Source organism: Biomphalaria glabrata, chromosome 8, assembly GCF_947242115.1.
Source record: "Biomphalaria glabrata chromosome 8, xgBioGlab47.1, whole genome shotgun sequence".
NCBI classification, from domain to species: Eukaryota; Metazoa; Mollusca; class Gastropoda; family Planorbidae; genus Biomphalaria; species Biomphalaria glabrata.
In genome coordinates this window covers 27,277,008-27,421,186 of record NC_074718.1, presented here as the reverse complement: position 1 = coordinate 27,421,186, position 144,179 = coordinate 27,277,008, and the positions used below count along the sequence as shown (strand labels likewise).

The 144,179-nt window shown below is 35.6% G+C and overlaps 6 protein-coding genes across 12 annotated transcripts in view; 4 read left to right on the top strand and 2 right to left on the bottom strand.

Moving 5' to 3' along the window:
- LOC106064135 (serine-rich adhesin for platelets-like) overlaps window positions 1-1,550 on the bottom strand; it is a 77,695-nt gene extending 76,145 nt beyond the window's left edge. The window contains exon 1 of the mRNA XM_056038903.1: window positions 1,025-1,550. Within this exon, the coding sequence (XP_055894878.1) occupies window positions 1,025-1,062 (38 nt within the window). The 5' untranslated portion in view covers window positions 1,063-1,550. The remainder of the gene's footprint in view (window positions 1-1,024) is intronic.
- Window positions 1,551-14,361: 12,811 nt separating this feature from the next.
- On the top strand, window positions 14,362-38,791 carry LOC106064138 (F-box only protein 8-like). Of its 5 annotated transcripts, none has more exons than XM_013222635.2 (8): window positions 14,362-14,987; window positions 20,220-20,392; window positions 20,537-20,685; window positions 22,396-22,489; window positions 23,847-23,973; window positions 26,723-26,841; window positions 30,051-30,235; window positions 33,447-38,791. In XM_013222635.2, exons 2-8 carry the CDS (start codon window positions 20,373-20,375, stop codon window positions 33,650-33,652), a joined length of 900 nt encoding a protein of 299 aa, XP_013078089.1. In that variant the 5' UTR covers window positions 14,362-14,987; window positions 20,220-20,372; the 3' UTR covers window positions 33,653-38,791. The 5 variants fall into 5 exon arrangements, with proteins under 5 accessions (XP_013078089.1, XP_013078091.1, XP_013078092.1 ...); XM_013222637.2 differs by having other exon boundaries at window positions 14,362-15,080; XM_013222638.2 differs by having other exon boundaries at window positions 14,381-14,404.
- An 8,404-nt stretch (window positions 38,792-47,195) lies between these two features.
- On the top strand, window positions 47,196-52,834 carry LOC106072516 (zinc metalloproteinase nas-8-like). The gene is made up of 2 exons (XM_056039319.1): window positions 47,196-47,452; window positions 50,551-52,834. Exons 1-2 carry the CDS (start codon window positions 47,402-47,404, stop codon window positions 51,865-51,867), a joined length of 1,368 nt encoding a protein of 455 aa, XP_055895294.1. The 5' UTR covers window positions 47,196-47,401; the 3' UTR covers window positions 51,868-52,834.
- An 11,365-nt stretch (window positions 52,835-64,199) lies between these two features.
- On the top strand, window positions 64,200-69,071 carry LOC129927823 (uncharacterized). The gene has a single exon (XM_056039343.1). The coding sequence runs from the start codon at window positions 64,200-64,202 to the stop codon at window positions 69,069-69,071; it is 4,872 nt and encodes a 1,623-aa protein (XP_055895318.1).
- An 8,642-nt stretch (window positions 69,072-77,713) lies between these two features.
- LOC106072778 (zinc metalloproteinase nas-13-like) lies at window positions 77,714-81,425 on the top strand. Its single transcript, XM_056037918.1, has 2 exons — window positions 77,714-78,128; window positions 78,785-81,425. Exons 1-2 carry the CDS (start codon window positions 78,078-78,080, stop codon window positions 80,081-80,083), a joined length of 1,350 nt encoding a protein of 449 aa, XP_055893893.1. The 5' UTR covers window positions 77,714-78,077; the 3' UTR covers window positions 80,084-81,425.
- A 1,114-nt stretch (window positions 81,426-82,539) lies between these two features.
- LOC106072781 (multidrug resistance-associated protein 1-like) lies at window positions 82,540-138,371 on the bottom strand. 3 transcript variants are annotated; one of them, XM_056037916.1, is made up of 33 exons: window positions 138,189-138,371; window positions 137,023-137,098; window positions 134,702-134,887; window positions 133,123-133,248; window positions 132,388-132,516; window positions 131,596-131,724; window positions 130,148-130,209; window positions 129,924-130,064; window positions 128,666-128,869; window positions 128,323-128,445; window positions 127,568-127,625; window positions 127,223-127,354; window positions 126,866-127,054; window positions 126,355-126,492; window positions 125,974-126,120; window positions 125,624-125,762; window positions 125,247-125,310; window positions 124,985-125,111; window positions 124,057-124,233; window positions 123,741-123,908; window positions 107,810-107,990; window positions 107,242-107,347; window positions 107,007-107,127; window positions 106,286-106,517; window positions 105,568-105,878; window positions 103,936-104,135; window positions 102,018-102,141; window positions 101,782-101,883; window positions 86,343-86,489; window positions 86,005-86,163; window positions 85,348-85,514; window positions 83,473-83,667; window positions 82,540-83,319 (listed from the first exon to the last, which is right to left on the bottom strand). In XM_056037916.1, exons 2-33 carry the CDS (start codon window positions 137,065-137,067, stop codon window positions 83,205-83,207), a joined length of 4,644 nt encoding a protein of 1,547 aa, XP_055893891.1. In that variant the 5' UTR covers window positions 137,068-137,098; window positions 138,189-138,371; the 3' UTR covers window positions 82,540-83,204. The 3 variants fall into 3 exon arrangements, with proteins under 3 accessions (XP_055893891.1, XP_055893890.1, XP_055893892.1); XM_056037915.1 differs by lacking the exon at window positions 138,189-138,371 and adding an exon at window positions 137,807-138,059; XM_056037917.1 differs by lacking the exons at window positions 137,023-137,098; window positions 138,189-138,371 and adding an exon at window positions 134,305-134,361 and having other exon boundaries at window positions 134,702-134,784.
- Between the last annotated feature and the right edge of the window lie 5,808 nt (window positions 138,372-144,179).

Sequence of the window (144,179 nt, the reverse complement as noted above, 5' to 3'; positions counted from 1 at the left end):
AGGAGCACTTGTTACAAATTTTACAAGTTTGTCTTAGCATTTGGAATACGAAACATGCCTTTTTCTTTGTGTCTGAGTATTTTATTGCTTTTAGTTTTTATTTTCGTAAATTATTGTTCAGTGTAATGTATTATTGCTACTTTGTAGTCTTCTGTCCTGAAGGGTCTCTAAATTTTACTAATGTAGTAACTAATGGTGTTACTCTTCAAATGTTCTAACTTTGGATATTTTACTAGAATTTACTAAATCTAGACCTAAATCTAATTTCAATGCGTTTGAATATAGTTATTTTACTAATGTAATGGTGTTGCTCTAATGATCTAAAGCTAACCCAATGTGAAAATTCATTTGTTATAAATCTCGTGGCTCATACACATAGAATAAACTAATTAACTATCATAGATCTAGAAGTGATCTAAAATCTAGATCAATATTACATATCTTCTAAGCTATAACTATAGACAATATATATGATTAGATCTGGATGTAAAATCTACACTATTAATTATACTATTAAATATATTATTATTATACTATAAATAGATCTAGACCTAAGCCTAAGTATAATTATATATATATGTAACCATAGTCTATAGATACAGATCTAGACTAGATTGTCACTAGATAGATCTAATCTACATACATAGTAACATGGGAGTCTCAGTCTAGAATACACTTAATTACAGACTTTTAGTAACACTACAGAGACTACTAGATTAAGATTAAAGAGTCAACTTATTAGACTAAATTTTAAAATATAAAAAAACGTGTCTTTCTAGATTCTAGACCTAGACTAGCTGTCTAGATCTAGATCTAGTTAAAGATACTGTAGTCTAGATATTTTCTATTAAATCAAGATATAGATCTAGATATGGATGAAACTAATTTATAAAGTCTGATAAAGAAATTGACATCAGTCGATCAGAATAATCAGACATGCTAACCCAAACAACAAGATTTAAAAATTGGATTAGCCTAGCATGGAAGTATTGGAAGACATTTTAATAAAATTAGAATTACAGACCTGTTACTGTTACTACTGTTACTGTTGGTGGAAGACATTGTTTTCTTTAAGTAATCCACAGAATTAATAGAAAACTTTAAGATGAACCACTAATTTTGATGCTCCATTTCCAAACATAAGAAATGAATACGCAAACACAGAAATCCGATTAGGCCTAATAAGCTGTTAACTCAAATCGGAATCGGTAAACGATAACCCTGCTTGGCTACATGTTGATCGTTCTGTCCACACTCAACGAGAATAAAGGTTCCCTTTTTTCAAATGAAAAAGATTATCACAATTCTGAAATTATCAGGTATACATTCCATTCTATAATCTGACAGTGTTTAGACGACAATAGACTGACTTAAATGAAATATTCTGAAATATTTGCACACATCCTCCATGTAAGGATATTTACAAGTCTTCTTTGCCAAATCAATACGCCACAGCTGAAATTGTTTATTTCGTGATTCATCAAAATAAAAAATGTCTTAATTTTTCTAAGCGATTGCAACTATAAAAGATTAATATCGCACACTTTTTTCTACTTATTTTATAAATGAATTTAATTTTCTTGAACTCTGACTTTATCACTAGGAAACTATTTCTTTTTGCGGAGGAGTAGGTAAAAGAAAAAAACTCCGTGACGTAATTTCAAAGGTCATGTGACCTGTCTGATCTCCCTTAACAAAATGAAAAGTATAGCCTACTTTCGATTTCGAACTGATAGTGTAATGCTAGAATAACATTTATTTAGCTAACAATTAATCACCTAATTCTACTTTTTAATATTTTATTAATCTGAAACTTTTTTTTTTCGAAATATCAAAGAAATGATATAAGATGTGATTTTTGTATTACGGTATTCTTACTGTGTGAAAATAAAAAAGTGCTACTTTGGTTAATTGGAAAATTTCCGAGTTATCTGGTCTTGATCTTACTCGTTTACAGTGGCGCAATGATACAGTGTCGAACAAATGATTGGGGGCTTGCCCCCCCCCCCCCCCTCAAGCCTTTTTTTTTAATGGATAAGCGTAACCGATTTTAATCCCTATCTTTATTCTATAAGTGGCCCCAATTTTGCTTCAGTTTACTATACTGCATAATAGCTAGATTATAATATTGTTATAATAAATGAACAGTTTTTATGTTTATAGTTCGTCCATCGTGGTTTAATGATGACCATTTTTGTCATCCGGGGGGGGGGGGGGAGGGCTGTGCCTCCTCGTGTGGCTTGTTAGACCTATGTGAGCCCGAAATGTTCGGCTTCACCCTTGGAATGTTATTGGTTTAAATGGTTATATAATAATAATCAAGATAAAAGTAGCCTATTTGATTCTATCTAGTAAATGAAAGCTTACAGGCGTATAAAATCTAAAAACATAATCGAATCCCAGATTAAACTAACATTTTATTGCTTTCTATAAAGATATAGAATCTAACTGTGCAGAGGTTTAGGAAACACTTGTAAAAGCTCTGCGCTAGAGCTTTTTTTTTTTTCATGGCCCATAAAGTTCTTGATCACCTATATAGAATGTTGAACAAAAGTTGAAAAGTATGAATATGTACATAAAGAGAAGCTATTATGGACCTAAAATTGTTTGCTTGTTTTTGTTTTCGTTTAACATTTTAGTACAGTTAACATAATACGGTATAACTGTGTTTCTTATGCATAGGCGAACTAGGCAGCCACGTGGGCCAACAATTGGTGGGAGCCTCGCACAGGATTAAAATAAACGAGAAAAAAAAATGCAAAACTTGGATCAGATCATCAAATATAAAGTTGAGCACTATGACCCTTATGTTTTCTAGTCTAACTCTGGTCTCTTTTACGGAAATGGCGATATATGAATTTCAGATATTTGTCTATTTAAATATAAACACAGGGGGGGGGGGGGCTTTTAATAAATTGCGTTTTTTTTTTCGCTGTTTCTTTTTTATTTTTTAAATTTCATTTAGGGCCAGCAAATTCACTTTACCTCCGATTATCCAAGGCCGGTCCTGTTGATGAGATCGAAAGCTCTTTAGGAGTTCACATTTTACTTATGGGTGAGTGCAGTATTGTAGGGCTATGTGCCCACACTATGTATGTGTGTATGAGCCTCCTAAGCAGCAAGGGAAAATACACTGAGTAATTTAGAGGCGCGTTGGCTGAGTGAGTTTCGGGCTCTAATCCTGCTGAATACTAGGCTTTTTACTTTCGGGATCTTTAGGGCACCCCTGAGTCCATCCAGCTCTAATGGGTAGTTGAAGAAAGTGAAGGCGGTTGGTCGTTGTGCTGGCTACACGACACCCTCGTTAACATTGGGCCATAGAAACAGATTACCTTTACATCATCTGCTCTATAGATCGCAATGTCTGAAAGGGGAACGCTTTTTCTACCTTTTTTTTTTTACTGATTACCTTACTAAGATTCGCGCCCATTCGCTCCATATGTTGATGAGGAATCTATAGTTGTGTTAGCCAGGTAGAGTTATTTAGGCGGTACTAGCACTTATAATCATAATACACAAATGAGATTGGACCATAGTGTTCCGAGCATGCTATAAGCATGAAAGTAGCGCTATATAAAAAAAAAGCTATAAAGCTATAAACAAAGGTAATCTGTTTCTTTGGCCACCGGGTTTAATGTGGCTAGCACAACGATCTACCTCCTTTAGAGTTGGGTGAAATGAGACGGCGCCCTAAAATCCCAAAATTCAAAATCCCAGTCTTCACCGAGATTCGAATCCAGAACCCCAGATTTGAAATCAATGTGCTTAACCATTAAGCCACCACCCTCCCCTCCATAATCATAATAATCATATTCGTTTATTTTTTTTAATGAAGACATTAAGTTGTGTTTTTTCTTTCATTTGCAACCATTAGCTTAATTGATAAGTAGGTTAAATGTTGCTTTTGAATGTGTGTTTTTTTTTAAATAGGTTATACATGTTTTGTTGTTTGTTTTTTCTTAGATGATTTAAAACGTATTTGTGTGGCAAGCGGTCTTGACTGTCGTCTCGAAAGTCTCAGGTCCTGCGCAAGGCTTAAGGTAGGAAGAAATTATCTTCAATCTGAAGGGACAACCGAAACATATAAAACAAATATTTATTCGTTTAGAAACTCGCGACAACTGCCTCGGTACTTGAGAATCTTGGGGAGAAACTGGCCGGTTCACTTATCCATGTTTGTTTGTCTCCTACGCTATCTTCCCGCTTGCCCTGTAGCAATATTGTTAACTCTTTCTCTCCGTAATTATTTTTCGACGTTTTGGAAGGAATTCTTCATTTTGCTCATACAATTCACTACCCTGTTATGACTGGGCTTCAATAGCTTCATTGTTTGTTATCAGAAACTGTTGTTTTTTGGTATAGAATTAAAGGGAAATGCATGTTCTTTTTATATAATTCAAAGTCAAGTTTAAAAAGTAAACATTATTTAATATAATGAGGTCAAAATGGTATCGTCGATTAGAAGAGAAAGAGTTAAGTCCGTTTTAAGCTACAAGTAACGTTGGTAATACATACGTTTTGACAAATGTTGAACAAAGCAACAAACAAGCGAAATAGTTGAAATACTTTAGGAGAAAAAACAACGATTATCTAAGGGAAAGACCTACGCACTTACGACTATACATTTCAATAATGTAGAAGTTATTTCCATGATTCGGTATCAAACAAAATAATTAATTACCAATAACTATTTGACTAAATGGTTATTTTTTTTTAAATTGATTCACGTTTTAATAGGTACAAAAATTATTGTTTAAACTCTTTCTCTCCTAACTGACGATACCAGAGTTGATTTCACCAGAATGTGGTAAATAATTACGGAAAGAGTTAAACTTGATCCGAGAATGAGTTCGGGAGAGATAACATGTTCAAAAATCTAAAGAGACGAGACTTACATATGTAGCTGTATCTTTGAAAACTGAAGGATTAATTTCGCTTTTTGGTATAAAAAAAAAACCAATTAATTACTAATAATTAATTTACGAATTGGTTACGTTTTTTTTAATTGATGCAAGTCTTGTCTGTGCCAATGAATAATTGTGCAAAGTTAAAACGTATTCACACAATTCTTGTTATGGAAAACAAAACGAGTACAAACTTTTGACCAGACAAACAGATAGACAGAGTGAGTTGAGATAAGCTTTGGAAAAAATCAGACTGCATTAATAACTTTTTTATAACCACTGTATATGATCTGTATATTATATATTTAGTATGCTTGTCAAATATTTTTTTTAAGCCATAAGAGGATACGGTTATCATTAGCCCTTTCCATTTTTTTCCCTATATATATCATGCAGCCTATTGTTGTACGTCAATAGTCAACTTTCAGAACGTGACATGAAGTTAAGGAATGCAATGAAAACTACTAATTACAGTCTAAAACCCAACCCGATTTATTCTTCTGTAACATTGGTGCACGCGTAACTGTCATTTAAAACAAAGTCAGGACTGAGTAATCTCCCCTGATTGACCACATTGTGCCTGTAACATTGCGGCCGGGGGGGGGGGGGGGAGAACGTTACACAAAAGACGGCACGCAATTGTTCGGTGCCCAGCCCGGACCTAGCATTATCTCCGACACAAGTGTCATGATAAGTGGTCAAGGTGCTTTCCTTACAACACATTTGAGATTGTCCCAGCTGGTCAGGCAGTGCCTTAGTGAAATAATCATGTCAGTATACTATGTTGGTGTTTTTTCCCCCCATCTTGTTGTTACCTACCATCGCTCTACCTGCCTTTCCTTCCCCAGATGGCGCAGCTACACGAGTGTCATTGTGAATATCTCGCAACACATTGGCTTTCATTATCTCCGTGATAAAAAATACAGTAGGCCTAAATGAAGGAGAACATATTGGATTCTATTATTTCTAAAGGACCAGAAAGTGTATAAACAACTCCCCCCCCCCCCTCCCTCCCTCCCTTAGCACATTTTCTTTTAAATTCATCTACCTAAAAATGTTGGGACATGTTGCTATATTTAACTTACAACTTACATGATATTTATTGAAAACAATCGGGCAGGAAATGTCCACCAAACAAAAGGATATGAGGAAGGAATAACCAAAAGAGGCATAAAGCCCCCCCCCCCCCCCCCCAATTAAAAAGAGGCCTAACCCCATAAAAGAGGCACAAGCCCTCCCCAAAAAAGTTGCTATATATATGGATTGGCCTACTAATCAAATTAAATTTAGACACGTTCTTATTGACATTACGAACTCTCAATGCATCAATATAGTCCTTTGATGCCTAATAATGTCGTATTTTAGGCAGGCCTAAAAATATATGGCTTAATATTTTATGTTTATTAAATAAACTTATCCATTCCAAAGTTTCTGTGTTATAAAAGGAAAACGCGATTCAGGTTCATGAGATGCGCCAATGATATCAGAATCAACGGAATATATGGAGGCTATTATATAGACACTGGTCAATACCGCCTACGTCATTCAAGTCAACATGCATTACTCCTAAAGGCGTAGTTAATCCCAAATGAAGTTATCATCTGGGAAATCTGAATGATCCAGCTGGTTCTCCTTCCCCAACAAGTCTCTATACATTGAGTCTGTAGGCCACATTGTGCTTTGCACGTTAGCTTCGTATTAGGTAAACTAGGCAGGAAGTCGTCCAAGGACTGAAGCTTCAGAAAGTATTAAAGAGTATTTGTAATGTTACGGTATTTTTTTTTTTACCCAATTATCAAACAATGACCGCAATTTGTAGATAAACTGCAATCAATCTTACAGGGCCCTCGGGAAGATGCCTCGCTCGATTTAACACAATCAAGATTTTTTTTAAAGCTTTATCTTACTAGGAGACCCTAGTGGCAACACATTTTCAACTTCAAAGGGTGATCTAAAGCTTAGAGAAGCCCCCGCAATCTCAAAGTCATTGAGGATAATCGGTCTGCGGTTGCCCCTTTCCGCTCTCCATTTAAGCACCGACTTTTAAAAAAAAGGGGGATGGGTAGGCCTACTTGTAATTTGTGTGTGTGTGTAGATTCTCCAACAGCCTCTGATAAGGCCAAGGCTTCATGTCAGTATTTAAAAAAACAACAACACTTTATCTGTGTCTGTGCTTGTAATGAAGAATGTCAGACATCTTTTCATAAATGTATATCTATCTATCTATCTATCTATCTATCTATCTATCTATCTATCTATCTATCTATCTATCTATCTATCTATATATATATATATATATATATATATATATATATATATATATATATATATATATATATATATATATATATATATATATATATATATATATATATATATAGAGAGAGAGAGAGAGAGAGAGAGAGAGAGAGAGAGAGATGATATAGATATATATATCGGACTTATTTCAGATCCCTATCGGTTAATTATAGTTTCCATCTCCTGTCATCTTACCCTTGGCCTATAGACTACTCTTCGTTGTTTCACAAACGATCTTCTCTGTGTTTTCTTTAGTCTTTGGACTATTTCTTCCCATGGAGTTACCAGTCTAGAACCTGTCTAGCAATGTTTTCTGATGGTTTTCGTATTTCCTTTTTAGGTAGAGAAATGCTTCTATGCTAATGCGAAGCTGATTTCTGGATTAATGTTTTCTCAACAGTTTTGAGTCAGAATGTCATTTTATTAAAATATTATCTTATCTTATAAAATAAAGACGTTAATTAAAAAAAAGATGATTACGTCCTACGCTTGTCCCTAGGTCAATGGCTCCTAACCCAATATGTGAAGCCACATAAAGCGACTGGGGCCTTCACATTTGTAGCCACAAAACATTGTTTAGGATTACTAGGATAGATAGACATTAATGAACTTCGCAGCACACCGTTGCTGACCACCTGTGACTATATGCCTCCTTCTTTCACCCCTCCTCCTTGACTTCCATGTCTACAAAAACTGGCCAGTTGTTCTATAGTTATCTTGTAATCTCTTAAAATCTCTGATTACACTTGTTGACGCAGTCATGCTTATCACTTTCAGAACCTCCTCATTGTGTAGGCCTACTGAACACAAAAGCCTGTTTTTATTTTTCTTGTAAAGATTTAGCTTTCAAAAGTAGTGAATTTTTGTTCCCTGTCTACAATAATGAGTTTGAAAATGGGACCCCCTCCCCCCATCACACAAACAAATACGCAATCTTTTCAGCCGTAGCCTACGACAAGATCGAAGGTTTACGAAGGTCACGGATCACCGAGTTCGGAATGTACTTTGCGTCGATGTTTGCTATCATTGTGACTCCGGGATGAGTTCCACAATTGTGTTTCTTCGTTGCAATTTTCTCCCCTGTCCACTAATAATTAATTGGTCACTTTCTAGTGGTGACAATAAACTACAAATACAGGTGGACATTTGATTGCAATTCTTAATATCCAAGATATAAAAGGAAAGATTAATCTTTAAGTTTGGTGAATTAAGGAATGAAACTTGAATACAATATTAAAGGCCTTGTGATTGTGAGTCGATTGTCATATTTTAGCAACGTTTTTAAAACAAGGTTTCAAAATCAAAATTCTAACACAGTATGTCTTCATTCTATCTATCCCATTATAGGCCTATAGCATACATTTATTCAAGGCTTATGAAATCTATAATTGTTCACTTATATTTATTACATTTTGTAAAATCTATTTCATTATTCGTAAAAATATACTATTCTTTTTCAATTTTGATAGCTGTATTCTTTAGTAGCCTTCGACCATTATAATTAATATATAGGTTTTTATAACTATATATATACAGACGTTTTGTAAAAAAAATTGGTGCCAGTACTCAGTGATGGATTGCTTAACTTTCAACTACTAATAAATGTATAATAAACGTTAAAATACAAGAAAAGTAATAATTTTTTTCCAACATTGAAAAAGGCGCCGGTACGCCGTACCGGGCGTACCATCACAAAATAAAAAAAAGCCCTGCTGCACTGTATATATATACAGTAGGACTAAAATGATTTTAAACGCTGTTTAAAAAAAGTTTGCAAACTCATTTTTAAAATCTATCTAAGATCTAAGATCACACGCTAACGCAGAAGACAAACATAGAACACTAAAGTAGATTTAAGATAGGTTTAAGAAGATAGATCTATGAGGAGGAGCATGATATCAAATGTTTTTGGAGATATCTAGAACTCTAACAACATTGAAAGTGAGGCGTCATTTGATACTATACTACCCAGATATGTGAAGTGGTCTACCACGTTAAGGGGCTGTTCGTTTACGGCGATCTTTGGGGCTGAGTAGGTTTTTAGTGGGGGACTTCTGGAACATGACTTCTGTTTTCCTGAGGTTTATAGATAAATCGAAAGAGGCAGCAGCGTATGCAAATTCGTTGACCGCGTTCTGGAAATCATGTTCATTGTGAGCTATAAGGGCGCAATAATCGGCATAGAGAAGCTCCGTTATGACCATTTCCTTTGCCTTTGTGGTTCCAATTTTGAGCTTCCAGTATGCCTACATATGTTGTCTCATTCTGTTGTGTCCGGTCCTGAGTCGAAAGATTAGACGTTGATCTTGTTCTGATAGCTTTAATAGGCATCATCTTTATGATCTTTACCAAGAGGCACGAATAAGGCACTGGTTCCAAAACACCCCAATAGAAAGAAAACTATATGGAGAGATCCCTGATTTGGATACCACTGTGAAGTTCATCTCATATATTGGTCTAGTCATCTGAACACTCCAACAGTTCATCTCATATATTGGTCTAGTCATCTGAACGCTCCAACAGTTCATCTCATGTATTGGTATAGTCATCTGAACGCTCCAACAGTTCATCTCATGTATTGGTCTAGTCATCTGAACGCTCCAACAGTTCATCTCATATATTGGTCTAGTCATCTGAACGCTCCAACAGTTCATCTCATGTATTGGTCTAGTCATCTGAACGCTCCAACAGTTCGTCCGTCTCATATATTGGTCTAGTCATCTGAACGCTCCAACATAACAATGAGAACGAAGAAGAAGAAAGAAGAAATCAGAACTTCATGGAAGTCGGGTGGGCGGAAACTGAACGCTGATCTCAAAATTGGCTCTAACGATTTTTCTAGAAATTTAAGAGATAATGTATATCGCTGAGAAAAAAAAAGTATTAATAAATAATAGCACGCTGACCGAATGGCTAAAATCGTACGTTCACGCAGCTGACGGTGTCAAAAGCACGGGTTCAATACCCGGTTTGAACCAAATGTTTTTTTAAATTAACTTTCTAAAATATTTGTTTAATTGAGGTATATTTTTTTAAATGTATTTTTTAATGTTTTTCTTTTCAAATTTAAAAAATGTTCTTTCTACACCTCAAATAGGCATATCATTATCAGTAGCCTACCTGATGAGCCTCGCTCGGTTGAATTATTTTTCAAGGAATGTTAATATTGAAGCAAACTCATTGTGGAAACGTGTGATGGGGGGAAACCTCTTCCAATGGGAGAAACTTGTTGGCTCTAAGTCTCATTGTACAAGGAAATTGAAATAACAAATCTTTTAACTGCACAGCCAGTCTAGAAAAACAGTTTTCCATTGCAGCTTTGGCGTAAAACTATTGACCTATTATTGGCTTGGAAGGAAGTCTTTGCATTGTAACTTCTCAAAATGGTTACGTTCAGACATTTAATACATAATATTTTTTTTAAATACCTCTTTTCAAGTCATAACTTCATGGATGTCGGAATCTGGACGCTGATATCAAAAACGGCTATAACGATTTTTCTAGAAATCGATGTATATCGCTGAGAAAAGAATTACTAGATTGTTGGCTAGTTTGACCGTTATCATTTTCAAGTAAAAAATGAAATAAATTCAAATCTGGCTAGAGATCTAGATCCGAGCTAGTAATTCTTTTCTCTGCGATATAAATCAGCTGTTGAATTTATTGGAAAATTATTAAAGCAGCTTTTGAGATCCATGTCCAAGTTCCTCCACCCTCCACTCTCCCTCCATGAAGTTGTGACTAGAATAGAGGTAACCTATTGTCCTTTTTTTTTTTTACAAATACAATACCTTTCTATATGACTAATAGAGCAATCATTTTTCTCTTAATAACTAATGAATGTTAGATTTTTTAAAAATGGAAATTCCCCTCTCCTAATCGTTAAAAATAATCCAAGTTAATCAAATATATAAATCTATAAATATATAAATATATATAATATATATAAATATAAATCCCGCAGGGAGGGGGTTCAATGGTGCACATGTTAGTGATTTTTTAAATATTTTATAATGAAATACATCTTCCAGATTCTTTTTTCGTAGATGTAGATTTAGACAGAATTCAGGGGGGTGGGGGTGCAAGACACTGCAAGTGCACCACCATGCACACCCCTGCGGGGCCCCATGCATTATTGATTCAAGAGTTAAATAAATTAATGTTCAGGAAAATTTTTGCGCATCGTCTTCTAAGTCTAAATCTAAAGGCCATATCATTCTTAAGTGTAATAACTTAACAAGTAATGCTTCCACTGAAGTACAGTTGTAAAGATATGCTATTATTGTAACTAGAATAGGCAAATCTCTAGTTCATGTCCGACCATGTATGACTCATTATAGGCTTGCAGTTCTTTGCACTATAAAGGGTGTCAAATATTCCACAGCACGTTAGTCGTAACGATTTGTTTTCATTTGCACATAATTATATTATGAATGCCAAAAGGTCGACTTTCACAAGACAATCTGTTTGGGGATTTAGCAGAAGGCAGGAGTTCCGCTAGTCGTCCACTGCTAAGGTATACTGATGTATGCAAATGCGACATAAAGCTCTTCAAAATCAATACTGGATAGATTCACACGAAGAGCGAGCCTAAAAAGGAAGGGTCCTGAATTGTAGATGCCATACACAGCAGTAGTAGAAGGAAGGGTGAAAGTACACAAGAAGTTGCAAAGGGGAAAAAAATCGTCTCTCGAGACGTAAAATGCCACAATTATTTCTTATGATATTTAATTAAGGTCTAAAATATGATTTTTTTTTTTTGCCTTGGAGGATAAATCCTTGCCAATTATCTTTCGATGTGATAGATGTTATAGTTTCTTTAACCAAAAGTAAAGAGTGTAAATGTATAAACGTCTTGTGGAGTTGCGGTCGATGTCAGTGCTCGATAAAATAAGTTAAACACACCCACTAGTTTACAATAGAAGAGATACAAGAAAGCTCTTCTCATGCCATCGTCTGAGTCAAAACGTTGATTTGGATCCACGGAGCACTAGCAGCAAGAACCAAAAACACGAGCTGCAGCATCGTGAACTAGTTGCACTTGCTGGGTATTTGAGTGATGAAACTGCAGATATCTCAGGTACTGAGCTGAGGTCTTTGAGCGTTCGGTTTGTTGATTGCGATTGTATTAGACTTTGTTTAGTTCCTGTTGTTCAGATAGACACACTGCATGTGTCTAACTCATTGCACAGTCTAGACATGGACAAACTACTCGGCCAAGGCTGCCCAGTGATGGCTAGCATTCTTTTTCCGTAACTGTCCCTAGTGACAGAGTTGGTGTTAAATTTACCTTTTTTTGTGTGAGACACAATTGGCTGAGAAATACAAATCCATTTGAGCTTTAAGTCTCAACTTTGAGTGTTTGGCGGATCTTAAGATAACGACTGCAAGTGAAACCAGACAAACTGCCATTGTGTAGTAAATGCCTCCTCCTCTTGTGTTTCTGATTTGTCTTTTCATTGTCATCAATCTATTCTTGAGCCCGTTTCCCTGATGTCGGCGCCCAGCAGCACATCAGCAGTCACATTAATGACATAATCAAAAATCAACTTGACCATCCTGAAGAACACGTCAGAGATGTCATCTTGAGGAATGAGAGACTGCTGGCAGAAAAACCTGATACCGGATATTGAGTTACTGCTGTCGAAAATTCGCAGTCGACAGACACATGGAGAAAAAACAACACCTGTTTGGATTTTGGGAGTTATTACAGAACACGGCTTTACATTACCTATCTTGATTCTTAAGTTTCTTCATTACGTCTCGCTTTTTGAGCAATAATAATGGTCAGTTCAACTTGTTTTGTCTTCATCCTAAAACGATGAAAAAGTTGCAATGCAAAGAAGAATGTCAGATCTGCACGATAAGCGTTCATCGCCAGCTTGTCCATCGCGACGAGAGGCAGTTCATTAGTAAAGTTATTAAGTTTTTGCAGCCACAGTCAACGTTTGTAGCTTTTGTTTGATCGAACTTAAGGAAGCACGTGCCGCACGGATAAAGTGAACATTGTGTAGGCCTACAGTAAATACTTTGTTTACGTGTTTAGTTTCTTATTTGTTTATGCCATGAAAAAGAAGTATTTACTGTGCACTTAATTTCGATTAAATTTGGGGAGCAGTTCTTTTCTTTAATATTATTTCAATAAAGTTGAGGCCACGACTATGAGACATAGGTAGCAGCTTGCACCTCCCTGCAAAAAATCTTGTGGGCCCCCATGCGCAAAGGTCTGAAAGGGGGACTTCTTTTACCGTGTCCACCACCAAGGCTCCATGAATGTGTGACTTGAATAGGTTAGGGTTAGATATTGTAAAAAAGTAGGCTAAATGTTCAATTTTTTTTTAAGAGTGATTAACACTTTTGTCATAATGCCCGTAAGCAAACCACATAGGTTTTCTTTTTTTATCAGTGTCTATAAAAGAACCGGTACTTTCGCTTCCAGGATAATATTAGCGAACTTTTCATCAAGTCTCTAAAATAATGTTTTATTTTTCAAATGCTTACGATGCTGTTAACGCTGTAGGCCTAATGTTTCTCAGACGTGGGGGGTGGGTGCAACACTGCAACGACATGCCAAATGGCAGCGCGAGGCTGGTCAATTTAATTTTCCAAGGACGATAAAATATATAGCCTAAATTTAGATTCCAATCATATTGTAAATATACTTAGATCCTATCTTTAGATATAGATCTATTATAAATTATAAATTATACATAAAGAAAAGCATGAAGATTGTAGGCCTACTAATTAATTAATCTTATAATTATAGCGTATCTATTATTTTCTTTTTCATTACATCCTTAAAATCCCTCCTGAACCCCATTGTGTGAGCTCATGCACTTTGTATTTCTATCTTATATAATAGAGACGATTAGGCCTACGTCATAAGCGTCATGCATCTAGTCATGCATGTTAATTAAGTCATTGGTGCATATATCTATGTTTTTATAATTTGCTAGAAAAATATAAATTAATAAATTAATTCTTTTGTCAACATGTAACTGACAAAATTGTTGTAATGGACACAATGGTGAAAGCGGTAACAATTTTACAGACGGGGGGACAGGTTTAAATTAAAGGTAAAGTTTTGTTCTGTCAAAACTATTCCTGGTAAAACATTTTATATAGATTTATTTCATTTTTACACCAATGAAAAGTAGTTTAACATGTCGTCTGCGGCCACGTCAATGTTGTTGTTGTTGGAAGTAGATCTATTAATATACGATCTAGAATCTAGATCTAGATCTAGTCAATCTATTATGATTAAGATAGATTTTAAATAGACCTCTAGATATTAGACCTAGATACTATCTAGATTAGAGTTCTTGACTAGATCTAGATATATCTAGATCTATATCTATTATTTTGCATCATTCTCATCTTGATCTTGATTATTCTTGATGGTCTTCATTTGTGACAATTTGTCACATTTTCATGATTTTGATTTGAATTTGTGACATTTGCCATTTTGATTTGTCCTCAAGCCAAGCAATCATAATAATTAATTCATATTATGATCATAAGATTTAAAGATAGTCATCTATAACAATCATCAATGATAATTATCATGTTGATATTATTGTAATATTATTTGGCAACAATTCTCAGTCTGGCTTAAAATTAAAAATATGAATGACTGATGAAAGACTAAGATCTAGACTAGGTCTAGATTTTAGATAGAATCTATCCAGAAATCTAGAGACTAGAGAAAGTCACACAATGACAGACTCACTGTCACACAGTGCTTGACCAGGACCAGTTGTCTGAGTCTTACTTAACTCTGTCAGTGTAAGTGTAACTACTTTAACCGGTACTCTAAGAGTACAACAGTAATAGTTTAATAAATTTAATGATCTAGATCTAAGATTTGAAAAAAAAATGGTGAGTGTTATAAAATTATCTAATTTAAAATAAATACACTTAATTTCTTAAATTAGAGTACCTTACACTTAGATCTACATCAAATCAATTGCATTCAATTGAACAAGTTAATAAGTTGCCTACATTTTTTATGTTTGATTTTGTATATCCCTAAGGATTAGGCCTAGGAAAAAAACTGATTGTATCTCTATGAACTCTTCATCCATTTGTCAATAAAGACGATATGTATTTTTGTATTATTTATAAAAAATTAGATTTTTGGTGTTAAAGTGGGTCAGCCTGACAGTCAGGTCGATGCTTTCAAGTGCTTAAAGTTTCTAGCATTTTTGTTACCACTTTCTTTAACTTTTCAAGGATCTAATAACTTAAAAAAATCTCTAACACATGAGAAGTATGGTGTTTAAAAATGTTATAATCTTACAATTTTGTTATTTAAATCATGTTCTATTTATTCTATGTCAAGACAGACAGTTATTTTCCCAAACTTCATATGGCCCATCTCTGTTTAGAAACTGAAATTACACATAACTGAAAGGTGCTAAAACAGTACAGCATTACCAACATTACCCTATTGGTACTTATGTAGTTGACTTGAATATCAACATACTTAGTGTCACAAAAAAAAAGCATCTTTATATACTTAATATGCTTTAGAAACACAAAATTGAAGGTTAATTTTATTACGTAATGAAATCAATAGACTATCTTTTGTATTTTCATGTGTCAAAGTAAAAAACTATCTGCCCAAAGTGAGTTCTTAAACTTAGATATAGATCTAGATCCTTTCGATCTTTTCTCATGTAAATATGGCCTAGATCGATGAAGTTATAATGCTTTCATAGAGTTGGTCAACTTTTTTTTTTGAAGGTCTTAAGTTTGTTTAAGGGCTACAATACATACACTACTGTCTAAGTTAGTACCCAAGGAACATTTATGCCAAGTTTTATCAAGATTGGTCAAGCGGTTTTGATTTCTATTCGTAACATACATACATACATATGCCTTACTTTCTACTTTATAATATAGATAATATCTAGCACTTTAGTGTTTGTGACCTAATTAATGACTTAGTATTCTATCAATAATTTTCTCTGCCTCCTTTTCCCTCATCATTGTTCTCACTACTATAACTAGAACAATGTTTTGGGGCTGTTTTGGTTTACACTTGTGTGTTGCGCTATCAATGAACTGTTTCTGTTGTGTGTTGGTTTAATGGCTGCACTTGGATTGAGTCTTAAAATTTGTTACTTTGCACTGAATATGTGTGAATGTTTGGAAGTGGAATTGTGTAGGAAGAGAGTAAGAGACCAGGAAAGGGGGTGTAGACAGAGTAAGAGAGGGACGCATTGTATGAATAACTGTGTTTGTGTGTTATTGTAATTATTTTATCCATTTGTTATGAAATTATTATCTGTTTCAAAGGAGTGTCCTTGCTGTGCATTTGAGCACAAAAGTAAAAAAAAAAAGTGCATAAAAAAAATAAAATTATAGATCGGCTTCTAGATCTTGAAGCATAGTGTTCTTAACTGACTCTGTATTTGAGGCTGATGTCACATTTTAATGGTCCATCAATCATTGATAACCTCTTCATACAGTGTCTTCACTGTTTTTTTCTCTCCCTCCACCCCCTTTCCCAGTCCATAATATTTTAATTTTAAAATACCATATCTACACTCAATATCTCCCCCTTTATAGTAAATATCTCTTCATATCAAGTCAAGAACGCATTTCATTTTTCCTGACTTTCTTGTGTCACAATGGTCAAAATTCTCCTGACTGTTTTATATTGTTATGGTGACAACATATTTGTGACCAAAAAAAAAAGACATCTTTTTCACTTAACATGGGGAGGAACATAAGACACTCAGGTCCATCACATAGTCATGTGTTAGGCATTGGTTTTTGACACATAATATAGAGCTAAATAGAATGGTGCATCTGGAAGTAAAAAAAACCCAATAAATTGGAAATGGTTTCTTTCTTGAACTGGTATTTACTGAATTTCAATATGGATCACAATTATGACACATCATCGAAGTCAATGCATCATAAAATCATGATTTTAAAATAGGTACAATTTGTGCATACAATGTAAATCTATTTACTTTTTAAAAAATTAGCACATTTACCACAATTAGTTGATTCACACACAGTAACACATACGAAATTTATATCTATAGTTTGCATTACATTATTTTTAAAAAAACTTTTAAAATAATGATCAACAATTTCCAGTGGTTGGCTATTAATGATTATGCGAGGTGCAGTATTTGTGTTCTGATCTAGTATTTTAGTCTTGCTTTGACTAATATTTAAGCCAAACTTCTGGCAAGCAGCAGATAGTTTGTCAACAAGGGTCTGAAGTTGAGTACCAGATTAATCAACAATAGCTGCATCATCAGCATAGAGGATTTAGAACCTTCTTAACTTTGATTTTTGCCCTAAATCTGAATATATTGATTAGTTGATTATTATTTAAATTATCCAATTGGATCAACTGACTTTTAGAGAAGAAGTTATTTTATACAATTTTCTTCTTTCGACGGGCCCTCTACGGTCATCTTGAGGACCCTTTGGGTTCTGCGGACCACAGTTTGAGAACCTCTGCACTAGATCTTTGATGTGCTTCAGGATAGTCAAGGTAATGGGCATTATGTCACAGATGAAATGAACCAGAATTATCAAATACACCACTTGCTGTAGAAGTTGTTTTAAGAGGTTAGCAAAAAAAAGAAACACATTTTTTAATGCTGCCATCATTTATATACATCACATTACACTGTTAATAATATTTATTCTGCTGTAATTCAGAATTGTTATTCAGTCTGTAACCTATATCCTCTAATGACAAAAAGAGGCCTACTTCAAGATGTTTTGCTTAACATGAAAATGATCCTCCACTGTTCAGGCATACTACAGACATACATGTGCTACATGAACCTCAATGGTCTCCTATATTTCAGTATTTGTCCCTTGCTGTTCTCCAATTATAACAGGATGTAATTTTAGCTGTCTATGCCAGTAGAATGCATTTCTGCAGTTTCCTGAAAATTCTTGGTGATATGAGAACTTACAGTGCTTTCTCATTCACCTTCTGGGCACGACATGGCCTAAAGTGTGATGATGTGCCAAAAAACTCAAAACTCAAAAACTCATTCACCTTCCTTAGTTGGCTAAGGAGGGCTGGAACATTTTTTTTTTTTGTCTTTGGGCCTCTCAAGTAAAAGATTGAGAAACACTGTTTTGTACATAACTCTATCTTCCTATAACTTCTCAATGTTTTGATCTTCTGGTTAGTACTGTTAGTATGACAAAATGTGTTGCATTGGTTCTCATTTTTTTTTCTCCTTTCTAAAACATCATTAACCGTTTTGAAATACTGGTAGCCTACCAACGTCTTGGTAAGAAGAAACATTTATTCCTAGGAAAAGGACAGTATCTAACCCATCAATCTCTCTAGCTGCCTGGCAAAAAAAACTGTAAGGATAAGTTACAAAAGACTCATGTGGCATCTAGAAATCAACCACTTACTAATTATGTAAGATTAGTAAGAACTGAGTCACAGAGAATCATCTATTGAAATTCTGTCTGCCAGTCAAAAGATAAGGAACAGAAATCATAAGGTGTGGCAAATTTATTCACCTTTCTGATGCATTTGACAGATTGTGAAGGAAAGGCTTATTATTCACGCTCTAAAATTCTTGCGTTATAACGCTAATATTCTTGGTCACAGAAATAAACTAGTCAAACCTATGCATGAGGTATAATGTAAAAACTCATCAATGTGTGATTTATAGCGAGGCATATCTTTTCTTTTTCCACTTTAGTATAATTGTCATGGGGACATCTCACAAAGTACAAACAGGAAACCGCAGTACACTCTGTGAAATGCACCTAAGTCTATTCTTGCTGCCACTTACTGAATGCAAAAAACTTGGGAAACGGGATGTTCATTATTGTGTGAAAGTAAATAAACCCATAATCTAACTGGACATGAGTTCAGTGGTGGTTCCATATCTTATCTTATAAATTACAGACGTTACTTTAAAAAAGAAGATGATTACGTCCTATACGTTATGCATTTAGTCATGCATGCTAACCTGCGGCTCAAACTCCGCCAAGTCACAGGTTTTTCTGGCTGTCTCAGGCAACCCATTCCATGTTCTAATAGCAATAGGAAAGAAGGAGCTTTTGTACACATTTGACCTAGCATATGGAATGAGAAATGTGCCTTTATCTTTGTGTCTTGAGTATTTTATTAGATTTTGTTTTTTTGTATTTGAAGTTACAGAAGGCAAAGTTGTCAGAAAAAAATTAATGAGCAAATTTTAATATTAGATCTAAATGTCCATCCATATCCACCCTCCTACATATATTAGTACTTTTGTTGTTTTGTTTTGACTATCTGCAAATTGAATTATTGATGGAGATTTGTCATATTTAGTTGTCAGACACAAATTATTACATCACAGCACATGCTGTGCCTTAGTTTTTCCCGTCCTTGATCTAATTATAGTGAAATAATTAGTAATAATAAAATGTATCCAGTTTTTTTAAACTGAATAGTTTCGATACTTAATAACATTATTATTTTAAAAAAATATTTTTTTTTTACTTTTGTACAGTTCCTGCATTTTAATAAATTTCAGGAAATTTTTTCATATGTTCTTAACCTAGAATATTATTATCACTAGCCTATTCGGCAAGCGCAAGAGTCATGGCTTGATTTTTTTTTTACAGTGAAAATTGTTTTATCAAAGCTGTAATAAATTGTACAGTAATAAAGGAATATATTTTTATAAAAATTTCAATAAAGAATCCAAAAACGATATGGCAGTTGTTTCCTTTGCAACAAAACAGTTGTTTAAAAATCTTTGACTTGGGTGTCAGCGTTTTCATACATAAATATTGTCTTATTTCTTTTAAATGTGACTTATTGTACAGATGACAAAGGATAAATGGAGTCATCCATACAATATGTCACATTTCTGTATGAAGATACTGACACTGAGCATGGTAAATTAAACAAATAATAACAACTTTGAAATTAAGACTTAGATATTTTCTGTGCAGCTTTTCCCAGATATTTTCTGTGCCGCTTTTCCCTTTGAATGACACAATTCTGTTTGTACTTGCCAGGTTTAAAGCTTCAGAGAAGTTTAAAATAGCTTCATGATGTATTTACAGTGAGATCTAGGATTCATATTCTAGGCTCAGACCTATTCTAAGTTTCAGTGTTTTTGTGGATCATCTCTGTATAATATCTAAGAGGTTTACAGAATAGCTTAGCATATGGGACAAGTCATTCGAAGGTAAAAATCATTGCTTAAAGTAAGCATTGTATTGTATGAATTGCTTTCTTGGTGAAATCCTTATTGGAATCTAATTTTTTTCTTTTTAATCTTTCAATCTGACATTATTAATTTTTGTTTTCTTTCAATGTGATCTTTCTTCAGGCTTCAAGAAGTGGGTATCAGACCACAAGACTTTCTTGGTATACCTATCACAGACTATGCAAGATGGGATGATAGATCAATAACTACTGCTCCAGAAATGAATACCATTGACAGATTTCCAGACCTGGATGAGCTTCCTCCAGAAATAAGTAAAATAGTTTCACAAAAATATTACCAATTCATTTTATTTAATGGTTTGGGTGTGTTTGAAAAAATTAGGATGGCATATTTTTGTGTGGTCCAATTATTTTGCTTAATTAACTTTTGCTTTTGTTATGTCACAATACTTAGCTGTGTGTTGAACCAAAGCATTCTTTAGAAGATAATTTCCACTTACAGTTAATATGGCAAGCTGTCTCCATAAAGATCAATCACTGACTATGTCTGCGGCATCTTCCCAGTCTAGTAGAACTAGACTATTTTTTTAAAATCAATTTCTATAAATCCTATAATCTATATTTCAAACTTTTCAAATAAACACTTGTAGAATTATTATATTCTTAAAAGTCTAGTAGACTTAGATCTAAATTCTATAGATCTAAAATTAAAAGATGTGCCACCATTTATCCAGCATAAGTGAGTCACACTATAGCGTCTGTGCACGTTTGTACACATAACTTTTTAAAAAATTACCACAATATAATTATCTTTTTATATTTGAAATAGAAACTAATCAGTTATATCTTAATTACAATATTCAATATGATTTATATGCAAGAAAATAATTTTAATAAGAAAATTAAATATTTGATGTACTAAATACATTTTGAAATTTAAAAAAATATTAGTTACCTTTCTGTGTAAAATAAATTTATATGCAGTGTTTAAGAAATTTTTCTACAACTTTTCATATTAAAAAAAAAAGGTTTTAAAGTCATGTGTACATATTTACACACTGTTTACAAAGGGGATAGGGGTAAATCATTCAAACTTTATAATAGCAGTAACACATTAAAACATTGTAACAGTTGTAAAGCATTCAAACTTTTTAATAACAGTAAAACATTAAAACTTTTTAATAACAGTGAAATATTCAAACCGATTAATAGCTGTTAAAAATTCAAAATTTTTAATAATAGTGAAATATTTAACACTTATAACAGCAGTGAAACATGGCCGTTATATATGTAATCATACTCCTTTAACCTGAAGTCATAAAATTACTTTTATTTTGGTAAAGGTTTGAGATACAATAGCAAAAATAAGCGCAAAGCTGTGAAGAAAACCACTATTTATTGCTCCCTCCTTTCTTGCTGTTTCTTTAGTATGCTATTTCATTGGTTAAAAAAATATTGTTATATTATTATCTCTGTATTTTAGCTGTTTCATGGGTATTTGTGGTTCTGGGGGATGAAGTAGTGCCTTTAGATGAGCAATACATTTTTTTTCTTTTACTCTTCACCATCAACATTGTATGACTATTTCAGTGGAAATGTACACTAACAGAAACATTAGGCAATAGGAATGGTTATGTATAATCTTGTGGGGAGAATCTAGAAAGACTTATAATTTATAGCGCAGATACTTAAATAGGTATAGCGCCCTAATTTGTGGAAATTCATTTATCCCATCTGGGCTTGGAATGGAATATCTGCAACATTATATTATTAACTTTAATTCTTTGTAGCTCCTTTGTTCACCCCTGCAGCAGTATAGCTTTGTTTTTGAGTCTTTGTAGCTCCTTCTCACTTATAGTTTTGAATTTAGCTAATTTTGTGATACATACCCTAGTGATAGCATTGAAATATTAGGCCTTGACATTTGATAAAAAGTGATAACTTAAATGTAGGCCCTTCCCATAATGAAATATGTAAAATATGATTGTTTTGATGACACTGTATTCTAATGTATCTTTTCAGGTTTAGAAGTACTTTCACATCTAGATGCAACTGACTTGTGTCTTGCCTCCTGTGTCTGGTCACATTTAGCCAATGATGAATTCTTATGGCAAGGGTAGGACAAGTTTGTTTCAATTTAAGTAGTTAACACTAGCAACAGGATACCATTTGTTTGATATAGTCACTTTGGAAGGGTAAAGGGCTGCGGCTATGTTTTCCTGTATGCTTTTTATTGCGCCATACCAAAATCATATTTTTAAAATAATTATTTTATCAATAGTAGATTTAATGATCGTGATATATTTTCATATTTCATACCACCAAAATATTTGTATATTCCCTTGATGAAGATAATTATTTCTTCTTTTTTTTTTTTAATTTACACACTATAGTTTGCACATGTGTAGGGGCTCTAGATAGAGTCCCCTTTCCATTCTACTGTAATTTAGTCATCTGCACATTTTTTTTACCAAAAGTTATAAAATCATAGATAACTGTCTCAGAGAGGCAATGAATGGGCCCAAGTGAATTTCAGGTGTTGATTGCTTCTCCTTAAATGGGGCAGACTCTGCTGTGACTAAACTGAAAACAAATAAATTCTGAAGCGAATCTTGGGCAGATTCCTAACACATTCATTGTTAGCAATAGTCCTTAGCTCTGCTTGCTGACATTTCTGTGTGTTCATTTCCTTGGGTCTTATATACATTTATAAAAAAATAAGAAATTTTAACCAGATATTACCTGTCTTGTACTTCGTACAACTATACTTTTTGCATGTTCAAAATGACAAGTGTCCAGTTTTGATTTTCATAGTTTTCGGTATGCAAATTTTTAATATCTGAAAATGCTACTACTTTTTAAAAATAATTTTCGACAGTCAATCACTTTGTTTGTTTATATATATGAAAGGATTTGGAAGTTCGACACCTGACTCGAGTAGAGTTGTGTTTACTGAGCGCCTAAAGTTAGCACGGAAAACCTTCTCCCAGATACCCCTTCCCACCACTGGTCCACAAATCAGATTGGACCATAGCGCTTTGAACATGCTATATGCATGAAAGTAGTGCTATATATAAACTATAATAATATTAAATTGTTGTCTATTTCCATCTTTTTTTTTTTTTTTTTTTTTGAGTAAACATGATCAAAATAAAGAAAATTTTATAATACTTTTAAAAAAAAAGATTATTTTTTTTAACATTGTAAAGTGCGGATAATGACTGAAAGTAATGGCCAAAAAAAAAAGAAGATAGAAAGCATATCTAAGTTGTGATGATTAATTGTGGAATGGAATGTCCCTGATGGGAGTTCACAAAAGAAACAAACCAAAGAAATTTCAGCATTAAGAGATACTAGAATTCATGAGGGAACGTGCAAGATGTTCCATTTACAAAGCAAAAAAAAATACCTGTCAAAATAGTTAACATATAGCAACTATTTAAAACTAATCTCTATCTTGTTGTTGTCTACAGATTATGCAGAAGCTGTTGGGGAAGTGTCACAATCTACAATAGGACCAGGCAAGATGATTTTTCCTTCAAGCAACTGTTTATGTTACTTGATGAGGCCAGCCTTACATTTAACACAGACCCATTTGCAGTAAGTTATGAGTTTTAACGGAACTACTTGCTTTTATTATGTTTCTATCATTTCCATCTTACAAGAGATAAGAATAAAGCTCCTCTGGGAGAACTGACTGATATACACTCAAGATTTTTATTTTTAGTTATCCTTCCAGCAAACTATTACAAGCCCATATTATGTGTTAAATTCTGTGATAGAACTATAGCGAATCACTTAGGCCAGCGCTTCTCAAATTGTGAGGGCGCGCACCCCCCACCCCCCAGGGGGATTAGAAAGTCCTCTCTAGGGGAGCACGATGTCCTGGCAGCTAATTCCACAAATTTATTTTTCAGTTGACCAAAAAAAAAAAATGTATTTTCATTGTAGTTATCAAGCCATGTTAAAGTGATTATTATTGGTCAATCTTGCTTCTGGAAAAGGATGAGCTTTAGGGCGAGAGAGTGAGGTCGACATGTTGCGCGAATCCTCCTCACTTTAATCAAAATTTTCAGTGCAAGTCACTTAGTCATCCTCCCCAAGTGGTCATCTGAGATGAACTCCAATTGGTGACAAGGCAGGGAGACCTAGGTCTCCCGTAGTGCCTTGGTAAGGAACTCTGCTGTTTGGCGTAGTGCCTCGTAGCTTCCATACAAATTTAGTAAACCACTAGATACGTCCTCCCGCAGCTCGCGCAGCTGCGGACACTCTTGCAAGACGTGCGCCACCGTCTCTTCTGATTCCCCGCAGTGTCGGCAACGGGCATCAAAATTTGGCCGGAACCGGGTGAAGTACGCACCTATGGGGCAGTGTCCCTTACGCCACTGCGCTATTGTTGTTTGTTCCGACCTTTTTAGCCTCCACCACGGGTCCTCTCGATTTGGGCGGCGCATGTGCTGCCAGACTCCCCTGGCAGTGTTGGAGTCATCCCAGGATTTCAACCACTTTTCATGTACCCACTCTCATATTACTGTCGTTGCCTGTTCCACCAATTTGGACTTTCCCCCTAAGCCAGCCATGGCTTGGAGGCAGGACTGGGAATCGGTAACCATTACAACGGTTATCTTTTCGCGCAGTTTTTGGAGCACTTGATTTAGGGTATTCGTAATTGCCGTTAATTCTGCATCAAAGCTACATGCGGCGAGGCCGCATGTGCCTGACAGCTTTTCTGGGTCCAGGTCTTGGTAACAGATATAGGCCCCATACCCAGCTCTTACGGGGTCCTTCATGACCTGACCCGTCTGTGTAACGTATATGGCATCGGCCGGGTAGGTCTTTAGTGTTTCCAATGCCATTTTCCTTAGTAGGTCCGGGTGTGTGTGTCTTTTTGTGGCCCCCTCCAACCCATGTATAGTGAAATTTATGGGAGGGATGGGCTGTCTCCTCCAGGGTGGGCACGTGCTTATCCGTTTAATTGGGACCCAGTCAGTGGAGAGGCCAGCTTGTGCACTCAAATTTGTAGCGCAGTGCATAAATGATGTCCGTTTTATCCTATGTTTTTCTCTCCAATGACTGACTAAAGTGTGGGTCGGTAGCCCTGGTTCGCCCTTTTTGTAGCGTTCCAGGGCAGTTAGCACGGCGCGCTCTCTCCTCAGGCTGAGAGGAGCCACGTTGGACATAATTTCTGCAGCGGAAGTTGGGCTCGTTCTATAGGTGCCGCAAATGAATCGGAGAGCCTGGGCCTGTACACGATCGAGTGATTCGAGGGCCATCTTGCTTGCGTACACCTGCACGGGCAGGCTGTACTCGATTTGGGACCTGACAGCCCCTGTGTACAGTGTGCGGAGCGTGTCAGCTCGGGCGCCCCACTTGGTACTGGCTAGCTTTCTGAGTAACCCCAACTTCTCCGAGGCCTTTCGTTCAACATCCTGGATGTGCAAGTGCATTGAGAGCTTCCTATCTAGTGTGACTCCTAGATATTTTGGCGTGTTTTCACGTTGGAGTCGCAGCCCACCGAGTTGGAGCTCGAATGGGGCCCCAAGAATGTCGATTCCCAGGCTGAACAGGCTCCAGGTCGTTTTGGCAACGTTTATCTGAATCTGCCATTTTGAACAATACGAGGAGATGGTTTGGAGGTCGGCTTGTAATGCTGCCTGAAGTTGGTCAGCTTTCTTCCCGGTTGACCAGAGGACAATATCGTCAGCATATAGCAATTTGCGACACCGGAGTGAGCTGGGCAAATCATTAAGATAGGCCATGAAAAGGATACATGAGAGGGCGGATCCCTGGGGTAACCCTCTTATTGGGGTGTTTTCCCCACTTAGAGAGTACTGGAACTGTGTTCGTGTTTTCCTCTCCGTTAGGAACTGTTTTATCCAGTTGTAGGTCCGCCCGCGTACGCCCATGGCTCTAAGCTTAAGATAGAGGCCTTGCTTCCCCACCCGGTCATATGCCTGTTTTAGGTCAATAAAAACCTCATATGTGCTCTCGGACCTCATCATCAGTCCACAATGGACGAACTATGCTGATTATTATTGACTTTCTTGTAATAGAATAATTTTCTAGGACCTTAAGATGTTTTATTAGAATATCTTAACCATATCTTTTATAACTGCAAACCATTCTGAAATTATGTTACTAGCTATCCACAGCTCAACCTTATAAGTATTCTTCCTTTATCTGCATTTGGTCTAAACTGGTATATCCCAAAGAAGAAGCTCTTCTTTTTCATTTTTTGTATGTAAGAGGTTAAAAAAAACGCACCTTTTAATGAAAAAGTGTTAGTCACAAGTTGTTAAATTTTTTTTTTTAAAGCGATTTTTAACAATTATTTTGAATCTATTAACAGGGTATCAATTATTTAACGTCTAAAAATATACTGGATGACAAGCCTTTAGAAATTGCCAAATTTCTACACACAACTAAAAGATTGTGGCCTTCTAAAAAACTGGAATTTGTACAGAAAAGGTAAGATAGAAACACAGCTTGATAATTTGATGTCATATTTGCACATGGATTTCTATTTCACAACTTAAGAAAAAACCTGCCAATCAATATGATTGTGGCTTTGTTGATAGCTTTAATGCTGCCATATAAAGACCATTTGATGGCTGCCTTATTGTGTGTTATGATGGTCCTGAGTTCAAACTCTACATGCTTCCATCCCCTGTCTTCCATCACAACATAATAGTCTTTATTTCTGAAGGTCGAAACTAATAAAACAAAACATATAAAATATTAAGGAATTAATGCTTCTTTAAAAGTGGGGCTAGCAATGTATGAATATTGTGATGATTAAATTGCACCGCTGCAGAACCTGTTACACTTATGGTTGCCTTTATGATCTGTATGGCCTTCTTGAGTCATGAATCGGCTATGGATCATCTCATAAAAAGGAGAAACTATGGCAGTTACTTCTCTTCTCTACACAGCTGATGTGTCTATAGCAAGTGCTCCTGATTTTTCTTCAAGGTTGACTCTAGAATCTTTCCCATGTTTTGGTATAGCTGTTAGGCAGCAGAGGTTTAAATTCACTTTTCCTAGTTGGGTAGCCACCAGCTCCACATCCCCGAAGCTTACTGGCTTAGTTGCCAGTTGTCAGGTGGGTTTAGTCGCTTAAGTAGGGTATGATATGATGGTCCTGTATCCCCAGCCTGAACAGAGTAACACAAGAACCTAAAGGTAATGGCATGTAAAATACGAACATCGAATAACAGTTATTCAACTGAACAGTTAGTGAATAACAACAGTTATCAATATGAACAATATTTAATAATAATTAATTTTAAGTTATCAACATATTTACATATACATCACTATCATTGAAGTCAGCATTGAATTAATAATTAGTCTAATATCACGCCAATAAGTTTCCATAACACACCTTCACGCTCACACTCCATCTCGGCGCCCAACGTAACCTCAACTCCCTACACCTCAACAACAATAGTTACTGCACAACTCCAAGGGCGGAAAGGCGACACACTTTCCCATAGCCCAAAGCCTAACACCCTGAAACGACAAGAAAACCTAGATCTAGCGATGCCGCTACAAGAAAGAACTTTTCAATAGCGACACCCGTACCGAAAGATCAGCCTACTTAATAAAACTATGTACTTACGTACCCTTACAAGGGGAAAACAAACAACCAGCTACCTAGCTCACAAAAGAAGCTCTCTCTCTTGCGGGAACTAAGGATGACGTAAACACACACACACACACAATATTCTAGGCAACAAAACGCACTTAAAAGAAACTACTTCCTATACGCTAAAACACCAATATTAAATGCAAAGAAAACTTCAGGCGCGCACGACACCAGTTACTCACCTTTGCACCTTTTCCTGTCAGTTCTTCTGGATTCATTATCTGAACCACACATGAAGGCCAGGAGTTGGACCAGTTGTCCAAGCTATTTGAGAGGCATACCATTGGAAGCATTTTATAGGAAGTGAAGTGCTTATTTCCATTACAATTTTGGGCAATAACTTTAATGAGCCTGCCTTTATAATAGTCTCATACTTAGAAAGATCGCATTATAAATGAAAGATAGACAAATTTATTGAAAAAAAAAGGACCTCTAGGTATTTCTGAACACTTGCTGCACAGAATTCTTCATACAGTCTGGCCACACATCATTTCAACAGCAACCTACTACAAAAAGCAAGCCAAATACCATTTGAATAAGGCATGGCTTTGTGCAAGTTGTTGACTAGAACATTAAACACACACTTAAGTCAAACCTGTAAGAAAAATAGGTTGTCCCATAAGCACTTGGCAACATGTCTGTGTCAACCTCTACCCTCCCACAGAATTACACATAGCCTTCTTGAAGCTACAAGTTTCTACACAGTAAATTAAAGAAAGGAAAATAATAAGTTTCAAGTTCATTCTTGAACTTTCAGTTTGAAAAAGCTACATGTAGAGGATATAAGCTTGTTTCAGGGTCCAAAAAAGTTTATAAGTTCCAAGCTTTATGTCCAATCTACTAATGTGACTTTATTATTGAATTTGGATTATAAGGTGTATTTAGTTCCGCACCGAATGCAGCATATTTATCATATGGCACTTGCTCTTCCATAAAAAATGAAAGAGATGGTTGCTACTGAGCTGCTCTATGCAGAAGATTCAGCCCTTCTTGCACATGCCACACAGGAGCTTCAACTTGCCATCCATGAATTTTCTGAGGCTGCTGCCTGTTTGGTCTGTCCATCAACCTCAACAAAAAAAATTTAAAAAATTAGGTCATGCTTCAGTAGTCCCTAATCAGAACAACCCAGCTCTACAAATCAATGTAAATAGCCATCATCTTAATGTTGTTGACCTCTTGACCTACCTGGGAAGTCATACTGGGCAGAGAAATAGACAAGCATCTTGTAAAGGCCAACAGTGACCCAAACTCAGAGACTGTCAGAATAGATCTCTTCACCTAGCAAAATAATTACTGTTTATAAAATAGTGTTTTTACCACCCTTTTATTTGGCCCTGAGACCTGGATGCTCTATCAAAGGCATTTAAGGCATCTGGAATGCTTCTATCAAAGCTTCCTTCGCTCCATAAAGGGCATATGCTGGCAAGACTACTTTTCAAATAACTATGTTCTCTTGAGGTTGGTGTGGACAGTATAGAAGCACTGCTTACCATTTGACAACTGCACTGGTTTGGATACTTATTCCACATGGGGGACGATCACATGCCAAAAGCAATATTTTTTTGGCACGCTTAAAGGAGGATGGAGTAACAGAGGTGCCCCCATAAGCGCTACAAAGATCAACTTAGTTGCCATTTCACCCTCACTGGCATAGAGGAAAATAGCTGGCAGCAGATGGCCTCTGAAAGAAAATGCTTTCGCAAAGGCAGTGAGAACACATTAGAGACCCAAAGAAAAGCCCTTATTGAAGACAGATGCAGAAGACAAAAAGGAAAATTAAATAGACTGCTGGTGGACAATGTTTTTGTCTGCATAAGATGAGGAAAAATATGCAGGTCACAACTGGGTGTGGATAGTCATGTGAAACACTGCATTCATCCTTAATATTCAATATAGAATCACTTTTCACATCACTAACTTTGTAACATTATTTGAAGAAGTTAAAATTCTGAATACATTTTTTTAAAATGTTCATTTATCCAATTGTTTTAGTAAATGATGTTTTGTTGACTATACCAATTTTAAGACCAGATGTATTGGAAAGATTAGTCCAGCTCCAGAACTTTCAGAACCAGTTTCTACCCAATGCTCTGCGCAAATTTTTCAAAGAAGTGTCAGCTCCAAGAGAAAGAGGAGACACTCTGACTTTTATGATAGAGAATTTCTCACAGAGGTTTTGTGCCTGCAACCCAAAACTTGGGCTTAGCAAAGGTGAGATAGTGTTATTACTTGTTTTGTTTGATGTAAACTTTAAATCATAAGAAAGACATAATCACTGGTAGACATAAAATCTGTTTCTCGCCCTTTTATCCCCCAAAAAGAAAAAAAAAGCAACTAAAGGATTTTATGTTTGGGTACATAGAAAAACACACAAGTAAAGTTTAAAGTTCTTTATGCCTGGGATATAGTTGTTATGCCGACCACATGTTGTCTTCAAACTATTCCTTTCAGAAATATATGAACCAAACTTATCTGCTTAATATGTAAATGTTGATATAACAAAAAAATTTTTAACTCATTAGGAACATAAGATGGAATGGCCTAGGCTCTTCTACTGTGATTTCAACCTACAACCCTGATAATTTATATTGTTATGGAATAAAAAACTGTCTCAGTTTTAGTTAACCCTGCCACATCCATGTTGTTTCATTTTTTTTAAAGGCTATATCAACTTACTCTCTCTGTCTATATGTATGGTAAAAAGTTTTAACACTCTATTTCTCCCACACCCAATCTCAGATTAAGCTGAAATTTTTGCACTATTATTTCTTTACCTAACAACACAAGAATCAATAAAAAAAATAGTAGTTATAAAACTATTGGTAATTAATTATTTTGTTTGGTATCTTAAACAAGGGAAAGAAATCATACTTGACATTTGTGGTGGTATAAATTGAATTAGTCCCTCTAAGGCAGTGTTTCTCAAACTGTGTGCCGCGGCACACTAGTGTGCCGCCGAAGATTTGCAGGTGTGCCGCGGGAGTTTTCAGAACGCCACACGTGCAGTGTTACACAGGTCTGCCTACTATAAAATGTTTATTTTACGTTGCGATGACATCCCCACTTGCAACGACCAGTAATAGTAGCCTTAGCAGACGCACAGCAGTTCTTAAATTGGTAACGATAATAATAAGCGATGTGTTTCATGTAAATTTTTTAGGTGTATGCTAATAATAACAAATTATTACTAAGCATTATTCATTGTTATCCATTGAGAAATACGTTAGTAAGAATGAAACTGCGAAAGTGTTCAATGAAAAGCAAGGAACCAAACGAAGGTACAAAGAAGATACCATCGGATATGGTTTCATATCTTCTGGACCTGAAGATGCTCCATTGCTATTCTGTCTGATCTGCAATGCAACTCTATCGAATGAGGCGCTTGTTGAAGAGATAGTTGGAAACAAAACACCCAGCTGTAAAAGCGCAACCGAAGGAATACTTTGAAAGCATCAGGGCTCAACAAAATAAACAAGCTAAGAAACTTACGAACTACCTAAAGCTGCCAGAAAAGTGATTGATTGCATTTATAAGGTTGCTCAGTTATTAGCAAAACGCAAGAAAGCAAACACAGAGGCTGAATCAGTCATTGCACCAGTTTTAGCAATAGTTGCTGAAAAATCCATGGACCCGATGCCGCCGAAAAAGTTAAAAAAGTTCCTTTGTCAAAGGATACTATCTCGCGCAGACTTATCGTCAGATTTACAAGATCAAATCTGCGAACACTTCAACGTGACTGATGATGAAGTGTCTCTGCTGTTGTCTATTAAAGTTGATGAATCCACTGACGTTAGCGGCAAAGCCCAGCAGCTAGCTTTTATTCGGTTCATAAAGGATGAAAAATGTGTCAACGAATTCTTTTTTTTTGCAAAGACCTACCAACTACGACCAAAGGCGAAGATATTTTCAAAGTGGTGAACGAAAACATTTTGCTATTCAAATTACAGTGGAGAAAGTGTGTCGGCGTTTGCACCTATGGCTGTCCTTCCATGCAGGGAAATAGAAAGGGATTAGTCACTCTTGTGCGTCAAGAAAATCCAAATGTATTAGTTGTTCTCTGCATGATCCACAGAGAAGCTCTTGCCTTCAAATCTTTGCTGAAAGATTTGATGTCTGCTCTGGATCAAGTGATTGAAGTTGTAAACTTCATCAAATCTCGACCGCTTGCATCCCGACTTTTCTCAGAGCTTTGTGAAGCGATGGATTCAGACTACAAATGTCTCCTGTATCACACCAACGTTCGTTGGCTCTCCAGAGTAAAAGTGTTAAAGCCTGTCGTCCAACTCAAGGCTGAGCTGATTTCATTCTTGGAGGCTGAAAAAAAAAAGACTTTGGATTTTCTATTCTTGACGAGATCTGGTGGGTTAAAGTGACATTTCTCTCTGATTTATTTGACAAATTAAATTTATTGAATTTAAGTCTTAAAGGACCATTGAAAACCATCATCACTGCATCCTCAAAATTGAAAGTCATTTGATGAAAAATTGTCTTTGTGGCAAAGTAAGATTTCGAAAGGAGTTCTCGACTGCTTTCCTACTTACAATGAATGTGCTACAAATAAAGAAATCCCCCCCCCCCCCCCCCGAAATTATGGCCACTTTGACACACCTGCAGTCAGCAGTTTGAAATAATAAGTATGGATGGGTCAGCTCTCCATTTGGAAACAATGAAGCTACAAATCTTACAAAAAGAAGAAGAAGAGCAGCTCATTGATTTAAAAAATGATGCAGTTCTAAAGTCAAATTTTTGGGAAAACAGACTGTTGCTCTTCGTGGTGTGCTGCGAAATTTTTGTAGTTTTTTTTACTGTGCCGGCAGACAAAAAAGTTTGAGAAACACTGCTCTAAGGAGTCTTGAGCCTTGAATGCACATTTTTTAAAAATGCATTTAAAAAACGATCATGTAATCATTCACCAAGATGCCCCCTTCTTCCCTTCCCCTATCACAACTGGTCCAGGCAAGTAAAAGGATCATAGTGCATTGAAAAAGCTAAAACCTACACAAAAATAATTGGTAAAACTATTTCTAATTGGCAGTAAGCTGGTATGTATCTTTTATGACTTGTGACTTTGTGTCTTGTGACTTTGTGTCTTCATTTTTCTTTTCTACTTCTTCTGTATCATTTGACATATCTAAATCTTCTTCTGATTCAATTCTCATTACAATTCAAAAACAAAATTATAATTTGTTTGAATCAGAATTGTACTACTTGTTAAATGAATGTATAGAACATTTGAAGGGTGAAGTGGAATGGTGTTGCATTGCACAGATTTATTAGGTGTAGGTTAATCATTTATATTATTACACATCTGATCCAAACTTAATATAAGCTTTGTTTTTTTTTAATTTAATTATTCTTGTTTAATTTTAGGTTAAGTGTAATTGTGTATGTTTTATTTTTCTTTGAATTCCCACTTTTCAAGATGCTGTGTTTGTGCTCTGCTTCTCCCTCATAATGCTCTCCGTTGACCTGTGCAGCCCTCATGTGAAAAACAAGATGTCTAAGCGTGAGTTCATCAAGAACACTTGCCAGGCAGTTTCTGAACTCAGCCGAGATCTGGCAGGGCACATGTACGACAACATCTACCTAGCTGGCCATGTTGCCCCAAAGGACTTTTCCAATTCTTGATGCGAATAGCTTGATAACAACTGTTTTAGACAAATTTAAAACAAAAAGCTATTGTGATGATTTTCTGCCGTACTTGAAAAGAAGCTTTTCAGGTTTTTGTTTTAGTCTTGATAAGCATCAGTTGTTAACTTGTACATTTTTTAAAACAATTTTTTTTTTACAAATTAAATAATAAAAGAAATGATAAAAAAATAATTTAATGTTGAAATGAGTGATATTTATTTATTAATTTTTTTTACCATTGAAATTTTACATTGATGATTGACCCTAAAATAATTATTTATATTTATTTTTTTATATCTCTATTTATTGTCTAAGTGACTGTTGTGATTAATATTGGGTTGTTATGATGATGTCACATTACTGCAGTGATAAATGGCATCATTTGAGGCTTATGCTTTTAAAGTACTAGTTACCCTGATTACTTAATGAAGTGATATTTACTTGACCCTAGTCTATTCAGTGTTAACTTCATTTTTGTGCAGCTCTCCACTGATGGGAGTTTGCCAGGTTTAAATAACTTAAGTAAACATATCTATCTACTCTTAAACTAAACTGCAAATAAAATAAAAAAAATAAATAAAATAATAAATATCTCTTTTGTCATTGTAGTTTTGCTGGTCAGGATGGTCCAGACTTCCCCCTTCCCTTTGTTTCATTTTTCCTACTAGTATCATCCTTGGTTTTCTAATGACAGGAACTTAATATCTTATCTAGTAACAAACAAAAAAAAAAAGAAAAGGAGTGGGTCAAGGTAAACCAGCTATACTTGAAATTGACTCACTGTCAACTAAAGTCAGCTCTGCCTTTATGTATCCCTCCACTACTTCCATGTTACACATGTTAATCTTGCTAACAAAGCAGTTGTATACTTATACATGTACATTTTGCTTTTATTTTGTTTCTGCCATACATACTTTGAGCCTTAGATTTTATTTTCCTGATATGGTGCCTGATACATTCCTGACGCCATACGTAGCCATGTTATCAAAATGTATTTATTGTGATGATTAGAAGAAAAATCTTTTAATTGCAATGTGTAGATGGATTTTTTAAAGCAAGTTTACAGTTTATGTGGATATTTCTTTTACATACAGAAACTATAGGCACATGAATTTTTAAATAATCAGTGTAAGGCTTAATTACTTATAAAAAATATTTCCCTCCTTTTCTGTATCAAAGTTTTTTAATAAAACTTCTTTCTGTTACATCTTTTTAGCTGGCATGAATCTGAGTAAAGTTCAATTGAGAGTTGAATGTTTAGGTTTATCAAAGGTTCTAAACTGTTAAACATAATGGGTCTGAAAATCAAAGAAATGGTTATCTAATTGTTTAAGTACTTACAATTCAAAAACAAAATTATAATTTGTTTGAATCAGAATTGTACTACTTGTTAAATGAATGTATAGAACATTTGAAGGGTGAAGTGGAATGGTGTGGCATGGTTTTTAAAAATCTCTACTAGTGCCATTGTTCTATTCAATTGTACAATCTCATGTGTGTTCCAGTTGTAAATAGAGTGTGCCATGGTCAAGCTGAACAACATTCAGCTGGAGGAAATGAGGTAGAAAATACTTTCAAGTCTATTACAAATAAAATTAGGCAATCATTTGGCTAAATTGTTAAAAATGTCATTGTACAAGGCAGGCTGTGTTATTGATGAGTGCCAGGATTTTGCTCCACAACGTATGAAATTTAGTTCTATTTTCTGGTCTTTTTATGTTGTCTTAAGCTTTAAATTTGAACTTATCAATTCTACTTGTTTTTCCAAGGCCTTCATTGAAAAAATGAGACTATTTTAATTTCCATTCTCATCTTTTCTCTGTGTTAGATATTAATGTTTAAGCTCATTTCTTGATATATTTTATCCATTTTAAACTTTATGAAGTAATTTTAAATTACTGTTTTAGTGAATGGTACATTAATTTTTTTTTCCCAGTTGATTAAAAAGTTTTCTTTTAAAGACAAAAAAATGATGTTTCCAGTAAGAAAATAAAAACTTTGCAACACTTTTAGTAGAAATCTCTGTTTATAAAACCTAAGTCAGCACACGGTCTAAAGTAAAAGTGTCTGCAAGTCTTATGAGAACACATTATGTGATGAGTCTGAACCATTCCAATCAAATATTCTGTGGTGTCTGAGTATGTAGCAGTGGTATGAAAATGTTTCACCATTTCTCTCATGTCTGTTGTTGGGCTGTGTGAATAGTCATTGCTGGCTACATAAAAGTACTTAACTCATGCAAAACTGAATTTCTTTTATTCCTTTTATCCAGTTATCTATTTGTGTAACCCTTCATATAAGACTAGAAAGAAATATCTTCATTTTATTGTTTTAGGTATACCTATGTTTTTACACTGTCTCTTCTTTACAGTATACATTTCATGAATGGTCATTCATTTGTTAAAGGGAGGTTAATCCTAAAAAAAACATGAGCAATACTGTTAGGTTTTATTGCCCAACCTGCAGAGAAATGTATTGATGAGTTGTGAAGTTCAGTTGCTTACATTTTTTTTTTTTTTTTTATCATTTCCAATGTTTTAGCACTAATCAAAATAATTAGGCTAATTATTCAGGAAGAACTAGAATAAACTGGAAAATTTATCGATGATCTGTTCTGACATTTTTTTTTTAATGAAATCGTATATTATAAAATCATGTATCACAACAGAAATTATGAATTCCATTTTGTGGGACATCTGTAGTAAATCTTTTATTTATAGCTGAATTACTGTTGAATATTGTTTGATTTGAGAATCACATTTTTCTGTGAAAGATCAGTAATTAGCTAACACAATACCTTCCTTCATTCCTCAGTCTTCTCAGTCAAAGTCATTTACCACATGATATGCCAACTAGAGTGTTTTGTTTCTGTCTTTACTATAAGAATGTTTTTGTTTTGGGCATCTAAAATGTGTCTTAGGTCAAGTTCATTGTTGAGCCAGCTGCTAATCCTTTTTGTCACAATTGGAAGTTTTAAAAAACCCCAAAGAAAACAGTGTATAATAAAATAGATTTGTTATTTCATTGCTGCCTGACAAATTAATTTTCTTTTTTGGATGACACTTTCTTTGGTTTTATAAATACACATCATTGCTCAGTATCAATTAATAGTTCCTTTATCTTGTATTTCTTACAACTTAGTTGAATACATATGTCTTCAAAATAATGGCGGTGATTATCTAATCAGATGTTGAGTTCAAAATGGTTTTTTTTTTTCAGATTTAAAAATGTTTTTTTTTTTTTTATGTGGTGATTACAAAAAATTTAAATAAAGATTTAGATTTCCTTGTATTTGCTTACCAAACACATACACACTCAGTTATTTATTAGTAATTTAAAACATACATTGATTTGAATTTTCCATTGAAGGTAAAAATGTGAACATTTGAAGTCTATAAAATATACACCCATACAAAATGTATGATTTCTAGTTCAAATTTTTCTTTGCAAAATCTGTACCGTTATGTTGGTTTCATATTTTAAAATTATATACGTGTATAGTTATCATGTTTTGTTTGTTAAATTTTGTTGATTAAATCAAGATCATTATACAAAATATATCAAATATATACATTGCAGGGATTTCATTTCAAGCCAATGCTAATTTGTCTTTAAAATTAAAAATACAATTACTTTAAAAATCTTTCTCTTTTTTTTTTTTATTTATTTACTTTTATTTTGGGAAATTTCTTGTATGTTCTTGCTGTACCTATAAAAGTAAAGGTAAAACTTGAGACAGACCCTAGATACACAAAGTGTAGTAGATTAGTGGGGAACACATTAGGTCCAAGAAACATGTACAACACATTAGGTCCCAGAAACATGTACAACACATTTTTGAAACTGAGCCATTTGTTCTCCATTATTTTGTACATAAGAGATTTGGTTTGCAAACATCATTCATGTTTTTTTTCTCTATCATTTTTATCAAAAGCATGTTCTTAGATGCAACCTTATAGCACTAACATGCCATCAAGATGTTGTTTGCCCATGTTATTGGACTGCAGTTGATTTTTTTCTAATGCTGTGACAAAACCTAGAACCTTTTTTTTTTAACATTTTTATATGAAAGTTCAACATTGTTGTCTGCACCTTGCTGTTCTTGTTGTCTCTGAGAGGATGAACGTGTCCAAAGACTTTTGGAGTGATACTATTTGGCTTGGTTTCTAACTGATTTTGTGTGTTGCTAACAACTTTTGGCCTATGCATGCATTGTTGATGTGCTCTAAATGTTAAGTACCTTACAGAGGGAGAAGAATGCATTGCAGTACATTGAACATGGTCACATTTATTGTTAGTTGCTGTGTGAGTCATCAGATGTGACACTTGTCCAGGTGGGTCAGACACTGAGTACAGTCTATGTATCTTGCCTGGTCCACTGTGTTTAAAGAGGGTCCTGATTTGCTTTTTTTTTTTCTTCTTCTGACAACTGGTTTTGCTTTGCTTCAACCATGCTGTTTCTGGTTCTGTATGATGTTGTCTGGCATGTTCAGCTGTTGGACTCCACTGGTTCCCAGTCATTTCATCCCCGGTCATTTCATCCCCTGGTCATTTCATCTCCTGTTCTTTTCATCATCTGATCATTTTATCTAACAAATAGTCATTGTAACATCATGAAATAAGTAATATTTAATATATTCATTTTTATTTACTTGACAAAAAGTGTAACACATTAGATAAGAATAAATTAAATGCCATTAAAAACTATAAAAATTTTACGTGTATAAATATAGAGGTCAATAAAAAAATTTTTTTTGTGTTTATCTACATCAATAAGACAGATAGGCCTATGCTATTGATTGTTAAGAAGACAATCCATCGATTCATATTGCTGAACAATCTTTGTAATTCTCTTTGCCTTTAGCACAATTTACAACTTTAATGTTAAAAAGGAATTAAAGCAAAACTTATATAGGCGACATGATATCCTGAGGATGAGTGAAGTCAGCCTTTAGTAGAAAAAATAAAACCTTATTTCAAGGCTAAAAATGACGCGCCCATTTTCAAGAGCGATTGAAAAGTAAAATAAAGTTAAAGATGGTCGTCAGGAGTTATCAGCGGCAGGATCATAAGTATTCTTATCGTTCTCATCTCTTAAATGATTTCCACTACTTCCACCACACCTTGGCCTTTAATGATAAGTTATCAGCGGCATGGTCATAAGTATTCTAATCATTCTTATCTCTCAAAAGATTTCCACTAATTCCACCACACCTTGGCCTTTGATCATTATGTCATGCGCAAGATAATATTATAATATTACATCCGCCAAATCCAATAGAAGCGCCATATCAAAAAGCATTCAGCATAATCATATTTATTTATTAGATGAAATGAGGGCTTAAAGTCAAAGCCTTAACAGCACAATTAAACAACAATGAATAAGAAAAAGTATTTAATTGGGGATGAAGTGACCGGGGATGAAATGACCAGTCACCGACTCAACTGTCTTAGTTTAGACATCTGAACTGTTTTTGAAATACCCCCTATTGTTTTGTTGAGACTAAGAGTGATGTAGACTGTCTTGTGTCTGCTGTATATGTTTATTGTTTCCACCTTAGCTTGAACTCAACGCTGGAGACAAATAGTGTTATTTACACACGTCCAGTCTGGTGTCAAAGTCTTGCTGTTTGAAATTGTTTATATTTGTTTGTCATGGTGACATTTGTGAGTTGCTTTGAATTGTTGAACACATTATCTTGTTAATATTCTTTGTTTAAATTATCTGATTTTATTTTAATACATATGTTATAATTTTATAATATCTTTTTTAAACAAGTTCTTATAATGACTTTCTATTTGTTATTTTTCTACAGTTAAAACAAAATGTCAAACTAAAAGCTAGAAATAACACAGATCTAGTAGAAATAACAGATTTAGTAGAAATAATATAGATTTTGTAGAAATAACATAGATTTAGTAGAAACAACATAGATTTAGTAGAAATAACTTAGATCTAGTTGTTTGCTAGTGATGCCGAGAACACTGGTACTGAGCCTTAACTTGTGAATTCTGTTTCTTTTAGTCAAAACAAAAATTCAAGAAACAGCAGTTAGGCTGTAATGTTTTTGAGATTTAACAAAACCATTGTCTAGCCACTGAGTGCAGCCATGACCAAACTATGTCTCATATCATTAGTTGATTAGCTTCAACAAGAGAAAAAGCATAGAAACGAATTAATCTACAATTCAATCACCATCCAAGCAGTTCTCATCAAAGTTACGCATTTTTACCCCCAAACATTTAAGATTCCAAACACTGAAGCAGACTGCATGGCCTAGGATTTGGTTGTAATGGGATTGTGTAGCCTGCGAAATGTAACACTAGTTTTACATTCCCATAAAACACTGTTCTGCCAGAAACATGATAAAATGTGGAGACCTTAAAACTTCTTCCTAAGTGAAACATACAGTCTTTGAACTTTATGCATAGGTTACAGCATTTGTCAGATTTTTTTTTTTTTAAATCTTGACACTATATCTGGTCTACTTGATTACATAGGGTGTAAGTATTTTCTTTTTCGAACTACCGTCTGTACTTTAGAAGAGAAGATCCTTTTGGTTGAGTTGTTGACCAATGTTTTGAGTTTCATAGCTTGTACTTTTTTTTTCAGTATTTTCATTTAACATTTCAAACAAAATTCTAATCTAGTTTGGAAACCAACAAAAATGAAGCCAATTCTGTGATCAAAATAAATATTTTTATTTATGACCTCATTGTGCCGTGTTCTTATCTCGGACAGGCCAAAGGTCTGTTTGACTTGTGAGAACATAGTTAATAGCGTATTGCTTGTTGCTTTTTTGTTATTTTTTTGTGGTTAGGCCTAATTGGTTTTTCATTTGTGAGTGTTTTAAAAAAACATGTGTACCTAAATCCTCTTTTTTGAGTCAGTCAATGAGGGGAAAAAAAAAAGGAACACACACAAAAAAAAACCTAGATTTCACAAACATGCTCAACTCATTTTCAATCTTGCTTAATTAAACACAGTTTCAGGAAGCATAAGTTATAGCCTGAGAATCCATGAGATCGAACACAAAGGACCTCATTCACCAATCGTAAACAAACAACATTTAGCCACGTGATTCTCTATCGCTTCTATACAAATTACGATCTAATTTTTAATACACAATGGCTACCACGTGACAGTTTTTTTTCTCTTTGTCTTATCAATATTATCACGTGACTAAATGTTGCTGCTTTCCTCCGTCCTCCCTTCGCTGCGCCACTGATATGTATTAGGACATCCATAGGAGTGCGGCAATGAGGCATTCTCTTTTCAGCTCTTTTAAACATATTTCTGGAGCAAATTAGAATGGAAACTCTAGAAAGTTTTACTTCTAGCTTGACCATAAACGTGCGGCCTATTTCTAATCTCAGTTTGCAGATGATATAGGCTTATAGACTTATAGACCTCTTTGGAGAAAATGCACACCAGGTAAAAGCTCTTACTTCATAACTGGATGCTGCAGCTTGAGCAGTTGGCATCACGCTGAACAAAGTAAAGTAACCTACGAGTTTGAGTTTAGGCACATCGTCATAATTTAGGTCAATTGAATGGCCAAACATTCGAAGTTGACTCATGTAAATACCTAGGGTAAAACATTAGAGGTTGACTCATGTCAATACCTAGGGTCAAACATTAGAGGTTGACTCATGTAAATACCTAGGGTCAAACCTTAGAAGTTGACTCATGTAAATACCTAGGGTCAAACCTTAGAAGTTGATTAAAGTAAATACCTAGGGTCAAACCTTAGAAGTTGATTCATGTAAATACCTAGGGTAAAACATTAGAGGTTGACTCATGTCAATACCTAGGGTCAAACATTACAAGTTGACTCATGTAAATACCTAGGGTCAAACATTAGAGGTTGACTCATGTAAATACCTAGGGTAAAACATTAGAGGTTGACTCATGTAAATACCTAGGGTAAAACATTAGAAGTTGATTCATGTAAATACCTAGGGTCAAACATTACAAGTTGACTCATGTCAATACCTAGGGTAAAACATTAGAGGTTGACTCATGTAAATACCTAGGGTCAAACATTAGAGGTTGACTCATGTAAATACCTAGGGTCAAACATTACAAGTTGATTCATGTAAATACCTAGGGTCAAACCTTAGAAGTTGATTCATGTAAATACCTAGGGTCAAACCTTAGTAGTTGACTCATGTCAATACCTAAAGTAAAACATTAGAGGTTGACTCATGTCAATACCTAGGGTAAAACATTAGAGGTTGACTCATGTCAATACCTAGGGTCAAACATTACAAGTTGACTCATGTAAATACCTAGGGTCAAACATTAGAGGTTGACTCATGTAAATACCTAGGGTCAAACATTACAAGTTGACTCATGTAAATACCTAGGGTCAAACATAACAAGAAAGGAGGATAAAAAACGTTTAAGCTTAGCATACGTTATCACTGTACGCGACGTTAAGGCGCCAAGAGTTTTACGGGTATTTTTAGAAATCCCTCAACTTTTTGTAATTCATATATTTTATATACGAAAAAACATGTCATAAATATTTAAAGAGAAACAAAAATCATTTTATAAAAAAAATAGACAATAGTTTTAAATATTTAACGAATAAATAGAGCGCACTATAACAAGTCAAGTGTTGAACACATGATCAATGAAGCTGCTTCCCAGTCCAGTACATTGCAGGTGACGTGAGAACTGTAGTAGGCTACATCCACCCTGCACTTCCAAGCAAGCTTTTGTTGATGTCAAATTACAGCATAGGCCAACCTGACCCTACACCCCAGTAACTACCTCCAAAACGCAAAAAATACACATAGTATTAAAACCATAATAACATGAACTATCATAATGTTGAGTACAATTTCACATTAAGTGCCTCTCTAACAGTTCTGCGTTCTCTAATTTTGTAATGGAATGGGTTGCCTGACTTAGCAGAGTTTAAATCACAGAACAACCTGCATGACTAGATTGACACATGAAAAGCGTCGGACGTAAATTATCTTATTTTTTGAAGTAACGTCTGTAATATATAAAAATACAAAAAAAAAACATGTAATAATTTATTCCTTTCAAACTTATTATGGCTGCTACAGTGCTGTTCATAGTTTTCAGACTACATACGTGTATAAATAAAATACTTAATCCTTCGCAAGCTTTCATCCAGTCTCCGATGCTCCATCAAACTTTATATATTTTGAAGAGAATTAAGCTTACACATATAATATGACACATGGGCGTACCCTGGGGGGGGGGGTGCAAACCATCAGCTGCATCAGACTAGACCTCATTGTCTGAAAGGGAAACTTTACGTAGGCCTACTACCCCAGTGCAGCCAAGGAGAAGGGAGCTGAGCTTAAAATCCACCCTCGAGGAGATTTTAAGGCTTAAACCCTCATCTTCAATAAAACAAAAAAATATATATATATAAAGCAAACTACAGTCAACAAATTAGATGAGCGTAGCCCATGGGCGTAGCCAGGGGGGGGGTTCTTGGGGTTCAACTCCCCTCCCCCGAAATGGAATTAAGTGACTGATTTTTGCTTTCATTTTGTTTATTTTAGGTGAGATTTTAATACTAAATCATCACTTACCACAGCACAGCCGAGGGGGTTTTGAGTTAAAAACCCTCTACCAGGGGGTTTTGAGTTTAAAACCCCCTACCAGGGGCTTTGAGTTTAAAACTCCCTACAGGGGGTTTTGAGTTTTAAACCCCCTACCAGAGGTTTTTGCAGTTAAATCCCCCTCTTCTATAAAACAAAACAAAAAAAAATGCAAACAACAATCCCCAAATTCCAACAGCACAGTTAAGGAAGATTTTGATTTTAAAACCCCCTCCAAAATTTACGATAAACCCCCTCTTCAATATAAAAAAAGCAAATTACACATTCAAAATTCTATGAGCGTAGCCAAATGGGTTTTGAGTTTAACCCCCCCCCCCTCCAGTTGAGGTTTGAAGCTAAAAAGTACCTCTTCAATATAAAAAAAAGCAAATTACACACTATAAAATCTATGAGCGTAGCCAAAGGGGTTTTGAGTTGATGGCTTTTTCTTTAAAGTTTAAAACCCCTCCAGATGGTTTTGAGTTTAAAATTCCCCTACAGAGCGTTTAGAGTTGAAAACCTCTCTCTTCAATATTATTTTAAAGCAAACTACAGTCACCAAATTCTATGATCGTATCTAAATGGGGGTTTAAATTAAAAAAAAAAAAAAAAAAAAATCCAGAGATTTTTTAGTTTAAAACCCCTCAACAGATGATTTGACGAAAAAACTTTCCTTTTCGATATTAAATCTAAAGCGAAATACAGGCATGTAATTCCAAGAGCGTAGTCAAGAAAAGTTACAAATTTCTACCAGTGGCTTGGGCTCCATTAATAAAGTGTGAATAGTCATCTGCCGAAATTGAAAAACATTAAATGTGGCTCAACAAAGACTGATTTTAGGAGTAAGTTATAGAGATCGGGTCTAAATCAAAGAAATCATATGCCGAACTGTGAGTCGAATCCTTAGTAAGGTTGTGACAGAGCGTCGCTTGAGGTTTTGCGGGACATGTTCTCCGACAAAATGAATTACGCAAAATAAGAGTTGCGGAATCAGCTTGCCGGAAAATGCGCCGAACGGCGCGAGAGGGTCTAAGTCAGTAAGAATAGCACATTAGGTTTTTGAAATAAAACTTTTTAATAGCAAGATAATGCACTGTAGATACCTCAGAATATGCATTTTGTTGGCTTTCAATACCAGAAATAGTGCAGCGCTGCGAGCTCCCCCAGACCCCTTGCTGGCAAGGGCGGGGAGTCTACAATAAACAATAAACGTCTTCCGAAAGGGTCAGAATGTAATAAAGATTATGTACACACACACACATATATAGGGGGAGGGGGAGGGGAGCGGGGGGAATCCCCCCCTCCCCGAAAAAAAAATCCTTGCTACGCCCATGGTGTAGCCAATAGGGGCTTTGTGGTTATCCTCCCCCTACAATACAATAACTTAAACAAAACTATAGTTACCATTTTCTACTAGTCGCTGGACTCCATTAATTATGTGCAGATTTGGTTTTTGAATTTTTTAGCGGAAGAGTAGCATGCTAATGCATTGTAGATCTCTAAGAATATTCATTTTTTAAAGCTTAAAATACCGGAAATAATGCTTGGATCAGTGGCTCCACCCTGAACCCACTGGAGGAGCTCACAGCGCTCCCCCAGACTCAGCTGCCAATGGCGGTGTGTACTGTCATTCCACTAACTAAAGGAAGAGCCTATTCTAGGGTACAAAAAAACAACAACATCCGAATCAATGAAAGTTCGGTATGTTATGAATATTAATTGCATACACACACAATCATATACATATATATGTATATACTCTTTACAGGCCTGGGAGAAGCGGGACATTAGTGACTGAAGCTCCTCTTGTGAGTGTGCCACTACCGCTGCATCGTCCGCGAATAGCATATCTTTTATGAGGGAGCCTTACAACACATGAATCAATAAAAAAAATTAACCAAATAATTAATTAATTAGTGTAATGAATTATTATTTTTTTTTTACAATGAAAAGGAAATTACATCTTACAAATTGAGAGGTTTAAATGTACAGTTATTTCCCGTTAATAAGTTTTTTTTCATATTTTGCTTGTTTTTCTTCAGACCTCCATAGCTGCTTAAGTTACAGACATACAGCTGTTGATATTGAACAAGAACTACGAGGGTACACAGCACAAACACACTTGTTATATAACTGGTGACAATACTTGAATGTGAAGGTGACACTTGGTCCTATTAGGAAACTAGGTCGTCAAAGGTCTACACCAGGCATGTCAAACACGGCGTTCGGGGGCCGCATGCGGCCCGCGACCACTTTACATGCGGCCCACTTGGCCACCTAAAAAATTATCAAAATAATGTTAAACTATTACGATGGAAAATAAGAGATGAAAAATAGTATTTGTTAAACTGAACAACGAGAGTAAGTCTGCAATGAAAGCAAGCTACATTTTGTCAAACTTAATTGCAAGCCATAGCAAATGATTTAGTGAAAGAGATTTTATGAAGGAGTGTGTCGTTAAAGCCGAAGTAATTTGTCTAGAAAAGGGGGAAAGCATTTAAAGAAATAGCGTTAACTAGGAACACTGTGGCAGATAGAATAAATGACATGTCTTTTTGTCAGTCAACTTGCGTGAACGAATAAAGAACTAAATAGTTGATTTTAAATTCTTTTCATTGGCTCTTACAGTTTCAACACGTCATAAGACCAGTTTTGGTCGCTCTCAATTTTACTCGTGCCCGTGGTTAAATCCTCGATAATTTTCAATGTTTCTGTATGACATTGGACACGAATTGGATTGTGTTCCATACTACACAGAAGTCCGCTGGCTCTCATGTCATAAAGTATTGAAGAGATTTTTTGCACTGAGTAAGGAAATTGTGTTGTTTCTGAACATGAAAGGTGAACCTGTTTAACATTTCCAAACTGACGAATGGGTTCGGGATTTGGCACTTCGCAGTTGATCTTCAAAGTAAAGACAAAATTATCATAACTGCGTTTGATCATGCCAAGTGCTTTCAAGCAAAATTACAACTGGGGATAAACAAAATATGAAGAGAAAATCTTGTTCATTTCTCAACGTGTCAGGAACTAAAAGATTTAAATAGCCTACGGCTACAACATTTGGTAAATATGTCTTACACCTGGAATCTTAGTAGATGCTTTCAATGACCGTTTTCGTGACTTCGTTTCGTTTCATACGAGCAAGAATTTTCTTTTTTTTTTAAATCTCCATTCTCATTTGATTCCGAAAATGCTGCTGGTAATGTGCAACTAGAGCTGATAGAATAGCAGTCTGAATCTTGGTTGAAAGCGAAGTATATAGAAGTGGCTGTACCAAAATTTTACTGTTATTTACCTTGAACGGTACGTTGAATTGCGGAAATTTGCAGCTAGAATTCTAGCTATGTTTGCAAGCACTGATATCTGTGAGCAGTTCTTTTCCATAATGAAAGCTACAAAAACACCTCACCGTTAGATTATCTGATCAAAATTTATCATGAGTGATGAAAGTGTCAGTGGCAAACAAACTTCAACATGACATTAATAAACTTGTATCCCAGAAAAGATGTCAACAATCAGAACAAAGAAAATAATGCCTAATCATAGTAATTTTAAATTACCAAATCGTACTACAAATTTAGCTAACTAAGGGACAAGTATGCCATTAATTATTCTATTCTATTGTATTGTTTCTAATTTAAATAAAACTAGTAGGCTGTTGTGTAACTCAGGCCATAGTAAGATTTTTATGTGGCCCATACACCTTAATGAGTTTGACATGCCTGGTCTACACGCTGTATGTGGCCAACCGACTAGTGCTATTTTCACCAAAGAGCCTTTGATTTGGTATTCTTAAAATACATAGTCCAGTTTGATTCTGTGACGGAATCCCCCAAATAATTATATCAATATGGCGTGACATCGCCTGACACTTAATGGTGTGACATCCTTTGTGAGTCAGTGCCTCTTGCCTAGGATGTAGACTGAATCTATGCACGCTTCGTGTTTTTTTTTTTTTGTTGTTGTTTGTTTGTTCGTCTGGTTGTTTTCTTTGTGCACTGAAAACACTTCACAATCTGTAAGTGGAAGTGTCTCTTTTTTGAGTGTCTAGTGAAACATAGACCTAAATTTTTGTTTCATTTGGTTTCTTTCTGTTTGAATAACCAACTGCATAGGCTAACAATAGCGACACGCTATTTCACTCGTACTGGTAAAATGGAAGTGAATATGAAATATTTCTTTCTGTTAATTGGGTTTTATTTAATTGTAAGTACATTTTCTTATCCATTAAACAATTGTGGATCGTATGAAATGGTTAGGTTCTAAATGTATTTAGTTAATCTGTAGGGCGATAGAATCCCATCACTTTGCCTGAATGCACCAAAAGTTAAATGAAACCCCTCTTTCATTTAAAATTAATCAACTGAATGAATCAATCACATGTCGATCAAAGTCTACATTGTCTCAGGCTGTTTTCGAGTTTTTGCAGAAAAGATCCAAATCTTTATTTCTGCAGTGTCACTCTATTTCTCAGAAGTTTCTTTGTACTTTGTTTAGTCAGTGTCACTCTATTTCTCAGTAGTTTCTTTGTACTTTGTTTAGGCAGTGTCACTCCATTTCTCAGTAGTTTCTTTGTACTTTGTTTAGGCAGTGTCACTCTATTTCTCAGTAGTTTCTTTGTAGCCTACTTTGTTTAGGCAGTGTCACTCTATTTCTCAGTAGTTTCTTTGTACTTTGTTTAGGCAGTGTCACTCTATTTCTAAGTAGTTTCTTTGTATATTGTTTAGGCAGTGTCACTCTATTTCTCAGTAGTTTCTTTGTACTTTGTTTAGGCAGTGTCACTCTATTTCTCAGTAGTTTCTTTGTACTTTGTTTAGGCAGTGTCACTCTATTTCTCAGTAGTTTCTTTGTACTTTGTTTAGGCAGTGTCACTCTATTTCTCAGTAGTTTCTTTGTACTTTGTTTAGGCAGTGTCACTCTATTTCTCAGTAGTTTCTTTGTACTTTGTTTAGGCAGTGTCACTCTATTTCTCAGTAGTTTCTTTGTATATTGTTTAGGCAGTGTCACTCTATTTCTCAGTAGTTTCTTTGTACTTTGTTTAGGCAGTGTCACTCTATTTCTAAGTAGTTTCTTTGTATATTGTTTAGGCAGTGTCACTCTATTTCTCAGTAGTTTCTTTGTACTTTATTTAGGCAGTGTCACTCTATTTCTCAGTAGTTTCTTTGTACTTTGTTTAGGCAGTGTCACTCTATTTCTCAGTAGTTTCTTTGTACTTTGTTTAGGCAGTGTCACTCTATTTCTCAGTAGTTTCTTTGTACTTCGTTTAGGCAGTGTCACTCTATTTCTCAGTAGTTTCTTTGTACTTTGTTTAGGCAGTGTCACTCTATTTCTCAGTAGTTTCTTTGTACTTTATTTAGGCAGTGTCACTCTATTTCTAAGTAGTTTCTTTGTACTTTGTTTAGGCAGTGTCACTCTATTTCTCAGTAGTTTCTTTGTACTTCGTTTAGGCAGTGTCACTCTATTTCTCAGTAGTTTCTTTGTACTTTGTTTAGGCAGTGTCACCATGTCACACTATTTCTCGGTAGTTTACTTTGTATATTGTTTTTGCAGCAGGGCCGGCCTTAAGGGCCTCCAGTTGATGGCGGCCTCGCATAGGACTCAAAGAATTTTTTTTTTTAAATTGCGAGACATGGATCAAATCTGAAACAAATCAGAACTCTCTGGCTCTTATTCTGTACTTTGATTCAAGTTTTGTAAACGAATGTTTAGATTTACTTGTTAGACTACATATTGCAAGACTACCATTGCAACCAATGTAACCCAGTTTCTTACTATTGGTGGAATGTCGAAAGTTTATTAGTCTGTTGATCACGAGTCCCACTAGTGCTATCGGCGCTACATGAATTTAACCTATTTGTTGATTTTGATATAGATACAGGACGGTTTATAATTCACTGCGTATTTTTCAGTCTTAAATTTTGTTTTTCTGTTTCTTTTAGGGCCATCCTATTTACTTCAACTAGGGCCTCCTTAATCGCTTCGCCCTGGGCCTCCAATTACCTAAGGCAGGCCCTGTCAGCAGTGTCACACTATTTCTCGGTAGTTTACTTTGTTAAAATTACGCAGGCCTCACTGTTTTGTACTTCATAGTTTCAGAAATGATTAAAACACAATATACATTAGACGTGTCAATGTTTTCTTCTGTCTTCTATGCGATATTATGTGACTATAACAATCTTATATTATAAAGTAGAATGTGAGGCGTATTTATGTATGTATGTGACGAATAGACATCAAAACCGCTTGACCAATCTTGATAAAACTTGGTAGGAATGTTTCTTGGGTACTAACTTAGACCGTAGTGTATGTATTGTAGCCCTAAAACAAAATTAAGACCCTCAAAAAAAAAAAAAGTTGTCCGACTCTATTAAAGCTATAGTATTTATGGATCTAGGCCATGTTTACAATGTTGAAATGAGAAAAGATAGAAAGGATTTAGATCTAGATGTAATTTTAAGAAATACACTTTGCGCAGATAGTTTTTTACTTTGACACATGAAAATACAAAAGAAGGTCCATTGATTTCATTGTGTAATAAAATTAACCTTCAAATTTGTGTTTCAAAACCATTTTTTACATAAATTATTTCCTTATATCTGTGACTACAGATTTCCTGACGAACATTCTTTCATTAGACAATGAAAAAGTAAATAGCGTAATGTTTCTTTCCAGCCCTAGATCTAAAACTCTAATTCATCTCTAAGATGATAAAACTTCACTTCGCACAGATAGTTTATTTTATACTTTAACACATGAACATACTAATTATAGTCCATTCACTTCATATTTTGATCAAATAAACATTCAAATTTAGTTTTCTAAAGCATTTTTAATAGACTACATTCGTTTACGAAAGCTGCGAAGCCGAGTTGAGATAGACCTATATTCATTCATGAATCGCGTACTAAAAATTATTTCGTTTAATTGTTCACTTTATAATCCCATTCATTTAACAAAGCTATCTCTTTTCGTTTTTAATAGATATGAATGTATCGGCTTCGGGTAAACCCATTTTCGCAAAACTAGATTATTAAACACAAACTTAGATCCGCAGGCTGCGGGTAATGTCAGGCTAGTATTTCATATAGTTAAAAAAAATCTTGATTATATTTATAGCATACAAGCTAATCATGGTTATTAGTTTTTTTTTTATTTTAATATATTCTCTGCGTATTGGTTTTAATTCTCCATTTGAAGTATATAGATTCTAGTATAGCTTTATTTTGTGCTTTATGTTGTGTCCATGCAAAGTGAAATCTAGGCCTGTATCTTTAATTGATATAAAATATTATATTTCTGTTCAGGACGAGTCTTGCTGTATGAGTATAGACGAACATATCATCCATGGCGCCACCAAGGCGGAAATGTTGGACTTTTTCCACATCATGCCTTCAGGGGAGATTAACATCATGGCAGAATACGATCTCGTCTTCTCGCTGGACCAGTACAGGGAAATATTTGAAAACGAAGGCGATGACCGCACCAAGAGGAACGCTAACAAAAACCCAAGGCGTCTGTGGCCCAACGCCACGGTTTATTTTGAAATATTGCCGACTCTGGCTTCTGCTAAAAACGTGAGTATTGTCGCTGAAGCCATTGCTGAGTGGGAGAGTGTCACGTGTTTGAGGTTTCTGCCAAATACTACCAGCCGGCACCGTATTTTGTTTAAAAATGGCTCGATGTGCTACTCCAGTGTCGGCATGCAGAACTACGAGCAGCCGATAAGTCTGAGCTCCTCTTGCTTGAGAAAAGGTGTCGTCATCCACGAGATCGGACACGCTATTGGCTGGTTTCACGAGCACACGAGGTCGGACCGAGATCAGTACATAGCCTTTAATGTGGACAAGAGACTTCAAGTCCATTTCCAGCTAACAAAAAGATCGGAGACTTACGGAATTCCTTACGACTATTTGAGCATCATGCATTACGGCGGTAAAATGTGGGGCATTGTAACAAAGGACTCAAAGTACCAAGAACTCATTGGCCAGCGGGACAGATTATCGTTCAAAGACATAAAGCTGGCCAACTTAATGTACCAGTGCAGTGAACTCGGTAAATGCCCGAAAAAGTCTTGCCCATTCAATGGTTTTGTCCTTTCTAAGAGTTACAACGGCCAACCGAGCTGCCAATGTTGGTGTGAATCTCTTGATGTCAACCAGCCGTTGGTTCTTTGTTCATCTATAGATAAGGAGGCGCCCCAGCCGATTCCGTTGTCTACTCCATCTCTGGCTGACCTCCCTTGCCACGACTTGAGGTACGACTGCCTGGACATGAAATCCAGAGGACAATGTAAGTTCCAGTTGGAGCTCATGATAGAGTTCTGTCCCTTGACTTGCGGCTTCTGTGGTAAGGGAAAGAACTTGTGCATGGACTACGAGAAATCTTGTAAGGTCTTGGCAGCGTCGGGCCGCTGCGCGGACAGTGGGCTCAAAGAAGTCATGACGATGCTGTGTCCAGCCTCGTGTGGTCTCTGTAAGGACATGTCAGACCCTTGTACTATTGTTCAAGATATGATGGGCTCGTCACGTTCACCCGAAACATCATCAGCCTTTCAATACATCACGCCATTATTTATTACTTTCTATTTCGTTATTGGTAAACTAAAACTAACAACTTTGTAAAGGAAACATTTCAAGAACAAATATATCCTGTCATTCATTTTATTAATGTATGATACACGTGCAAAGCCCAAGCTGTGTAGATGCAAACTGTTCGTTCTTGCATTCAAAGATATTTCAATGGATTTCTAATGCAGCAGTCTAGTACGAGGCTCCAACAGAAAATGGGATCTCTTCCGAAGCAGGACGTTTCGGCGCAGTCGCTTTGGCGCGGCCGTTTTTTCACTTGACTGCTCCAACTGCCATTTGATTCTCTACCTAATAGTAAAATTCTTTTATTGTCCTTTTCTCTCGAGTCAAACAAAAGAAAAATCTCTTTCATCTCAGGTGAAATTATATAGTTCTGGTATTCTAATGGAATAGTCAAAGTCAAATATGTCCAGAAGATAGGGGGCGGGATTGGTGTCGCAGGCAATGACCAGTCAGAAGGAGATGATTCGCTTGACGCCAACAACAAGTGCTTAGTGCTAGTATTGTCTTCATTTGTTTGACTTTACCTACGCCAAGAGGAGATGTGTCCCCCAAATCACCTGTGCTAATATTATATGATATTACGTCATTGTTTGTTGTTTATGTTTTGTGCGATAGCAAAAGGATTGAACGGAAATAAAATGATAGTTTTTCTATGTCTACTTTGATCATCACAGTCTCATTATTATTATTACTACTATCTATTAATGTCTACAGTATGTTAATGTTATATATTTATCTGTAGCAACAGAACATGGTGTCAGATTTCTCAAAATATATATTTTAAAAGTATCTTTGCTTGTTCGGATATCAAACTGATGTCAATTCATTTTTTTAAAAATGTCTTTTGGAAAGAAATTGAAGAATATCACTCAGCTTAGAAGAAATCATATATAGTTAAAGGGGAGGGGAAGCATGTCAATACTATTCAGGAATCTGACTTATTATATATTCATGAAATATGCAAAACCTTTATAAAAAAATAAAAAGAAATTCACTGGTTGGTGTTAGAATTCATACTATACATAGAATATTATAGTAGAGTGAAATAAACATTGTTATACAAGCTACACGTTTATTAAATTATCGTCAAATTATCTCGCGCGCGCGCCAAAACGTCTAGCGCCCAAACGTCTGCTCCAAAACGTCACGCACCGGATCCCTTCACCTTTATTTATGTATTCTTATTAATGAAAATTATGTGTCAAAGCCAGGTGTTAGTGTATTAGTTTTGCTACTTGGTTATGGCACCCTAGGTAGGAAAATTCTGATAATGCTGAACATCCTGCTATTATGTGTTTAGTTAACTCACCCACATATCCACACTTTCAGCATTTGTCAACAATATTGAGTTTTAGGATATGCTTCTTGTAATTTTTTTTATCATAATTACACTGTCCTGTAACAAAGCGTTCTATTTCAGGGTAGAGATGACCTGCTTATTCTTATTATTTTTATTATTAACTAACAGGACATAATTCATAAAAAGTGTGATATCACGTCTGCAACTTAAAATCAAGGAATGAAGTGTTTGCCTCCTTCTGTCTCAAAAGACAATGGGTGTGTCCTGATGACTTGCTGGTGTTGTTGTTTTTTTGTCCTTTAATCGGGGTTTAATCTGCTGTGACTAAACCGATTCTAGAGCGGGAAACTTAGCCACAGTTTGCGCATGAAAAAGCTCTTTTTTTTGGGGGGGGGGGGGGGGGCAATCGGATGGGGCAGTTCTCTCCCTCTAGACCGCCTAATTCTATTTTCTCTCGTCGAGGGTCGTAGATTTACCAGCAAAGTTTTCAGTCTGACTCCATGCTGTCCGATCTGGGACACTATCCTCCCTTGTACTTTTATAAATAGTACCGAGATCTCGCTTGCAATAGATAGATAGATTTGGCTTGCAGACATCTCTGTAAAAGTAGGCCTAGACAAAAAAAGGATACATTTGTACTGTGTTGTTACAAAGTTTAAATAAAGGGCTTTACTTCAACCATGATGCCCTGTTCATTAATTGTTATAATTTAAAGAAACTCTCTCTCTCTCTCTCTCTATATATATATATATATATATATATATATATATATATATATATATATATATATATATATATATATATTTGTTAAGGCAATGAAAAAGCAGACATACTGGCCAAAGATGAAAGAACCAACAAATGAAATTCTCTCTCTAACCAGAAGAAGACGCCTATTATAAGCTATCTCGACATGACCAACACATAATTTTTCGACTCAGAACCGGACACATCAGAATGAGACAACATATGTTCCGCAAGCTTAAAGTCGGGACGAGCGAAACCTGCACTTGTGGAGCATCACTAGAGAATGTTGATCATGTCCTTTAAAAATGCATACTATATCAAGAAGACCGAACAAGACTCTGGTCCCAAATCCCTCCTATGGAACAAAAACTATACGGAGAACTACCTGATCTGGAAATCACTGCGCAGTTCATCTCAGATACAGGATTACTGATCTGAACCCTCCGACATGTAAAATGAGAACGAAGAAGAAGAAGAAGAGGCTTCAAATAAGAAATTAGATAATTAACTAGATAATCATTCAATAACATCAGTTAGGCCAGGTTCACATTTTACTTCACCTTCATCTATCCCTTAGTTTGTTGGAGCGTTGAGTCACCACACAAGATCTGTCAACTGTCTTTATCCATTTCTCTCTGTCCTTTACATTTGATAGAATTTCAGTCAATGACAGGCCCGTCCATTCTTTGATGTTGTCTTCCCATCGCTTTCTCTGTCTTCCCCTTCATCTTCTTCCTGGTACTGTTCCCTGAATGAAGGTCTTTGCGAGCCTTGAGGACCTTGTGATGTGGTCATAGAGTTTGAGTTTACGTTTTTTTGGCAATGGTTAGTAGGTCATAGTGGGGTCCAGTTGCTGCATTAATTCTGTTTCTAATCTCTTCATTCGTGATACGGTCTTTGTTAGTGACACAAACTGCCAGGTCAGGAGATAAAAAAAAAGTAACATTCTGTTATCTATATCTATATATATAATTCTCTTCATGGCTCAAGAGTTTGGACAAGAAGTAAAGGAAAGATCACTCTTTTTTATTTCTACCCCACGTAGTTTTAGCGGCGAAAAAAAGAAGGGGGGGGGAGGAGAACAAGTAATCTACTCTGTATTCACCCGTCACTAAATTGCAGAGCCGGACTCAACCGTTGTTGGGCCCTATGCGAAACGGATTTCGCGGGGCCAATTTGGGTAGGGATACGGATAATAAGTAAAAATTAAGAGTTTGTATTTGAAAATAAATTCGTCTTTGCATTTTATTCATTCTTTACTACTCACAGAATTACTACACGAGCCTTGCGTGTAGCGAAGTCATACAGTAGGCTATATCATATCATAAGAATTTTATTTCCTACATAGATCACGCTCAATAGCAAGAATTACCAAATGTTTCAATCTATCTACGAGAATTTTTATCCTCAAGTAATTCTTCATTAGTTTGAGACGCGAGAAGTTTCTTTTACCAGATTCCACAATTACGGGTATTGCATAATGCCGTTTTTATTTATCGCGGGTATCATTGGCGTTTTCCATATTGGATTAATGACACCCCAGAGAGATAATTTTTGTCTATTTATTTTATGAGATTTGTATGAGTTTTCAAAAGATTTTAATAATTTCCGGATATATCCATGACCTTTTCGTATATTTAGCAATTTCAGGAGATTTCCAGGAGCTCCTGCTAAATCAGGCGGCTGAGGGAAATCTGTTATCTATATATATATAATTCTCTTCATGGCTCAAGAGTTTGGACACCAAGTAATGGAAAGATCACTCTTTTATTTCTGCAAGTCGGACGGACTAGAGTTACCCCACGTAATTTTAGAGGCGAAAAAAAAAAGGGGGGGGGGAGAACAAGTAGTATTCCTCTGTCACTAAATAGCAGGGCCTGACTTAATTATTGTGGGCCCTATTTTGCGGGGTCCAATTTGGGTAGGGATACGGATAATAAGTAAAAATTAAGAGTTTGTATTAGACAATATATTCGTCTTTGCATTTTATTCATTCTCTACTACTCACAGAATTACTACACGAGCCTTGCGTGTAGCAAAGTCATACAGTATATCATAAGAGTTCTGTTTCTTACATAGATCACGCTCAATAGCAAGAATTACCAAATGTTTCAATCTATCTACGAGAATTAGTCTGAGGCGCGATAAGCTTTTTTCACCAGATTCCACAATTACGGCTAATGCATAATGCCGTTTTTATTTATCGCACATAGGATTGGCGTTTCCCATATTGAATGACACCCCAAAATGACAATTTTTGTCTATATATTTCGGGAGATTTGTATGAGTTTTCTAAAGATTTTAATAATTATTAATTTCCGGATATTTCTGTGGTGGGTTTGGCACAGAAGACAACTAAATTCTAAATGACGAAGGCAACTCGTAGGACGATTCCAAACTTTATTGTACACTTAAGACCTGCAGCCATACGTGAACACATGGTGTAGAACCAAGCACAAAAGGGAGTGGAGACGACTTAGGTCCAGTAACATACGGACATTACAGCGACCAGAGATGCCGGTCGAATGGACAGTGCCCACGTTGGTCTGCCTTGTCATGCGCGGACACAAGGTGCCATCTAGGGTGAAGGGTCACGTGGACATTGGAGTGGCCGGTATTTTCTGACAAGATATCCACTCCACTACAGAGCCCCTAGCTTGAAACGACCCGTCCCGGGGCGTTTAGCCTAGTAGGTTTCTGAAAACTGAAACAACTGTTTCTTGTCAGTGTCTTCTGGAACGACAAACATCTTTCCAGTTTGTAACGTGCTGGTTCCATCGGTCATACAGAGTGGTCTGTCTTTCTCTAAACATAATGTCTGGGAAGCTGTAGAAAGTGTGATAGGGAGCAGTGAGCGAAATCGTCTTTGTGGCTGGTTAAAATGCTTGTAGTTTCTTCTTTGTCTATCTGGCCTCTGGACTCTGTTATGCCTGTTCTTGTTTGGCTGCCCAGAGTTAAAGTTTCTATTTCTCGATGTTTGAATTGAGTGACTTGCATCTGTATTGTACATTGCATCAGCTTGTTGCTCACTGGTTCGTTGTTCTACTTGGTGGGTTGGCTGTGAAACAATGGGTTCACTATTGCTCACAGATTGAACCTCAGCTGTGAGTTGTGTTGATTGCTGACAGTGACGCCTTACATGTCCAACTTCCCAGCACTGGGTGCAGACTGGTGATCCATCATCAGTGTATGGGAAGAATCCTCTCTTCGTCCTTGACCATACAAGACCCGGCGGTGCTGTTGGTCGAATTCTGTTTTGGTTGCTATGTTTCGTGTGTCTTTGTGTGGGTCTGCGTTGACTATGTGGTTGACTAGAGAGTGGGTTAGTTGAACTTGGCAGACTGTTATAGCCTGACCCCTTTATCTCTTCAAGTTGCTTCTCTAACTTGGCCAATTTCGCTAAGAGAACCTCAGACCACTGCTCTTGGGCTCGAGCTGCATCTTTGTTCTTGTTCTCCAACTTGAACGCATAGCTTCGTAGCGTTTGAAAACTTATCTGGGGATGTTGCGCTATGAACCTAAACAGCTCTCTGCGAAGTTCTGGATCTCTGACTCCATAGGCATATTGGTCCCTCAATCTCTCCTCCTTGAAGCAATCTATTCCTTCTCTTTGTTCTTGCCTGATGGCCGTTGTGAACTCCTTAAATAGTCGGTGAGAGAATTCGAGCAGTGGCTCACATCTTCTTTGCTGCGACATCAGAAATGTAATCTCTGCCTCTCGCACCGGTATAATTACTTCAAACGCAGAGGTAAGTGCATCGAGCAGAGCTTCTGGATCACTTCTGATATGAGTTGGCTGAAGATCTACCTCTACTCTAGCTGGACCACTTATATTCGTAATGATGGTTGCTGTCTTCTCTTGAGGCGAGAGGTAAGGCCGAAGTTCCCATAGATCTCTTATTTCTCTGACGAAATCTTCAATTGAAACTTCATCATTTCTGCCATCCCCACTGAAATGTCTAATTTTTCTAGCAGGTTCTATGATGTAATGAGAACGCTGACAGGCCAGTTTCAATGCCTCAAGTTCAGCTTGTAGTCGAGTCAACATCCCCTTAGTGACACGTTCCATTCCCTCCGGCTCTCCTCCACTGCACGTGGGACGCACGTCTCTCCCCTTCACTGAACTAGGTTCCACCATATTTCCCTCCTTCTGGCTGCAGGTCTTAAGAAACTCTAATATAATAGTAACCTAATAACTAAATCTATCTCAACAGAAACAATGTTCAAGCTAAGTAGAATCACTATTAAGAAAATATAAGCAAATTATCTTAAAATATACTAAACTAAATCTAACTACCCTGAAACAAAAAGAAGAAAACAAAAAATAGAAAATATTTGAAAGTACAGAAACGAGAAAAAACTAACTGTTACTTGTTGACATCTACGTCTGGTTGTCACTTTCTTAGTTTCGGTTGTCAGGAAGCAGATTCTGAGACGACTTCTGGTCCCACAGTGTAGTCTCTCTTCCTGACCCCACTCGTGCTACCAAGTTTCTGTGGTGGGTTTGGCACAGAAGACAACTAAATTCTAAATGACGAAGGCAACTCGTAGGACGATTCCAAACTTTATTGTACACTAAAGACCTGCAGCCATACGTGAACACATGGTGTAGAACCAAGCATAAAAGGGAGTGGAGACGACTTAGGTCCAGTAACATACGGACATTACAGCGACCAGAGATGCCGGTCGAATGGACAGTGCCCACGTTGGTCTGCCTTGTCATGCGCGGACATAAGGTGCCATCTAGGGTGAAGGGTCACGTGGATATCGGAGTGGCGGGTATTTTCTGACAAGATATCCACTCCACTACATTTCCATGACTTTTTTCGTATAAATTGCAATTTCAGTAGATTTCCAGCAGCTCCTGGTAAATCGACAGGAGGCCACGGAAAATCTGTTATAAGTTATAAAACGGTTTAATTTAATAATGTATACACCTAGAACTAGCGCGGGTCCTATGAAAGTGCGGGCCCACTGCGGTCGCATAGGTTACAGTGGCCTAAGGCCGGCCCTGCAAAACTAGTACTATATAAAACCTGTAACCCTACCTTAAAGATACGAAAATAATAGCAGGATCAAAGAGGCTTAACAAGAGACGATGATAAAAAAAAAGTCCTTTCTTGTTTTAAATGACAAGAATAGAGATGCACACTTTGAAGCGACGTTCAAATAGGAGATATGTTTTTTCTACGTTTCGGGTATTCCATCAGAGATGATAGTTCTTAATTCCTAAGCCAGACCTCCTGCAGAGCGACATAGGATGGCAGCTGCTGGGTTTAAACTCATGACCATCATGACGACAACCCAAAGCATAAATCACACGAGCAGCCATCCAATCTGAATCACTCAAAAGTCCCTAATGATTCAAATTGAAAATTCGTGTTTTTATGTGTTTTATAAATTGTTTTCACTGAGTGATTCAGACAAGAATGCATTTGATTCTTAGCCAAATATCCGGCAGTTTGGACAAGGCTGACTATTGTTGGAGTAGGGACCATCCCTCCCATCAATGTTTCATAGTTACACTAGACACTGCTTGAGCAGTCAACAAGTAATGAACTTTGTTCACATCAATTCTTACTTTATGTCCTAATAATAGAGTCAACTAAACATTCATCTAAAAAAGAATAATTTTGTATCAATAACAGTTGTAATTAATATGCCCTATAGATAATAACAATAAGGCTTGTCTTCGAGTCCCAAGATTAATGAGGAATGCAGTATTTCCCGTGGCTACGCAACCCAGCAGTGACCTACATACTTTGCCACATCTAGGGCAAGCATAACCATTGTCCGCTGGTAGTCGATTAAGATTTTCCTTTCGCCGTCTGCATCTGTCCTCGGCAGCGGATTTTCTTTTGGTCTCATGGATAAATATCAAAACACTTAAGTGACAAAATTTCCATTTTCCTTTTCAGAGGATGTCTACGTGTATAACTACGTGACCACTATCTCATTGTTATAAGCGTGGTCGAGAGGCTAAGTACGCTTGAACTTGTTTTGGCTTGGCTACCTATGAAGGGGGCTCGAGGTTCGACACCCGACTTGAGCAAGGTTGTGTTTACTGAGAGCCTAAAGGTAGCACGGAAAACCTTCTCCCAGAAACCCCCACCCCCACACTGGTCCACAAATGAGATTGGACCAAAGCGCTCTCAACATGACATAAGCATGAAAGAAGTGCTTTATAAAAGATACAAAGTTTATGGTTGTTTCGCTTTCTTTTTTCCCCCTCTAATTATGAATCTAATTTCTGAAACTGATGATGGTCTTTGAGTTCTAATTCTAATTATTTTTTTTTAACCATAACTCATCAGTGGCGTAGCTAGGGTGAGGGGAGAGGGTCTAAATTTGAAAATCTCCCCGGGACGCCACCTGAGGGGTTCCTCAAATGAGTGTCCGAAGTTTGTCTTTACATTAAATATTACGCCATTATCTCATGTCATCATGTTAAATGTCAAAATTCAAGGGCTCCTAAAAAGTCAAGCTCCCCCCCCCCCGTGCCCCCAGATTACTAACTACGCCATTGTGACTCATTTAATTATCGGGATTAACATCATTTTATTACCGTCGTAGTATAAGAATGTAAGGGAGCATACTTATGTTATCTTACATTTTTCAATAAATATAGATGAGTCTCTTTAATTATGTCGTATAGTACAGAGGTTCTCAAACTTTTATTTATCCCACGGACCCCTAAGCGAAAAAGCTACACAAATACACAGTAAACAAGTTACATATATATATATATATATATATATATATATATATATATATATATATATATTTTTTATATATATAAACATTCTTTTGATAGAGTATTTATTTAGATTATAATTTTTGATTCAATTAAATGAAATAAAATTGGATGAGGTTCAAATTGTATCGATTGTCCGACCAAATGTTAATAAGTAATAACCGCAAATCTCCACACACACACATTTGTGATGAGGTTCATGACGGCGATGAGTCCACGTTGTACCAAATACGAAGACGGGAAAGCAGCCAACAGTCTGCCAACAACTTCCTTAGTGCTGACTATAAAATTGGAATCTGTTTTTGTGACCAGAATTTTTAGTCTCCTTGCTCAGACATTGGTTACAAATTCTTGTCTGTGGATATTTCAATAAGCTGCTCCTGTATTAGTATGGATTCATCTGTGATTCGAATATGGTAAATAGTCATTTCCCTCTCGTGTTTGTTACTATTAAAAGTAAATAGTTGTAAAAGTGGTGTATTTTTATGAAAAAAAAAAAACTGCTCGTATTAGTGATTTAAAAAATTAGTTTCTTCGCTTCATAGAAGAAAAAAGTGGCTGTTGCATCAGAACTTTGAATGGTCTTGTGACAAGAGGGACAATAAGGGTGGCTACCTTTATTTTTTTTATTAGAGTTAGCCCCCTTTAGTACCTGATTTATGTCCCTGTCAATTGTTTACGAGTGCCACTCTCTCTTGAGCCTTTCAACTGACCAGTGTATCTTATCTTATCTTATTTAATACAGACGTTACTTCAAAAAAGAAGATGATTACGTCCTACGCGTCATGCATTTAGTCATGCATATTAACCAATGACTTAAATTCTGCCAAGTCACTGGTTTTCCTGGCTAGCTCAGGCAACCCATTCCATGCTCTAATAGCACTAGGGAAGAAGGAGTATTTGTACAAATTTGTCCTAGCATATGGGACGAGGAATGTGCCTTTATCTTTGTGTCTTTCAGAGTATTTTATTAAATTTTGTTTTTGTATTTGAAGATTATGGTTCAGTGTTTTATGTATTATTGCTACTTTACTTTTGAGCCTTCTGTCCTGAAGGCTTTCTAAATTTAGTGATTTTACTAAAGGTGTTACTCTAGTCAAATGTGAATAATCGTTTGTTATGAATCGCACTGCTCTATTTTGTGTCTGTTCTAGTTTCTTAATGTTTTCTTGAGTTGAGGGGTCCCAAACAGAGGATGCATATTCTATTATTGGCCTAACCAAGGTTAAATAACATTTTAGTTTTATGTTCTTATTTGATTTATAGAAATTTCTTTTAATAAATCCTAATGCTTTGTTTGATTTTTTTGTAGTTTCATCAATATGTGGATTCCATGACAGTTTTTCATTTATTATAACACCTAGGTATTTTGCGTTTTTAGTCTGTGTTACTGGTTTGCCATGAATAAGATAAGTGGAATTAATTTGTTTTAGTTTTTTTGTTACTCTTAACAACTGACATTTTTCTGGGTGGAAAGACATGCTCCAATTTGATTCCCATTTCTGTAATTCATCTAATTCTCTTTGTAAAATATCTGTGTCTTGTGTTGTTTTTATTGTTCTATATATTATGCAATCATCTGCAAATAATCTGACTTTTGTTCCTGAAGTAATGCAATTTGGTAAATCATTTATGTAAATTAAAAATAGTAGTGGACCCAAGACTGTTCCTTGAGGTACACCTGAGTTTACTGTTATCGGTGTTGATTTAGAGCCATTTATTATTACAGTTTGTTCTCTCCCTATCAGAAAATAATCCACTGATGCAGTGGACCATTAATGCCGAAATATTTTAATTTTTTAAGCAAACTATAGTGGTGAACTTTGTCAAAAGCCTTAGAAAAATCTAGTAAGATAGCATCTATTTGTTCGCTATTATCTAAACCTTTTGAAAAATCATCAATTAGTCCTATTAGTTGTGTTTCACATGATCTATATTTCCTAAAGCCATGTTGGTATGGTGTGAGGACATTATGTTTGTCTAAGTGGTTTATGATGTTGCTACATATTATGTGTTCTAGGATTTTACATGTGATGCTGGTAAGTGATACTGGTCTGTAGTTTCCTGGGTCAGATTTTTCTCCTTTTTTAAATAGGGGGGTGACATTAGCTTCTTTCCAGTCCTTTGGTACTCTGCCCTGGTTAAGTGAAGCCTGAAAGAGTATTTTGAACACTGGGGCTAGCTCATTACTTAGTTCTTTGAGTAATCTAGCTGGAATACCATCAGGTCCAGAAGCTTTATTTGGTTTGGTGTTGGCTAATAGTTTTTGAATTCCATTTTCTTGTACTACTATATCTTCTATGTTGTCTACTTGGTTCAAATTCAGTAATATGTCTTTGTCTCCTGGGGCTGAGAATGCTGATGCAAAGTATTTGTTTAGAATGTTTGCTTTAGTTTCATTATCATTATGTATTATGTTATGTTCATCTTTTAATGGCGCTACGCCTGTTGTTTCCATTTTCTTAGACTTAATGTATGACCATAGGTTTTTGTTGTTGTCTTTAGATATTACATTGTTTATGTATTCACTCTGCAGCTGTCTGCTTACTTTTTGGGTTAAGTGTATTAAGTGTATTTTGAATTAAATCTATATACTATTTAAGTCATACTTGTGTTGTACAATTGTTGTGTTACTCAAGAGGAGTGTGCCACTGTTGTGGGAAGAGTATTTCGATAATGAGCTAAGTAGATTTTATCAATTTGTTAGTACTAAATTGATTTATGTAAATGGTATAGGTCTACTTAGTCTCTTATCCTCTTCTGTATGTTTTTTTTTTGAAAGACATATTTTGTTTAGATACGAGACAGTAGTGTATCTCATGAATGACGTCATTTCATTGTTGATGTATGTATGATATTATTGTAAACTAATGTAAACCCTCGCTGTGGTTTTTGACATAAAATGTCTCATGAATGACGTCATTTCATTGTTAATGTATGTATGATATTATTGTAAACCATCTTTTTGGTTTTTCGGCATAAGACATTATTGTGCCTCTACGATGGTGGTCCTTCATTATATTGACCGGAAACTGTCTTGCTACTTTGCTTAGTTTCATTATGTCATTTTCTTTTGGTGAGCTTTTATTGCCATTTATATTTTTCATGATCTTTTCCTTTTGTTTGTAAATAAACTCCTTTTTTTTTTGTTGCAACTGAAATCTCAGAATTATTATTTGTTTGTCTCGGTAGTATTATACATCTAGAGGCTATAGTTATTAGCCTAGATAATATAATTGGGACCACAAAGTACCACTGGACTAACTTGCCAGTACAGTACAGGTCACTGGTCTTATGACCTATCCTAATTTTAGGTCACATGGGGGCTCGTGAACAGGGTGAAATAGTTTTTGTTTTTGTAAAGACCAGTGTGTCTTCCCTAGAACCCTACTGAGATATTACAAGGACAGTAAACATAGTTGTTTTATTGGAGTAATTTTTTTTGATTGTATACTGTCAAATTTTGGAGTTATTTGATTTCATTCTTTTTTTTTTGTAGTTTTTACATTTGTTTTTCTTCTGTACCAGTATTATTTTAATTCTTCAGGTTTCTAAATCCTGAAAATGTCTGTAAAACAAAGTGAACTTCTGGACTTGTACGAGACAGGAAGGAAATTAGGTTACCAGAAGGAAGAACTTGAAGAATGGGTTGCCAGAGCTTTCCGGCAAAACGAAGAAAGGGACGCAAGAGCAGAGGAGAGAAGAGAAAAGTTCAGAATGCAGGAAGAAGAAACACAGTTCAAAAGAAGAATGGAGGAACTGCAGGTGACAGCAAAAATCAAGATGGAGGAACACGAATCTAAGGCACGAATTGCAAAGGAGTCCAAAACAGCTGAAGCCAACGACGAACCCAACATCAGAAATACAAGGCGCACAAAAATGCAGAAGTTTGTTGAAGGGACAGACAGAATGGATTCATTCATCCATAGGTTTGAAATGCTGATGAGGCTGGAAGGCGAATCCCAGAAAGAATGGGCCAGAGAACTCCTCAGCCTAGTGGGTGGAAGAGCACTAGATGCGCTGCAGGTGCTGAATGACAAGGATGTGGGAGACTACACCTTGCTGAAAAAGACTCTTCTAGAGTTTTACCAATGCAGTGAGGACGACTATAGAAGTAAATTCCACGCTCTGAAACCACCGAACGACGGCAACATGAAACAATTTGTCGGCGAGGTGAAAGCTACTTTCGAGAAATGGTTTCAGTCCTCAGGCATTGAGGAATCTTTTGAGAACTTGAAACAGTTCATCATAATAGATAAAATAATTTCGTCGGCTGGGGAAAATCTCTTTGCATTCCTCCAAGAAAGAAAGCCCAGACATGTGGACGAAGTCCTGTACCTATGCCAAAGATACGTTGCTGCTCATCCTGGCGAAAGTTTGCAAAAAGCTCCTGTGGATCAAGCAAGTGCATTGTTTGTCACAACGGAATCCAAATTTACAGAATCTAGTACAACAGATTCAAGACAGAGTATAAGATGCTATACATGTGGTAGATTTGGACACGTGGCGAAACAATGTAGAGACACAGGCAGAAGAATTTATAAGAAAAAGGAAGTAGTGGCTTATGTAGGCGGGCTAGATAACAACCTGTCACCATATGTCAGCCCTGCAATCGTAAACGGCCATTACATCCAGGCAGCCCTAAGAGATACAGGGGCCACAAAATGTGTAGTGTTGGCAAAGTTGGTGAATCCTAATCAATATTGTAGGAAACGTTGCAGAGTTCAAGGTTTTGGTGGCCACATTAAGGAGTATCCGACGGCCAAAGTACATATCAACTCCCCATACTTCAACGAAATGGTGGAAGTAATAGTGGTGGATGAAGGACCATTTGAACTGCTGATAGGAAATGTTCCTAACATTGGTTTTCCAACAGAGTCTCAAATTACCAAATGGAAAGAAACTTATAGCTGGTGGCCGAGACAAGTAGAAGTAGAGGATATGGAACAACTAAACCGATGTCATGAAAATACAAATGTAGTACAAGAAACGATACACCAAGTAGAAACCAGGCAACAAAAACTAATCCGAGAACAAAGAAATGATAAGAAAGATACTGACCAGATAGATGATAAACCCAAACTTTCAGTTGACTTTTTCTGCAATCCATTTCAAAACGGCCTACCATCAATAGCTGACCTTCGTGATAGCCAGATGAATGACATGGAGATCGCCAACATCATCCACAAGCTACAAGGTGGCGATACAAAAATAGGCCAACAATATGCCATGCATAATGACATTCTTGTCAGAAAGTGGACAGAAAAATCATCACTTAATGGCAGCACTGACGAACAGACCCTTAAAATTGTCATACCTAATGTGTTCCGGTCTGAAATATTAAGGCTTGGTCATGACATCCCTATGTCCGGACACTTAGGGATTGACAAAACACGGCGACGCATATACAAACATTTCTACTGGCCAGGCATTAACAGAGAAATAGCTGAGTACTGCAGATCATGTCATGCCTGCCAAATCACAGGAAAGCCTAATCAATCGCCTCCAAAAGCGCCTCTTCAAGAGAATATAACACCAAAAGAACCATTTTCACACATCCTTATGGACTGTGTTGGTCCATTGCCAAGGTCAAAACGAGGAAACCAGTACCTTCTTACCATAATGTGCAAGACTACGCGCTATCCAGAGGCAGTACCATTGAGAAACATCAAGGCAACAACCATTGTGACAGCATTGTCAAAATTCATCACAACGTTCGGGTTGCCAAAGGTTATACAGACCGACCAAGGCAGCAATTTTATGTCAGACATCTTCCAACAGGCACTTCGCCAGATGGGAATTGAACACTCGGTTTCAACGGCATATCACCCCGAAAGCCAGGGTGCCATCGAACGCTTTCACCAAACACTGAAAAACATGGTGAGAACGTACGCTGAGACCGAGACAAACACTTGGGATGAAAACATTAACTTCTTACTGTTTGCTCTACGCGATGCCCAGCAAGAATCGACAGGGTTCAGTCCATTTGAACTTGTGTTTGGACACTCGGTACGAAGTCCATTGAATATAATTAAAGAAAACTGGATACCAACTAAGGAGGAAACGAAAGACTTGAGGGTATATGTTAGAGATCTAAGGGACAAACTCTTTAGAATTAATGACTTGGCTTATAGCAATCTTAGAGAAAGCCAAAATAAGTCCAAATCTATTTATGACAAGAAGGCCAAACAAAGACAGTTTAAAATAGGTGACAAAGTATTATTGGAAACGGCAACGGAAGGTGATGCCCTTCAGAAAATGTATGATGGGCCATACGAGGTAGTGGGCAAGGAAAGTGATGTCAACTACACCGTACATGTCCCTGGTAAAAGAAAAGGAAAAATTCGATATCACATAAACAGGTTAAAGAAATTTCACGAAAGATCCTCAGATCAGGCAACTGTACTAGCTATTATAAAGAGTTCAGTCCCCATGGGAAAAGAGAACCAGGTATATGCAGATACCGTTCTCGACAAAGAAATCCCTACAGTTAAGATAAAAAATTCTGAAGCCCTGTGTAAGTTGTCAGAAAAATTAGAACATCTTAGTCAACGAGAAAGGGAAGCAATCAGTGATTTAATCGAAGCGTACCCGCAGCTGTTTTCTGATGTGCCAAAGCAGACAAACTTAGTGATACATGAAGTTAATGTAGGGGATGCAACTCCTGTGAAGCAACACCCTTACAGACTTCCTCTCGCCCAATCTCAATTCCTAACTTCTGAGATAAACTATATGCTGGAAAATAACATTATAGAAAGAAGTGAAAGCCCATGGAGCTCACCATGCGTGTTGGTACCTAAACCTGATGGTACATATAGATTCTGTACTGACTATAGAAAGGTGAATCTAGTGACCAAAGCAGATGCATTTCCAATTCCCCGCATTGATGACTTAATCGATCGAGTTGGACAGGCCACCTATGTAACAAAAGTCGATCTCTTGTCTGGGTATTGGCAAGTTCCTTTATCGGAGGAGGCGAAACAAGTTTCTGCCTTTTGCACTTCAGATGGCCTATATCAGTACAAAGTTATGCCTTTTGGTATGAAAAACGCTCCAGCTACTTTCCAGAGGTTGATGAACAAAGTTATTGCCGACATCCCAAACTGTTCAGCCTATCTTGATGATTTAGTCATATACCATGATGACTTTGATGCTCATCTGGCTTGTCTAAGGACTTTATTTCAAAAGCTGACGAACTCTAATCTTACTATTAACCTTAACAAATGTGATTTCTGTAGAGCAGAAATACAATATTTAGGCTACATTGTGGGTAACGGGAAAGTTAAACCTATTCAGGCTAAAGTGGAAGCCATTCAAGAGTACCCTGTACCTAAATCTTTAAAGGAAGTCAGAAGGTTTTTAGGTATGACAGGATACTATCGTAAGCTTTGCTGTAATTATTCAGTTATAGCTGTCCCATTAACTGACCTCCTGAAAGGGAAAAGGAAATTTCAGTGGAACACTTCTGCTCAAAGAGCTTTTGAAGAGCTGAAATGTGTTCTCAGTACAGCCCCAGTTTTAAAAGCAATTGACCATTCTAAACCTCTCATTTTGCATGTTGATGCATGTGACTCTGGGGTGGGTGCGGTCTTGACCCAAACCGATGAAACTGGCAATGAACACCCAATATCATTCTTTTCCCAAAAATTTAAGTCGCATCAGATGCACTATGCTCATCTGGCTTGTCTAAGGACTTTATTTCAAAAGCTGACGAACTCTAATCTTACTATTAACCTTAACAAATGTGATTTCTGTAGAGCAGAAATACAATATTTAGGCTACATTGTGGGTAACGGGAAAGTTAAACCTATTCAGGCTAAAGTGGAAGCCATTCAAGAGTACCCTGTACCTAAATCTTTAAAGGAAGTCAGAAGGTTTTTAGGTATGACAGGATACTATCGTAAGCTTTGCTGTAATTATTCAGTTATAGCTGTCCCATTAACTGACCTCCTGAAAGGGAAAAGGAAATTTCAGTGGAACACTTCTGCTCAAAGAGCTTTTGAAGAGCTGAAATGTGTTCTCAGTACAGCCCCAGTTTTAAAAGCAATTGACCATTCTAAACCTCTCATTTTGCATGTTGATGCATGTGACTCTGGGGTGGGTGCGGTCTTGACCCAAACCGATGAAACTGGCAATGAACACCCAATATCATTCTTTTCCCAAAAATTTAAGTCGCATCAGATGCACTATAGCGTGGTAGAAAAAGAAGCACTGGGTCTTGTTTTGACAGTTCTTCATTTCAGCTACTATATAAATAGTAATCTGTATCCTGTAACAGTATACACAGATCATAACCCCCTAACTTTCATTAACCAAATGAGGGGGAAGAATCAACGGATCCTGAGATGGAGTTTGACTCTCCAACCGTTTGATCTAAATATTGTACATGTAAAAGGGAAAGAGAATGTAGTTGCTGACGCTCTGTCAAGAGTGTAGATAACATAATACAGTAGAAGACAATCAGTCTACTGATACTTTTGTATTGTAAATAATGTTACTCAGACTTTTTCCTCTCCTTTGGATTAGAAGTGTTGTCTAGACAAAGGACGATAATATTGAGCTGATGTAATTTTTGGGTTTTGAAAAACTGTATTCTTTGTAAACAAGTTGAATGCCTTGTGCATCATATAATTTCCCCACAAGAGCATTTTTAAGGGGGGAGGTGTGACAAGAGGGACAATAAGGGTGGCTACCTTTATTTTTTTTATTAGAGTTAGCCCCCTTTAGTACCTGATTTATGTCCCTGTCAATTGTTTACGAGTGCCACTCTCTCTTGAGCCTTTCAACTGACCAGTGTATTTTGAATTAAATCTATATACTATTTAAGTCATACTTGTGTTGTACAATTGTTGTGTTACTCAAGAGGAGTGTGCCACTGTTGTGGGAAGAGTATTTCGATAATGAGCTAAGTAGATTTTATCAATTTGTTAGTACTAAATTGATTTATGTAAATGGTATAGGTCTACTTAGTCTCTTATCCTCTTCTGTATGTTTTTTTTTTGAAAGACATATTTTGTTTAGATACGAGACAGTAGTGTATCTCATGAATGACGTCATTTCATTGTTGATGTATGTATGATATTATTGTAAACTAATGTAAACCCTCGCTGTGGTTTTTGACATAAAATGTCTCATGAATGACGTCATTTCATTGTTAATGTATGTATGATATTATTGTAAACCATCTTTTTGGTTTTTCGGCATAAGACATTATTGTGCCTCTACGATGGTGGTCCTTCATTATATTGACCGGAAACTGTCTTGCTACTTTGCTTAGTTTCATTATGTCATTTTCTTTTGGTGAGCTTTTATTGCCATTTATATTTTTCATGATCTTTTCCTTTTGTTTGTAAATAAACTCCTTTTTTTTTGTTGCAACTGAAATCTCAGAATTATTATTTGTTTGTCTCGGTAGTATTATACATCTAGAGGCTATAGTTATTAGCCTAGATAATATAATTGGGACCACAAAGTACCACTGGACTAACTTGCCAGTACAGTACAGGTCACTGGTCTTATGACCTATCCTAATTTTAGGTCACAGGTCTAAAACAGTGATGCCCAACCTTATTCGCTCGGCGGGCCATTTTCATTTCCGACACTCGTGTCGCGGGCCTCATCATCGAATACTTTAAAAAAAAAAATTGAGAATAATTCCATTTTAAATAGTTTTATTAAAAACCTGAAGCACTACTAAGCCAACTTACACACGTAGGGCGATTACGTAAGATCCCAGGACTAATTCTTTCACCACTGCTAGAAAGCACTTTTTTACCCAGGACTAATTCTTTCGCCACTGCTAGAAAGCACTTTTTTACCCAGGACTAATTCTTTCGCCACTGCTAGAAAGCACTTTTTTTTTACCCAGGACTAATTCTTTCACCACTGCTAGAAAGCACTTTTTTACCCAGGACTAATTCTTTCGCCACTGCTAGAAAGCACTTTTTTACCCAGGACTAATTCTTTCGCCACTGCTAGAAAGCACTTTTTTTTTACCCAGGACTAATTCTTTCACCACTGCTAGAAAGCACTTTTTTTTACCCAGGACTAATTCTTTCGCCACTGCTAGAAAGCACTTTTTTACCCAGGACTAATTCTTTCGCCACTGCTAGAAAGCACTTTTTTACCCAGGACTAATTCTTTCGCCACTGCTAGAAAGCACTTTTTTACCCAGGACTAATTCTTTCGCCACTGCTAGAAAGCACTTTTTTTTACCCAGGACTAATTCTTTCAGCACTGCTAGAAAGCACTTTTTTACCCAGGACTAATTCTTTCAGCACTGCTAGAAAACACTTTTTTACCCAGGACTAATTCTTTCACCACTGCTAGAAAGCACTTTTTTACCCACGACTAATTCTTTCACCACTGCTAGAAAGCACTTTTTTACCCAGGACTAATTCTTTCACCACTGCTAGAAAGCACTTTTTTACCCAGGACTAATTCTTTCACCACTGCTAGACAGCACTTTTTTACCCAGGACTAATTCTTTCACCACTGTTAGAAAGCACTTTTTACGCATCATTTCTCATACTTTGAGCAGCTCTGTAACTTGCCCTTGTCGTGGTCTCATTTCACTCATCTCTTGTCTCTTTTGTCTCGTCAGTCGCTTTACTCATTCAACTAGGCGTAGCTTAGCGATCTTTGTCTTGGCGGTTAAAACCAACAATGCCGCCATATTTCTTAATGTTTTGATTTGCAAATGACTTTTTGTTATAAGTTTTAAAAACAGCCACATTTCTGTACAAATCTTGTTGGCATATGTTCCACAAAAGCAAAGATGTCTTCACTTTTTTCCGGAAGTTTCTACTTTCATATTCTAGTTTTCGTTCCTATGGCTCTCTCATTTCATTAACGCTCAAATATTTAAATGGTACTAGCATTCTCTTTGATATCAAAAGAACTTTAACAAAAAATGATTCAGAAATGATGCCCCTGTGTTACACACAACACACGACTAGCTCAAGACAGCAGCAACTGTCAACACTTGTCACCAAAAAATAAACCTCGTGTTCATTTAAAAATAATAATAATAATTTGACTTTAGAATGCCGTAGATTAGAATGAAATCCATCCAAGAAAAAGTGAGAGTCCTAACGTAGGAAAAATACATTTTTTAACCTTTTTAAAAATTTTCTTCACTTTGTGCCAAGGATTAGTCGGGCCGGATGGAAATACGTAGTTTGGGCATCACTGGTCTAAAATATTATGATGTCTGATTTTTACTACCTTTTCTAGTTTACGAGATCTAAACGGAACGGATGTACATTCCACACAAATCTAATAGCATCTTTTCCCCTTTCGGGGGCCGCTAAAAAAATGAAAAATTCACTATTTTCGTCAAGTCAGTAATCACTACTTAATTAATTATGTTAAACGACCTCACTTTTATGTACTATAATGTAACTATATCAACAGTGACCGTTTAATAAACATTTTTGGGTCCCTACTAATCTACCAATTATTTTCTGAATCTTCTACACATCAACTTGAACGGCTTGAGTTGAAGTAGATTGAAGTGCTATATAGAATTGTGTAATGAATGAAACAGAACAACCAGTGACTATGAATCTTTTAGAAAATAATTTACACTTTAACATTTGACCTTAGGACTTTTGACCTATTCGGGGTCATTTAATTGTTCTATTTATACTTATGAGAATTTACCCGGAATTCATATCAACATTCACGCATCAACCCGGACATGTTTCTGCTCAATTATCTATTTTTAGCCTTTCTTGTGGGCGAGTTCTTGCGCCGTCAGAGAGTCAAACAAAAATATTGACTACAGATTACAAAACGTGCTGGCACTTCTGTAACATAAAATGGCTCAGAAAAATAATTATTAAGGAGTTAAAAAAAAATTCGTTGTAAACAGTGGCGTAGCTAGGGTAGGGGGGGGAGGGGAGAGAATTTGAAAATCCCCCGGGCCCCCATTTGAGGGGGGGGGGGCAAATGAGTATTTTTTACATTAAATATTAAGTATTTCGTAAAATGCAGAGGCCCCCAAAAAGGTCAAGCCTCCCTGGACCTCAAATGATGGCAAATTCCTAGGTAGGCCCCTGGTTGTTGTCAGGTTCTTTTCTTGCTTGGCTCGTTAGGGTTTACACAAATAAGAACAATTATTACTAGATAAACTCAACTCAAACTCCAGCTACCCATAAATACTAATAATACTTTAAATATCCAATACAGCACACAATGACATCAACTCTCAGGAAATATTCATACACCAGTCCAGGAAGCAACCGTCCAACCTTCCTGGACCGGGAACAAGACCTCACTGACTAACACACTCTCTCGCACATTCAACGAAGACTAAACCATTCAGTTCATAACACGTGCAACACTATTCACATTCATAATCTGGGAGTACTTAAACAATGGAATATAACTATCATACCAAAATATCCACAAAGTAACATATTAACTCTCGCCATACCTCCCCCTGACAGTTGTAAACAATGTGAAGAAGACTTCATTAAAATATCCCCCAACTAAATAAAAAAAAATTGTTTGCGCTACAATCGAACGAGTTGACAAATTTGATTCTACAGTGCTAAAACCAGCACAAATTTGAATTGATCGCTTATCTTCTAAATGACTGAGCTAATCCATGTTACTTATTTTCTGTACACCGAATAAAACAAAAAGCTATTTACTGTTCTACGTCAGTAATGAGCGTTTCCAATAGAATCGAGAGAGCTTTTGTATTAGATCATCTCAATAACCCCATTGAAACTAATGAATTCTGTTTTCTAGAAGAGTTACAAATCCGATTTTATCCTAATCTGTAACGTGCTAAAATAAAAATAGGCTCAAAAGCTACGTTTGGTCTTCAGTAAGAAACCCTTTTTTTTCAAAGCTAATATCAACTCGCTCTGTCTGTCTGTCTGTCTGGATCACTCTATTTCTCCTACTTCCCATTCTCGAATCCAGTTGAAACTTTGCACACGAATCGATAAAAAATGAACAAATTGTTTGATCAATTAATCGTTATTATTTAATTTGTTTTCATATAGAATTTATTATAGAATATATTAAAAAAAACAAGGTTACAAAGACAGTTTGTGTGGAGACACATACTCAAAATCGGCCCCCGAAGTGGTCCACCCAGTTAGGTAAAAAGGCAGGTTTCAATATTTCTAGAAAGAACATCAGAATGAAATTATATCAAAGACAAATGACAGAAAAGAATGGAGAAAGAAGGTTGGCGGATCTTGTGTTGTGCCCCAGCGGTTCACAGACCAAAGGATAGGTGAAAGTGAATGTAAAGTTAGATGTGAACCTGGCCTAATTGTTTTGTAAAGAGACATTCTTTTATTCCTCAAGAAAAAAACATTTCAAATCTCCTATAGAGCAACCCTGAAGTTAATATAAAAAACTACTTATTAATTGTTTTTGTTTTTTAAATTTTGTCCAACTTATATGCATACTAAATAGATTTTTTCCCTAAAAAAAAAAGTAAACATTTTTGTGTAAATGTAGTTGTAAGTATAACAAAACTTACTTAACTTACCAATACAAATGTAAAAAAAAAATTTTTGACAAAAATATATGACCGTTTGCATAAATGTGCTAAAAATATGGTAAATACCCATGGGCGTAGCCAGGGGGGGGGGTCGGAATTTAGTAATTGATTTTTTGCTTTGATTTTGTTTATTTTGGGTGACATTTTAATACTACATCATCACTTGCCCCCAGCGCAGCCAAGGGGTTTTGAGTTTAACATCCCCCCCCCTCTTCAGTAGGGTTTGAAGCTAAAAAATACCTCTTCAATATAAAAAAAAGCAAATTACGCACTCAAAATGTTATGAGCGTAGGTAAATGGGTTTTGAGTTTAAACCCCCATTCAGCGGGGTTTGAAGCTAAATATGCTTCTTCAATATGAACAAAAAAGTAAATTATGCACTTAAAATGTTACGAGGGTTTAAACCCCTTTCAGCGGGGTTTGAAAGTAAAAAATACCTCTTTAATATTAAAAAAAAAAGCAAATTATACACTCATAATTGTATGAGTGTAGTCGAAGGGGTTTTGAGTTTAAACTCCCTCCAGTGGAGTTTGAAGCTAAAAAAAATAACTCTTCAATATATAAAAAAAGCAATTTACGCACTCAAAATGCTATGAGAGTTGCCAAAAGGTTTGATGCTAAAAAAAATACCTCTTTAATAATAAAAAAAGCAAATTACACACTAAAATTATTTGAGCGTAGACAAGCCAATTGGGGGTTTTGAGTTTAAACCCCTCTCCTACAGATGACTTTTCTTAAAAGTTTAAAACCCCTCCCGATGGTTTTTGAGTTTAAAATCCCACTACAGAGAGTTTTGAGGTGGAAAACCTCTATCTTCAATATTATTGTAAAGCAAACTACAGTTACCAATTTCTATGACCGTAGCTAAATGGGGTTTTGAATTTAAAAAAAAACAAAAACTCCAGAGATTTTTATAGTTTAAAATCCACAACAGATGATTTTGACGATAAAACTTCCCTTTTCGATATAAAATCTAAAGCAAACTACAGTCACTTAATTCCAAGAGCGTATTCAAGAGAGGATACACATTTCTACCAGTGGCGGGGCTCCATTAATAAACTGCAGAGAAAATAATCATCTGTCGAAATAGAAAAACACTAATTGTGGCTCAACAAAGATGGCTAAGACAGATTTTAGGAGTCAGTTATAGAGATCGGGTCTAAATCAAGGAAAGCCTATGCCGAATAGGGAGTCGACACCTTAGTAAGGTTGTGACAGAGCGTCGCATGAGGTTTGCGGGACATGTTTTCCGACAAAATGAATTACGCATACTAAGGATTGCTATGACATCCTAGTACAACTAGGCATTTTAGCATTTTAGGTTTTTCAAATGAAACTTTTTAATAGCAGGAAAATTTACTGTAGATACCTTAGAATATTTATTTTGTTGCCTTTCAATACCAGAAATAGTGCTTGGCGGCGGGACTTCGCCCCGCGCTGGGGAGCTCCAAGCGCTCCCCCAGACCCCATTGCTTGCAATGGCGGGGAATCTACAATTTTTCCACTAACTCCAGGAAGAAACATTCTAGGGCATAATAAACGTCTTCCAAAAGAATGAAGGGTCAGAATGTAATAAAGATCATGTACACACACACACACACACATACATACTATACATTTTTTTCGCGGGGGGGGGGGGGGCGGGGGGATAAAACCCCCAACCACCCCCCCCCCCCGAAAAAAAAAATCCTGGCTACGCCCATGTAAATACCTATCTCCCTTACTAAGTTGTAAAAGTGGTGTATTTTTATGAAAAAAACTGCTTGCAAAAGGGATTTAAAAAATTTGATTCTTCGGTTTCAGAAAAGAAAAAAGTAGCCGTTGTATCAGAACTTTGAAATATTATCATGTCGGATTTTCACTATCTTTTCTATTTTACGAGATCTAACCGGTACGCACGGACAGACATTCCACACAAAACTAATAGCAACAGTCGAATTTTAGAATTGATTGAGATTCGAACCTAGGACCCCAGGTTCGGAGGGGCCACCGCACCTCCCCCCCCCCCCCAACTAAAACTGTATGTTGATGTAAAGATTTTTGTTCAAAAACTTTATATATAAAGAAAAATTTGTATAGGATTTGCTAATAAACATTGTCTTAATGACGATTTTCACAGATGATTCCCCCCCCCCCTTTTTTACAAAATATTACTCACTCACACGCACACACACACACACACCAACTCACACCCAACCACCTTACATACGGAATAGTCTAAAAAATGCAAGAGTAGTTATTACATCCAATAAACAACAATTAAAACCTTTAAGTTGTAATGCACCAAAAAAAAAAAAGGAATACTAGCCTGAAAGTGAAGACCTTCCAAAAGTAAGAGAGACATGAAATTATTACAATGTAAAAATGTATTAATGTTTGTATTTTCATTACTTGGATATTCAATATTAAATTATTTTTATTATTACCTATGCCTGTGGTAGTTATTAGCATCGGTACCCTTTTAATTAAAAAACTGATTTGAGGGAAAAAATCTGAGATTTCTGTTATAATATATTTCTTGAATTTGCTGATTTAATTATTCTTTTTTTTTGTTCATTATTAATATGAAATGTTGTATTAATAATTTTAAATAAGAAATAACAACTTAAAAATAAAAATAAATTAATTCATTAAAAAAAACATGACACCCGATAAAGAAAAATGAAACCCCCTCCCCACAAAGAAAAATAAAGGAAAAAAAAAAGGGGGTGGGGTGCGAAGGAAGCACCTAAAAAGAGGTAACAATATGACGTGAGGCCTAGGCCCAAGGATTTCTATGTTGAAAACGCTAAATGATTGGCATCAATGCTATGGTTTTCTAAAAAAAAAAAAAAAAGGCAAAAAGAAAAAATTAAAATAAATTAAAAAAAAAAAAAAAGCTAAAATTTAAAAAAATAATTAAAAAGACTAAAATACATTTAAAAAAAACGTAAAAAAAAAAAAAAAAGCTTTACATTAAAACACTAAAAGCAGAAAGTTGAAATTTTGAACAAATTACTCACAGTCGATGAAAATACATAAATAAAAAAATTATTAATTAATAATAACTAATTATTTTTGTTTTATATAGTAAAAGAAGTTATCTTTCTAGTATTAAGAAATATGGCATTGATTTTGTGGTTCTTCTCCTTGGATTGTCTTTTTTTTTTTTTTTTTTTTTTTTTTTAAACATTTTTAAATATTTTGCTTGTTTTTTAAATAAATATTTAAAGGTCTACAATTTTTCTTTTATACAGATACACTATTTAGTGTATTTTTATAACGAATTCAAAGTTTTATATAGTATGCCTGTGTAGTAAAATGGTAGCCTATAATCTTCAGTTTCATCATATACAGAGAACATTTTAATATTTTTAAATGAATTTTTTTAATAGGAAAAAAACACACAAAAAAAAACAAACAAACTTGTATTTCGCTTTCCTCTTTTCGGCTGACTTTGGTCACGTGTGTCGAGGACAGAACAAAAAATCCTGTTACCAAATATAGAAATAAATAAAAACATCGTGTTTATAAGAGATACTACTATCAGGAAATATATTTAAACATGTCTACATACTACCATTGTCTATGTTAAGAGTCCTAGACTTAAAAGGTCGGACTCTGGGGAATCATTAGAGATATACATACAAACGCAGTTGACAGAAATGACTAACCAACGGATGTAAGTCAAGAAGTGCTTTCAAGATGATGGTAGATATAAATGCAGGAGCACACCAATCGTGTGGCTGACAATTAAAAGTTGAGTGAAGTCAGGCTGTGCTTGGAAGATAGGACGTGAGGGCTGAGAGGGATTGGTGAAAATCGCTATCTGACACGATCATGTGTTCACAGAGCCGGTGAAAGCTCGGAGAGGCTCTAACTATTACATCTAGAAAACTTTGGCAAGTTGCTTGTGTGTGTGTGTGTTATAGAAGATGTTCAACAAACTACTGACACTTATTTCAGTGTGCTATTTGTGTGCACCCGTAAGTAGATTATACTTTTTAAAAAAAAATAGTTTATTCCTTTTAAGTTACTCTCTCTCTCTCTCTGTCATGTATCATGTGACCAGCACAACGACCAACTACCTTTACTTTTCCTCAACTAATGTTAGGTTAGAGATGGGTGGACTCAGAAGCGCCCTCAGAAGTGCCTAAAGATCCCGAAATTAAAAATCCCAGTCTTCACCAGGATTTGAACCCGGGACCCTCAGTTCGGAAGTCAAGCACTTTACCACTCAGCGCCTCCCTTTTCATGTCGCATGACGCGTAGGACGTAAACATCTTTTTTGAAGTAACATCTGTATTATATAAAATAAGATCTAGTCACGTAATAGTTAGAAAAACGTAAAAAAAAAACGTATGTCGTCTGCTCATCATTCGAAAACATCTGCTGTTAAAACAAATGGTGAAAGTTTGGTTAAAAGGCGGAAATTCTTGTGTGAATTCCTTAAAAGGGGGGGGGGGGTTACTGACTCCTCCCTCCAATACATTTTGTGAAAGCAGCAACACTGGTTGAAGTACTTTCAACGTTTAGTCGTCCGAGAGAGAGAGAGAGAGAGAGAGAGAGAGAGAGAGAGAGAGAGAGAGAGTTTAGAATATAGATTAGAAAACAAATGCAATAACTTTTCTTTTTCTTCCAGATGGACAGTATGACTATAGAAAAGTTAATATACGACGCGGCCACTGACCCCCAGATGTTTGATTTTTATCACGTGATGCCTGAAGGTGACGTGAAGGTCATGACCGAATACGATCTTCTGCTGACTTTAGAGCAATATAAAAAGTTGTATAGTGGAAAACGACGCAGTAAACGCAAGGCTGTCAACCAAATAGCAAGCCTGTGGAGGGACTGTGAAGTGAATTACGAAGTGACGAGTTCATTGAGCCAACTAGACGAGGAAGTCATTCAGCAGGCGATACAAGAGTGGGAGAAATACACATGCTTGGTGTTTAAAAACAATTCAAGGAAACCCAACCGCATTCAGTTCAAAGACGGAGCAGGGTGCTACTCTCAGTTGGGGATGCAGAATACGCCTCAGCCGATAAGTCTGGCCAGGGGGTGCCGCACAAAGTGGATTGTCGCCCACGAGATCGGCCACGCCATCGGATGGTACCATGAGCACATGAGGCCCGATCGGGACCGGTACATACAGATTAACTGGAACGCCATCCCAGCTAGGTACCACGAGCAATACAAGTTGTACACTTCTAACGAGGTCAACACATACAATGTATCTTACGATTATCAGAGCGTTATGCATTACGGAGCCACCATCCTTCCGGGGTCGATTACAACATTAGACCCAAATTACCAGAACAAGATAGGCCAGCGTGAAGGGTTTTCCTTCAAAGACATCAAACTTGCTAACCTGATGTATAAATGCAGCATGGGCTGCCTGTCCCCAAAATGCCCTTACAACGGATTTGTTCTGTCCAAAAGCTTTAAAACAAAACCTAAATGTACGTGCTGGTGCGACTCTGGAAACATAACCGACCCACTCATTCCATGCGCAGACATTGACAACGAGATGCCCCAACCGTTACCTATTTCACCGACGAAGGCGCCGCTAGAGAAGAAGTGTCTGGACATAAGGAAGGACTGTGCCAAGCTGAAGTCGGAAGACAAGTGCATGTCCCAGATTGAGTTGATGATGGATGTCTGCGCGAAGACGTGCGAGTTCTGCGGAAAGGGGGGCGGCCTGTGCATGGACCATGAGAAGGGATGCAGGATCATTGCAGCTGCGGGAATGTGCAAGGAAGATGGTCTAGTGGAACTCATGAAATCGCTCTGTCCAGCGTCGTGTGGCTACTGCAAGGAAATCTCTGATCCATGTACTGTCCAACTCGAGATGATGGGTCCCAGTCGCTCCAGTGCTAATTTGATCAACAGCTACTCTAGTTATTTTATATTTACATTTTTGATATTACGATTTATATAGACCAAAAATACATCATAATTTTAATACTCAATTTGTACAAACATTTCCAAGCATCAAATCATATAACAAAGCAACCATTTTATACGGCACAATGCTAGAGCTAAAATAAAAACAAACTTACATTTTGAAGTTGTTTTTTTTTTGTTGTAGGAGCTATTAAGAATATCCGTAGCCAACAACATGAACATTGTAAGTGTTCTTAAAAATCACAGTTTAAAGCCGTCACATAATCTGTGCCATAGAGTTGACAGGGCTGCCTCTTTCAAATAGGCATACACACTAGTCTACCATGGGACACATTTGTGTTGTAGCGCTTATACTTTTATATAGGTGTAAGATAAGAGATCAATCATTTCAGTGCAATACATAATCTTGCTGATATTCTGCATGTTGTTAATGTGGGTCGGACCTTGAGGCGTGTAATACTTAAAGGGAAGCAACACAAACCAATTATAGCAACTTTACAATATAACTACACTTTTAGCGGGCCACTAATGATTTTGTTATGTCCGTCAATTTATCTTTCATGAGTGTATCTCGAAGAAGTATTAGATTGATTGAGAATCCAAGTTCACCATCCTCATTATTGTTCTTAAAAAAGGTTCCAGCTACTTTTAGTGTTCACAAAGTGAACCATTTAAATCTGAACATTATATGTAATAACTTGTCAGTATTATTCTTCATACACGAAACATTACACATGATGACGTCTTGTGTACTTATAGGATGGAGGACTCCATAATGAATGGTTGTATGTGTATTTATATATATATTATAGTGTTGTAATTGTCATATGAATGCAATAAAAATATATATTAAAAAGTGTTATATGTTTGTAGGTGCAACAGTTACTGTCTTCCAATACCATGCAATTTCATTTGTAAGTATGCATTAATGTACAGATTTGTAATTAATATCCACATTTTGTTAATATGTATCATCATCCTGTAAAAGATAGTATGGGCTTGTAACAATGTACCGGTGTGAATGACCGGCAAGCTTTACACTTTGTAGCACACACAATTTAATTCTTTTGAAACTGTTTTGGTCACTATGTACCTTGAATGTATATAAGCAACTAGACCTAGTGTATGTCTCATTGTGTGGACACTTGATACATTGTATCTCCACTTTTTTTTATTGATAGTGCAATTTTGTTTAGTTAAAGAACCATTTTTTCCCCTAATGTGTCAATATTGAACAAGAGCTTTGAACAGTTGATACGATAGACTGGTGAGACATTTATGTGAATGTTGATATTTATTATTTTGTATGAATATATTTATCATACCAGAAAACACATTTTCTTAATTTTTAGTAAACTTTTTTTTACATTTTTAAATTTTGTGCTCTTTTGACTAGGCGTCAATCAGTCAGAGATATATTTAATACATAATTTACAGATTATGGGTAACAACAACAGACTCATTATTTGTAACACATACAGAACAATGCTCACGTCTGCTCCAACATACAGAACAATGCTCACGTCTGCGCAGCTGTCTTGAAATAATTGTGGCTAGATTTGTTTAATCTTCTATGACGTCTGGATGACAATGATAGAAACCAACTGTACATAATATTCTTCATTACTATGACCATCTGTACTAACATGTCCAGTGATTAACTTTCTAATTTTTATTTATCTGACTTCTGTTAATGAATAGAACTCTGTCCTACCAGTCCACAACTGTATCAACCCACTCCACAACAGGGCCAGTCTTAGGCCACTGCAACCTATGCGGCTGCAGTGGGCCCCGCACTTTCATAGGCCCCGCGCAAATTCTAGGTGTAAATTATTAAATTAAACCATTTTAACTTATTATTAAAAGGTTCCTGCAATTCTAAAATTGCAAAATCTACGAAAAAGTCATGAAAATCTCCTGAAATTATTAAAAATATTTATAAAAACGGATGCAAATCTCCTTTAAAATAGACAAAATTGTCATTTGGGTTGTCATTCCTACTCGCGATTAAAAAAAAAACGACTTTGTCACCTTTCATTTAATAAAATCTAATAATAAGGCGAATTTTAGCCAAAAAATAAATAAATAAAAGAAGTTCAAATGCTTAATTTACTTAATTAGTCAATGGCATACAAATATAGATATAGATCTATCTCGACCTCTTAAAAAAAGCGCTATTTCGCTAGTCGATATTAAATCTAAAAGGCAGATCTGAATGTTTATTGGCTTTTTGTTGGAAAACTACTATCTACTGTAGATGGCTCGTAAAGTTAATTTGACACTGATTCTGTACTTAGTAAAGTATGAATAAAATGCAAATACGAATTTATTTTCTAATACAAAATCTTAATTTGCACTTATTATCCTTATCACAACCCAGAATGGGCCCTGCACAATCCGTTTCGCATAGGGCACCGCAATCTGTAGGACCGGCCCTGCTCCACAACATGTTTACCTACAACCAACTGTATACAACAAAGCAAACACAACTCAAGTTCTAATGAACCACAAGTTTTAATAAGTTTTGAAAAGTTGAAACAAGTCCCACAAGCCTTTCATGCCAACATTTGTTAAATTAGCTCACTCAGACTTCCCATCACATTTAGCATACATTTAGAATGTAAGAGATGACACAAACACACAAATAGAACAAATGCTTTCTAGCCACTATTTGACTACACAACAATAATGACTACAATTTATTTAGTGAGTTTTCATACAACAAAAAGAATGTTGAGTTTCATTCTACAAGAACAAATAAGAAGCACCAACAGAAAGTGTCCAAAGCTGCCATTGAATTCTAGCAATGTGAAACCTGTAGGACGTGAAGCCTTTCCACTGTCTCTTACATGAAATACTGAACATAATGGGATACACAATTAAAACAATATCTTGGAAACAACTTAGTTTTGTATTGACATTCATTTCAATTTGTAAAAAAAACAACAAATTTGGCTTTACAGTTTCACAGCCAATATAAAATGAAATGTGATATTCAAAGTCTACTCTTTGCTGTCAGTGCAGCAATTCAATTATTTACAAGGGCTTACTCAGTTTTTTGTTTTATTTGTGTTTAAACTAAACAATGAAATAGATAATACTATATAGTATGCAGAAGAAACAAAAGATAAATCTATCAGTTGTAAGCCCTAGAGCTAGAATACCAGACCTGCTTCTTTGACCATGCGGTAAAAAATTGAGTTTGGATTATCCTTTAAGCTTTCCACAGTATCAAATTCAAGTAATCTTCCATTTTCAAGGACCATTATTCTGGGAAACCAAAAATAATTAGATATAAAAAAGACAGTTTTAAATACAATTGCTTCTAGTCATTGTGGTTCACAGAAACACAGGTTACTGCCCCTCTATAATATTCATTCCACATTCTAGACTCAATGAAAAAAAAAAGACTGCTTCCTGTACCTGTCGTAGTCCATGACGGTAGTCAGCCTGTGGGCGATGGTAAGAACTGTGCACTCCCTAAAGCAAAGTCTTATAGTCTGCTGGATAAGTTCATCAGTCTCTAGATCCACTGCTGCAGTCGCCTCATCCAATACAATGATTTTATTGTGTCTCAGTACACATCGTATCAAACAGACTAGTTGTCTCTGACCTAAGCTGCAAAGAGTCAAAAGTCACACTCAGCAAATAAAACTATTGGTACCATTAGTTGTTAAGCCTTGCATCTCCATGTACTAATGTATTATTATTAACAGCCATGCAAAAAAAGTACTAGTTGAATAACAAAAAAACAATTCATTTCTTCCAGGTTGTAAGCGGAAATGTATAATCAAACAGAAAAAGGAACCCTAACCTAATTGGGATTCCGAAGTACTGAGTGCATTGAGCATTGTAAAGAACAAAGAAGAGCTCACTGGCCCATGTCCATTCTTTCAAGCTCATGAGCAGCCCATACTGTGATGGCATTATTCTAGTGGTTCAGTACATTGGGGGAACAACTCCCTCTTGGGCCTTGCTACAGTAATGGCAGTCAGGAGAAGGCTTAAGAATCCAGGAAGAATGGATATGATTAAATGATCATCTAGTTGATGGGGGCCCATCAGATAGGGGCTTTGGCAAAGAGTCTATCTCTTATTCCTAGCCTATGGAAGAAATTCTTCCCTTTGGTCAGGGATCTCAAAGGCCTTCACATGTAGGTCCCAGTGCCCAAACCATTATAAAGCTAAATTTACAGACTGTATGAGTACAATAGGCTGGTGTGTAGCAGTTAGCAAGCAATCATCAGGAATTTCTTTAATGATGTGACAGTAGATTAAAAACATTATGCAGTTTAGCTAGGAGACCCAACTAATGGACATGAGTTGTTTTGAGACTGCACAGAATAGAGATGTGTTATTTTACCCTCTTTATGTGATTATATATTCAAAATTTACAAGTAGCATTACTTCACTTTGTTCTTGCTGTACTGTGTGTTGAGATCTACATAAGTATATAAAAGAACTCGCAATTAAAATATAAATCAAGACATTTTGGAATGCCAACATCAGTACCAGTGAAGAATAACATGAATCCAATTAATTGTATCACAGGTTAATCAGACCAGCCCCTTGTTCAGACCGAATCCTAAAGTACTGAAACAATTCCTAGTATACAGTTGAATCTTCTAATTGGACCAGCCAGTTATTAGGAACCTAAGTGTTGTGTCCCCATTTGACTAAAACACCACAAATAATATTTATATTTTTTTTTATAACATTATTTTAACATATGTTGAGACTATGTATAAATGTGAAAAAAACATTTCCTTTTCTTTAAATGACCTCCCTTACTTCTACAGATTGTTTTAACACTGTTGTATTTTTATGATACATTGACTTTCAAAATTAATTTTTTTTTAAAAAGCTATTCGTTTAAAAAAAACAACTAGCCATTGCACTTAAACTATGCAAACTAAAAAAATATTGTGAAACTAGATTTTCAAAAGCTTTTCTACTATTTGAGATCTTAAACATGATTGATGGACAGACAGACCACACAAAACATAACTTTTACACATTCAGGGGACACTAAAAAAAGGAAGTAAATTTATTAAAATCAACAGATTATATATATCGTATGCTTCTAAAGAAGATTTTTTTCTTTTTTTTCAAAGGAATCCTGGGTAAGTAATTTTAAAATAATTAACAGGATCATATAAATTACATACCTTCATTTAAACTAATGAAAAAGTTTCAAATAATTTTTTATAAAGTTATGAGGTTTCAATATAAACAACATGTATGTATTTTATAGTAGCTTTAAGAAACAGACAAAAGTGATGACTTCTATTATCATTACCTCAGATTTTGGCCATTTTCCTCACATGTAAAATATAGTCCTCCTGGCAAGTTAGAAACAAAGGAGGTAAGTCTAGCAAAACTAAGAGTTGCCCAAATGTCTTCATCAGAATAATAAGTATATGGATCAACATTAAAACGTAGAGTGCCTGAGAATACAACAGGGTCCTGAAAAAAAAAAAGAGCAGGGTTGGGGTGGGTATTAGAAGTATAAAAGAAATAACAAAAAAGGGAAAATAAAAAGATGTGATTCAGAGATTTTAATTTGTATAAATAGTTTATACAGTCCAACCTTAACACACATTCAGACTGAAATATGTATTTTTCTAGTAGAAGCCAGCAAATGACTAGATCTTTAGAATGCTGTGATAATCCTATGGACTGTTTAGTGTTTGGCATTTCAAAGTTGAAATGGCAGCAATGGAAGACCATAATAATTGTATGTGAGAAAATATTACAAATATGCCAAGTGTGTGACATTAGAAAGACAAGCTTTAAACCAGGAACCAATCAATGCAGATAAAGTAATGCAAAATCTGATTTTTCTGAAAAGTTTTATGCTTTAGATTATATTACACAGTGGTTAGGTTACACTAATCAGTCTTGACTGTAAGTAAACCATTTGAGCTAAATAATTTAGTTTCTGAAAATTTTGAACCTGTGGAATGATGGTTAGCTTTGACCTCAAGGTTTGAAGACCTACAGCAGCAATATTGACACCATCGATTAGGATGCTTCCACTTTCTGATTCAATCATGCGGAACAAGGCCATGGATAAAGATGACTTACCAGCACCAGTCTTTCCAACTATACCAATCTGAAACAATTTCAGAATTCTTTATTTTAACAATATTTACTTGCTAATATCACATTAGAAAACTTGTTAATTTTCAGGTCCACTAATTAGATTAACTCTACATGTATTTGAAAATGTTTTCTAGAGATTAATTCTAATGTAAACATTCAAACTGTTATGGTGACAAATGTTAACCAAACCTTATCACCGCTTTCAATGTGACAGGAAATGTGATCCAAAACAAGGTCAAGGTCTGGCCTGTGTCTACAACAGTAAGATTCAAAAACTATTTCTCCAGATGTTGGCCAATCAGGACTTAATTCTTGGAATGGCAGTACCCAAGGAGACTGTAAGAGCATAGATAAGATATTCAAATACAGTATAGCCTCAATAGTGAAGTATTGCAACAGTATAGCCTCAATAGTAAAGTATGCAACAGTATAGCCTCAATAGTAAAGTATTGCAACAGTATAGCCTGAATAGTGAAGTATTGCAACAGTATAGCCTGAATAGTGAAGTATTGCAACAGTATAGCCTCAATAGTAAAGTATTGCAACAGTATAGCCTGAATAGTGAAGTATTGCAACAGTATAGCCTCAATAGTAAAGTATGCAACAGTATAGCCTCAATAGTAAAGTATTGCAACAGTATAGCCTCAATAGTGAAGTATTGCAACAGTATAGCCTCAATCGTAAAGTATGCAACAGTATAGCCTCAATCGTAAAGTATGCAACAGTATAGCCTCAATCGTAAAGTATTGCAACAGTATAGCCTCAATAGTGAAGTATTGCAACAGTATAGCCTCAATAGTAAAGTATGCAACAGTATAGCCTCAATCGTAAAGTATGCAACAGTATAGCCTCAATAGTCAAGTATGCAACAGTATAGCCTCAATAGTCAAGTATTGCAACAGTATAGCCTCAATAGTGAAGTATGCAACAGTATAGCCTCAATAGTAAAGTATGCAACAGTATAGCCTCAATAGTGAAGTATTGCAACAGTATAGCCTCAATAGTAAAGTATGCAACAGTATAGCCTCAATAGTGAAGTATTGCAACAGTATAGTCTCAATAGTGAAGTATGCAACAGTATAGCCTCAATAGTGAAGTATGCAACAGTATAGCCTCAATAGTAAAGTATGCAACAGTATAGCCTCAATAGTGAAGTATTGCAACAGTATAGCCTCAATAGTGAAGTATTGCAACAGTATAGCCTCAATAGTGAAGTATTGCAACAGTATAGCCTCAATCGTAAAGTACTGCAACAGTATAGCCTCAATAGTGAAGTATGCAACAGTATAGCCTCAATAGTAAAGTATGCAACAGTATAGCCTCAATAGTGAAGTATTGCAACAGTATAGCCTCAATAGTAAAGTATGCAACAGTATAGCCTCAATAGTGAAGTATTGCAACAGTATAGTCTCAATAGTGAAGTATGCAACAGTATAGCCTCAATAGTGAAGTATGCAACAGTATAGCCTCAATAGTAAAGTATGCAACAGTATAGCCTCAATAGTGAAGTATTGCAACAGTATAGCCTCAATAGTGAAGTATTGCAACAGTATAGCCTCAATAGTGAAGTATTGCAACAGTATAGCCTCAATCGTAAAGTATGCAACAGTATAGCCTCAATCGTAAAGTATTGCAACAGTATAGCCTCAATAGTGAAGTATTGCAACAGTATAGCCTCAATAGTAAAGTATGCAACAGTATAGCCTCAATCGTAAAGTATGCAACAGTATAGCCTCAATAGTCAAGTATGCAACAGTATAGCCTCAATAGTCAAGTATTGCAACAGTATAGCCTCAATAGTGAAGTATGCAACAGTATAGCCTCAATAGTAAAGTATGCAACAGTATAGCCTCAATAGTGAAGTATTGCAACAGTATAGCCTCAATAGTAAAGTATGCAACAGTATAGCCTCAATAGTGAAGTATTGCAACAGTATAGTCTCAATAGTGAAGTATTGCAACAGTATAGCCTCAATAGTAAAGTATGCAACAGTATAGCCTCAATAGTGAAGTATTGCAACAGTATAGTCTCAATAGTGAAGTATGCAACAGTATAGCCTCAATAGTGAAGTATGCAACAGTATAGCCTCAATAGTAAAGTATGCAACAGTATAGCCTCAATAGTGAAGTATTGCAACAGTATAGCCTCAATAGTGAAGTATTGCAACAGTATAGCCTCAATAGTGAAGTATTGCAACAGTATAGCCTCAATCGTAAAGTACTGCAACAGTATAGCCTCAATAGTGAAGTATTGCAACAGTATAGCCTCAATAGTAAAGTATGCAACAGTATAGCCTCAATAGTAAAGTATTGCAACAGTATAGCCTCAATAGTCAAGTAGTGCAACAGTATAGCCTCAATAGTAAAGTATGCAACAGTATAGCCTCAATAGTAAAGTATGCAACAGTATAGCCTCAATAGTAAAGTATTGCAACAGTATAGCCTCAATAGTGAAGTATTGCAACAGTATAGCCTCAATAGTAAAGTATTGCAACAGTATAGCCTCAATAGTCAAGTATTGCAACAGTATAGCCTCAATAGTAAAGTATTGCAACAGTATAGCCTCAATAGTCAAGTATTGCAACAGTATAGCCTCAATAGTAAAGTATGCAACAGTATAGCCTCAATAGTCAAGTATGCAACAGTATAGCCTCAATAGTAAAGTATGCAACAGTATAGCCTCAATAGTGAAGTATTGCAACAGTATAGCCTCAATAGTAAAGTATTGCAACAGTATAGCCTCAATAGTAAAGTATGCAACAGTATATCCTCAATAGTCAAGTATTGCAACAGTATAGCCTCAATAGTGAAGTATGCAACAGTATAGCCTCAATAGTGAAGTATTGCAACAGTATAGCCTCAATAGTAAAGTATTGCAACAGTATAGCCTCAATAGTGAAGTATTGCAACAGTATAGCCTCAATAGTGAAGTATTGCAACAGTATAGCCTCAATAGTAAAGTATGCAACAGTATAGCCTCAATAGTAAAGTATTGCAACAGTATAGCCTCAATAGTCAAGTAGTGCAACAGTATAGCCTCAATAGTAAAGTATGCAACAGTATAGCCTCAATAGTAAAGTATTGCAACAGTATAGCCTCAATAGTAAAGTATTGCAACAGTATAGCCTCAATAGTAAAGTATTGCAACAGTATAGCCTCAATAGTAAAGTATGCAACAGTATAGCAATAGTAAAGTATTGCAACAGTATAGCCTCAATAGTAAAGTATTGCAACAGTATAGCCTCAATAGTAAAGTATTGCAACAGTATAGCCTCAATAGTAAAGTATTGCAACAGTATAGCCTCAATAGTAAAGTATTGCAACAGTATAGCCTCAATAGTAAAGTATTGCAACAGTATAGCCTCAATAGTAAAGTATTGCAACAGTATAGCCTCAATAGTAAAGTATTGCAACAGTATAGCCTCAATAGTAAAGTATTGCAACAGTATAGCCTCAATAGTAAAGTATTGCAACAGTATAGCCTCAATAGTAAAGTATTGCAACAGTATTGCACATGTGTGTTACTCAAATCACGACTAGATAGCGAGGTTTTCCGAAATATTCGTCGACTTGGCATCGGGCGTAAACTGACGACAGTTCGTGGGTCTAGGGCTGGGCGTCTTATTCGCCTATGGTATAACCCATCGCAATTCAACTCAACAGACACATGTCACACAGTTTCCAGGACTCTTAACTGTGTTGTTAACCCCACCCCTACCCCTGTCATTTCTTCTACGACAGAGTTCAGCTGTTCCCTACTAAACTGTTTTATTAACCACCCCACCCCTATTGCTCCTCACACAACAGAGGTCAGATGTCCCCATCAAAAACCTATAATTCGTGATATTACTCCTCCGGTGTCTTCAAAATGTGCTACGCCTCTGGTGACTATATCCTCCAGTCTGCTTAAAATAATGCACCTAAACGCCCAGTCATGCAGTTACAAAGCTCTTGAGCTTGCAGACACCATCACTGATGATAGCTACGACATCGTTTTCCTTAGTGAGACATGGTTTAAAGAAGTTGGTGATGAGCCAAGAACCATTGAGCTAACGCCCCCAGGCTTTACTTTAAAGAGTCTACCTCGAAAAACAGGCAGCGGAGGGGGCTTAGCAATACTGTACAGAGACAGTCTAGCCACGTATGTAACAATAAGACCTGAAAGCTCAACGTACACCACCTTTGAGATGTGCGAGTTTCGCTTTTCCCACCACAGTAGAACACTGACTTTTATTTTCCTGTACCGCCCACCACCAAGCAAGAGAAATAAATTGACAACAAAAGTTTTCATCGAAGAATTTCAAGACCTCCTTGACAGTCACATATCAACAAAAGATCTATTTGTCATAGGCGATGTGAACTTGCATTTTGACAGTGAAAATGAAACATACGCGATGTCGCTGAAAAATGCGTTAAAGGATCGCAACTTAGACCAACTGATAAATGTTCCGACACATGTCAAAGGCCATACTCTTGACTGGATAGTTACAAATGCAAGTGAGCTTATAGCCAAACTCAATGTCTCAGACCGCGGCTTGTCAGATCATTTTCTCGTAAACTTTGAAATGCGCCTATCAAAAGCAAAAAAGCCAAAGAAAAACGTGACTTCCCGTAAACTTAAAGCCATAGATATTGCCTCCTTCAAAATGGACGCGACCTCTTTGCTGTTGCAACAGAGCAACACAGACGTTCTCAGCAATTACAATTCTTGCTTGAAAAAGTTGCTGGACAGCCATGCACCTCTTGTCACTCGTACAGTCTCAGTTAGGCCATCTGCACCCTGGTTGACGGAAGACATAAAGACTGCCAAACTTATTCGCCGACGTGCCGAACGTACATTTCAAAAGACAGGTCTGACGATACATCGACAAATATACATACGAGAAAAAAACAAGGTTAACCGTATGATTAGAGACGCAAAAGCTAGTCATATTCGACAAAAAATCGAAACTTCTGATTCTTCAAAGGAGCTATTTAGGATCACCGCTGAAATGTTAGGGGGAGCAAATAACAAACGTTTGCCGTCGTCTATCCCAGTTACTGAACTTCCTGATTCCTTCAATAGATTCTTCATTGGGAAGATTGAGCAGATTAGAAATGACATGCCATCCCTCTCATCACAGCTTGACCACTCTCCAATCTTTCAAAATTCTCCTTTTTGCGAGTTTCAGCGTGTATCTGAAGATTATGTCAAAAGTACTATTTTGAAGATGCCAAATAAGTCATGTGACCTTGATCCCATTCCAACTTCCTTGCTCCTTGAATGTTTAGATGAGCTTGTACCCACAATTACTAACATTGTGAACTCTTCACTGACTTCAGGCATTGTACCACAGCAATTTAAGCATGCACTTGTCAGGCCCTTATTAAAGAAATCCAGTCTTGACCCGGAATGTCTAAAAAACTATCGCCCGGTATCAAATCTTCCCTTCCTGTCAAAGCTTCTGGAGCGCATCGTGTTAGCGCAAATTCTTTCTCATCTTGAACAGTACTGTCTCTTGGAAGAATTTCAATCTGCATATAGGAAGTGCCGTAGCACAGAGACAGCAGTGGTCAGGGTACTAAACGACTTACTTCACAATTCCGACAAAGGCCACATATCAATTCTTTCCATGCTGGACTTGTCCGCAGCCTTTGATACGCTAGACCATGAAATTATGATGGCCAGATTCTCTGCAACTTTTGGTTTAGCAGGAGTCGTCCTAAAGTGGCTTGGATCCTACCTGACGGAACGCACCCAAAGTGTCGTTGTTAGCGGGACGGAATCAACAAGCTTACTTTTGAAGTACGGAGTACCCCAAGGATCAGTTCTAGGCCCAGTACTGTTCACTATGTACACATATCCACTCAGCGGTGTCATACGGCCAACCGGCATCTTATACCATTTCTTTGCCGATGACTCACAGTTATACGATTCATCAGTACCCTCAGAGGTGTCGCATCTGGCAGAGAAAATCAGTAGTACCGTTGCAAGGGTAAGCGATTGGATGGTTGAAAATAAACTCAAGATGAACGAAGACAAGACAGAAATAATTAAGGATTTTTGGATTTTTGGATTTGAGGCACATCGGCACAATTTAGGCCATGTCGTGCCTGCAGTCCCTTAAGGACTACTCTCTCTCTAAACAACAAGGGCCAGATTCTATACAGTAATATAATTAAAATTAAGGTCTATTCACAGTTAAAATAGTAAAGGTAGTAAAAATTTAAATATTTGGTAAAAATCTAATGTAAATAGTGCAGGTTCACAAATTCAGAAATCAGATCTTCGTAGATAGCCCCACTTCCCGAATAAAGCCCAGTACCTTCCCAGGGTCGACATTATTAAATAGTGTTTTTAGATTAGTGGCTCTAAAATGTTTCGCCCTGACATCCTGGTATCTGGGGCAATCAACGAGGATATGTTCCACGGTGAGGCGAGAGTCACAGTACTCGCAAAGTGGGGGCTCCTCTCTCTTCAGTACAAAAGAGTGCGTGATGTAGGTGTGGCCAATCCTAAGTCTGGACATGGTTGTGCTACCACGCCTTGTCAGACCCTTAGATGTGGGCCGCCACCTGACATCCGCCACAATCTGCCTGAGTTTACTGTGAGTCTCAGCCTCCCATCGGTTCTGCCACTCTCGATAGGTGGCAGAGGCAATACTTTGTCTCAGGTCCGAGTAGGGAATTTGGGTTCCTGACACCGCATGATTTAGGGCTCTCTTTGCTTCTCTGTCTGCGGCTTCGTTTCCCTCAATGCCAACATGGGAGGGGACCCAGATGAAGGTGACATCCCTACGGTCGGCTGTTATTAGGTCCAACAGCTTCAGGCTCTTATGTACCAATGGGATGTCAGTCTTCATCCGCCCCAAAGCTTGCAATGCAGATTTGGAGTCGGAGCAGATTATAAATTTACTTCTTTCTGATGCTTTTACGGCCATAAGTGCAAGCAATATTGCATGCAATTCGGCCGTAAAGATGGAGCAGCCATCGGGGAGTCTACGGGAGATTGTTTTGTTCCGAAAGGAGCAGGCACACGCGACCTTTCCCTCCATTTTGGATCCGTCTGTGTAGATGGTGCCACAATCTCCGTAGCTCTCCTGCAGTTCCCTAAAGTGGACTTGTAGTATGCTTGGGTCTGTATTTTCTTTTTTGAAATTAAGGAGGGATAAATTTAATTTAGGTTTATTCATTAGCCAAGGAGGATTCTGAGGGGTTTCTATTTTAGAGATTTGGTCAATGGGTGGGGTTAAATTTTGGATGGGTTCTCTCATTCGAAGGCCCAACGGCTGTATGACGTTAGGCCTTCGATTGTATAATTCTACCTCTGTGGGGTTAAATATGGAGTCAAAAGCAGGGTTCGTGGGGTTGGATTTTAGCTTGACTATATACTGCATTGCAAGCTTTTTCATTCTTATATCCATGGGGAGTTCTCCAGCCTCCACATGGAGACTTGGGATAGGTGATGTACGAAACGCGCCGAGACAGAGACGCAGGGCAGCATTTTGTATTGGTTCCAGTATTTTTAGGTACGACTTCCTTGCTGCTCCATATATTATGGATCCGTAGTCTAGCTTGGATCGAATTAGACTCCGATAGAGCAGCAGCAAGGTATCTCTGTCAGCTCCCCAGTCCGTATGGCTGAGTACTCTTAGTATGTTTAATGACTTTTGGCATTTCTTCTTAAGTTCCTTAATGTGGGGGAGAAAATTAAATTTGGAATCTAAGGTGAGGCCTAAAAATTTTGTAGTTTTCACGACAGGGATCTTCTTTTTGTGTATAAATAGTTCAGGGTCTGGGTGGAGCCCCCTTAGATTACAAAAATGCATACTAACTGTTTTGGAGTCAGAGAATTTGAAACCATTATAGTTTGCCCAACCCTGAATTTTGTTTAAACATAACTGTAATTTCCTTTCTAAGGTGTTCATGTTTTTCCCATAAGTAAGAATGACAAAGTCATCAACATACAAAGAGCACTCTATGCCAGGGGACAGCGCATTTATGATGCTATTTATTTTAATGTTGAACAGGGTGACTGACAGAATGCTGCCCTGGGGTACACCCATTTCCTGGTCATGAGTGTCAGAAGCGGAGTTGCCCACTCGGACCTGAAATTTTCGATCTTTCAGGAATTCCTCCACAAAACGGGGGAGGTGTCCCTTAAGCCCCATAAGCTCCAGGTCACGTAGAATGCCATGTTTCCAGGTTGTGTCATAGGCCTTTTCTATATCGAAGAATACAGCTACTAGATGTTCTCTTCTGAGTAATGCATTTCTAATATAAGCTTCCAGCCTTACCAGGTGGTCAGTTGTTGTCCGCCCCTGCCGGAATCCGCACTGGTAGTTTGAGATCACTTTATTCCTTTCCAGGTACCAGACCAGCCTACTGTTAATCATTCTTTCCATGGTTTTGCAGATGCAGCTTGTTAGTGCTATTGGTCGATAGTTAGCTGGGTCAGAGCCGTCTCTTCCCGGTTTAGGTATCGGTATAACTGTGGCTTTCCTCCAGCTGTTTGGGAAAGCGCCTGTTTGCCACACACAGTTATAGACCCCTAGTAGGACTGCCAATGAGGGTTCGGGAAGGTGCTTGAGGAACTGGTAATGGATTTCGTCTTCTCCAGGCGCTGTGTCATGTGACTTGTCCAGCGATTCCCTCAGTTCCTCAAGCGAGAACGGTTTGTTGTAGTCTTCATTGTTCTCTGACCTGAAATCAATGGGGTGTCTTTCCTCCCTGGTTTTGACTTTTTGGAACTCTGGCGTGTAGTGTGCAGTGGATGATTTTTCTGCTATTGAGGATGCAAGGCAGTCAGCTATTTCTCTGGGGGACGTGACAGTTCGTCCTTGGTTTTTCAAATGCCCTATTGCATTTGATTCTTTCCCTTTGATTCGCCTTACTGCCTTCCAAACCGCTCTAGCAGAAGTTTTGGCATCCAGACTGCCGACAAAACTTCTCCAGGAATTCCTTTTGGCTGACCGTATGGTTTGTCTAGCCTTTGCTCTAGCTATCCTGAATAGCTTTAGGTTTTCCTGGGAAGGATTCTTTATAAATGCAGCCAGTCGTTTTTTCCTATCACCAATAGCACTTTTGCAAGCTGTATCAAACCATGGTTTGCTAGGCCGTTTTGGATTTGCAGAGGTTAGGGGTACAACTTTCCTGGCTATACTTAGTAGCTTGCTAGCAAAGGTATCAGCTGGGTTCTGTTCATGGAGGATATTTTCTGTGATATCCTCAGAGCATCTTTTTTGGAATTGTTCCCAATCGGCCTTATTCAGTTTCCACCGCTGAGGTCGTCCCAATGAAGGGAGATTGTTAGTAATGATGATTGGGAAGTGATCACTTCCCCGTAGATCATTGCTAACTGACCATTTAAAATCGTCCAGAAGTCCGGGGACGCATACGGTGAGGTCAATGCATGTGAATGATCCAGTTCCTGGGTGCAAGTAGGTCGGTGATGCATCATTAAGTATGCATAAATCATGTTGGAGGAAGATATCCTCCAGCATACGACCTCTTGTGTCGGTATTGTTGGATCCCCACATGGTGTTATGGGCATTGAAATCCCCAAGGATTAAATAAGGCCGGGGGAGTTGTTTCAATAGGTCCTCCATGTCTGTTCGGTTTACTGGAGCGCCTGGTGGTAGATACAGGCTGCAGCAAGTGATAACCTTGTGAAGGGTTATCCTAGCTGCTACGGCCTGTAGTGTGGTCTGTAGTTCTACCCTCTCATGGGGGATGCTATCCTTCACAAGGATACAGACTCCACCTGATGCTCTCTCTGCATCCTCAACATTCTTGGTGTAAGCACGGTAGCTTCGGAAGCTGATGCAATCTTTTAGAAATGTTTCCTGTAAGCAGACAGCTACAGGAGTCTCAGAGTCCATCAGTAGCTGCATTTCCTCGTAATTGGCCTTGAGGCCTCTACAATTCCACTGTACAATTCTGGAATCCATGGCTTATTCTAGATGACCTACTTGGAGCTATTTGGCCTTGGGAGGCCCCCGGAGGGGTTTTCCTTTATTCCAGTGACCTTGGTATTTTTATTCTTGGGTTTGGATGGAGAGGAGGACAACCCCCTTTTGGGGGAAGTCTTTCTCTCTGGAGAGGGGAGATCCCTCTGGTTAGAGCGGAGGTTATTTCCTCCTCTCTCACCTCGGGCATCCTCTCCGCTTTGATTTCTCCCCTTAGGGAGTTGGTCAACCTCTAACTCAGTAGAGGTTGGGGTGTCTGGCTGGGTTCTCTGAGGAGAACCTGTGTCAGACATGATGTCTCCGGGTTCTCCCGGAGTATTGGTTTTGACATGCTGCTCAGTCTCCATGCTCTCATCAGCGAGCACAGAGAACCTGTTCTTTAGCATGACAACAGGGCTTTCTTGTTTCTTCAGAGGTGTGTTCTTTGGCGGTGTTTTCTTCTGAGTTGGGGGAGGAGGAGGGGGTGGTGGGGTCAATGTGTCCGTCTGTGTGGCTATGGATCTTCCTTTCTTAGCAACAGCCTGGGCGTAGGTCTTTGTCAAGCCGAATTGGCCCTTGGGTAGGGCCAGTACAGCCGATTTCGCCTGGCTAAAGGTACATCCGTTTCTTGCCTTGTACTCCTGCACGGCAACCTCCTGTTTCCACACAGGGCAGTCCTTGGAGTAGGCTGAGTGGCCAGCTTGACAGTTTGGGCATTTGAACTGGGCTGTGCAGCCCTTGTCCTCATGACCCTCTCCAGCACATCTGGCACACACAGTGTTCCTCTTACAGACTGCCGCGCCGTGTCCATAACCCTGGCACTTAAAGCACCTCATGGGGTTAGGTATGTAGGGCCTCACTGGAACTCGTAGGTATCCTGCCTTCACATACTCTGGCGGTGTCCTAGTTCCGAATGTGAGGATAATAGTGGCGGTTTTGACCTCCTCACCCTCCCTGCGCCTGGTAATGCGCCGGGCATGGGTGACTCCTTCAATGCCCTCCACTATTTCCTTCTCGGAACATTCCAGTAGGTCCCTAGAGCTGATTACACCTCTGCTGGTGTTCAGACTCTTGTGTGGCATGACTTCCACTTGGAGATCACAGAGTCTTCTGCATCTTAAAAGCCCATCAGAGTGTGTCTTGCTGTCTACTTCTACAAGTAGTTCCATTGTTTTGTGTAGCTTAGACACACTCTTGGGCTCTCCCACTACTGACTTGAGTCCCTTATAGATAATAAAAGGGCTCAACTTGGTCAGGCTTTTTCACTCCTCTGTGCATCTGACCACCAGAAATGATGGCCAGGTGGCACAGCTTTTTGGGACCTCCTCTTTTTTATCGTCAATTCGTCGTTTCTTGCCCAGACATAGGTCTGGGGCAAGTAGTTTTGTGTGTGTTTTTTTGTCCATATATATTTTGGTTAATTCGGCACCTGTGATCCCCACCCGCCATCGAGTCCAACAAGGGGACGGGCCATTCGGATGTCCAGAATGAGCCCGCCAGGGCTACACAGGTGCTATACTCAGTCAGCTGCTACATCGGACATGTGTCCGATACAGCAGCTCCCTGATTGACCCTCCAGCCACCGCCCTCCAGCATAGGTCGACGACCTATGCTGGTAGCTCGGCATGACCAGCCGGTTGACCCAGAGCGGGCCATCTGGGTCTCAGGTCTAGGGGAACTTGGAGCCAAAGTATTGTGTTGTTGTGGTTTATCCTCAGATAGCCACCACTCAAACACCAGGATCTCTTTATCCCCCCTTACCCGTCGCAGTCCACGGCAAACGGACTGGTCTAGGACGTAGTGAGAATTTAAAGTTAAGGAGACAGTGTGATGATCAATGAAGGCAGACTTAGGAAAAGAGGAGGCAGACACAATGATAGAAAAGAAGTAGGGCACTTTTGAGCTCCAAAAGTGCTAAGGAAAGAGGAGCGCAGTTTAACGTCATGTCTCGGGACGAATAAAGTATTGCAACTGTATAGCCTCAATAGTAAAGTATTGCAACAGTATAGCCTCAATAGTGAAGTATTGCAACAGTATAGCCTCAATAGTGAAGTATTGCAACAGTATAGCCTCAATAGTGAAGTATTGCAACAGTATAGCCTCAAAAGTAAAGTATTGCAACAGTATAGCCTCAATAGTAAAGTATTGCAACAGTATAGCCTGAATAGTAAAGTATTGCAACAGTATAGCCTCAATAGTAAAGTATTGCAACAGTATAGCCTCAATAGTAAAGTATTGCAACAGTATAGCCTCAATAGTCAAGTATTGCAACAGTATAGCCTCAATAGTCAAGTATTGCAACAGTATAACCTCAATAGTGAAGTATGCAACAGTATAGCCTCAATAGTAAAGTATGCAACAGTATAGCCTCAATAGTAAAGTACTGCAACAGTATAGCCTCAATAGTAAAGTATGCAACAGTATAGCCTCAATAGTAAAGTATTGCAACAGTATAGCCTCAATAGTAAAGTATTGCAACAGTATAGCCTCAATAGTAAAGTATTGCAACAGTATAGCCTCAATAGTAAAGTATTGCAACAGTATAGCCTCAATAGTAAAGTATTGCAACAGTATAGCCTCAATAGTCAAGTAGTGCAACAGTATAGCCTCAATAGTGAAGTATGCAACAGTATAGCCTCAATAGTGAAGTATTGCAACAGTATAGCCTCAATAGTAAAGTATGCAACAGTATAGCCTCAATAGTAAAGTATTGCAACAGTATAGCCTCAATAGTCAAGTAGTGCAACAGTATAGCCTCAATAGTAAAGTATTGCAACAGTATAGCCTCAAAAGTAAAGTATTGCAACAGTATAGCCTCAATAGTAAAGTATTGCAACAGTATAGCCTCAATAGTGAAGTATTGCAACAGTATAGCCTCAATAGTAAAGTATGCAACAGTATAGCCTCAATAGTAAAGTATTGCAACAGTATAGCCTCAATAGTCAAGTAGTGCAACAGTATAGCCTCAATAGTAAAGTATTGCAACAGTATAGCCTCAAAAGTAAAGTATTGCAACAGTATAGCCTCAATAGTAAAGTATTGCAACAGTATAGCCTCAATATTAAAGTATTGCAACAGTATAGCCTCAATAGTCAAGTATTGCAACAGTATAGCCTCAATAGTAAAGTATTGCAACAGTATAGCCTCAATAGTAAAGTATTGCAACAGTATAGCCTCAATATTAAAGTATTGCAACAGTATAGCCTCAATTGAAGTATTGCAACAGTATAGCCTCAATAGTCAAGTATTGCAACAGTATAGCCTCAATAGTAAAGTATTGCAACAGTATAGCCTCAATAGTGAAGTATTGCAACAGTATAGCCTCAATAGTGAAGTATGCAACAGTATAGCCTCAATAGTAAAGTACTGCAACAGTATAGCCTCAATAGTAAAGTATGCAACAGTATAGCCTCAATAGTAAAGTATGCAACAGTATAGCCTCAATAGTCAAGTACTGCAACAGTATAGCCTCAATAGTCAAGTATTGCAACAGTATAGCCTCAATAGTAAAGTATTGCAACAGTTTAGCCTCAATAGTCAAGTATTGCAACAGTATAGCCTCAATAGTCAAGTATTGCAACAGTATAGCCTCAATAGTCAAGTACTGCAACAGTATAGCCTCAATAGCAAAGTATGCAACAGTATAGCCTCAATAGTAAAGTATGCAACAGTATAGCCTCAATAGTAAAGTATTGCAACAGTATAGCCTCAATAGTAAAGTATTGCAACAGTATAGCCTCAATAGTAAAGTAATGCAACAGTATAGCCTCAATAGTAAAGTATTGCAACAGTATAGCCTCAATAGTAAAGTAGTGCAGGGAAGAAAACTACAGAAATAAAACTTTTCCAATCCCCAAATAAATTACTAAAATGTATTTAGTTAGTTAAGAAACAATTTCAGAAATGTAAAAGCAGAACACAACCTTTGTTTAAACAAATATTTTTTTTTTCTAAAAGTTTTTTTTAAGCTCAGGTTATTGTTTGTGTTGAAACTGTGTCACCTTACATTAATCCACTGCAGGTAATGATGCTTTACCCTATTCACCAGCAAATTAAGTTTTTAAATATAATGCAATTATATCATTAAAAAGCTTAGAAAAACATTTTCCAGGTGTTTTTTTATCAGCAGAGCAGGAAAACAATGAAGGAGGAAAAGAGTAGTATGGTGCAGAGAAAGGAGGGGTTAAAAAAAGCAGTTTGGTTTATTTACCTGATTGAAGAGAACAATGAGGTTAATTTACTGAACAGAAGAAATCAACCAGATTAATTAATTGAAGAATTGAAAAACTTTATTGGTGTGACATTGTACATATACAACTTTTATGTACGCTATGATTAAAATGCATACAAAATGTTCTTGTGTGGACTTTTTTTTCCTTCTGTATACTAGAAACAAATTCCATACTCTATGTACTTTGAGATATGCATCGTGAGGTGTATGAACTTTCTGCCTCTTGGCACCTAACACTAAAATAGGTTTAGGGGGACGGGAAGTAAGCAAAGTTTAATGGAAGTTGTTTTTTTTTTTTGTTTTACACAACAAAAACAACTAAAAGAACAACTTAGATGTAAAATAAAACCCAGTGTAGTGACATTAATATTTCAAAAAGTGAATTCAGGTCCTTAATTAAATATCTGATTAAATAAACCTAAGATCAGGTTCTATAGTATATAAGGATAGGTGCAAGTGAATGCAAAGTTAGATGTGAACCTGGCCTAATTAGTTCCCGCTTCAGACCTTGTGGTCTATAGGGCAGATGATGTAAAGTTCATCTGTTTTTGTGGCCTACGGTTAACGAGGATGTCATGTAGCCAGCACAACGACTAACCCGTCATGTAGCCAGCATAACGACCATGTCATGTAGCCAGCACAACGACCAACCCGTCATGTAGCCAGCACAACGACCATGTCATGTAGTCAGCACAACGACCATGTCATGTAGCCAGCACAACGACCATGTCATGTAGCCAGCACAACGACCATGTCATGTAGCCAGCACAACGACCATGTCATGTAGCCAGCAAGGTCATGTAGCCAGCACAACAACCAACTGTCTTTACTTTTCCCCAACTAATGTCAGGTACCCATTAGAGCTGGGTAGACTCAGAGGCGCCCAAGGATTCCGAAGTTAGAAATCCCAGTCTTCAAACCCTCCCAGTCTTCGAACCCGGGACCCTCAGTTCGGAAGCGCATTACCCAGCCTCTCCTGGTCTTCACTTAATGTAATTGTTTTGAAGATGCTTAATCTTTAATTTGAATTTTCAAAATCAATATATACAAAAATATGTTCAAGAAAATGAAGTTTATAAGATTACTATTCGTTTTAAATTAGGTCTAACTTATAAAGCATACTAATTAGCTTTTTCTCTTTAAAAAAACTGCTTGCATAACTGATTTTAAAAATTAGATTTTTCGCTTTCAGGAAAAAAAAAAGTAGCCGTTGCATCAGAACTTTGGATGGTCTAAAATATTGTGATGCCGGATTTTCAATATCTTTTCTATTTTACGAGATCTAAATGGGACGGACGGACAGAAATTTCGCACAAAACTAATAGCGTCTTTTCCCCTTTCGGGGGCCACTAAAAAATGAGCATTATGGGAGATCAAAAAGCTTTTTAATGATATAATTGCATTATTAAACATCTTTTATGGAATTACTCATATCTATTATAGTTATTCTAAAATGGTATGACTAGCTTAACCTCTTGAGGTAACTTGGAATATTCCACAATCCTTTCAACAGACACCACATTACTCTCCAGCTGTGTAGAGTTCTGAACCAGTTCATTTAATGCAGTAGTGATCTGAAAGACATTGAAATAAATGTTACATGCTTTGAATAACTACACCTACACACAGAAACTATTAAAAGATATTGAAAGGGTGTAACAGGACTATCTTGTTTCTACTTCTTCTATTGCTACTACTTTCTAGTTACCTGTAAGGCATGAGAGATAGACAAGCCCACTAAACTTCCAGTCAGTCCATCAGTCACAACAGCCAAGAATGCTGCTGTTGTTACTATAAAATTGCCTAGAAGTTCTAGTCGGATTCTCAGCCATCTAAAGACATTTAAATATAGAAGCAAAATCATGTAAATTAATCTTCAAATTTACAGATTCAAAAAAAAACTAGTCCTCTAAATTACAGATTTGAAATTGTGTTTAATTACTATGTTTCTTCACTGCTAAGATTTACATATTTTGTAACAATAGCTTGTGTTTCCCGTCCATAGTTTTGGCTGAAAAGTTTTTTTGTTCCATGTTGTAGGAAAGAAAACACAGAAGTTCATGCTCATATTTTGGAACTACTTGACACTTAGAAGCAGTAGTCTTCCTTTAATTATCAAAACAATTAATTGTACAAATACATTTTTTTTAAACAATTCATTTTTAGCAGAGATTTTAGAGCTACTTAGGCTAGTCCATTTAGTCCTTTTTTCTGTAATAGTTTTTCGTTGGTAATTTTGAAGTGTTTTGTACTCTAGGAAAGGTTAGTTCTGGAGTTTTGAAGTAAAAAAAATCACAGATCAAATTAAGTCTTATGAAGGAGGCAGCTTTGTCATACTATTATGTGAGAACATTTGAGATGCATATAGCGCATGGACATCTGCAATGTTTAGAATCTAGGATCATCTCAGTGTTAAATAAGACGTCTTGGTACAGATCTTTATATTTTTTGTCAAATAAAAGTTGGCAACATAAATATGTAAAACAGTCATGAAAATGTTGACCATTCTAACATGAAAAGTTAGTAAGATTCACCTAGCAGAGATGATTGAAATGCCTTCTTTGAAAATTGTTTATTTATTATCAATTATGTTGCAAAAGCTGCTAACAAAAATGGTATACATTTTAAAATGTAATTATTACAAGATGAAATGAGGTTTAAAATATTGTTATAACTATAGTGGTGACATAGGTAGGAGTAGTTGTGTGTGCTATCAGCTGACACATGTAACACAAAGTCAACTGTTTGGCGGTCAACTGTGTCAGAGAGGAAGATAATATATGAACTTTCCACATGTAAATCACTCATGATATGGGATCAGGACAGCAGTATTCAGTGATTTTTTTTAGAAAGCCTTGCTGGACCCTATATACGTGTCAGAGTCAAGACTATTCAGTCCAGTACAAGAAGTCCTTAGTGGAGTCTGTCCAGGATAGTTTGAATTCATCAGATTTCAAGATGATACAAGTCTAGCACAATAGTTGAGTACAATGATTACAGTTAGATGTTTAGTGATGCCAATGGTATAGTATTTGGCTGTAATTTATTACATTCGTTAAAACTGTCAAGGTCTTGATTTGGTTTTACATGTCAAGCAGTGTTGGAGGAGAGCCTGATTAGACAGTCAATATTTTTATATGCAAACCATAGGTAGTCACACCATTTGACTTTGGATAATATGGATTGAAAACTACAAATAAAATACAAACTTTTGTATTGCCCCTTCAAAACAAAGGTGACCCTCTCCATCTCCTCCTCCCCCCACCCAGTGTCAGGACTTTGCTTCCTCCCTCCTGCAGAATTTGAGAAATGATGATTAAGTAATTAAAAACATTTCACTAGCAATTTGAAACACTAGCCTAATTAATAAACTTTTATATTTTTCAAGCCAGAAAACAAATTATCATGGGGTTGTAGTTTAAAATGAATGTGTATATAGGAAATAAAAATAAATTGATTTAATTTTTCTAATATTTATAAAAAAAAAGTACCAAAAAAAGGCATACAAGTTAAATTATTATGTGGTTGTGCACTACTACTGGGTGAACAGAATTTCAGATACAACTAATTGAATTGGTAATGCTTAGTCTGTTTAGGATTTATAAGAGAGAAACTAATTGCCTAACCTGGAAGCTGATGTGGAAGCATAGAGATATGCATTATTGACATCAACTTTGTACTGGGACTCAAGGATGAACCTCTCCCCAACATTGAAGGCTCTGATCACATGAGCACCTCTTAATGTTTCACTGAAGTGTGAGTAGATCGGAGACTTGGTGATGGACTCGTTGCGTCTAAGCTGTCTAGAAGTTGGCACATACAGTTTCTAAACAAATTTGCATTCATTAATTTGAGGTTTCAACTACAACTTCACATTTTTTCTAACAATAATAACTCCCTGGTTCTGTGGTATAATAATAACAATAATAATCTTTGTTGTCCGTAAGGAAATTTGTCTTACAATTTGTGCATTACACCAAACAAAACATCATAACTATAAAAAAACAACTGTACATTCACTCCAGACTCATTCATAATTTACATGTGAAAAGTTTATATCAGATTGTTTCTATTTAATGATTTGATTGCCAGGGGAACAAAAGAGTGTTTGTGTCTGTCTTTGCTATCGGTATCTTGTATATCCTTTGTGATGGTAAAATCACAAAATCCTGACCCAAAGGATGATTTGCTATTTCTAGAATCTTTTTAGTTTTTTTATAGATGTTTGTCTCAAACAGCTGTCCAAATGGGGTTTGATTTTTGCCAATGATTTTACCACCAGTATTTAGGATTCTATGAAGTTTATTTTTATTTTAAATGCTCAGATTGCCATGATACTAAAACTTAAAATAGTGCAGATGTGAGCGTGATAAAACATAGTCAAGGCCTTTTCGTTAACATTAAACAAGGACAGTTTTCTCAGTAATCTTTAACTTTGCTGCCCTTTTTTGCTAATATAATCAGTATTTGCAGTAAAATTTAGTTTATTGTCTAGGATAGTACCAAGGTATTTAAAAGTTTCCCAATTTAATAGTCTCTCCAGCTACAGAAACAATATCATTTTCCTTCTTTTCCCTACAAAAATCAATTATCATTTCTTTGGGGTTTTTTTTACATTTAATAATAAAAAATTATCTTTACAGAGTTTTTCAATATGTTCTATTTCTCTGAAATACTCATTTACATCTGAGCTCTCTGAGAGCAGGGTAAGAAGGGCTGCATCATCAGCAAATTTTGTGAAGGAGCAAAAAGGACAATCGGATTGAAAATCATTGGTGTACAAAATAAACCACAATGGCAATGTCACAGCCCCTCTGGGGCGCTCCTGTGTTAACTATGCATGCATTTGATATTACATATTTTTCCCTAACCCTCTGAGATCTCTGGGTCAAAAATTCATTAGTCCATAGTATTATGTATGGACTTATCTTCAAGGCTTTCATTTTTTTAAATAAGTAAATGAAGTTGTATGGTATTAAAAGCTGATGAGAAATCAATAAAGAACAATCTTAAACAAGTGTTTTGTAAATCCAGATTAAAATTTTAGGATGGCATCTGGACTGTCATTCGATGGTCTCAGAAAATTTGGGTTCAAAAATTATCTTAGTCTTAGTAATAAGACTTAAATCTAAAAGAACATCCAAAACATATAAAAGAGACTAAAATCTTTAAAGTCTTATGATATGATTTAAGGGAGAAAATCTCTCTCAATAGAAAGCTAAAAGATATTTAAAAACTAAATGTAACCATTTCCTGACCTGGATAAGGTAATATATCAACATGACAGGGCAAGCAGCAGCTATGAAAACAGGAGTTGTGTAGCTGATGATGACAAGTACACTGATGACAATAAACAAGTGTTGGGAAAATGTCCGGACAAGGCGAGACATGCTGTTGTCTATCATTTCAACATCCCTGGAAAATCTGTTGATGATCCTGCCATGAGGAGTATTTTCAAAAAAGTTCATGGGCTGACGCATGATATTGTTCAACAGTTTATTGTGTAAGCGTCGAGCTGCAGCCACCATTCTCAAAGAAATATTGCCAATAAAACCTAAAGCGCAAATAGCTGTAGAATTAAATAAACTCAATTATAATCAAAAGTTTTGATATATATATATATAACTGAATGCTATCAAAGGCACTGAGCTACTTCACTACCTCCTTCTATTTTAATGTTCTTTTAAATACAAGTCTATAGCCCAAGAAGATGTTTCAATATTATCTAAACATATAAGCTTGGGTGTGAATTTTAGTTTTTATACACCATTTTCATTCGTACACCATTAAGCATCATTTAGATGGAAAGTCTGCCTTTTTAAAGTGTTGCTGTAATTGTAGAATGTTGATAAGCTTCAAAGTATTCAACATTTCTTAGGATTTTTAATCCCTTCACAGTAAAAGTTAAAGCTGCAAATACTAACAAAGCCTGCGCTATGTGGATTACCACAGCTTAATTTAACCAGCCAGACTCACCCTGTACAAAGCCCAGTGAACTGTATACTGCTAAATATGTCCAGGTTTTACTCTCGTACAAATCGGTGGTGGACAGAGTTAGGTTTAGCAGGTAGGGGTCATCAGTCCAAGTAGACAGCCACACACTGGCTGCAGCACTCACACTCTGGTATAAGATGAGTGAGACCACCAGAAAAACAGCATAGATGACACCATAGGCTCTGATAAACTCACAGATTACAGCTCCTTTGATCTAAATACAAATACAAACAATTATACTGGCAGATAGGAATTTCATGATCTACACAAATATTTAAACAGATATTTAGTAAATAATTCAATAAATATACAAATATACATATATACAAATGTAAAGATTCATGCATATAGCAATGCTGCTTACAGATATAGTTTAGTTAAAGATAGAATTTTTTTTGTTGTTTTAAAACAAATTTCATTATGTTATCTATTTAAATATACAGTAAAAGACTAGTATCTACAAGTCTTAATTGTTGTTTTTTTTAGTTCTTTACTCAAATATTCAGTATAACTATTAAATCTAATGTGAAACTGCTTAAATTAACAACTCTGCTTAATTAGTAATAAGAATATACTATAAGGAATTACTTGTGTCAAGATTTTCTCCACAATAAAAGTCATTAAACAAAAAAAAACTTTAAAATACAGCTTATCTCTAATTTTGTAAGTTTTTCTTATGTTCCAATAAAAAAATGTCTAGTACCTTTCCTTTAGCACACTGTTCCTCTTCAATCAGTCCCTCAGTCAGTCCATTCAAGTTAGAATCTCTTGCTTGTCTGTCTTCAGTAGTTGAGGAGTCTGTCATTGAATCTCTTGTAGCGCGTCTAAATGGAAAATTTTTTAAAAATAATAATTATGCTGGGTCTAGCATAAATAAGATATTCAAGGTATGTTTTAAAAATTTTTTTTTATTTTGTTTCATCTATCAAATGTTGAACCTTAAAACTCTCCTGCGCCTTGGCCTCTCGTCCTCTTCTGCTGAAGTTAAACCATCAGAGGTTACACTGTCCACCTTCCTCCACATCTCTGACCTGATGTAATTAACTAAATGTACAAATAGAAGAGGACATTTTAGATAGTTATTTGTAGTAGACAAGTGCTACTTAAGTTTGTTTAACCCTTTAAAAGATATTAGTATTTGATAGCTATAATAACCAATGGCATCCAGTAAAAGTTGCAGAGGACAGCAGGATATAGATGCTATTACATTTTTAATACAAAATCATACATTCAAAAAGTTAATCATGTTTTTAAAAAGAATAATTATTTAAATGTAAAATTATTCCACATGATTTTGTCTCTTTTTTATAAATTTTTAAAAATCTATTTGGCTAAGGCTTATTTGAACAATTGATTCATTTTATTTAAAAGTGAAATGGAATGTATCAACTAAAAGAAGAAAGTTGTTAACTATAAAATGCACATGCCAGTAGACAATTATTGGTTTAAGAACTCTTACAAATAAAAGGCAACATGAAAAGTTAATACAGAGCATTGTATAGTTACTTTCAGGATCATCTTCAATATCTTCATTCAACAGATAACTTTTGAGCAATTGAGCAAAGGGTCCATCTCTGGCAATAAGGTTTTCATAAGTTCCAGACTGAATAATTTGACCATGTTGTAATACCAGGATGAAGTCGACCATAGGAAGCCAGTGAACTCCATGTGTAACTAGAAGTCTGGTCTGAAACAAAAATATTTTTTATATTATTTATAAAAGCAAGAACTGATCCCATCATTTAAATCAAATTTAAAAAAACAAACGGTACTACTGAACCATGTAACCAGGGCCGGTCTTAAGCCACTGCAACCTATGCGGCCGCAGTGGGCCCCGCGCTTTCATAGGCCCCACGCTAAGTATATCTGTAATTGCATAATGATGCAAAATAAACGAAAAAGTCGTGGAAATTATTTTTAAAATCTCCTGAAAATTATACAAAATTGATATATGGAAAACACAAATCTTACGCAAATAAAAAAAAAGCATTGTCAGCTTTCATATTTAAATAAAAATCTAATAATAGTGCGAATTTTAACCGAAAAGAAAGTTCCAATAGAACTAGAATACGTTTTTAAAGCGATCAAAACCCAAAAATGACAACATAATCACTTCTAGTGAGACAGCTGAAACAGATTTTATGAAGAGTGCAAAAACTGCAGTGGTGAATGTCGTAAGAGAAGAAGAAAATGATGTAACTCTAACAACTGATCAACATGTCGTAAGAAATGAAGGCAATAATGTAATAACTGATCAACATGTAGTTATAGATGAGCTAAATGTGGTCGAATCATTGAGAAATCTGGATTATCCTGCCATGTGTCTAGAAAAAATGGAAAGATCTTGTATATTTATTACAAAAAGGTCCACCTGAGATTACTTTGAAGAAGTTTCTGAAAAATAAGGTTGGTAGTGTTAGACACCTTATTTATATAGGTTAGTTATTTAGCGACGCACCATAGAAGACGCATATTGAACGGGACTAGTGACGTTTGGGATATGTTGGGTTAGAGACCGGAAAATCAGTTAGCGATAGAACACTCCAGGGTAACGACGTGTTTAGTGACAGAGACTCCTACTGTGGCCTTTTTATCAGAATAAATACATGTTGAATAGTTCATCAGAGTTGACTACATCTCTTCACTAGTTAAAAACCGATGTTAATTGTTCCTGTCTGTATTGTTGTTCAACTACACGGAATACACCCGAACATCTATACTCAAACGCTTGCAGAGTAATTTGGTTGAAATCCAACAGTCATCCATAGTTGACTTCAAGACAGCCTGAATAAGCAACATCACAGTGGCGACCCCGAACCCGGACCCCCGACGCTCGAAGCCCGAACCTCGAAGCCGAACATCGTACCGGACCTCGAAGCAGAACGTTTACTCAGGTGAGGGTCGTGCACTCGAAGATATAAGATTTCATCGGAGTACGGCTGAACACAGCATCATCGCAGAGTGACTTTGTTCTGGATCTACATGCAGTCGTCGCCTGTTTGATCGCACGTTCAACGAGCCGTTAACTCAGGGTGACCTTCGTCAGGACCGTAATCATCGCAACGCCTGATCTTCATATGCTGAATCGACCTACAACCAGAGAAACCGTTCATTCATAACGGGTGAGAGATCGTTAGTGAACCTGTTGGACATATTTTTTCTTCGTCGTAGGAGCCACATCGAGTATCAAGTTTTACCTCGTCAGTTTCGAGAAGGACAGTTTGCCCGCTGTCAGAAGTATTGTGAGTACTACAAGTTTGGTAGCTAACTAAATCGAAATCGCTCTGTCGTCTTACCCTTTGAGAGATTCTTGTGGAGCAGTTTGCTCATTGAACCGGTTGCTTGCCACTTTTATAACGGTCACTGTGTTTAACCTTTGGAAGGTTAGTAAAATCGTATTTTTCGCTGCTGAATATTGATATATCTAGTATTCGTCGGTCTAGACTATATCTAGACTTGTTGATAGTGAAGTTGTGGAAACAGCTACATCCACTTAATTTCGTTGAAAACCGTTAGTCGTATAACGGAACGTCGTCGGAGGTGACCTTGGTCTCACCTAGTCTACATTGGACAGTTTGGTCTAGTGAAGCAGAGTACAACAGCAAACTTCGTCGTACTACCAGAGTAGCAGCAGAAGCAGTGAACTATTTTAGAGAATCGTTATTCGTCAGCCCAGATCAAGTCATCGTCAAGAAAGTCGTTATTCGTCAGCCCAGATCAAGTCATCGTCAAGAAAGCCGTTATTCGTCAGCCCAGATCAAGTCATCGTCAAGAAATTCGTTATTCGTCAGTCGTCCAGATCAAGTTGCCGTCAAGAGACTGTTATTTGTCAGTAGTCGTCTACACAAATCAAGTCATCACCAGAAGAACCGTTAACCTATTCGTCAGTAACTGTGTACACAAAGTCGTTGGAACTACACATACGGTCATCAACAGTCGTCGAAGAAACTGAAACATTTTGCTGTGGCATATCAGGACATCTGTGGCATTACGTGGGATACTGGTAGCACCGGAGAACAGAGTCAGAACTGGAAGAGAGGCAGTGGAATTTGTTGTGATCTAGCATATTCGGGAGTCCGAACAAAGGGATCTTTCTTATCAAAAGCTAAGTGCCATTTTTCTTATTAGTATATGTTTAGATTGCCCTTAGAAATAGATTTCGTCTAAATTTGGTATGTTAGCCTGAGTAAAATTCAGGTGGTGCTGAAGCCTTAAACCCGTTCGGGGTAAAGACATAATTTAGATGAAAAGCTATATTATACGTTTAGGATTGTAATTTGTTTTGTTTGTGTAAACGTCATATCCGTTGTTGCCTAGTTACTTCGTGACGTTATCATTGTGTGCCATATTGTCATATCCCAACCCATAGTGATAGTCTCATTTAATTATTTCATTTGTTTATATTATTTTAAATTATTTATTTTTATTAATTTAATTAGATCTGTATTTTTTTTCACTTAATGATAGAAAGTACGGGTAGGATTCTTTCATTGTGAATCAGACTAAAATAATTTTAGTTTGAGCGGTTAAAATCAAATATGATTTTGCCATGAGAATAATGCCGAAACTGGCATCGTAGTCAAACACTGTCGTCTGGCTAAATATAGATCTACAAATTTTGTACATCTCTTTGGTACAATTAAATCATCTAGACTCTAATTTGAAATATTATTAATTAAAAGATGAATGAAGGTAGTACATTCTAGATATATATATCTTGTTGAAGATATATTTGACATTGTATACACATATTTATTTCGTATGGTTAAATAGAACCATAATTTCTGGATTGGATCTAAGAAATCTATGATAATCTATCTTATCTACTCTAGACAGTCTTTGAATTTACTCTAGACACTTCAGTCACATCAAATTTTAAAATTGATCATAGTTATTCATACTAGATCTAATAGTCTAATAACTATAGATCTAAAAGGTATTATTATACATACTATAATATACTAGATTTAAATTTGTGTGATACTAGACCTAATATACAGATCTGAATATAACTCAGACTAGATTTACTTATTTACTAAATCTATAGAGACATAACACTTAAAACTGGTATAAAAGTGTGTAAAAACCTAAATATAAAATAAGTTTAAAGTATAGCCATAACCAATATAGGCTAAGTAAAAATATATATAAAATATAAAACACAATGGCTACATCATCATATGTGGACCTTAAGGAGGTTAAGGAAACAGCTATGCAGGATGGAAAGGCCATGGAGTTAAAAGGAAAGGACTTAGCAGCTTATGTACAGCAAGTTGTGAGGGAAGAAACAGAACGTCAGAGACAAGAAAGGATCAGAAAGGAAGAATATGAGAAGCAAAAAGAGGACCAAGATAGACAAGACAAAGAGAGAGAAAAAAATAGAGAGCATGAAGCTAAAATGGAGAAGATGAGATTGGATGCAGCACAAGCCAGAGCTCAAACTGAACAAGGAAATAACACAAATAATTCAAATAATATTACCACACGAAGAGACAACCCTAATTCACAGACATGGCTAAAGAGAAAAATACAAAGTTTTGATGAACAGAAGGATGACATTGGTGATTTTTTGAAAAGATATGAGGCAAAAATGTCTACATTTAATATGCCTGAAGAAGAATGGTCTGAAATACTGATAGACTTTGTTCATGGCCAAGCTTTAACAATATGCCAAAATCATGACCATCATATTGATGATAGCTATCAGGTTTTAAAAAGAGAATTATTGAATGCATATGGTCATAATGCTACAACTTTTAGAAAGAAATATTTTGACAATATACCATCATTAGAAATAGAACCCCAAACTACTATTAATATGGAAAAGGATTTTTTCAATAAGTGAGTAAAATTAGAAAAAGTGAATAACTCTTATGAGGGATTAAAAAATTTTATTCTAGTGGACAACTTTGTAAATAAATGTGATCCTCAATTACAATCTTTTATTAGAGAAAGAAACCCAAAAACTATAGATGAAATAACAGAAATAATGAGAGTATACAAAAATGCCTATCCAAATAAACCATTTTCTGATAGAGATAAGAGCAAAGTAGATTTAATAGGATACACCAAAGAAAATGTTGATAGAAGTAGAAATAGAAACAGATCAAATAGTGGAAATAGAAAATATAGTGAAATAACCTGTTTTAAATGTCAAGGAAAAGGTCATATAGCAGCTAACTGTAGAAGAGGGAATAGTAGGTCTGGAAGTAGAAATAGATACAATGAACAAAATAACAGTAGATATAGGAGTAGAGATAGGAATGACAGGGGAAATTATAGAAATAGGAGTTACAGTAGGGAATACAAAAATAAAGGTACAGATAGGGTATATTTCATGGAAGGAAATAGGAACAATTTTGCAGTGTACCCAGGGTTTGTAGATAGAATTCCGGTGGAATTAATCAGGGATTCAGGTTGTAACACCTTGGCAGTAAAAACTAAATTTGTCAAACCTCATTGGTATAAAGGGTTTACTAAGAAAGTAGAATTAGCAGATGGCACCGTAAGGGAATTTAAAGCTATAAGGGTGTACATTGAAACTCCATTTTTCACTGGTTATTGTGATGGCATTGCAATACCAGAAATGAGATATGATATGTTAGTAGGAAACATAAAAGGAGTTAAAGAATGTTCAAGAAAAGAATTAGAAGACTGGCAAAACAAATACAAAAACATAAGACAAAATCATGAAAACATAGAAACACAAAATATAACAAGTATGATAATAACAAGATCAATGGATAAACAAGATGAGAAACAGGAAAATACAATAAATGTAATAAGTAATGATGAAGAAAAAGAAACCAGTAAAGTAATACAAATAGAAAATACAGATGTTAAGGAAAGAGAGATAGAAAATGAAACACAAAATAGTCTTGAAACACAAATATCTCAAAGTGAAAAAGAAACAACACCCACATTTGCATTAGAACAAATGAATGACAATATTATTGGGAAAATTTATTCAAGAATATCAGATAAAAACAATAATAATCCAATGGAGAAATTTTGTATAGAGAATAAAATATTATTTAGACAAACAAGTAATGATAACAAGAAAATAAAACAACTTGTCTTACCACAGAAATATTGGAAAGATGTTTTAATCATGACACATGATAATAATTTAGCAGCACATAGGGGAGTAAAGAAATGTTATAGGAATTTGTCAAAACAAGTATTCTGGCCCAAAATGAAAGCAACAATAAATAAATACATAAACTCATGTGACATATGTCAAAAGAGATCAAACAAAAGCCTAGTGAATAAAGCACCCATTCAAGAAATGGATGAATCTACAGAACCATTTCAGAAAGTATCTATTGATTTAATAGGTCCTTTAATTCAAACTGAAAATAATAACAAATACATTCTAACAGTAATAGACATGTTTAGTAGATACCCAGAGGCAATCCCATTATCAAATACAAGTGCAGAGAATATCATTAATGCCATAACTCAAAAAGTTATTACAAGACATGGTATACCTAAAATTATATTGAGTGATCAGGGATCTCAGTTTAAGTCAGAACAATTTAAGAAATGGACTAAACAATACAATATACAACACATATACTCTTCGGTTTACCACCCAGAGAGTAATGGTTTATGTGAACGATATGGTGGTTCATTAAAAAGATCACTAACAAAAATAATTCAGAATAATCAGAACAAGTGGGATCATTACATTAACTATGTACTATTTGCTCATAGAAACAACATCCATGAAGCAACACAATTTTCACCATATGAAATAATACATGGAAGAAAACCCAGAGATGAATTAGATGTTTTTAAAGAAAATCTAATAGGCAATGAGAATAAATTAAATAATGACAGTGAAACAACAATCACAACAGAATTGAAAGAAATATGGACTCAAGCATATAACAACAACAAGAAGTACAAACAAAGTGCTCATGAGAATCTAAATAAGAAAAGACAATTGAAAACACTAGAAGTAGGAAACAATGTATTAATATTAATAAATGACCTGAAAAAATAAAATTGGTAAACAATGGAAAGGTCCATTTAAAGTGATAAAACAAATTAGTGATGTGAATTATCAAATTGAAATAAATGGGAAAATTAAAACATATCACATAAATAATTTGAAACTGTATCATGATAGAGAAGATGAGTTGATACAAAACATTCAGGAGAAAATAGAAAATACATTTTCAGAAAGAGAAGAATGCTTTATGATAATAACAAATGAAAATCACAATGAAAATGATATTAAGGAAATACCTGTAATAGAAACAAAAGAGAATCAAACTTGGCAAAAGATTAATCTTAATAATTTAACTAAGGAAAAGTCAAAAGACATAACTAAAATAATACAGGAATACAAAGAAATTTTTTCCAGCATACCAGGAAAAACTAATATTATTAAACATGACATTAAAGTAACAGATCCAAAACCTATCAAGCTTAAGCCATATAGAATACCGCTACATTTACAAGACAAAGTAAAGAAAGAAATAGACAATTTACTAGAATCAGGTATAATTGAACCATCAACATCTCCTTATGCTTCACCAATTGTGATAGCCAAAAAGAAGAATGGAGATATAAGGTTATGTATTGATTATAGGAAACTTAACAACATCACAGAATTTGACCCATATCCAATGCCAAATATAGAGGATATTTTACATAAATTAAATGGAGCAAATTTTTTTACTAAATTGGATTTAACTAAAGGTTATTGGCAAATACCTTTAACAGAAAATGCAAAACCTTACACAGCATTTGTAACACCATATGGTATTTTTCAATGGAATTATATGAGTTTTGGATTAGTAAATGCACCTGCCACATTTAATAGAATGATGAACATGATAATTGGAAACAAAGAAAATGTTATTTGCTATTTGGATGACATATGTATTTTTAATAATAGTTGGGAGGAACATTTGGTAGATGTAAAAGAAGTGTTCAAAATAATAAAAGAAAGTGGACTTACAATTCAAGCAGAAAAAGTAGAAATAGGATTGGAGGAAATAATTTTTCTAGGACATAAAGTAAATAACAACATGATTAGCCCTATTGAAGATAACATAAAGAAAGTACTTAATATTGAAATACCTACAACAAAAAGACAAATTAAAAGCATATTAGGAATAGTAAATTATTACAGAAAGTTTATAAAGAACTTAGCAGAAATAGTGAATCCATTAAATGACTTACTTAAAAAAGGAAAACCTCAAAAAGTAGTTTGCAATGAGGAATGTGTGAAAGCTATTGACAGAATTAAAGATGTTTTTAGTCATGAACTAATATTAAGACTACCTGATAAAGACAAAATATTTTATGTCACAACTGATGCATCTGGTAATGCTATTGGTGGTTGTCTAATGCAGAACTATGATACCTTACATCCTATATTATATGTAAGCAGAAAATTGTCAGAGGCAAAAAAAAAATATAGTGTCATTGAAAGAGAAGCCTTAGCTGTAATATGGGTAATTACTAAGCTAGAGAGCTATCTAATAGGAAGGAAATTCATATTATTAACTGATCATAAACCTATTCAGTATATACAGCAAAAGAGCATGAAAAACAGTCGTGTTTATAGATGGTTCTTAGCACTACAGGAATATAAATTTGAAGTGAAAGCTATTAGTGGATCTGTGAATATTGTAGCTGATCTATTGTCTAGAATGACATTGAAATGAAATAAGTTCGTAAATAAACTATGATTATATTGATTATGTAATATATATTAATATATTGACACCATTTATATGTTATGAAAAAGGGAGATAAGTAAAGTTGATGTTAAGCATTTAAAAGTAAGTATGGATATTTTTTTTTGTGTGAATCACTTCATATATCATTGACGAAAGTTAGTTCTATGGAAAAGGGTGAGTATAAAAGAAAAATGGACAAAAGCGTATAAAAGGGTGGTAAGAAAAAATTTATTGAATGTGTAAATAAAGTCTATAATTGTTTTTTGAAATATTGTATTTTATCAGATTATTGCCAGTGAAGAACACTTGTGACGTGTGACGTGCCCATAAGATGCCACATTTTCTTTTATGATGAACTGTGTACTAATGAAGATGATTCTGGAATGTTATGAACATTGACATTGAATATGAGGAACTGTCAAGTCAAGATGAAGATGTCAAGATGAAGATGTCAAGATTTTTATGTTTGTTGTCTTCCCCTTAAATTGAAAATGCCCTTGTAAGACTTGACAGTAGTGGAAAAATATTGACATATTTTTTTTTTCAAGGGGGGGAGGAATCTGTTAGACACCTTATTTATATAGGTTAGTTATTTAGCGACGCACCATAGAAGACGCATATTGAACAGGACTAGTGACGTTTGGGATATGTTGGGTTAGAGACCGGAAAATCAGTTAGCGATAGAACACTCCAGGGTAACGACGTGTTTAGTGACAGAGACTCCTACTGTGGCCTTTTTATCAGAATAAATACATGTTGAATAGTTCATCAGAGTTGACTACATCTCTTCACTAGTTAAAAACCGATGTTAATTGTTCCTGTCTGTATTGTTGTTCAACTACACGGAATACACCCGAACATCTATACTCAAACGCTTGCAGAGTAATTTGGTTGAAATCCAACAGTCATCCATAGTTGACTTCAAGACAGCCTGAATAAGCAACATCACAGTAGACATTTCTCTTCAATGCATTGCAAACCAAACCTGAGTAATGGTTAAAGTGTTTTGCGTCCTTGGCTGATATATTCTGTGTCAGCAGACAAGATCTATTGTTTCTACTGTTGTCTACTGGAAAAACAAAAAAGTTCCTTTTTAAATGAAGGATTTGACTAGTGGCAAAGCTGTACCACAAGGCTAGCAGAGCATGAAAAATCGCAAAGGCATTTAGACGCCATGACCAGCTGCTGTGAAGCTGGAGCAGGACTAAGTAAAAAAAAAAAAAAAAACAGGCATTGACAAAGTTCACCAGGAGATGCTTTATTCTGAAACTAAACGTTGGACTAGTTGCAATTGTACGATTTCTAGCGAAGCACAATTTAGCTTTCAGAGGGACCATTGAAAGACTTAAAGAGCCAAGTAATGGGAATTTCCTGGTCTAGTAGAATTACTCGCAAAGTTTGATCCAGTAATGAGGGAACAAATTCGACGTGTTACCAATGCAGAAATTCATGATCGTTACCTGGGAAAGAAGATTCAAAATTAACTTATTACTGTAGTAGCTGATGCTGTTGTGAATTCTATCCTTCAAGACATCAAGAATGCAGTGATATTGGATTGTACTCCAGCCATAAGTCACAACGAGCAGATGTTATCGGTATCTCTCAGATAAGGGTTCATGCGAAAGAGCTTGTGGTTGTATATGAACGTTTTAAGTTTCTTCCTGTTGTTTCTTCTTGTGACAGCGAAAATAGTTGGCTGGAAACATGGATGTTGTTGCAATCTTTCCAGCCAAAAGTCAAGGAAAAGGCAGTATGATAAATCTGTGGAAAACTCCACACATCGAAAAGCTGAAGATGGCTACAGGATAAAATGCTTCAACAGAATTGTGAACACTGCAATTTACTCCTTGCAGCTGAGATTTAAACTGTAACTGTGGCATCTTGTGAAAAAAGTTTCTCGCATCCTAAACTAATCAAGAATTACTTAAGGTCAACAATTCACGAAGACAGATTGAACAATGTGACAATTCTTGATATTGAGCGTGATCTATGTAGGAAACAGAATTTTGATGATCTACTGTATGACTTTGCTACACACAAGGCTCGTAAAGTAAAGTAAATATAATCGTGATTTTGTACTTAGTTAAAAATTTATAAAATGCAAAAAGGAATTTATTTTTTTAAACAAATCTTAAATTTCACTTATTATCCTTATCCCTACCCAGAATAGGCCCCGCGCAACCCGTTTCGCATAGGGCCCCGCAATTGCTAGGATAATAAAAATTACTAAAAATATAACATATAATGTTACGATGGACACTTAAATATAAATACACTTGAAATAAGAATACTCTCAGGTAAACACAAACAAGTTTAATTAGCCATCTTGATTACTGGAGTAGTTTCCCCTGTGCATGGGCACAACTCTACCTGACCTATAACATTCCATCAACATCCCCTCTCCTCCCAAAAAAAAATTATAAAAAAAAAAAAAAGTTGCAAAAAAAATAAATAAATAATATAATCAAATGGACAAAACGATTTACAACCATAAATATGTTCCAAGTGAAATAACTACACTCAGATCAAAAAAACTATTTCCAACTGTAAATAAGTACAGTTCATATCTCGACGTTTTCTGGAGAGTGGCCCTAGGCCACAGAGAATACTGGTGAGTATTTTGGGCGTTGGGTGGACTGTTAATACACTCATTCTCTGCGTCTGGGAAAATGTCAGTACAATTACTTTATCTTGAGAAAAGTCTATGTTGTTAGTGGTGTCAGGTCTTAGGTGCCTTCTGTTTCGTTGGTACTTGAAACCATTTTCACCTTCTATAATGTAGGCACGTTCGTTTACTTTCCGACATACTCTGCCGTGTCTCCACGTAGTATCGTTTGGTGATTGATAGAAGACTTTCTGTCCCGACGTTTATAAGCTTCATGTCAAGGGCTGTTTTGTTGTAGTGTTTTCTGACACTTTGCTGTCGCTTCTCCCGTTTGGCCATGGCTTCTTGGTGTGACATTCTTGCAGGATGCTCTCTTCTTGGCAATAGCGTTCTTGTTGCCCTTCCAAAGAGCATCTGAGCCGGACTCAAATTGGTATCTTGCCTGGGTGTATTTCTAAACTCTAGTAGGGCTTCATAGGCATCTGACTTACTTTCTTTGGATTTTTTCATCAGATTCTTTAATATTTTCACTGCTGCCTCTGCCTTGCCGTTTGACTGATGATGTCCTGGTGAGGATTTTAAATGGTGGACACCCCATGCTTCCATAAATGTGGTGAATTCAGCAGATGAAAACTGAGGTCCAAAATCACTGATGCACACTTTGGGGACCCCATATCTGGCAAACACATTTTTTAGTTTTCTTATAACAACTTGACTTGTTGTCTTGTGCAAATGTTCTACTTCAATAAAATTTGAATAGTAGTCAACTATGGCAAGGTATTGTTGGTCAAATATTTGAAACAAATCTATTCCAACTTTGTCCCAGGGATTTGAACCCTCATTATGCTGTATTAAGCTTTCTTTCTGGTTTGCAGGTTTACTTTGCTGACAAGGTTGGCATGCATTAGCTATTTCTTTTATTCTTGCCGCTATTCCTGGTCAGTAAACTGCGTCCCTTGCTCTTCTCATCATGGCATCATACCCTAAATATGCTGCATGTAGTTTGGTTTCAAATTCTTTTCTTAATGCTCTTGGGATAACTATTCTCTCCCCTTTCATTAGAAGGCCATCCTCATAGGTCAGTACATCTGCAAGTGACCAATACTGTTTGAGTTCTGGTACAATATGATGCTTGTCTGGCCAACCGTTCAGTATGTACTGTTTCAACATCTGCATCTCATTGTCTATTTTGACTGCATCTTTAACTTTATCTAACATTATATCTGGGAGGGCCAGTCCCACAGTGTTGATAGAGGTGTCAGGAAAATCTTCCTGCTCTGGCAAAGGGTCTCTGCTTAGCGTGTCAACAATCTGTAATCTGTTTCCTTTGGTATACTGGTACTGAACATCGTATCGGTACAAACGCATCATTAAGCTTTGAAGCCTTTTAGGTGCACAACTGAGGGGTTTATTGAGTATATTTTCCAATGGTTTATGATCATTCTGTATTATTATTGTTCTGCCGTACGTGTACTGGTCAAATTTTTCTAGAGCTACTGCTACAGCCAAGAGTTCCTTTTTGATTTAAGCCCACTTTTTCTGAGGCTCTGTGAGTGATCTTGATGTGTATGCTATGGGTTTGTCATCTTGTAGGAGTACAGCTCCTAGGCCATTTTGACTGCTGTCCACCTGAATAGTTACTTTCTTCTCTGGGTCGAAATAACTTAGGGTTCCATGATTGGATATCTTCTGTTTGACACTATTAAATGCTTTCTCACAGTCATTCGACCACACGAATAGCTTGTGTTTCTTAGTCAGTTCTGTTATTGGTTGTAGGTCTGTTGAAAGTCCAGGGATGAATCTTGATAGATATTGTATCATTCCACAAAATCTCCGAACCAGGGGTTTTTAGATTTGTTATGGCTCTCACCTTGTTTGGGTCTGGTTTTATTCCTGACTGGGAAATAATGTGTCCCAAAAACACAATTTCTGACTTTCGGAATGCTGATATCTTTTCATTTAGTCTGATGTTTTTTTCCTTTAGCCTATTGAGTAATTTTGATAGGTTTTCCTCATGATTTTTGCGAGCCTCTTCTACTGTGTCCCCCTTTCCAATTACCATTATATCATCCACCACGTTAAAACATCCTGTTAGTCCCTCCAAAGCATCATTCAAATGTCTTTGAAAGACTTCCGAACTTACTTTGAGACCAAAGGGAAGTCTATTCCATTTGTATCTACCGAATGGGGTCGCCATTGCAGTGAGACCTGATGAGTCCGGGTCTAGTTTGATATGCCAAAAAGCTTCCTGAATGTCGACTTTGCTAAATATCTTGGCGTTACCCATTTTTCCAAAATGTCTTCTAGTGTTGTTAGGTTGTAATGCTCCCTCAATAGTGCCTTGTTCAAGGGTTGAGGATCAATGCAGATTCTGATGCTGCCATCTGATTTCTCTATCAATGCCATTTGGCTAACCCACTCTGTGGGTTCAGTTATTCTTTCCAGAATTCCTCGTTGAACTAATGAGTTTAGTTCAGCTCTGACTTTCTCTTTTAATGCTATCGGAATTCTTCTGCATGGTAGGACTTTGGGCTTCACTGTTTTGTCTATTTTCAATGTAGCCACGCCCAAGTCACCGAGTGCGTCAATGTTTTGATGTTTGCTTCCTGTGGCTTCGACTTTGGCAATAAATGGGTCTTCATTTATGTGAATGAGTTTCATCTTCCTCAGAGTTGATAATTCTAGCAAGCATGTTAGATCATTTGGTACTACCACATACTCTACATTGAATTTCTCATTGGTCTTTAGATTGGTGGTTACCAACGTAGCTTTTCCTTTTGGCTCCATTACCGTCTTATTCTACATAGTTAACCTCTGGGACGTCTGTACTATCTGGTCTGGGCACACATATATTTCGTTTATGGTATTGACGTCGGCGGTACTGTCCACTTGGAATCTGACTCTTTGGTTGTTGATCATCATAACGGCCGTCATCCTATGCTTTTTGGGGCCATTCATTGCCATTACCCATTCAGTTTGGAGTGTAACTTCATCTTCTTCTGTGTCTGAGTCTATGTTACTCTGTGTCTTTGCTTGAGTAATGCTGTATATTTTCTTTTTGCAGACTGAGGCGAAATGATTCCTGCCTCCACAAATGTGACATGATTTTCCCCAGGCCGGACATTTTTCCTTTATGTATTCATGGTCGCCCTTGCAAAATTTACATGTTTTCCTTTGTCTTGGCCCTTTGTCACTCTGTTGATATTCCTTTCTGTATTTTGGGCCTGACTTAGATGTTGAGATTCTTTCAATCGTTGGTTTGTCCAAAAGTTCATTTCTTCCTTCTCTGATATCCTTCATTTGTCTTTGTGATCTTTCATATATCCTAAACACGTCTATGCATTTCTGTAGGGTTAGTTTATCGTCTTGCAACAGTTTCCTCTTCAATTGTTCACTTCTAACCCCTAAGATAATTCGGTCCCTAATCAGACTCTCTTCTAGTTTATCAAAATTGCAGCTGCTTGCCAGTTTTTTCAGAGCAGTTATGTAAGAGTCAATGTTCTCGTCCTCTTCTTGTCTTCTCGTATTGAAGACATATCTCTCATATGTTTCGTTGGTTCTCCCAACATAGAACTCTTCAAAACTCTTTAAAATTTCATTTATTTTTGTCTCCTGCCCTTTTCCAAATGAATCAGACACGGCTGCTGCCTCACTTCCAATTATGGTCATTAGTGTTGCTACACGTATATCTTCTGTCTCTGTTGTGAGTTTCGTGGCCTTTTCATAGTTATCCCAGTCTCTTCTGAATCTTTTCCAATTGGCCGCCATATTGCCTGTTTGCAATAGCGGTTGCAGTACTGGGAAATATCTGTTAGCAGTTGCCATTTTAGCTACTGATTTCTTATATTTTCCTCCAAGTTTCGCTAGGTTATCGTTTACCTTTATTAGATGTGTACACCGCTGCCACCATGTTACGATGGACACTTAAATATAAATACACTTGAAATAAGAACACTCTCAGGTAAACACAAACAAGTTTAATTAGCCATCTTGATTACTGGAGTAGTTTCCCCTGTGCATGGGCACAACTCTTCCTGACCTATAACATTTCATCAACATATAAGATACTGACTAGTGTGTAGTGTTATTTTTTGTTTTTACAGCTCAACAAGAAAAGCAAGAAAATATATATTTAAAAAAAAGCTTTTCTAAAAAACAAAGCTTACATTAAACATAGTTGTATCAATTAGTTTGGCTGTCATTTAATTAAATGTGTAATAGATCTAGACTAACAATAAACAAGCAAATTATTAAACAAAAAAATTTGTTAAAAAAAAAAAAAGCTTATCTAAAGGGGCAAAGCTCTGCCCTAAAAACTATATCAAAATACAAGTTATTTCCCTTATTTGATATCAAACAAAATAATTAATTTCCAATAATTAATTGACTAATTGAGTATTTTTGTTTATTGATTCATGTTTTGTTAGGTATAATAAATAATTGTTTAATGTATCAACTTGATCAGAGAATATGTGAAGGAGAAATCGCATTAATTATATAATGGGACAAGACCAAACAAATTTAGCCATATCTGTGAATACTGAAATATTAGTTTACCATGTTGGTATCAAACAAACTAATTAATTACTGGTAATTAATTACCATTAATTAATTGTCTAATTTGTTACTTTTTTTTATTGATTCATGTCTTGATCTGAGAATGACAGACATTAAGTTAATATAAGCTTTGTAAAAAGCATTTATAAAAATAAAAAAAAAGGGGGAATAACCTGAATTCGAACTTATGGTTTCTAGTGGAGAGTCTATGTCTATGTAAGATTGTATAGTTATCTATTGTTTCTATAGTCTCGTCCTTTTTTTCATATTATGTTCACTAAGACTCAGTGGACGGCCTAAAAAGGGGACTAATTTGGCTTATACCACCACTTCAGTCAAGTATTAATTCTTTCCCTTGTTTCAGATACCAAACAAAATTATTACCAATAGTTAATAAACTAAGTTGGTTATTTTTTTTTTATTCTTGTGTTGCCAGATAAAATTAATGATTGTGCTAAATTTTAGCTTTATCCAAGATTGAGTGTGGGAGAAATAATGTGTACAACTTTTAACCAGACAGACAGACAAGAGTAAATTGATATAAGCTTTGTAAAAACAATACTTTAAGACTAGTGACCTTTGTTTTGAGCAGTCCAGAGTTGCTGATGACATTCTTGAAGATGTGTTTACCAACGTGCATGTCTAGTGAACTTAGGGGATCATCAAGCAGTAGCACATCGGACTCACCATAAACAGTTCTAGCCAATGAGACTCTCTGTTTCTGTCCACCACTCAAATTGATGCCCTAGGAAAATATAAACTGTCCCATTAAAATTTATGTTTGAAACAAGTACAAAGATCTATATGAGTTTGAAAAACTTTGACTGAAATAAGACTTAAAAGTAGAGAGACCCAAATCCTTGTACAAAATATTCTAGCCAATAGCCACTTACATTTTCTCCCACTTCTGCTTTGTCTCCCCCAATAAAGTGTTCCAGGTCTGTATGTAAAGCACAGCCTTTAATCACTTTGTTATAATGATGCTGGTGGTACTGTCTACCAAATAAAATGTTCTGTTTGATGCTTTTGTTCTGAATCCAGGCTTGCTGTGGTAAGTAAGCTATTTGACCCTGAAAACAAAATTGGAAGAAAAAAAGTGAATAAATCACAATAACCACTAATACCTGACATAAGTTGAGGAAAGTAAAGCAGATGGTCATTGTGCTGGACATATGACACCCTCATTAACTGATGGCCCAAAAAAAAACAGATGATCTTTACAACATCTTCCCTAAAGATTGCAAAGTCTGAGGGGAACTTACTAAAAACTAAACACACGAGGGAAAAGTTTGAAGAAAATGATGACACTATGATACAGTAAGTAAAAATATGTCCAAATAGCAAAAGTTTTAAAAATCAAATCTTCCAGTATGAAGCTAACAATGGTCTATTATTTCTCATTCTAGTTATTTGGCTTGTAATGCTTCAAATAGTCTTTGCATAATCATGTTTTTCTATTAACAGTCCAGCTAATGATTTCTGCTCAAGATAAAGTGCAAAATATTCATGTATTTTTTTTAAATTATAATAGTCAAACCAGAGTTTTCACTGTGAGGCCAATTAAGTAGTTGTTTTTTCCCCCCAGAGATATAGTTCTAGGAAACTTTTAACAGCTGTTTGCAAAAGACATCCAGTGTGCCCCCATTTGATTCCTAAACCATGTAGAGTTTGTAAGCTAATAGGAGGCATGGTAAAAAAAGGTAATAATTTGGTCAGATATACACATAGTTGTTAAAAAGTAAAAACCAAAATGATCAAACAAAAACTTCATTTCAACCTTTAACGAGTGACTGGTTTTTATCAGACACTTTAAACACTTACCTTGACCAGAACATCACCACATACTTTGTCCATTTCTCCTAACAAGGCAGACAATAAGGAAGATTTCCCAGAACCAATATGGCCAACCAGGGCTACAAGTTTACCTTGAGGGATGTTAAGGTTGATGCTGTAAAGTAAACAATGTTTTCCAGACTCTTGGGACATTTGCCATGCAGACAATGTAAACACATTTTTTTAAATGTTAGGCTCAAAAGCAATAAAAATATCACATACTATATTCATAAATGTTTTAAAAGCTTACCTCTTTAAAACTGGCTGTGAACTTCTATCCCAGCGAAATGTACCAGAAGATATTGCAATAGCATCTACATACAAAAATCATTATCAGATAAAATATTGGAACAAAATTTAATGGCCTTTAGAAAAGTAAATAATTTCACAGTTACAGAAGCAAGAAAATGTCTAATATAATTTTTAGTAAATAAAATATAGTTCAACTTTAAGTCAGGAGTTATGTGTGTCTAATATAATTTTTAGTAAATAAAATATAGTTCAACTTTAAGTCAGGAGTTATGTGTGGACAAAATGCTTTTTTTTCATCTTTAGTTTATCATTTCCATTTAATGAATTCCAAAAATATATTTTGCCTTTTCTAGCAAAATATTTTGTTTAGCCTACATGTTTCATTTCTAGTCCTGATCTGTTTGAACTGGCCTTCATAGAACATTCTGTCCTTCCTGTTTTCTCTGCCAGAACGATTTTGGCTGAGATTTTCACTGCACAAAAAATCTTTCAGCCTTTTGATAGAAACATGAGCCTGATGAAATAGACATGAATTTAAATGAAAGAAAAAAAAATTATCTAAAGAAGTAGACATACTTTTTAGTCCTGATAAGGTAAACACAAATAATTACCAACCAAATAATAAACATTACATCATTATTACACAAGTAAATTCATACTTACCAAACTGATGAATATCTTAAAGTTATGTGTTTTTTTTAGGCACAACATATTTGACTACTTACTGAAATTAGGTCAGAAATGATGTTTGGAAGTTTGTGCATTGGTACAGAGAGAATATTGAACAAGATCAGAGAGACAAAAGCTGTGTTGGCATCCAGACTGTGTGGACTGGACCGGTAGATATAGGTGATAAAGGTAATTGTTGTCACCTAATAAGGACCAAACAAAATTTTTTTTAAAACATTTATGCTAAAAATAAATCTGTCTTTTTATCCAAACTAAACATAGGATCCTACTTCATATTACAAAATAGTGTAAGACATATAATAGTTATCACTTGTTACATTTTATTGTCATAGTTTTGTTGTATTCCTTTGTGACAAACATATCTGGTATTTATTTATACAAAAAAAGGCAGATGTTACATTAGGAGCAGGACCTACCAGTACAGGTGAACAAAGCCAACTGAATACACTGATGACATTAAGTATGGCCACAGTTCTTAGCAGCTGTACTTCTCTATGTCTTAAAGATTGAATCTGCTGTTCAAAAGTTGTCTCCCATGCATACAACTTAAGCACCTGTATTACCAAAAGAAAGGTCCCAAAAGCAATATTTGAATAAAATCAATTAAACATCCTTTAGACTTGTTTAAAAAATGTTTCAATCTAAGACCAATGAGGCATATTTTATAAAAGGAATAATTAAAAGCTCAGTTTTAAAAGTAAAATTGCTGCTTTAAAGTTTTGTTTTTTTCTGAAAAAGTCTAGTTCACCCTACAATGAAATTGAATGTCAAGTCCGAAGCAATCTCATCTCTAGTAATAGTCTGATATTACTCAATCATGTTAATTATGTTTCCAAATCAATATTCCTTTATTAATTTTTTTTTTGTTAAAGGAAAGAAAGTTTAAGTTATAAATTAGGTTTTCAGAATAAGTTGTTTTCCTCTAACCTTGATGCCATTCAACATTTCATTCATTGTTCGAAGTCTTTCATCTTTGACTGTCAACTGTTCAGACTGAGCTCTCTTTGCTAGTAGGGAGACTTTGGCATTCAGGGGGATCAGCGCAACAATAACAGCCACCCCAGCAACAAAGGAAACTCCCAGGGCATTGTTTAAGAAATAGAATGCTACACCAATCTTTAAATATACAAACAAAAGCATAAGGAATATATTACACCATGTTTTATAGTGCAGGAAATGATATGCAATATACTCAACTAATAAAGAAATAAATAAAACAAGTAGTTAGTAACAATATCTGTAATGACTGGGTAACCATCTTAGCCACTAGGGTGACAGACTAACCTGAACTGGAGTTGAAACTAACAAATAAAGATTAGAAGTGACATCCTGCAGAACCTGACAGTCCAAAGACATCAGATTGACTATTGTTCCAACAGTAAATTTCTTTTTGGTTTCGTTACTCATGCTTAATGACTGGGGATATTCAAATCAATTTTGTTCTCAGAAGTAAAAATGAACCTCCTATGATTCAAATAATTTTAAACCATTACATTTGATGTCTAAATGAATTTTTTTTACATTGCTAAATGTAAAAGATACACCTAATTCTGTGTACCTTATTGACAAAAAAGGTTAATTATGTTTTATTTACAAGACATCACAAAAATGCCGGAAGCTTCTACTTACCTTTCTGTAGACAGCAGAAATCAATCCTGTCTTCACTTTCATGCCAACACATGAACCTCTGAGAAAAACAAAAAAGATTGTACAAATATTATGACAGTACCAATAAGAAAATTTAAAGTGAAGGCAGATCTTTTTTTAAAGTCTTATTCAGATTTTTGAGTCATATCTTACAGTCCAATTTAAAAAAAAAAAAAAAAAAACTATAATGCATTTAAAAAAAAAAAGTTTTATTGCCAAAAGATTAAGGAAGACTGGAATATTTATAGTGGCTGAGACATATCTTTAACAAATATATTTTGCAACACCTAATGTTAGGCAACATATGTGTCTTTTACTGTCTATGCCTCTATTGAGAGGAAGCTTTTCTTTGAATTTCAATTGTATAGAAAACTGTAAAGTCTTTGTAACCAATAGAGAAAGATTCAACATTTCAATCAGCTTTTATTATCCTCATCTAATAGTTGTTGTATTATGAAAGCAAGCTACAAGTTCACCAATTGAAAAATGCTGCTATAGCTGTTAAACAATGATCTATAATAATAATGATCTTTTAAGCAATAATTTAATACAACTGGTATAGATGCAGTATGACATCCTACTTAATTTTAGACCTACTGATGAAATTCTTTGATGAAATGTATTTTAATATGTAGGAAATATTGCATGAAAATAATAATGTTCTGAGTATCCTATATGTTGTACGTAAATAAATGACATGAAAAGAGACATGTCTCAAGTCCTACAGTAGTACTGACCTGTAAGAGTTTTGGTTGAAGAGCAAGGAATGAATGAAAGAGACAACAAAGAAGCATGTCACAAGTGCATACGCCTGCCACACTGTATGGGTTTCTTTCTTCTGCACATAGTTGATCAATGATCTGGTGCATGACATAATGAAATCAACATTAAACTGAAGTATTGTCAGATCTACTTTTAAAAAAAACAAAACTTAAGCCTTAGTTAACAGTCTTTTGTAATGATGAGAATCCCATCACAAAAGAAAAAAAAACATTGCGTTATCTTTTCAATAATTATGTGATAATTTTTTTGTCATCTCGTAATTTAAAAACTGTAATGATGGTTTATAGAAACTCAAACCTTGTTAAAAGTGGTAAGAGGAACTGAATTAAATCTGCAGCCAATCTGAACAGATGTGCTCTTAGAAGTTCAGGTGCATAGGTTAAAAATAGGACTTTTAGCAGTGAAGATTTGTCTGTAGGATTTTCTTTAGGTTTGACGTGTTCACTTAAGAGTGTCAAGTCTTCAGAGCCACTACTTTCTGAACTGCTTGAGACTAACTGCCTGAGAAAGGTCCAAAAATACAAGTTCAACAATTTTGTGAACACAAAAATTGACAAAGTCAAAAATATGTTGGCAAGTAACCAGAAAAAAAATATTTTTAAACAGACATAAAACTAAATAGCTTCAATTGCCAAAGTACCAAGCAAAGAAACTTAAATGTGTAAATTTGGCAAACTGTGAGTGTGCCTGAGATAATTTCAATTGAGTTTATCTGAGTATTTAATATAAAAAATGTGTGTGATAATAAACAAATTGGTCTAAAAAATAGTCTAAATTCTTTTTTTTTTAATAATTAAAATATTTAGATGCTTATTTATATAAACTATTAGATATCAAATGATGTAACTTCAATATCAATGATAACATGTTAAAAATAAATTTACTTTCATTATAAACTACTGATTTGTTTTTGTCTTTATTGAGACATTGAAAGTATAATCTAATGTAGAAATAAAAACAGGTGTTTTCTTTGACAAGTCAACATTCTGGTTGGCTAAATGGAAGAACTCAATTGAAATGAAGAAATGAAAGCTGAGCCAGTTTGGTCATATTGTAAGACAGGATTCACTCTCTAAAGTCAATCCTTCAAAGTTCAGTGGAAGGAAGGGTTAGCCAAAGAAAAGCTGGTTGGACAAAGTGAACTGGCCTCTCTCTTAACATTCTGCTAATGACCACTGCTGACTGGAAGAGTGGAAGAATTTGTCAGGGCATTCCTACAACGCAAGTCAAGGGATAGATGAGAGACATAATGAAATTCCTTATTTAATTCTAAAAATTTTTATTGAAGTATTTTGTTAATAGAAAAAAAAAGAATTTGAAAAGCCATATTTTTTTTAGAAGAATTAAAGAATTAAATCTAAAAAATATTAACTTAAAGCCTAGTTAAAATTGCTCATTACTTTAATTAAAATTATATAAGTTATGTGCTAAATTTAATGGAGTCCAATCAGCGTTGGGATCGTTTGTTAGGAGAGAAAGAAAATAAATTTTTTCATCATTTAATTTTACTTACAACGAACTAATATTGTACAAAGAGAATAAGGTAAAGTTCTACCTGTTGCCTAGATACTGTTTCCACTTTTCTTTTTCCCAGGCTTCCAGAAATGATGGCACAACTTGCTGAGACTTGAAATGTTCAGGTAAATCCCAGATGTCTTCTGGTTTTAAGTAGTGTCTGTACCCTTTCCAAATGTAGCTATAATTCAAACAAATATTAAGTTACGCAGCAATCTGATTAGCTAAAATTGAATGAAAGCTTTACGACAACATTTCAGCTACCTGCTCATCCAATGAAAGGTAATTTTGGAGGGAAATGAGGCTGTATTTTCTGGGCTGGAAACCTAAAATAAAAAGGAAAAAATAATTGCATTAATGAAAATTCTTGCAGTAATGGACTTCTATAGCTAATAGCCCTCAGGTTACAAATCATTTTCATTTGCTTTTAAACTTAAAATGGGTTAAGTAAAAACACTTTGGATGTTTCAGAGACGTCAGTATGCTTGGTGTCACCCAATGAAGTTACCTCATGGTGTCACTACATCCCAATGCTCTCTCCAAAACAAACCATCAAAATAATATTTATCCGTTGGTTCTTTTTGTTGAATCAAAACATAAGGGGGCTAATGAATTATTAGCATTCATTGATTCCCCCTATAACTTTAGATATTATCAATAGTCATTTAAGATTTAGGACTTAGTATGAATAAAACATGTTTTTCAATTGAAACAGCAAGTTGGTTTGATTTGAGAAAAGCCTCCTCAGTAAAATTTTTGAACTTATAAATAAGCACTTTTGTTTTTTTCAGATAAGAGTTCAAGTGCATCTAGCTTCACCACCATTTGGTCAAATGCATTTACCTTTAATCTACGATACATTTGTGCATTGCTGACATCTTCCAGTATAGAAAGTAAAAAAATGAAACATTCACAGAAATCTGGCAATAATTCTGGTGTCTATAGTTTTAAAACTAACACAAAAAGTTTCAAAAGCTGACACATATTTATGGAATCATTCTTTCATTGGTCTAATAGCAGTCTGGTGAGCACTTGCAGTTGTTATAGACTTTTTTAAATGACATTTCAAGATGTTAAACAATCTCCTCATCAATAGAAGCAGCAAATAAGAAAACATTCTTTCTAGAGTATTAAGCAGCCTTCATGTCTCTGACATGTATATCCTTTTGTGGTCCAACTGCCAATGCTTTTAACATTTTCATCTAAACTATCACAGAGATTTGACTATACATTGAAGATGACAGTTCATTGCATACAAGAATTGTTCAAATCTACATAAACTACTTTTAAAGATTTGCAGGTGATGTAAAGTATGATGAAATGTTATTATATGATATAGTTTTTACCAAAATTAATTGTAGCTAAAAATAAAAAGTTAAGATGCATATTTGTAGGGTATCTAGCTATGGTATATTTGTAAAAAAAAAAAAAGTCTGTCATTTATTTATTATTATTATCATCTTTATTATTGATGATAATCTTAATTAACATTTGTCCATTGTCTATTTCTTTTTAAAAGGAATATCTATAGTGTACAAGACATTTTGTGGCAACCAATAATTGGATACTATATGGTAAGCTCCTCCCTTATGCCCTGCATGCCATTCAATCGTCTTGATGGTCCTTGAGTTCATACCCTGCCCACTGCCATCCCCCGGCATCCTGTGGGAGTTTCAGGCTATAAAGTAGAACATGCAAAACATTTTACAAACCTTTCTTGTTGCAGTAACATCAAACTGAGGTAGTATTCTGTCAGAGACAAAATGAAGAATCCACTGAATGAGAATTAATACATAAGATGTACACAGTATGTAGAACTGTGTACTTTCTTTTGCAGTAAGCTGATGATGAAAAACAGAATATATATGCTTTAATTATCTGTATCTATAAGTATGCATATTTATGTTGTATTTAGTAAAGTTAAGAAAGGGGGGCACTGTGGCTGCATTATGTTGTACAAACAGAACAAAAACCTATTTAATTACCATTCTTGTTCAGATGTAAATTAAAAAAACTAATTTATTAATTTATTGTTATCAATGTTTCTTTTTTATTTATACTAGAAATAGTGTGTACTCTTTGGCTGAGTGGCAAAAATCACTTGGCTACCTAACCAAGGGAGCTTGAGTTCCAGTCCTAATGTAGACTAAGGATTTTACTATGTTTGATGAGCTACTAAAGACAGCATGAAAACCTTATCTCAGATACCCTTTCTCCCCAAATCATGAAATGTATACAAAAGAGTTTGGATCAGAGAACACTGAACGTGCTATTGGAGCATAAAAGATGGGCTGTCTAAAAGAAATAATCATAATTAATTAATGTTCAAATTTTTTTTCAATAGTACTATTTTATAATAAATTTTACATAAAGTATGCATTTCTCTTTTTAAATTATATAAATAATATAACTGATTAAAAAAAATGTAAACTTAGAAATGAAATGAAGTAAGCATATACATTTGTATTTATGAACCAAAGATTTAATGAAAAAACAATACCTACATCTAATAGTATGTAACTATAAATGGGCACAATATTACAGGCAACATCCAGAGTCCAAAAAATGAATAAAACACAAGGTGACTGCAAACCTGCCTTTCTGGAATAGCTACTTAATATAGCTACTAAAATCTGTCAAATAAAATATAATAATAATTCATGTTAAAACAACAAAATGTTGTAGCTCAGAACAAAACACAAATTGTTCATAAAATGTTAGAAATGCAACTTAACTTGTTTACCTGTTACTAATATTTTTTCAAAATTTAGGCAAAATGTTAATGATGAAGGGTCTGGTGGCTGACGGGTAAAACATTTGGCCTCCAAACTGAGCGGCCCCAAGTTCAAATCTTGGTTAAAACTGAGATTTATAATTTCTGGATTTTTCTGGGCTGGAGACCTGAATCTACCCAACTCAAATGGGTACTTGACTTTAGTTGGGGAAAGTAGGCAGTTGGTCATTGTGCTGGCCACATTACACCCTGCTAGTTAACTTTGGGCAAAAGAAACAGATGACCTTTAATTTATCTGCCCCATAGATTGCAAGTTCCTACCAGTATTTTACAAAGACTATTGTATATAAATATGTGTCACACATTGGAGCCAATCTTTCCTAATTTCTTTCAGTTTTCTCACCACAACTTCCAGCAACTAAAAGCAAGAATCTATTCTGTGAGGTAACTTAGCTAGTCTAGACAGTACTGAAGTTGAAATGTCAAACAATCAAAGGCAACTTACATAAGTTGTAGACTGAATGGAATAGCTAAGGTACAAAGCATTTACTGGAGGTGTTGAGTTCTGTTCATCTTGTATGGTTATAAATATATTCAGTAGAGGCAGCACAATCAAGAGTAGGCAAATGAGCTTTTAGGAGGAAAATGTTAAGATTATAAATAAAAGATGCAAAGAAATATAGCCAACCAAATAAAAAAAATTATATACATATTTATTTATATTATTTATCTTGTGTTTACCATCACCTAGCCAGCATTTTGCTGAGCTGAAAGCTCTTTAGCAAATTAATAATGAAATTAAGACATAAGTGAATATTTGTATGTTATTTCACTACTACCCTATTCCTCAACCCACAACTGCTAGATTTAGATGTAAAAGTTAATGGTACACTATAGATCTAGTTGGGTAATATGTTTGTGGCAATAGTTGTCTGGCAAAACAGTCTTCCAAATTAAAGCTAAAAGTTAAGTTCTCATGTTTAACATATCTGACAAAAGGACAGTCCTCCTTTATGGGGTCCCAAAAAAAAAGATAATTTTATTGGCATTTACTGTGTGATTTGCTTAATGTCCATATTATCCATCAATGTACTCAATCCTTAATATCTTAGGAAAACAAACTCATTTGTAAATAGCAGGAAGATGAAATGTTTTATGACAATCCCCTTTCTGATCAAGTAGACTTATTTGTTAACAAAAATACTATTATCAAGATCTGTGATTATTTCTTTTATATTCCCAGTCAAAATGCAGATCATAGAACTGTAGGATAGCCATGTGTCAGGGGCAGGTATGGTGAGAGTGATTGTGTTATTTCTTTGTACTATTTAAATATGAAAGAGTTATATCCCTTTGTTTATTTCTCTCATTATTATTTCATGGAATTAGTGTTATTCTGGAGTTGGAGTTAAATATATTTAGTACTAATTGTTCCTAATTGTATAACAATTATCAAGCCCCTATCGAGCCACAGGAACCAAGTCCAGCCAAGCCCAAAGAGAACCCTGACACCTGGGGGCTTCGTCTAGTCCAGGTTTTGTATCTATAGTACTTGTCAAAATACTGCACTCCTCCTTAATCTTCAGACTCAAAGACAAACCTTATTAATCCCAAGCAAACTGTTATTGTTAAAAGTGTTTTAGTTTATCATGGACACTGACTAAATAAGAGGAATTTGTTTACTCACAAAGTGCAATCTGAATGCGGGGAATGAGCATGGAGTTGCACTCATATGTGTTTAGTACTGCGAAAAGTAATTTGTTTGATAAACATAATAGTTAACATTGTCAAAAAAAGAGATTCTATATAAAAAAACAAAAACAGAGAGGAATGGAGAAAGATGATCAGCAGATCATGTGTGGTGCCCCAATGGTCCAACAGACTAAGATAGGTGAAGGCTTAAATTCTTTGAGTTCTTGTTGGAGCCTGTGTTTCACATTTATTTAACCTTCTTTAAGATCTCACAAGAACCATTTTAATATATTGCTGCCATTCTAGAATGTCACATCATATAGATCTATCGAACATTGTTTTGTTTTAGATTATTAAGCTCATCTAGTCTGAATTTTTGTTCAGATTCTTACCATTTTTGTAATGTAAAGTTTGCTGCTTGGAGCTGTGTATAATTCGACAGGATGACGATGTCGAATGTACCATAAATGTACAGGGAATGTTATCCACATCCACAAGCATGGTGTCCATTGTAAAATAGTCCATTGAAAACATTGTGTAAATTCGGGCCAAGTGTTGTTGATCAACAGATCTGAATTCTAGAAGAAAAAAAAAGGTTAGATGTAGATCTAGTCATAGAACTTAGAAGAAATCAAGAATCTACTAGACTGGAGTCTAAATGTACTATAAAAATAAAAACAAAAGATCGCGCCAAAGTGTTTACAAAGGTATAAATTAGTGTAGAAAGTTAACATTTATCTAGATCTACACTAACTATCTTTATCTAATTCTAAATCTTAGACTTTTAGAATCTAGGTAGGCCTATAACTTTGTCATAGATCTAGTAATAATTTTAGTTATAGACAATAATAGACTCTAGATCTAGATCATATCATAGACATATAGTAGTTTATTTATTTCGGACATTACATGAATTCGGACATTCGCTGTTTTTTGTGGTCATTAAATAATTATTTTAATATGTATTTATAAAACTAGCGCGCTCTATAATGTGCTTGTCCATTTTCCAATGATTCTGACCCAATTTCCTTCCATTTAGCTGTCTTTTTATGTAAGAAAAACGAATTTCAAATGTGTTAGTCAGGTTGTTGTTTTTTCCTATGTTACCCGGATGACTTTACCTCTTCCTAGAGTTAAGACTATATTTTTTGATTGGCTAAGTCTATACTAATAATCCTGGCAATATTTATTCTGTTTTTGGAGCTTATTTATTTGATTCATAAGCCAAGTTTTCTAATTCCATACCAAAAACAAATTAATACGGTGTCCGAATTAAATTACGATTTTCTTACCAAAATTTATTTCGGACAGCCAGTTTTGGACATCAATAAAAATGATCTTATATTATATTTGTTCGTTTGTTGTTGTTTTTTTCAATAGAGAATAAATGGGCAAATGTTTGGAGTGAGCTTGGTACATTGAATGAAGTTAAATGCTTAGATCTAGACCTACTAGATAGATCTAGATTTATATAGAGAGAATATAGAGGATTCAGTTAGGCAAGAATGACTATCGTAACCTATAGGGGCCTACTATACTACAAAAGATCATCTGTATTAGAAATTTATTAAATTAATAAACAAAAAAAAAAAAAAACATTCAACACACATCTAATCATGCAAACCCCAAACATTCAACACACATAAAATAAGTCTAAAAGTCGGTGCAGAAATCACTATTCCAGTGACCTAATTTTGGTAGAATAAGTGTGTTCATATTTTAATTTTTTGTGTTCGTATTTATGCATAGTTTGAAAACATCGTAATGATTTCATGTGAGGGGCTATGCCTGGGGATCTTAAAATTTAGTTAATGTTAATATAGAATTAAAATCTGAGTTTATTGATGCCTAAATATAGAGACTGTCCGAAATAAATTATGGTGTCCGGAATCAAATAATGTGGGTCAAATGTGTCCGATTTAAATGAAAACACACATCCTCTTTGACCTTAAATATAATAACAAATATAGGTTTGGGGAACAAATATAAGTAGTCATCCTTATTCTCCTTTAACTAAAGAAGATTTTGATACGTCATTTTCTTTTCTATGTCAAACCATTGTAAAATAATGCGCAGTCAAAGTCAAACTTTCAAATTTGGGCCTATAGGTGTCCGAATAGCATAAACTACTCTATATATTTATGTCTATGATCTATAATCTATATTGAAATTATTCTAGATCTACTATAACTAGCCTACTATAATATAGACATAGATGATATAGATCTAGAAACTAGAGTGTAGCTATAGGCTATACTGGCTATAGGCTAGGCTAGGCTAGGATCACTATAGTTAGTGTAGTAGTAATTAGTAAATAGCAACTATGTTAATGTTTAATTACTTTAATTTATGATGACTGTAAAATGTATCATTTACTTTAGCCTATAATATGTATGAATATACTTTTATATAGATCTAGTCATATATGATAGTAGTATAGATCTATGATCTTTGTATCTTAGAAGGAAAGTAGAATCTATGCAATGTAAAGATTTAGAATCTAGATCTAAATTAGATCACTTAGATTCGTCTAATAATTATTAAATATTAATAATAATCAGATCTAGATCTCTATGTTTAACACATCAACTTTCAAGTTAGCAGAAAACCTGCACATTCAACTAAAATGGACAGATTTTTAAAAATCTAACTTTAAGACCAAAAACTATTTTAGACAATAAACAATACCAGAAACGATACCTAGACAACTTACCCAAATTGAGTGGTTTCCACACAACGGTTCAAACGCATAATCCATTGTTCACACATTCGAAGTCCAGGCTTAGGTCCTAACAAAAGCAATAAAGTTTAGCCTGCACATTTTGAAATTCTGTATAAAATAGGCCTATCTTAACTAGATATTAGATCTATCAATTTAATAGCTTGTTTTTTTAATGGTATAATGTTAAACATATAGTCATATAGCCTAGGTAGATTCTAAATCTAGATATTTATTTTCAAATTGTTATTAGACCTATTATGATTGATATAAATTTATACATTTTAAGAGACTAGGGCACAGGCCTAGCTATTTCATGGGACGTAGACAACAGAATCTACACAAACAGTTTCAAAACATAAAACATAGGATCGGCAATAGGCCTACTTGCCTTCGAGAGCCATACGTGGGTCGGGTATTACGCCTTGACCAACACTGGGCTAATGTCAGTAAGAACATTGTGCTAATGACGATGTAAAATAAATGTCTTTTAGATCAATTATTAAGAGTGCAGAACTTAACGTGACAACAAAGATGCATCAGTGACATATAACTTGTTGCAACATCTCCCGCAAATCATCTGCGATATATGTGGACGGGAGAGCCTCTAAAAATTGGGCTCCACGGTCTCATAAAAATGATAAACAATTTAAAAAAAACGCAAATGGAGTCGTTGGCTGCAGAGAGTTAAGTCTTAGTTATCGCTAAAAAAAAATTTTCTACCGAACCTTTCAATTTTATATTTGTTTCATGTTCCTAAAATGTTAAATGTACTTACTCTTTGTTGATTTTTTTTTTTACATGCAGATTAAAACAATAGATATAGATTGTAACGCGCCGAGTCTAAGTCCCTTTCTACACAAAAGCTGAGCTCACAACAATCGGCCTCTAACTTTCTAAATATATAACTAAATGCTTTAGAAGCCCACGTGCTGACACGTTTATATAACAGCGTATGTTAACTGTGTTGACTAAACAACAAATTGATAACTTAGTAAATTAATAACGACATCACTGACTGACTAACTATACAGGACTAAGAGTGTGCACATTTGAGTAACATCATCGTGTCCACGTGTTTGTGTGTTCACTGACCAAAACATTCCCACTAGGATAGCGTGTGCAGTTATTCGTTTACTGAACTACACATCTTGAAATACCTTGTAATACTGTATACACGTACTCCTCTTGTCAGCAGATATTCAGCTCATTAATTAGGTCCATTTAAATGATTGAATGTATATATTAAGTTTATTGAATTAGTGTTCTTAATTACAATTAGGAATCAACAATCTATTAACACTAATGTTATGTTATGTAAATGTGTGTCTGAAATAACGATGAACAAATAGGCCTAGGATGTGGTCAAAAAAAAAAAAGCGAGACAGTCGTGATGTGAACACAAAACTGAAACACATGTCTGACCTTTGACCACATCTGAGCAACCATTGATGTCATAAGTTCAATACACTTTGGGAGAGAGAGAGAGAGAGAGAGAGGTTGGCAATAGACCCCCTTATTACTCATCTTCTATTGTTTATTATGTTTGTGTAAAAATTTACTTCGTTTTCAAATCAGGGTGTGTTCAAACCAATCGAGCTAATAAATTATAAGCTAACAGGTTTTTAGATCCGGCAGATGTATTTAAGCAGGTTTAAAAACTAACGTTAAAAATCATTTCACGTAAAACACACTAACTGATAATACAATGTATGGGTCGTGGTTGTTTAGTAAAGGGGGAGAGGGGTCTTTTTTTTTTTTTTTTTTCTGTAAAGAATTAGATCTTCATTTGGCAGGCTCGAAATGAAAGGAAAAAGGAATTTTTCTACTTGAATAACATTTTTTTTTTGTTTGCACCTAATTGCAATGGAACATTTTGATCACAATATTGTATTAAAATTTACTTAGAAACCTCTATCTGACCGTGACCTCCTTTACCCCTCTATGTCGAAGGCGCCGATCTGACACACGACGAGACAGTCGAATAGAGGCAATATTTGCACTTAAAACACAAATTGTTGGGGATTAGGGCAATGCATGAATTCTAGAATCCTCTCGGTACAAAGGTAAGGAACTTTACATGTGTTTCTTCTGATAGGCCTAATCATTACATTTTATTTCGAATCAACGCTGTGAGTAAATTGTTACAGCAACCTAAATTTTATCAGCATCGAAATCATTTGAAAAATTTTGAAAAAAATAAATACATTTATAGGCCTAAAATCTGATAAAAATTTCGCAAAGATAACTTCCCTCTGTTATAGAAGTTGATTTAAGATATACAGGTTCAAAATGAGCTAGGATAAGTTAAAGAAAATGTTTGAATTTTGTGTCTTTTGGAATTACCTCTTTCCCGTATCTTGTAATAGTGTGTCTTTTGGAATTTTCTCTTTCCCGTATCTTGTAATAGCGTGTCTTTTGGAATTACCTCTTTCCCATATCTTGTAATAGTGTGTCTTTTGGAATTTCCTCTTTCCCATATCTTGTAATAGTGTGTCTTTTGGAATTTTCTCTTTCCCGTATCTTATAATAGTGTGTCTTTTGGAATTTTCTCTTTTTTCCGTATCTTGTAATAGCGTGTCTTTTGGAATTTTCTCTTTCCCGTATCTTGTAATAGCGTGTCTTTGAGAATTTTCTATTTCCCATATCTTGTAATATTGTGTCTTTTGGAATTACCTCTTTCCCATATCTTGTAATTGTGTGTCTTTTGGAATTACCTCTTTCCCATATCTTGTAATACTGTGTCTTTTGGAATTACCTCTTTCCCATATCTTGTAATAGTGTGTCTTTTGGAATTACCTCTTTCCCATATCTTGTAATAGTGTGTCTTTTGGAATTTTCTCTTTCCCGTATCTTGTAATAGTGTGTCTTTTAGAATTTTATCTTTCATATATCTTGTAATAGTGTGACTTTTTGGAATTTCCTCTTTCCCATATCTTGTAATAGTGTGTCTTTTAGAATTACCTCTTTCCCATATCTTGTAATAGTGTGTCTTTTAGAATTACCTCTTTCCCATATCTTGTAATAGTGTGTCTTTTTGGAATTTCCTCTTTCCCATATCTTGTAATAGTGTGTCTTTTGGAATTTTCTCTTTCCCGTATCTTATAATAGTGTGTCTTTTGGAATTTTCTCTTTTTTCCGTATCTTGTAATAGCGTGTCTTTTGGAATTTTCTCTTTCCCGTATCTTATAATAGTGTGTTTTTTGGAATTTTCTCTTTCCGGTATCTTATAATAGTGTGTCTTTTAAAATTTTCTCTTTTTTCCGTATCTTGTAATAGCGTGTCTTTTGGAATTTTCTCTTTCCCGTATCTTGTAATAGTGTGTCTTTTGGAATTTTCTCTTTCCCATATCTTGTAATATTGTGTCTTTTGGAATTACCTCTTTCCCATATCTTGTAATTGTGTGTCTTTTGGAATTACCTCTTTCCCATATCTTGTAATAGTGTGTCTTTTGGAATTACCTCTTTCCCATATCTTGTAATAGTGTGTCTTTTGGAATTACCTCTTTCCCATATCTTGTAATAGTGTGTCTTTTGGAATTACCTCTTTCCCGTATCTTGTAATAGAGTGTCTTTTGGAATTTTCTCTTTCCCATATCTTGTAATAGTGTGTCTTTTGGAATTTTCTCTTTCCCATATCTTGAAATAGTGTGTTTTTTAGAATTAGCTCTTTCCCATATCTTGTAATAGTGTGTCTTTTTAGAATTTCCTCTTTCCCATATCTTGTAATAGTGTGTCTTTAGGAATTTCCTCTTTCCCATATCTTGTAATAGTGTGTCTTTTGGAATTTTCTCTTTCCCGTATCTTGTAATAGTGTGTCTTTTGGAATTTTCTCTTTCCCATATCTTGTGATAGTGTGTCTTTTAGAATTTTCTCTTTCCCATATCTTGTAATAGTGTGTCTTTTGGAATTTTCTCTTTCCCATATCTTGTAATAGTGTGTCTTTTGGAATTTTCTCTGTCCCGTATCTTATAATAGTGTGTCTTTTTGGAATTTCCTCTTTACCATATCTTGTAATAGTGTGTCTTTTGGAATTACCTCTTTCCCATATCTTGTAATAGTGTGTCTTTTGGAATTTTCTCTTTCCCATATCTTGTAATAGTGTGTCTTTTGGAATTACCTCTTTCCCGTATCTTGTAATAGTGTGTCTTTTGGAATTTTCTCTTTCCCATATCTTGTAATAGTGTGTCTTTTGGAATTTTCTCTGGCCCGTATCTTATAATAGTGTGTCTTTTGGAATTTTCTCTTTCCCGTATCTTGTAATAGTGTGTCTTTTGGAATTTTCTCTTTCCCATATCTTGTAATAGTGTGTCTTTTAGAATTTTCTCTTTCCCATATCTTGTAATAGTGTGTCTTTTGGAATTTTCTCTGGCCCGTATCTTATAATAGTGTGTCTTTTTGGAATTTCCTCTTTACCATATCTTGTAATAGTGTGTCTTTTGGAATTACCTCTTTCCCATATCTTGTAATAGTGTGTCTTTTGGAATTTTCTCTTTCCCATATCTTGTAATTGTGTGTCTTTTAGAATTACCTCTTTCCCATATCTTGTAATAGTGTGTCTTTTTGTAAATTCCTCTTTACCTTATCTTGTAATAGTGTGTTTTTTTGGAATTTCCTCTTTACCATATCTTGTAATAGTGTGTCTTTTGGAATTTTCTCTTTCCCATATCTTGTAATAGTGTGTCTTTTTTGAATTTCCTCTTTCTCATATCTTGTAATAGTGTGTCTTTTAGAATTACCTCTTTCCCATATCTTGTAATAGTGTGTCTTTTTGGAATTTCCTCTTTCCCAAATCTTGTAATAGTGTGTCTTTTTGGAATTTCCTCTTTACCATATCTTGTAATAGTGTGTCTTTTGGAATTACCTCTTTCCCATATCTTGTAATAGTGTGTCTTTTGGAATTTTCTCTTTCCCATATCTTGCAAGAGTGTGTCTTTTGGAATTTTCTCTGGCCCGTATCTTATAATAGTGTGTCTTTTGGAATTTTCTCTTTCCCATATCTTGTAATAGTGTGTCTTTTGGAATTTCCTCTTTCCCATATCTTGTAATAGTGTGTCTTTTGGAATTTTCTCTTTCCCGTATCTTGTAATAGTGTGTCTTTTGGAATTTTCTCTTTCCCATATCTTGTAATAGTGTGTCTTTTGGAATTTTCTCTTTCCCGTATCTTGTAATAGTGTGTCTTTTGGAATTTTCTTTTTCCCATATCTTGTAATAGTGTGTCTTTTAGAATTTTCTCTGGTCCGTATCTTATAATAGTGTGTCTTTTGGAATTTTCTCTTTCCCATATCTTGTAATAGTGTGTCTTTTAGAATTTTCTCTTTCCCATATCTTGTAATAGTGTGTCTTTTGGAATTTTCTCTGGCCCTTATCTTATAATAGTGTGTCTTTTGGAATTTTCTCTTTCCCATATCTTGTAATAGTGTGTCTTTTGGAATTTTCTCTTTCCCGTATCTTGTAATAGTGTGTCTTTTGGAATTTTCTCTTTCCCGTATCTTGTAATAGTGTGTCTTTTGGAATTTTCTCTGCCCCGTATCCTGCAAATATTGCCGAATGTCTTGTCGCTGCCGTTTTATTTTGAGGATGAGTCTCAGTCAACTTTCTTAAATGTTTTGATTGGAATATAAAAACTAAAACAGTTTGGTGATGCTTTGTTGAAAGTTTGACATTCTTAGAAACTTTCATTTTCGCTCATATCTTAAAATCGTCCGATAAGCGATTTGATACATGCACTAAAAGTTTTAAACTTATTACAAACTTCTTTGTAAGTGTTAAATTGATTAGCTAGAAAATGTCATCGTAAATGTAGCTTTAAGTTGGAATAGAAATACAGAGCCATCTAACAGACTTATTTAGCTGTTTACTTTTAAATAGTGTTGAACACATGAAGGGCTGTCTGGTCGTGTGGTATGCCCTGGAACCCTCCTCGCTGCCAGACCTCCGTTGTCCTGCGGAAGAGTCGGGAAAGTTGAAATAATCTTCAAATCTGAAGGAACATCCAAAACATGTATATTGGAAATAAATAAGATTACAAAGGCAGTTTGTGTACAAAATCGGCCCCCGAAGTGATCCACCCAGGCAGGTGAAAAGTCAAGTTTCAATATTTTCAGAAAGAACATCAGATTGAAATTCTATCAAAGACAAATGAAAGAGAAGAATAAAGAAAGAAGGCTGACAGATCCTATGTGGTGCCCTAGCGGTCCAGCAGACCAACGGATAGGTGAAAGTGAATGTGAACCTGGCCTAACTGATGTCTTATAATGAATATCTAATTGATCTAATTGTTTTGTAAAGGGTCAGTCCCTTATTCAAATTCTCAAGAAAATACATTTCCATTAACAATAGTTAGTTTTCATCATTGTGTTCCATCTTTTCAGTTCTCACGATAATATGAAAAACTACTTATTGATTGTTGTTTTAAATTATGTATGCATATTAAATAGATTTTTAATCTTTAAAAAAAAGAATTTTTTTTGTGTGTGTAAATGTAGTAGTTAGTATTACAGAACTTACATAACTTAGCAATACAAATGTTATTTTAAAAAAGTTTTTGACAAAAAAAATCTAAAACCGTTTGCATAAATATGTTTAAAATATGGTAAATGGTGATCTCCCCTTCTAAAGAGTGTGTAATGATCATTGCTATTAATAGTGAATAGTTGTAAAAATAGTGTATTTTTATGAAAAAAAAACTGCATAAGTGATTTAAAAAATTAGATTTTTCGCTTTCAGAAAAGAAAAAGTAGCCGTTGCATCAGAACTTTGAATGGATAAAATATTATGGTGTCAGATTTTCACTATCCTTTCTAGTTTACGAGATCTAAACGGGACGGACGGGCAGACGGATGGACATACATTCCACACAAAATTAATAGCGTCTTTTCCCTTTTCGGGTTGCGCTAAAAACACACCAATTTTTTTTTTTATGCCAAGGGAAATAATAGGACAAGTTTGTTACAAATCACTTATTTACTTAATTCTTTCCCTTGTATTAGATTTATTTATTTTTTATTTTACACATTTATTTTAAACAACTATGGTGAAATGAATATTTTACTCACTGCACTGACAACATCTAAACTAAAATACTTTTTATTTAGCGTCCACTGAACTCATGATTCAACGTTTTTTTTTCACCAGTATAAATGTAAAGTC

Coding starts and splice junctions, on each gene's coding strand:
- LOC106072516 (XM_056039319.1), top strand. CDS start 47,402: ATGGAAGTGAATATGAAATATTTCTTTCTGTTAATTGGGTTTTATTTA. Junction 47,453..50,550: donor TAATTGGGTTTTATTTAATT/GTAAGTACATTT, acceptor ATTTCTGTTCAG/GACGAGTCTTGCTGTATGAG.
- LOC129927823 (XM_056039343.1), top strand. CDS start 64,200: ATGTCTGTAAAACAAAGTGAACTTCTGGACTTGTACGAGACAGGAAGG.
- LOC106064138 (XM_013222635.2), top strand. CDS start 20,373: ATGGGACAAGTCATTCGAAG. Junction 23,974..26,722: donor TTAACACAGACCCATTTGCA/GTAAGTTATGAG, acceptor ATCTATTAACAG/GGTATCAATTATTTAACGTC. Junction 30,236..33,446: donor AAAACTTGGGCTTAGCAAAG/GTGAGATAGTGT, acceptor CCACTTTTCAAG/ATGCTGTGTTTGTGCTCTGC.
- LOC106072781 (XM_056037916.1), bottom strand. CDS start 137,067: ATGGATTATGCGTTTGAACCGTTGTGTGGAAACCACTCAATTTGG. Junction 105,879..106,285: donor TTCACTGGGCTTTGTACAGG/GTGAGTCTGGCT, acceptor TTAATTCTACAG/CTATTTGCGCTTTAGGTTTT. Junction 85,515..86,004: donor AGCTAACCATCATTCCACAG/GTTCAAAATTTT, acceptor TTTTTTTTTCAG/GACCCTGTTGTATTCTCAGG.
- LOC106072778 (XM_056037918.1), top strand. CDS start 78,078: ATGTTCAACAAACTACTGACACTTATTTCAGTGTGCTATTTGTGTGCA. Junction 78,129..78,784: donor TGTGCTATTTGTGTGCACCC/GTAAGTAGATTA, acceptor TTTTTCTTCCAG/ATGGACAGTATGACTATAGA.